Here is a 144,179-nt window from a genome sequence, read left to right as displayed (position 1 = left end):
CCATGATGTTCTGTTGTAAAGCAAACTTATTGGGGTACTTCCAATGTGAAAACACGTTTTGTCCCCAATGTTTCAGTACTTTTGAAAACAATTTCTCTGAATCCTTGGTATCTGTAGATCTGTTAACCTTTCTGTTCTTTGCAGCTGGTGTGTTTTGTGCTATTGTATCTCACCCTGCTGACTCTGTGGTGTCTGTGCTGAACAAGGAAAAAGGTAGCTCTGCTGTTCAGGTTTTGAAGAAGCTTGGACCTGTCGGTAAGCAATATTCTTCTTTCGAGATGTTGCATAAATATCCCAGTTCAAGATGTGGTGACTGTATGTTTTGTTTTGCAGGAGTGTGGAAAGGATTGTTTGCCCGTATCATTATGATCGGGACATTGACCGCTTTGCAGTGGTTTATCTATGACTCGGTTAAGGTTTACTTCAGGCTCCCTCGTCCACCACCACCTGAGATGCCAGAGTCACTGAAGAAGAAGCTTGGGTTAATTCAGTAAAAAAAATTGCACAGATGCACTTGGCTATTCCCGGATTAGACCAGATGTGTTGCATCCATGAGACATGTAAAAAGTTTTATTTAATATTCGAGTATCATGTCTAATGCCATGTTGTCGAAGGCTGGCATGGTGGGTACAGTATTTGTCGACTTACTTTCTGAATAAAGAACATGAATCTAAGTTTTAGATGTGTAAAATCACTTTTATCTAGATTAAAAGTTTCAGTGAAATACAAGGTTGTTTCTTTCATGAAATGTGCTATTCATGGTCAGGAATCTTGCCAAGGACAGGGGTCCTAAATATTTGGCTGTCAGTTCAAAATTCCTTAAAGCTGCTTGGATGTTACTGGTTTGTGACTTAAGTTTCAAAGTTTGTCAATTTAATTAGTAAATTTAAACATTTTGAAGTTGTTCTCTGAAAGCAGATGACATCGTTTAGTCCTTGAGCAACGAAAGATGCATGAACCTTTTGGTTTATTAAATTTAAAATTCTTAAATTTAGACATAAGACATAGGGGCAGAAATAGGCTGTTCAGCCCATCGAGTCTACTGCACCATTTCTGACGATCTATTGCCCCACTGTCTGGCCCTCTCCCAGAATGTTTGATGCTTGGCTAATCAAGAACTTATCATTCTTTGCCTTAAATACACCCAAATACTTGGCCTCTACAACCTCCAGTAGCAACAAATTCCACAGATTTACCACCCTCTGGCTGAAGAAATATCTCTGCATCACTGTTCTAAGTGGAATAAGGTTCTAAGTCACCCTTCAATCCTGAAGTTGTGCCCTCTTGCCCTAGACTCTCCCACATGGAAAACAACCTTTCAACATCTACTTATTCTTCTAAACTCCAATGAATACAGGCCAAGAACTGTCAGACACTTCTCATACCTGGAATCATCCTAGTGAACCTCCTCTGAACCTTCTCATCAGAACATCTTTTCTTAAATGAGGAGCCTAAAACTGCTCACAGCACTTTCAAGTGAGGTCTCACCAGTGCCTTTTCGAGCCTCAGCATCACATCCCTGCTCTTATATTCTATTCCTCTTGTAATGAACGTCAGTGTTACATTTGCTTTCTTTATAAAAAATATGCGTATATGTGAGTAGATACACACAAATATGTGTACCCGTATACGTACTGTGCCACACACACCCCCTCCCCTCGGATAAATGAGGATACCAGAAACAAATCAGAAATCCTCATTTATCTGAAATTTTTTTGGAGCTGAACTGATCATACAGGTTGGAAAATAAATTCACTCGACGTTAATTTAGCGTGACGAATGTCCTTGTTTCAGGTAACTCCCTCCCATCTCTCGACATTTCTTCCTTACCTTTAGTGACATTTCTCTCTGTGCCACTGTTGCACAGCTGAAAGCGGTTGAAAAAATCCCTTGTCCTAGTGTCCTGGTCCAAGAAAATAAATTTCAAGGGGAAACAGAAACTTGCTGCAAGTTTAGGTTGGTTTGACAGCTTTACACAAGGTAAGAATTAAATCTGCTAATGCTGATTTTAAAAATGCTGCCAAATTTCCTGAAAATTGTTAAAGAAGGCAATTACGATGATAGGCAAATATTTAATGTTGATGAAACAGGCCTATTTCAGAAAAGAATGACAACAGAACCTTTTCGCTAAAGATGAAGCATCTCAACTAAAACACAAAGCTTCGAAAGATCATCTTCCCCTTTTATTAGGAGGTAATGCAGAAGGGGACTTAAACCCTAAGGCTATGCTAATGTACCATACTCTGAATCCCTGTGCTTTAAAGAGGACTAGCAGTCAAACTCTACCAGTTATTTGGCATGCTAATTTTAAAAATCGATAACCAAAGAAATTTTTAAAACTGGTTCTTTTTGTATTTTTGCTCAACAGTTGAAAAATATTGCAAAAATAATAACTTTAGTTTTAAAGCGCACTTGTTAGGTAATTTGGCTGCAGGGGAGGTGCCAGAGGATTAGAAAATAGCAAATTGAGACTAGTGGAGCTCAGCAGGGTTTTTTTGGGACTTGTGGTCTTTTTTTATAAATGACCTGGATGAAGAGGTGGAAGGATGGGTCAGAAAATATGTGGATGGAGCTGAATGTTACAATTGACCCAGATTCTGTTTACCGAAAGACAACAGCTTGATCAAGAAGACTAACTCCTATTTGCTGGAGAAGGTCAGGGGTTTTCACGTGGCACTTCACAAGTGAGAGAGTCACATGGGCTTTCTGGCAGAAGGAGACAGGCACAGCTGAAACAAGCAGGAGAAGCTGGTTGGAACTGAAACAAACTCCAGAGTGGCAGATGGCTGGAAGTGCTATCTGATGTTTCTCTTGGAATGTCAAACAGAAAGGTACTCTGTGGTTATCATCTGATGGGGCAAGCTTCATCAGCAAGACATTGAGGTGAGTAATGGTGGTACCTCAGATGTGGAAATCCTGGAACAACAAATCTCTGCAAACCTTCAAAGAACCTTCCTGAGCGGTAAACATTTACCTTTCGAGCACCAAAGCCTGGTGAACTTTATACATGTTAAATTCTGTGCACAGTATAAGAATTGCCTGCAACCAGAGAACTTGGAAGAAGGAGAAGTGAGATTGAAATGTAAACCAAATAACTTTTATTAAATTTACACACACATCATACACGTGCGCTTAGAATTAGAAGGGGGTTAAGTTAATAGAGATGAGTTAGTTTGATTCTGTTTATGTTTAAAGATAATTAAAAACAATTTTTTAAGTAACTACTTGTCTTGGTGAATGCCTATTGCTGCTGGGTTTTGGGGTCCTTTGGGCTTGAAACATTTTATGGGGACTCGTCCAGTTGATTGAACACGAGTTTTGTTGGTTATTAGTCAATTGGTTTTTTTCTTACAAGCTAATTTAAAACTTGAGTGTGAAAAACAGCAGCAATAGATGTTGATAAATTTCTGTCACAACCTTCACTTGCAGAGCTCAAGAGCAAGAGAAAAGAAGAACTGATGGTTATTTCTAAGGCATTAAATCTGATGAGGAAAGTACAAATTCAGAGGATTATAATGAAATATATAGGTGAGGGTAAATTTGTTCAGAAAGGCTGAAGATTTTCCAGAAGATAGATCTGGTGAATTGGAATTGGAGAAATTGAGGATGGAAGAAGAAAAAAAAGGGTGTTGGAGGCTGAGAAACAGAGACTTGAGTCTGACCAAGCTGAAACGCAAAGAGAGGAGGCTGAGAAACAAGAAATATCAGGCAGACGAAGCTGTAAAGCAAATAGAAGAATCTGAAAGGCAAAGAGAAGAGGTTAAAAAACAATGAAAAGAGTCTGAGAAAGAGGAAATATCAGGCAGAAAAGGATATATGAGTTCGAGTTAACTTAAAGACAGTTTAAGTTAGGTTGAAAATTGAGAGGGAGGAAAGTAAGAGAGCAGAGGTGATTTGTGTGGATGTCGGAGGAGCAAATCCCATAAAACTGCCCATATAGAATAAACATTCAGAAGGGTAAAATCGTGGATCAGGAGGTGGAATATATGTTGAGAAATGACATTATTAGACCTTCGAACTCAGATTGGAGTTCTTGTATTCTGGTACTACAACCAGATGGAACTGTTAGGTTCTGTACAGATTACAGGAAGGTTAATTCAATAACTAAAACAAATGCTTATCCTATTCTGAGAATAGATGACTGTATTGATAAAATTGGAAAAGCTAAATTTCTTACTAAGTTGGATTTGTTGAAGGGTTACTGGTGTGTGGCTTTAAGTGAGAGAGGAAAGAATATTTCAGCTTTTGTTACTCCATCTGGTTTATGTGAGTATAATGTGCTACCTTTTGGCATGAAAATGCCCCTGCAACATTTCAAAGAATGATTAATTTGGTAATCCAAGGGTTAACACATAAAGATGCTTATATTGATGACTTGGTCACAAAACTTGATACATGGGAAGAACATTTGAAAGAATTGGACAAATTGTTTGCAAGATTATCCAAAGCAAACTTAACTTAATTTAGCAAAGAGTCAATTTGCAAATGCCATGGTAACATACTTGTGTTATGTAGTTGGCTATGGCAAAGTTGCACCTATTCAAGCCAAGGTGAATGCAGTTTCTGAGTTTCCTACTTCCAAGGGCAAGAAAGCAGTGAGAAGGTTTTTAGGAATGGCAGGATATGACAGGAAGTTTTGCAGAAATGTTGCTGGGGTTGCTCTTCCTTTAACCAACCTTTTGAAGAAAGGGGAGAAATTTGGATTAAAGAGTGTCAGACAGCTTTAGAAAATTTAAAGGAGATGCTATGCCATTATCCTGTGTTAAATCTGACTTTGGATAAACCTTTTTCTGTAGCAGTGGATGCTAGTGAGGGAGCAGCAGGTTCAGTTTTATTGCAAAAACAATGAAATTGACCATCCAGTTGCCTACTTTTCAAAAAATTGCAAAGATCATCAAAGGAAATATTCCACTATTGGAAAAGAACTGTTGTCTATCGTGTTTGCTCTGCAGAATTTCGATGTGTATCTCAGTACCTCTCAGGAACCAATAGTGATATTTATTGACCACAATCCTCTGGTGTTTTTGAATAAAATGAACAAGAACAGAAGATTGTTAAACTGGAGATTGATATTACAAGAATATGATCTGCAGATTATTCACAACAGAGGTTCAAATATATAGCAGATTGTCAAGATGTTAAAATTGATCATGTACAAACTGCTCTCAACATTGTTACTTTATTATAACGTATATATTGTGAAATGTATCTTTAGTGATTTTAAAGACATTTTAGTTATTGAATTTTAACAGAATTAAAATTGCTTTAAAGGAGGGGAGGTATAATAGAATATTTGTGATGTATTTGGGATACTGACCTGGTCTGGCTAGGAGCAATCCTTTAAGACCTGCCAGTAGGTGTGGCTACACTATCAGCCAATCACAGTCATCTTACACTACTATCTGTACATATACACATTGGTGATAGAATCTGTACCATCACATTCACCCCTTCTTTGAGAACTGATCCCAGGGTTGTTGGAGGTTTGGGGCTGTACTGGTCAGGGGGCCTGACCATCTGGCGTGACCACTGTGGTGCCGGGATTGGGGTCACTGGAGTCATGTCGCCAGCAGGCCTGTAAGGTGTGGCCACTGCTTCGCTCAATTCGCCAAAGGCGTTGTCGACAGTGTCGCCTGAGCTAGTGGTGTGGTGTTGGTCCCTCTGTTCAAGCACATGACCTGGGGGAAAAGGAATAGGGGGAAGTTGGGATAAAGGGACTGCTGCGCCTGATCTGGCTTGGGCTCGGTCCCTTACTGAGACTATGTCCTCTCGTCTGACCGGGTACTCAACGTAGACATAATGCGGTTCTCATGGAGCAGAGTCATTGGAGGAGTCACGTGATGGAATAGTGGCCGGTAGGGGATCTCCAGCCCTCTCCAGAAAAGTAAGAAAAAGCAAAGGCACAAACATAAAAACCAAAACAAAGTGAAAGTAAAAGTGTGGAGAAAATGGCAGTGAAGAAAGAAAAACCAAAAACAACGGGAAGAAAAGAAGAAGGAAAGACAATGCGCAAGACAAAAATAACACTGATGGGAGGTGGGACCAACTGAGGAGTTGATCTCCACAGCTGAAACAGACAACTACAACACAACAGCAAGAGGAAATAGAATGAGGTGGAGGATTAACACGTGGCTGAAGGGGTGGAGTAAGGGGCAGGGTTTTAAGTTTCTGGATAACTGGGACCTTTTTTGGGGGAGATGTGACCTGTACAGTAAGGACGGGTTACACTTAAATCCCAGGGGGACCAGAATCCTGGCAGAGGTATTTGCTAGGGCTACTCTTAAACTAGAATGGTTGGGGGGAGGGAACAAAATAGTACAGAGCAGTAAGGAGAAGGTTAGAATGCAAACAAAGAAAGTTTGTAGTAAGTATTTGAATATGGATGGGCAGGTGATAGAGAAGGGAAATGCTCTGGAAGAAGATGAAGGGCAATTGGCAGGAAAAGTAAATAATGTTGTTATTAAAGATGAGGGAAAACAGGGATTAAAAATTGGGAAATCTCTGAAATTCATATATTTTAATGCCAGGAGTATTGTAAAAAAGGTGGATGAGCTGAAGGTGTGGATTGATACTTGGAAGTATGATGTGGTAGCGATTAGTGAGACATGGTTGCAGGAGGGATGTGATTGGCAACTGAATATCCCTGGGTTTCGTTGTTTTAGGTATGATAGAGTCGGAGGGGCAAGAGGAGGTGGGGTTGCATTGTTTGTCAGGGAAAATATTACAGCGGTGCCTAGGAAGGATAGTTTAGAGGGCACATCCACGGAGGCTATTTGGGTGGAACTGAGGAGTAGGAAAGGAGAGTTACACTTGTAGGGGTGTATTATAGACCACCCGGAGGGGACCGAGACCTAGAGGAGCAAATCTGTAGGGAGATAGTAGATATTTGTGATAAGCACAGGGTTGTAATTATGGGAGATTTTAATTTTCCACATATAGATTGGGAAACACATTCTGTGAAAGGACTGGATGGGTTAGAGTTTGTGAAATGTGTGCAAGATAGTTTTTTACAACAATATGTAGAGGTGCCGACCAGAGAAGGAGCAGTGTTAGATCTACTGTTGGCAAATGGGATGGGTCAAGTGACGGAGGTTAGTGTTGGCGAGCACTTCGGGTCCAGTGATCATAATGCCATCAGCTTCAATGTCATTATGGAAAGAGAGAAATCAGGGCCAAGGATTGAGGTTTTTGATTGGGGAAAAGCTAGATTTGAGGAGATGCGAAAGGACTTGCAGGGTGTGCATTGGGACAATTTGTTTTATGGGCAGGATGTAGTAGAGAGATGGAAGTCTTTTAAAGATCAGATTTTGAGAGTGCAAAAGCTTTATGTTCCTGTTAGGTTAAAAGGAGGGGCAAAAGGTTTGAGAGAGCCGTGGTTTTCAAGGAATATTGGAAACTTGGTTCGAAGAAAAAGGGAGGCGTACATTAGATATAAGAAGCATGGAGTTAAGGAGATGTTTGAAAGATACATTGAATGTAAGAGGAATCTTAAGAGAGGAATTAGGAAAGCTAAAAGAAGGTACGAGAAAACTATGGCAAGCAGGGTGAAAACTAATCCAAAAGAGTTCTACAAATATGTTAATGGTAAGAGAACAGCTAGAGACAAAATTGGTCCCTTAGAAAATCAGAGCGGAAAACTGTATGTGGAGCCTAGAGAAATGGGGGCGATATTGAACAGTTTCTTTTCTTCGGTATTCACTAAGGAGAAGGATATTGGGAGATGTGAGATAAAAAAAAGCAAATTGGGTAAATATGGGGAATATAGAGATTACAAAAGGTGTAGTTTTAAGGCTTTTGAAGAATATAAAGGTGGATAAGTCTCCGGGACCAGACGGGATCTTCCCCAGGACATTGAGAGAAGTGAAGGAGGAAATAGCAGAGGCTCTGGTGGTAATTTTCCAAATGTCATTAGATATGGGGATAGTGCCGGAGGATTGGCGCATTGCACATGTGGTTCCGTTATTTAAAAAGGGTTCAAGGAGGAAGCCTGGCAACTATCGGCCTGTAAGTTTGACGTCTGTGGTAGGTAAATTAATGGAGAAAATTCTTAGAGATAGTACTTATAAACATCTGGATAGACAGGGTCTGATCAGGAGCACTCAACATGGATTTGTGGGAGGAAGGTCATGTTTGACCAATCTGATTGAATTTTTTGAAGAGGTGACTAGGAATGTGGATGAGGGTAGCACAGTGGATGTTGTCTATATGGACTTCTTCAGTAAGGCCTTCGATAAGGTACCACATGGAAGGTTAGTTAGGAAGGTGCAGTCTTTAGGTATAAATTTTAAGATAGTCAAATGGATTGAACATTGGCTGAAAGGGAGAGGCCAGAGAGTGGTAGTGGATAATTGTCTGTCAGGTTGGAGGCCGGTGACCAGTGGTGTGCCTCAAGGATCTGTATTGGGCCCATTATTGTTCGTTATATACATTAATGATCTAGATGATGGGGTGGTGAATTGGATTAGTAAATATGCAGACGATACTAAGATAGGTGGAATAGTGGATAATGAAGAAGGTTTTCAAGGATTGCAGAGGGATTTGGGCTGCTTAGAAAAGTGGGCTGAAAAATGGCAGATGGAATTTAATGCTGATAAGTGTGAGGTGCTTCATTTTGGTAAGAAGAATCAGAATAGGACATACGTGGTAAATGGGAGAGCATTGAGGAATACAGAAGAGCAGAAAGATTTAGGAGTGACGGTACATCGTTCCCTGAAGGTAGAAACTCACGTGAATAGGGTGGTGAAGAAGGCTTTTAGTATGCTGGCCTTTATCAATCATTGCATGGAATATAGGAGTTGGGAGGTGATGTTGAGATTGTATAAGACGTTGGTGCGGCCTAATTTGGAGTTCTGTGTACAGTTCTGGTCGCCTAATTATAGGAAGGATATAAACAGAGTGGAGAGAGTGCAGAGAAGGTTTACCAGAATGTTACCTGGGTTTAAGCATCTAGAGTATAGGGAGAGATTGGACAGATTAGGTCTTTATTCTTTGGAGCGTAGAAGGTTGAGAGGGGATTTGATAGAAGTATTTAAGATTATGAAAGGGATAGACAGAATGGATGTGGATAGACTATTTCCGTTAAGAGGAGGAAAGATTAAAACAAGAGGACATGAGTTAAGAATTAAGGGGCAGAGGTTTAGAGGTAACATGAGGGGGAACTTCTTTACTCAGAGAGTGGTAGCCGTGTGGAATGATCTTCCGGGAGAAATAGTGGCGGCGGAGTCAATTGTATTATTTAAGAAAAGGTTGGACAGGTATATGGATGAGAAGAAGATGGAGGTTTATGGGCATTGTGCAGGGAGGTGGGACAAGAAAGGGGTGTTTGGTTCGGTGCGGACTAGAAGGGCCTAATGGCCTGTTTCCGTGCTGTAATTGTTATGTTATGTTATGTTAAAATAACGAGAGCAAGAAAGAAGAGAGTAAAAATAAGAAATCAAAGAAACAACAGATGACCAACCCAGAGGAAGAAGACCAACATCAAGATACTTATAATAAAAATAAAACGACACAAAATACCCAACAAAATAAAACAAACAACCCAACAAGAAAACCAGAAGAGACAGAGGTAAAGGACACAGATCCTGGAGTGGACTCAGAAGAAGAGGAAGAACACAGAGAAATGGAAGATGAAGGGAAGGGCAAGTACATGGATATATATATATATTTTTAAAGAATATATGGAAACAGTAAAAGAATGGCAGACACAAGAATTCAGTGAAACAAAAAGAAGAATAAAAAGTACAGAAGAAAAAGTGAATACATTAGAGATGATCATGTCAGATATAGGAAAAAGAGTAGACAAGGTGGAAGAACGAGAAACAGCCATAGAAATGGAAGTAGATGACTTAAAAAAGAAATTAGAAGAATCTGATAAAAAAAGTTAAAAGGACACAAGAGCTGTTAGCTCAGAAGATAGATATAATGGAAAATTATAATAGAAGAAACAATATAAAGATAGTGGGCCTTAAGGAAGATGAAGAAGGCAAAAATATGAAAGAATTTATAAAAGAATGGATCCCCAGGGTCCTAGGAAGACCAGAATTACAGGAAGAACTGGAAATAGAAAGGGCACACAGAACATTAGCCCCTAAACCACAACCACAACAAAAACCAAGATCCATTCTAGTAAAATTCCTAAGATATACAACAAGAGAAAATATATTGGAGAAGGCAATGAAGAAAATAACAGAAGACAAAAAACCACTGGAATACAAGGGTCAAAAATTTTTTTTCTATCCAGATATAAGTTTTGAACTCCTGAAGAAGAGGAAGGAGTTTAATGCAGCAAAAATGACCCTATGGAAAAAAGGTTATAAATTTATGTTAAAATACCCAGCAGTACTTAAAATAGTTATTCCGGGGCAGCAAAACAGACTATTCTCGGATCCGGAAGAAGCACGAAAATTTGCAGAACAACGACAAAACAGACAGAGAGATGAAGAGATGTAACAAGAACAAAAATGACAACAAACTATATGTATGTGTGTATGTAGGTATATAAAAAATAGAGTATAGGTAAGAACTAAAAAGGGGAAGAAAGGAAATAAGGAGGGAATTAAGAGAGTGAACTTTGTTATATATGAAGATTAAAATCTTTTCTGGGGGGGCTGGGTGGGGAAGAATTACAGTCACTGCGAAATCAGTTGACGCTTGTGAGTGAATTCACAAATCCAAATGGAGAGGGGAGATGTGGGTGCCCAACAAGGGACAAAGGGCAACTCAGAAAGGGGAGGGACTATTGGGGTTAAATGAATTTTAGATATGAGAATAGTGGAAATATTTTATGTTTTAGAAATGTCTTATAATGTGTTCAAAAAAAGAAAGCAGAAATGGATAAGAAGGGAAGGTGGTGATGAGGAAACGGAAAGGAAAGATAAACAAAGTATGAAATGGCTATGTTGAACGATATGACTTTAAATATTAATGGAATACATAACCAAATCAAAAGGAAGAAACTCTTAAATTTACTGAAAAAAGAAAAAAATTGATATAGCATTCGTACAAGAAACACATCTAACTGAAGTGGAACATGTTAGGTCTGCTTTGTTCATGAATGAGTGAGACAAACACCAGGCTGAGTCGAAATCAGGGTTCTTTGTTCTTTATTACCGGATTGTAACACTTGCGACTAACCATGTTAGTCGGAGAATGCATTCTGCCGTTATCAGCAAAATGGTGATTTTTTATACCCTTGGATATGTGCTTAGAACATCATCATATCATTACTTGTCCAATGACTAAAACTGTTGCTATCCTTTCCCTGCTAGCTTCCTGCCTCTCAATCCATCAATGTCTCTCTTATCTTGTAAGTACAAGGATGCATTCACATCTTGTTACAGCCCTGCACATTCCCATCTCATGATGTTTTACCTAACAGGAGTACAAGGACACCTCCCCTTCTTGTTACAGCCCTGTACAGGGTAACTCCTTACACATTCCCATCTCATGATGTTTTACCTTACAAACACAAGAAATTAAAGAGAGATTGGATAGGACATGTAACAGCAGCATCATATAATTCAAAAGCCAGAGGAGTAGCTATATTAATCAATAAAAATGTACCAATCAAAATAGAAGAGGAAATCATAGATCATAGAGGGAGATATGTAATGATAAAATGTCAGATATATTCAGAATTTTGGAATTTACTCAATGTATACGCACCTAATGAAGAAAATCAAAAATTTATGCAAGATATCTTTTTGAAGATAGCAGACTCGCAAGGGAATATACTAATAGGAGGGGATTTTAACCTCAATCTGGACTCAAACATGGATAAAACTGGGGGGAAAAAACTAACAGAAAGAACAAAGTAACCAAATTTATAATTAAATCAATGTAAGAAATGCAACTTTTGGATATATGGAGGAAACAACACCCAAAGGAAAAGGAATATTCATATTATTCGGGCAGACATAAAACATACTCTAAGATAGACCTATTCCTGTTATCAGCCCACATTCAAGGGAGAGTTAGGAAAACAGAATATAAAGCTAGATTGTTATCGGATCACTCACCCCTGTTATTGGCAATAGAGCTGGAGGACATCCCACCAAGAATGTATAGATAGAGATTAAACTCCATGCTACTTAAAAGACAGGATTTTAGAGAATTCATTGAACGACAAATTAAAATGTACTTTGAAATAAATACGGAATCAGTGAAAGATAAGTTTATACTATGGGACGCAATGAAAGCGTTCATCAGAGGGCAAATAATAAGTTATGTAACTAAGATGAAGAAGGACTACAATCAGGAAACAGAACAGTTGGAAAGGGAAATAACAAATATAGAAAAAGAATTAGCAATAAAGGAAGATACAACTAAAAGAAGAGAATTGGCAGATAAAAATAAAATATGAAACACTACAAATATATAAGGTGGAGAAGAACATAATGAAGACAAAACAGAAATATGAGCTACGAGAAAAAACACACAAAATTCTAGCATTGCAGCTAAAGACAGAACAAACTGAAAGAATGGTATTGGCATTAAGGAAAAAGGACAAGCAAATTACATATAATCCAACGGAGATTAATGAAAACTTCAGGGAATTCTACGAGCAACTATATCAAACTGAAAACGAAGGGAAAGAAGACAAAATAGATGAATTTCTAACTAAAATTGAACTACCGAAATTACAAACAGAGGAGCAAAATAAATTAATAAAACCATTTGAAATAGAAGAATTACAGGAGATAATAAAAAAAACTACCGAACAATAAAACACCAGGAGGGGATGGATTCCCAATAAAATTCTATAAAACATTTAAAGACTATTTAATTCTTCCCCTTCTGGAAGTAATCAATCAGATTGATAAAACACAAAGCATGCCAGATTCATGCAAAACAGCAATAATTACAGTAATACCAAAGACAGGGAAAGATCCACTTGCACCAGCATCATATAGACCAATATCTTTACTTAACACAGATTATAAGATAATAGCTAAAGTATTAGCAAACAGATTAGCCGACTATGTACCAAAAATAGTAAATCTAGAACTGGATTTATTAAAAAAAGACAAACAACAGACAATATCTGTAAATTTATTAACCTTATTCATGCAGTAGAAGGAAATAAAACTCAAACAATAGTGATTGCTTTAGACGCAGAGAAGGCCTTTGACAGAGCAGAATGGAATTATTTATTCAAAGTACTACAAAAATTTAGCTTACCAGAGAAATATATTAATTGGATTAAAGCATTATATAAGGGGCCATTGGTGAAAGTGACAGTAAATGCATATATATCAAAACAATTTAACTTAAGCAGATCAACAAGGCAGGGATGTCCACTATCTCCCTCACTGTTCGCGTTAGCTATAGAACCACTAGCAGAACTGATAAGAACAGAAAATAAAATAAAAGGGATAAAAATAAAAGAGAAGGAATATAAAATCAGTCTATTTGCAGATGACGTTATAATATACTTAACAGAACCAGAAATATCAATAAAAGAATTACATAGGAAATTGAAGGAATATGGAGAAGTGTCAGGGTACAAGATCAACACAAATAAAAGTGAAGCAATGCCAATGAATAATGCGGATTTCTCAAAGTTTAAGAAAGAATCGCCATTTAGATGGCGAACGCAAGCAATGCGATACCTAGGTATACAACTAAATAAAAACCTCGGCCATCTATATAAACTCAATTACCATCCATTAATGAAAAAATTACAAGACGACTTAGAGCATTGGAAAGACTTACCACTAACACTAATAGGAAGGATAAACTGTATTAAAATGAACATTTTCCCAAGGATACAATACCTATTTCAGTCATTACCAATACGCCTAACAGAGAAATTCTTCAAGGAGTTAAAGAAAATAATAAGGAAATTTTTATGGAAAGGGGGGAAACCGAGGATAGCACTAGATAAATTAACAGAATGGTACAAGCAAGGAGGCTTACAACTACCAAACTTTAAAAATTATTATAGAGCCGCACAATTAAGATACCTATCAGATTTTTATCAAACAAGGGAAAAACCAGATTGTACTAGATTAGAACTAGATAAAATAGGGGAGAAGATACCTGAACATATACTATATAAATGGGATGAAAAATTGGTGCAACGTAGGAATTCACCGGTATTGCATCATCTGCTCAACATTTGGAAGAAGATTCACGTAGAAAGGAATAAAACAAATTACCAACTACCAAAACTAATATTGACGCAAAATCAACTAATCCCTTTCACAATAGATAATCTTTCCTTCAGAGAATGGGTGAAAAGAGGGATCAAAAGAAAATTGTTTTTCGGGAAATAAATTATTATCATTTGAAAAAATGAAGGATAAATATAGTACAACTCACAATACAATGTTTGCATACTACCAACTGAAAACCTACTTGAAGGACAAATTAGGAAACAGTCTGAGGTTACCAGAAGGAAGAAATTTTGAATATGTGATTACAGACACAATGATAATTAAAAAATTTGTAACAAACATCTACATCAAACTGCAAGAAAAGGAGAACGAGGAAACAAACGGTAAACCTAAACAAAAATGGGAAAAAGATCTAAACATAAAGATAAAGAATGAAACATGGGAGAAGCTATGCTCCGGAACTATGAGAAATACAATAAACACGAGGTTACATATGATACAATATAACTGGATACACAGGCTATACATCACACCTCAAAAGTTAAATAAATGGGACCCAACAGTATCAGACAGATGTTTTCGCTGTAAAAAGGAAACGGGAACAACAATTCATGCAATTTGGACATGTGAGAAAGTGGAAAAATTTTGGGAAGATCTAAACCAGATATTAAATAAAATCACAAAAAGCAATATACCAAAAAACCCAGAGATCTTCCTCCTAAGTAATATAAGAAATAAAGAATTTGGACTCGATCTGGATGGAGCACAAAAAAGATTTGTTATGATAGCCCTAGCTGTTGCAAAAAAATGTATTATGTCAACCTGGAAATTAGAAGACAACTTGAGAATACAACAATGGTATATAGAAATAAATAAATGTATTCCATTAGAAAAAATAACATATAATTTAAGAAAGAACATTACAATATTCGAACAAATATGGGAGCCATACATGAAACACAATAGAGAAATCCTACCGTGGACTTCCACCACCTAAAATGACAGAAGGAGAACATAACGAAAAGAACTGACTCAGTAAAATTTCTTGTTTATTTTTATTAAGTGACAACATTGTTTAACGGGTTTAATGTATCTTATAGATTGAACTTTAAATAAATGGGAAAGGGAGTGAGGGTGGGAGGGAAGGGAGGGGGAAAAAGGGGGAGAAAACAACACTATATATTTAAGAAGAAAAATGTCTGTATGTAACTTGGTCAATATGGTTTATAGAGTGAAAAATAATAAAAATAAATAAAAAAAATTAAAAAGAGCAGTCATTCGATTCTCCACCTGGCGATTTTGTCATTCTTGATCTTGCCTCACTGAGTATTGCTAAACATGAAGGAGACTGCGCGTTGGTCAGTCAGCAGTGTAAAGCGCCTGCCTGTGAGGTAGTTTCTCCAACGACGTACTGCTTCAACTATGGCCTCAGTCTCCTTCTCGACAGAGGAGTGTCGGCTCTCAGGACTCTGGAGGGTTCTGGAGAAGAAGGCTACCGACCGGCCGGCCTGGATCAAAGTGGCTGCCAGTGCAAAGTCGGACACATCGCTCTTGACTTGGAACAGAATGGACTCATTGATGGTGTGCAGCGTTGGAGCAGTGATGTCCGATTTGATGTTGTCGAAGGCCACTCTGGCTTCACTTGACAGGGGGAAGGAGGTGGTCTTGATGAGTGGCCATGCCTTGTCGGCATAGTGTGGAACCCATTGGGCATAGTAAGAGAAAAAGCCCAGGCAGCGTCTGAGTGCCTTCTGGGTGTGGGTGGGTGCGGCAAGTCCATGAGGGGATGTAAGCGGTCAGGATCCGGCATGACCACCCTGTTCTCCACCACACAACCCAGAATTGCGAGCCGAATGGTCCGGAAAACACACTTGTCAAAATTGTAGGTCAGGTTTAGCCGAATTGCAGTCTGAAAAAATTTCTCAAGGTTGGCATCATGATCCTTCGTGTCATGGCCACAGATGGTGACATTGTCCAGATACAGGAAAGTAGCAGTCAGCCTGTTCTGGTCCACCATCCAATCCATTTCCCGCTGGAAGACCGCGACACCATTTGTGACCTAAAAGGGTACCCTGGGGAATTGATACAGCCACCCATTCACTTTGAAGGCTGTGAAAAGTGTCTTCTCGGCAGATTGGGAGCTGATGATAAGATGAATGTAAGTCAATGGTGGGAAATATTGGGCGATCTGATTCACCACATCCGTGATCTGTGGATGATTGTCTGGCTGTAGTCAACCACCATCTGCAACTTCTCCCCATTTTTAACAACCACCACCTGGGCCCTCCATGGACTCGAGCTAGGTTCGAGAATGCCCTCGTCCAGCAGTCTGCGCACCTCACTTGCGATAAATTTCCTGTCTTCATAACTATATTGCCAGCTTTTGGTGGCCACAGGCTTACAGCCAGGGGTGAGGTTTGCGAAAAGCGCTGGCGGAGCAACTCGGAAGGTGGAGAGACTACAGGTGAGGCCGCGGGATGGGTGGTTCGGGCTGCCACTGGCAGGAGGCTTCCAGGGTGGAGTGGTTACAGACAGAGAGTGGAGCGTGAGGCCCCCCAAAGTGCAGGGAAACGGTTTGAAGCTGGCACTGAAAATCCAGTCCCAGCTGAGCAGGGGCGCACAATTGGAGAAGGACTAATAGTTTGAAGACTGTGAACATGATGCCCTGGACTTTCAGGGTCGCCACACAGTACCCCTTTACCCCAGTTGAGTGCGATCTGCTCGCCAATGAAATTCTCTGTGCATTGGGGAGAATAGCCAGTCCACAACGGTGGGCTAGGTCTGGGCGGATAAAACTGTCAGTTGACCCCGAGTCAAATAAGCAATTGGTATAGTGTCCATGCACTTTAATAAGTTCCATTGCTTTTATGAGGGGTTGGGGGAAATCCTGGTTGAGGGCTACTGATGCAGAGACTTGTAATGGGGAAAGTGGAGTCCTGCATGATGATGTCACGCAGACAGTTGGTCCTGAAGAGACAGCATCAAGGTGTTGCTACCTGAAGCCTGCTGGGAGTGTTGGCCAGCCAACGCTAAGTGTTGGGGGTCGCTGCTTGCCATCGGTGGTGGGGCGGTCGGTGGCAGCGGGTCCCTGGTCGGCAGCGTTGGGTCATTGGTCGGCAGCATCAGTGGGTACCGGGTCAGTAGCATCGGTTGCTGTTGTGGGTACCTGGTCAGCTGCCTTGGTGGCGCCGGGTCCGCAGTCGGCCAAATACATGGTAAAATTAGAGTCTCCAGAATGGAGGACCATCGCCTTCCCAAGATCGTGTTATATGGCGAGCTCTCCACTGGCCACCGTGATAGAGGTGCACCAAAGAAAAGGTACAAGGACTGCCTAAAGAAATCTCTTGGTGCCTGCCACATTGACCACCGCCAGTGGGCTGATATCGCCTCAAACCGTGCATCTTGGCGCCTCACAGTTTGGCGGGCAGCAACCTCCTTTGAAGAAGACCGCAGAGCCCACCTCACTGACAAAAGGCAAAGGAGGGAAAACCCAACACCCAACCTCAACCAACCAATTTTACCCTGCAATCGTGTCTGCCTGTCCCGCATCGGACTTGTCAGCCACAAACGAGCCTGCAGCTGACGTGGACATTTACCCCCTCCATAAATCTTCGTCCGCGAAGCCAAGCCAAAGAGAGAGACATACATACACACACTTTAAAACAGATCTTATTTGAAATACTGAATAATTCATATTCAGTGATTTTACAGAAACTATGGAGAATGCTGTGCACATTTCACTAGCAGCTGCTAATTGAAATGACATAATGAAACCAACAAGCAGGAGACACTCTGGCTGTTAAAAGCTCTTTGCAAGAGTTTTATCAGAGTGCACAGAAAGGTAACTCCTGGGTTTTTGTTTACCTAAAGACAACAGCTTGTCCAAGACCACTAAATCCTATTGTTTGCTGGAGAAGGTCAGGAGTTTTGCAAGTGAGAGAGTCACATGGGCTTTCTGTTAGTTGGAGGGGAGAGAGAGTGAGAAAGACAGACAGACACACCTGAAGCAAGCAGGAAAAGTTTGTTGGAACTGAAACAAACTCCAGAGCGGCGGATGGCTGAAAGTGCTATTTGTCTGATGTTTCTCTTTGAATAAGGGGAACAGAAAGGAACTCTGTGAAAGCCTGAAAGAAAGAGGTTATCATCTGGAGAACCCTGATGGGGCAAGTTCCATCAGCAAGTCATTGAGGTGACTAATGGTGGTACCTCAGTTGTGGAAAACCTGGAACAACAAATCTCTCTCTGCAAACCTACAAGAACCTTCCTGAGTGGTAAACATTTACCTTTCGAGCACCAAAGCCTGGTGAACTTTATAAATGTTAAATTCTGTGCCCAGTATAAGAACTTGGAAGAATGAGAAGTGAGATTGAACTGTGAACCAAATAACTTTTCTTACATTTACATACACATCACATACACATGTGCTTAGAATTAGAAGGAGGTTAAGTTGGGTTTAGTTAACTTAATAGAGATAAGTTAAAGTTTGATTCTGTTTTTATGTTTAAAGATAATTAACAATTTTTGTTTAAGTAACTGTTTGTCTTGGTGAATATCTATTGCTGCAGGTTTTGGGGACCTATGGGCTCATAACAGAATAGAATTATGGAATTTTTAGAAGGTTTATTTAAATTCAAAATTTCATTTGATCCTGTGGTATTTTTATTGGGTTATATTTAAAAAATTGAGTTTGGAATTAAAATTAGTGAAGTTTCAAATTGTGTTTTTAAGTTTAGCACTTGCTTTGTTGAGAAAATGTTTGGCAATTACTTGGGAAAATTACTGATTTAAAGATTCAATGGTGGCATTTGGAAATGAGGTCTTCTATCCAGTTGGAAAAGATGATGTGATAATGATCCCTTCTTTGTTAAGGTATGTAGCACATTTTTCTCCCTTTACTGGGGTTGAACCAAACATGGTCACATTGGTTGGTTGTTATATGAATTGAACTCTTTCTTTCTTTTTCTTTGGGGTAGTTAGTGGGAGGTGGAGATGGAGGGATATAGGGGAGAAAATATTATGTATATTTGTATTTTGATTTTGATTCTATGCTTTATTTTGAATAATAAATAAAATACTTACCTGGCAGGGGAGAGACTGTGATCAAAAAGGAGGTTCTTCCAGGACAAGGCTGTCCCATTGCACTTCGGGTGGTGCTGACGCATGCAATGTTCCAAATGCGGGATACTCGACTGCAAAATTTGTGGTAATGGGGGCCTGCGTTCACGCTCTAAGATTTTTTCATGGTGGACAACTGTCTGTCAGGTTGGAAGCCTGTGACAAGCGGGGTGCCTCAGGGATCGGTGCTGGGTCCCCTGTTGTTTATCATTTATATTACTGATTTAGAGGAGGGTGTAGTTAACTGGCTAAGCAAATATGCAGAAAATAGGGGGAGTGGATAGTGAGGAAGGTTTTCTTGGATTACAGAAGGATTTGGTTTGTTTGGGAGAGTGGGCTGAAAGATGGCAGATGGAATTTAATATAGACAAGTGTGAAGTGTTGCATTTTGGTAAAAATAACTAGAATAGGATATATGCAGTTAAGGGGAGGGCATTGAGATACACATAGGAACAGAGGGACCTTGGGGTTATGGCACAGAGCTCATTGAAGGTGGGTTCCCATGTAGACAGGGTGGTTAAGAAGAAATATGGTATGCTGGCCTTCATAAATCATAGTGTAGTGTATAGGAGCTGGGAAGTGATGCTGCTGTTTAAGGCATTGGTGAGGCCAGGTTTGGAGTATTGTGTTCAGTTCTGGTCTCCAAATTATAGAAAGAATATAGATAAGGTGGAGAGGGTGCAGAGAAGATTTACAAGGATATTGCCTAGCTTACAGCATTTGGATTACAGGGAGAGATTAAGGAGACTGGGACTTTATTCATTGGAATGTGGACAGTTGAGAGGGGATTTGATAAAGGTATTTAAAATTATGAATAGATAGACTAGACTCTTTCCCCTGATGGCAGGGGAGGTTGGAACATGAGGGCATGAATTAAGAGTAAGGGAGCAAAACTTTAGGAGAAATGTTAGAGGATGCTTCTTCACTCAGGGAGTGGTGGCAGAATGGAATGATCTTCTAGAGGAGATAGTTGCGTCAGGGTACTTTCTGTCATTTAAGAGGTTGGATGTGTACATGGATATGAGGGGATTGGAGGGATATGGGCAGAGAGTGGGAGGGGGGAACTAGTAGAGTTGTTCAAGTGAACCGGTGTGGACTCGAAGGGCTGACATGGTTTGTTTCTGTGCTGTAAACTGTTATATGGTTATATAGAAAATAAAAACATCACCAGATTCAAGGATAACTTCTTCCTTGCTGTTACCCAATGATTGAACTGATCTTTCATTAGTAAGAAGATATCCTACACCATTTTCTTCTGAACATTATCTCTGCAGCCCTACAACTCTTGTTTTTATCTTGCACAACCCACTGTACTTGTTCAACTACAGTTTGGTATTCAACTCCTTCGGAGAGCAGTAGCAATCATCTGCACACACTCTGTTCTCGCTGCTGCCATCAGAAAAGAGGTTCAGGAGCCACAAGACTTGCACCCCCAGGTTCAGGAACAGCTGCTCCCTCTCCACCCCCAGGTTCAGGAACAGCTGCTCCCTCTCCACCCCCAGGTTCAGGAACAGCTGCTCCCTCTCCACCCCCAGGTTCAGGAACAGCTGCTCCCTCTCCACCCCCAGGTTCAGGAACAGCTGCTCCCTCTCCACCCCCAGGTTCAGGAACAGCTGCTCCCTCTCCACCCCCAGGTTCAGGAACAGCTGCTCCCTCTCCACCCCCAGGTTCAGGAACAGCTGCTCCCTCTCCACCCCCAGGTTCAGGAACAGCTGCTCCCTCTCCACCCCCAGGTTCAGGAACAGCTGCTCCCTCTCCACCCCCAGGTTCAGGAACAGCTGCTCCCTCTCCACCCCCAGGTTCAGGAACAGCTGCTCCCTCTCCACCCCCAGGTTCAGGAACAGCTGCTCCCTCTCCACCCCCAGGTTCAGGAACAGCTGCTCCCTCTCCACCCCCAGGTTCAGGAACAGCTGCTCCCTCTCCACCCCCAGGTTCAGGAACAGCTGCTCCCTCTCCACCCCCAGGTTCAGGAACAGCTGCTCCCTCTCCACCCCCAGGTTCAGGAACAGCTACTCCCTCTCCACCACCAGGTTCAGGAACAGCTGCTCCCTCTCCACCACCAGACTCCTCCACAACCAACTCAATCAGGGATTCGTTTAAGGACTCTGACTTTGCACAGTATTTATCATTGAACATTTATTTTCCATATTGCACAGTCAGTTTGTTTACATTTCTCTCTTTAAATGCAGTTTTTGTGAATTACCGATAAGTAGAAATTCTGCCTGTCCCATAGTAAAAAGTATCTCAGGGTTGTCTTTGCTGTCATGTATATACTCTCACGATAAATCTGAGCTTTGTACTTTGAACATTAAGTTGACTTACCTGGCAAGCACACAAAATGTTCATTCTATTTGAATACATGGGACACAATTCAACTGAAACCCTCCATCCAGGGAACATCCTCCCCAGTACAATCACGTCCTTTGATAGAATGCACACGGTCCTCCAGACATGTAATAAGCATGACGTCACATACAACTTGGAGATTCTTTTTCTTGCAGACCAAGCAGAATTTTCACTTCTCAGGAGTGCAAATAACTGCACTCAAGATGCGTACAATATATAAAAGAAATGTAAACAGAAAATGTAAACAAACTGCAATACTGACAATAAATGCAATAATAAATAATGTGCAAAGTAAGAATGTAAAGGTTAAAACCTTGTTTTCTGATTCTTAGTTAATTTTGTGCCTGTCTTTTTAAGAGAACTATTGTTTGTAGTGTTACCTTAGTGACTGTGATGTAATATCCACCTATGCTAACTGCTTGCTTATTCTACAGGATGTGAAGGAAGCGTGAGCACAAGAAATTGTTCTTTGAATATTTGTCTCTTTAAATACTTCTGTATCTCTTTAAAGTTTGTGCATCTCTTTAAAACTTTATATTATTTATATCTTCATAGACAGTAATGCTTTGTTATTCATTATTTTGAAAGTTTTAATGCGAACCTATGTAAAATGTTTCTCTTTTATCAACAAATTAAAGCTACATAAAGTAACAGCCACAGAGTTTGATTTTTAGATTAAAGAGATCCAAATTTGGGATATTGCACCTCATGCTTTGGAAAATGATTCTTTGAAATTAGGATATATTAGAATAAGTGTTGTCTGTATTTTGATTCAAAGAATGAGTCCCTTGGCCCTTTTATACCAGCCTTAAAGAAAACTTACCTGAACATGATGAACACGGGATGTGGGGAATTTTCATCCCAGTAATTAACCTCCAAGGTAGGTAGTATCAGCGTTGATGATTTTCCCATCAGCTCCTGTGTAAAAGACTAACCCGCCTTTCTGCGACACCAGGAAAGGACCCGTCTCCTCTTGCACCAGAATGCTGGGTCCCTATGTAAAAGATCACGCTGACCCAGATTTTCTTAGTTCAATGTGAACGAACCGACCTGGCTTCTGTTGTCAGTGAGGAAACAGGATTGGTAGTCTCAAAGGCAAGGACTCTGAACACAGTTTTGGTAGGGAAAGATTTTATTTACAGAAGGCAAGTGTGGGAAATGGTAACTAATGCAACACATACACACACTCACACTCTCTCTCTCAACTGGTACATTCAATGATGAAGGAAAAGCCATATTGATGCCCCACCACCCCTTGACCCAGTGCAGGCATGGCTCTATTCTACAAAGGGCACTAATTAAACACTCCCAACCCTTTTAACACAAATTATAAGATAATAGCTAAACTATTAGCAAACAGATTGGCCGACTATGTACCAAAAATAGTAAATCTAGACCAAACTGGATTTATCAAAAAAAGACGCACAACGGACAATATTTGTAAATTTATTAACTTAATTCATGCAGTAGAAGGGAGTAAAGCGCCAACAGTAGCAGTTGCTTTAGACGCAGAGAAGGCCTTTGACAGAGTAGAATGGAATTATTTATTCAAAGTATTGCAAAAATTCAGTTTACCCCCTCCATAAATCTTCGCCCGCGAAGCCAAGCAAAAGAAAGATATTAATTGGATTAAAGCATTATAGAAAGGGCCATTGGCAAAAGTGACAGTAAATGGATATATATCAAAGCAATTTAACTTAAGCAGGTCAACATGGCAGGGATGCCCACTATCACCCTTATTGTTCACGTTAGCTATAGAACCACTAGCTAATTGATAAGAACAGAAAATAATATAAAAGGGATAAAAATAAAAGACAAGGAATATAAAATCAGTTTATTTGCGGATGATGTTATAGTATACTTAACAGAACCAGAACTATCAATAAAAGAATTATATAAGAAATTGAAGGAATATGGAGAAGTATCGGGTTACAAGATTAACGTAAATAAAAGTGAAGCAATGCCAATGAATAATGCGGATTTCTCAAAATTTAAGAAGGAATCACCATTCAGATGGCAAATGCAAGCAATAAGATACCTAGGTATACAAATAAATAAAAATCTCGGCCATCTATTTCTTTGGCTTGGCTTCGCGGACGAAGATTTATGGAGGGGGTAAATGTCCACGTCAGCTGCAGGCTCGTTTGTGGCTGACAAGTCCGATGCGGGACAGGCAGACACGCTTGCAGCAGTTGCAGGGGAAAATTGGTTGGTTGGGGTTGGGTGTTGGGTTTTTCCTCCTTTGCCATTTGTCAGTGAGGTGGGCTCTGCGGTCTTCTTCAAAGGAGGTTGCTGCCCACCGAACTGTGAGGCGCCAAGATGCACGGTTTGAGGCGATATCAGCCCACTGGCGGTGGTCAATGTGGCAGGCACCAAGAGATTTCTTTAGGCAGTCCTTATACCTTTTCTTTGGTGCACCTCTGTCACGGTGGCCAGTGGAGAGCTCGCCATATAACACGATCTTGGGAAGGCGATGGTCCTCCATTCTGGAGACGTGACCCACCCAGCGCAGCTGGATCTTCAGCAGCGTGGACTCGATGCTGTCGACCTCTGCCATCTCGAGTACTTCGACGTTAGGGATTAAAGCGTTCCAGTGAATGTTGAGGATGGAGCGGAGACAACGCTGGTGGAAGCGTTCTAGGAGCCGTAGGTGATGCCGGTAGAGGACCCATGATTTAGAGCCGAACAGGACTGTGGGTATGACAACGGCTCTGTATACGCTTATCTTTGTGAGGTTTTTCAGTTGGTTGTTTTTCCAGACTCTTTTGTGTCGTCTTCCAAAGGCGCTATTTGCCTTGGCGAGTCTGTTGTCTATCTATAAACTCAATTATTATCCACTAATGAAAAAATTACAGGACGATTTAGATCATTGGAACGATTTACCATTAACACTAATAGGAAGGATAAACTGTATTAAAATGAACATTTTCCCAAGGATATTATACCTATTTCAGGCATTGCCAATACACTTGACAGAGAAATTCTTCAAGGAGTTAAAGAAAATAATAAGGAAATTTTTATGGAAAGGGGGGAAACCGAGCATAGCACTAGATAAATTAACAGAATGGTATAAACAAGGAGGCTTACAACTGCCAAACTTTAAAAATTATTATAGAGCCGCACAATTAAGATACCTATCAGATTTTTACCAAACAAGGGAAAAGCCAGATTGGACTAGATTAGAGTTAGATAAAATAGGGGAAAAGATACCTGAACACATATTATATAAATGGGATGAAAAATTGGTACAATGTAGGAGTTCTCCAGTATTACATCATCTACTCAATATTTGGAAGAAGATTCATGTAGAAAGGAATAAAACAAATTACCAATTACCAAAACTAATATTGACGCAAAATCAGTTACTCCCTTTTACAATAGACAACCTTTCCTTTAGAGAATGGGAGAAAAAAGGGATCAAAAGAATAGAAGATTGTTTTTCAGGAAATAGATTATTATCCTTTGAACAAATGAAAGATAAATACAATATAACTCAAGATACAGTGCTGGCATATTATCAATTGAGATCCTACTTGAAGGGCAAATTAGGAAACAGTCTGAGGTTACCAGAGGGAAGTAACTTTGAATATGTGATTACAGATACAATGATAATCAAAAGATTTATAACAAATATGTATATTAAACTGCAAGAAAAGGAGAATGAGGAAACAAATGGTAAAACTAAACAAAAATGGGAACAAGATTTAAATATAAAGATAAAAAAGGAAACATGGGAGAAGTTATGTTCTGGAACGATGAGAAATACAATAAATACGAAGTTACGTATGATACAATATAACTGGATACACAGGCTATACATTACACCTCAAAAGTTAAATAAATGGGACCCAACAGTATCTGACAGATGTTTTCGATGTAAAAAAGAAATGGGAACAACAATTCATGCAATCTGGACATGTGAGAAAGTAGAAAAATTTTGGGAAGATCGAAACCAGATATTAAATAAAATTACAGAAAACAATATACTAAAAAGTCCAGAGATCTTCCTCCTAAGTAACATAAAAAACAAAGAATTTGGACTTGATTTGGATGGTGCACAAAAAGATTTGTTAAGATAGCTCTAGCCGTAGCAAAAAAATGTATTATGTCAACCTGGAAATTGGAAGATAATTTGAAAATACAACAATGGTATATAGAAATGAATAAATGTATTCCATTAGAAAAAATAACATATAGTTTAAGAAATAATATTGAAATATTTGAACAAATATGGGAGGCATACATGAAACACAATAAAGAAAACCTACCGGGGACATCTACCACCTAAAATAACGAAAGGAGAAGGAAATGAAAAGAATTGACTCAGTGGAATTTTTTGTTTATTTTTATTGAATGACAACATTGTTTAACTGGTTTAATGTATCTTAGATTTTGTACTTTAAATGGATGGTGGCGGGGAGGTAGGGAAGGTGGGATGGGAGGAGGTGGGGGGAGAAAATGGCACTGTATATATTTGAAAAGGAAAATGTATGTATCATGGTCAATGTGGTTTATGGTGTGAAAAATAAAAAATTAAAAAAAAAACCAATGGATTATGATGAGTATATACCATAAGCAGTTTCTGAGCTGTATAAATGTAAACATCAAAATGTCGACCCAACACAAGAGCTAACAACTCTTTCCCTATGGTGGAATAATTCCTCTGATGATGATGAAGTAGGATACAGGATGGATACAGGATGGTCAATATCATAATCATTCTTCTACTGTAACAGCATCGCACCACAGCTTCACCACTGGCATCAATGTCTAACAAAAATGGTTTATTTAAGTCAGGTGACTTAGGCACAGGTTTGGTGGCATAAAATGGCCTTCAATTTAGAAATGCTTCTTGGCAACATTTCGACCAGACAAATTTTTCTCCCTTCATAAACAGTTTTGTTCAAAGGAGTGTGATATCTGCAAAGTTTTTACAAAACTTGCAATAATAGCCAATCATTCCCAGGAAACTTTAAAGAGTTTTTCTTCTTAATTGGAACAGAGAACTCAGAGATAGTCAAAACCTTTGCCTCAACTGGTGCCAATTGCTTCTGTCCTATGACATAACCCTGATAAGTAACAGTCGCATAACCAAGCTCATTTTTATTGTTAACTGTGAGATTTGCTTTTGAAAGTCGATTAAACAATTCTTCTAACTCAAGGACGTGCTCTTCCCACGTGTCACTACTGATAACTAAATCATCAATGTAAACACCTGTTTTAATCATTAATTGAAATGTCCCCGGACATTCTTCACTCCAAAGGACATGACATTGTACTCACCCAGCCCAGAAGGTGTTACTAATGCAGAAACCCCTATCTGATAAAGGAACACACCAGTAACCTTTCAACAAGTCAATTTTAGTGAGATATTTTGCCTTCCCCACATCATCCACTCTGGGAATAGGATAGGCATCTGTCTTTGTCACAGTCTTTACCTTCCTATAGTCAGTGCAAAGCCCAACAGTTCCATCTGGCTTAGGCACTAAAACACAAGGTGAACTCCAATTTAAACAGATTTTCTAATGACACCATGCCGTCAATTTCCTGATCTACTGGTCTGCACTCATCCAATAGGTCTAGCATTATCTACATCCACATCATGGGGATTCAGGTGATGCTAGACCTATTAAGCAGCCCTCAGGGACATCCAACCATGGAATTTTCAAACCTTCCCTGAAGCATGTTTTACTTCTTTCATTATCCTTGTTGATAACCATCACCTCTGTCAAAAGTTTACTTTCACTGTGAGGCTCCTGCTTAAAATATGGCTTCATCATATTTACATTACAGATCCGAGTTTCTCATCTGCGAGTAGGTGTTTCAATAACATGTGACCTCATTAATTTTAGACATCTTCATATGGTCCTGAAAACCTAGCCCTAAGAGGATTTAAATGTGTAGGAAGCAGAAACAACACTGTCACCAGGTTTAACATTTGTCATCTTTGCATACCAAACCTTTTTTTGTTGAGTGGCCTTTAAATTCTCCTTTGCCATTTCACAAGCTTTATGCAATCAATCCTTAAATTTAAAGACATAATCCAACAAATTTAAATGCATGTCATTATTAACCCACTGTTACTTTAATAACATTAAAGGGCCTCTCACCTCATGTCCAAAAACCATCTCGAATGAACAGGCTCCCTCATTGCAAATAAAAGCAAATGAACCCCTTCATCCCAATCCTATTAATTCTCAAAACAATAAGTTCTCATCATGTTTTTCAGGGTCGAATGGAATCTCTCCAAGACCCCTTGACCCTCTGGATGAAATGCAGAAGATACAACCTGCTTAACTCTCAATTCGTAAACCACTTGTTGGAATAAGCCTGACAGAAAAGTACTCCCTTGATCTGACTGAATTTATCTAGGTCAGCCAACCAAGGTGAAAGACTTTAACAAATCCTTCACAATTGCCTTTGCTTTAATGTTTCTCAAAGGAATGGCCTCCAGAATCCATGTGGTTGCACACATAATTGTCCACAAATATTGATTCCCGGCTTTGGTTTTGGGCAATGGGCTTCTTTTTAGCCATTATGGAGTTCAACAATTCCCTTCAGAAGTGTCTTTTGCTTTACCACAATGGGATTCAACAAGTCTATTGATCTTTACCTTTAATTACCCTCTATTATTGGTTTTGTGACCAATTTAAAATCACAGTCACATTCTAAAAATGCTGAGGTTGGGGTGGGATGTGGGTGAGAAGGGCAGGTTGGGGTGGTATGTGGGTGAGAAGGGCAGGTTGGGGTGGGATGTGGGTGGGAAGGGCAGGTTGGGATGGGATGTGGGTGGGAAGGGCAGGTTGGGGTGGGATGTGGGTGGGAAGGGCAGGTTGGGGTGGGATGTGGGTGGGAAGGGCAGGTTGGGGTGGGATGTGGGTGGGAAGGGCAGGTTGGGGTGGGATGTGGGTGAGAAGGGCAGGTTGGGGTGGGATGTGGGTGGGAAGGGCAGGTTGGGGTGGGATGTGGGTGAGAAGGGCAGGTTGGGGTGGGATGTGGGTGGGAAGGGCAAGTTGGGGTGGGATGTGGGTGAGAAGGGCAGGTTGGGGTGGGATGTGGGTGGGAAGGGCAGGTTGGGGTGGGATGTGGGTGGGAAGGGCAGGTTGAGGTGGGATGTGGGTGGGAAGGGCAGGTTGGGGAGCACTGATTGTTAAAGCTGGGCGATGAAAGGCAGAGAGGAATAGGGAGGGGTTGCTGAGAGGACAAGTAACTCACCCCCTCAGTTGGAGGGGGGCTGGAACTCACTGCCTGTGCTCCGTGCAGCCCACGACAGAGCAGTGCTGGCATAGGGGTCAGCACGGGAAGGATGGGCCAAACGGCCAGTCACCCAATGACAGCGGCAACCTTCGGAGGCGCGGGCACGAGCACGCGCCGGTTCAGGGCCGAGCGCACGGGCACGAGCACGCGTAGGCTCAGGGCCGAGCGCACGGGTACGAGCACGCTCCGATCCGGGGCCGAGCGCGCGGGCACGAGCACGCGTCGGTTCAGGGCCGAGCGCACGGGGGAAGATGCCGCCCGTGGACAGGCTGCTGCTGGAGGATGCTCTGCTGGACAGTCCGCAGGTAGGGCCCGGCTCCGGGACTCAGTCCGGCTCCAGTCCCCGTCCGGTCCGGGACTCGGTCCGACTCCGGTCCCCGTCCGGTCCAGCCCCAGTTCCCGTCCGGTCCGGCTCAGTCCGGCCCCAGTTGCCGTCCGTTCCAGCCTCAGTCCAGCTCCGGTCCCCGTCCGATCCGGGCTCAGTCCGGCTCCAGTCTCCATCCAACCCGGCCTCAGTCCGGCTCCAGTCCCCATCCGGTCCGGCCTCAGTCCAGCTCCAGTCCCCATCCTTTCCGGGCTTAGTCCGGCTCCGGTCCCCGTCCGTTCCAGCCTTAGTCCGGCACCGGTCCCCATCCAACCCGGACTCAGTCCGGGTCCGGTCCTGCTCCAGTCCCCGTCCGGCCCGCGTCCGGTCCCCATCCATCCCGAGGCCACACTCATCACCCGGCCGAGACTATAAGCTCAGCTATTACCCCTCACCCACCAACACCCCTATCACATCACCCTTCCCCATCGCCTTTCCCCTCTACCCATTCCCATCACTCCCCCAACCCGCCCCACATCCCCGTCTCCTCCTCCCCGTCTCCCCACCCCCACCCCATCACCAATTCTTCCCCATCGCCTCGCCCTCACCCCTACCCTCAACCATCTTCCCCTCCCCCTCCACGTGTCCCTCTCCTCATCTCCCCTTCACTATCTCCCCTTTCCTTCACCATACAACCATAGTCCATTTGGCCTTTCTAGTCTGTGCCAAAACATCATACCGCTAGTCCCATCGACCTGCTCCCATTCCATAATCCTCCAGCCCTTTCTCATCCATGTATCTATCCAATTTATTCTTAAAACATGTTGTGAGCCTACATTTACCACTTCAGATGGCAACTCGTTCCACACTCCCACCACTCTCTGAGTGAAGAAGTTCCCCCAATGTTCCCCGTAAACCTTTCCCCTTTTACCCTAAAGGCATGTCCTCTCGTATTTATCTCTCCCAATCTAAGTGGAAAGAGACCACTTGAATTTACTCTGTCTTTCTTTTTCTTTGGCTTGGCTTCGCGGACGAAGATTTATGGAGGGGGTAAAAAGTCCACGTCAGCTGCAGGCTCGTTTGTGGCTGACAAGTCCGATGCGGGACAGGCAGACACGGTTGCAGCGGTTGCAGGGGAAAATTGGTTGGTTGGGTGTTGGGTTTTTCCTCCTTTGCCTTTTGTCAGTGAGGTGGGCTCTGCGGTCTTCTTCAAAGGAGGTTGCTGCCCGCCAAACTGTCAGGCGCCAAGATGCACGGTTTGAGGCGTTATCAGCCCACTGGCGGTGGTCAATGGGGCAGGCACCAAGAGATTTCTTTAGGCAGTCCTTGTACCTTTTCTTTGGTGCACCTCTGTCACGGTGGCCAGTGGAGAGCTCGCCATATAACACGATCTTGGGAAGGCGATGGTCCTCCATTCTGGAGACGTGACCCATCCAGCGCAGCTGGATCTTCAGCAGCGTGGACTCGATGCTGTCGACCTCTGCCATCTCGAGTACTTCGACGTTAGGGATGAAAGCGCTCCAATGGATGTTGAGGATGGAGCGGAGACAACGCTGGTGGAAGCGTTCTAGGAGCCGTAGGTGGTGCCGGTAGAGGACCCATGATTCGGAGCCGAACAGGAGTGTGGGTATGACAACGGCTCTGTATACGCTTATCTTTGTGAGGTTTTTCAGTTGGTTGTTTTTCCAGACTCTTTTGTGTAGTCTTCCAAAGGCGCTATTTGCCTTGGCGAGTCTGTTGTCTATCTCATTGTCGATCCTTGCATCTGATGAAATGGTGCCGCCGAGATAGGTAAACTGGTTGACCGTTTTGAGTTTTGTGTGCCCGATGGAGATGTGGGTGGGCTGGTAGTCATGGTGGGGAGCTGGCTGATGGAGGACCTCAGTTTTCTTCAGGCTGACTTCCAGGCCAAACATTTTGGCAGTTTCCGCAAAGCAGGACGTCAAGCGCTGAAGAGCTGGCTCTGAATGGGCAACTAAAGCGGCATCGTCTGCAAAGAGTAGTTCACGGACAAGTTTCTCTTGTTTCTTGGTGTGAGCTTGCAGGCGCCTCAGATTGAAGAGACTGCCATCCGTGCGGTACCGGATGTAAACAGCGTCTTCATTGTTGGGGTCTTTCATGGCTTGGTTCAGCATCATGTTGAAGATTGAAAAGAGGGTTGGTGCGAGAACACAGCCTTGCTTCACGCCATTGTTAATGGAGAAGGGTTCAGAGAGCTCATTGCTGTATCTGACCCGACCTTGTTGGTTTTCATGCAGTTGGATGTCTATACCCCTTGTAAACCTCTATCAAATCTCCCCTCATTCTTCTACCCTCTAAGGAATAAAGTCCTAACCTGTTCAATCTTTCCCTGTAACTCAACTCCTAAAGACCCGGCAAAATCCTAGTAAATCTTCTCTGCACTCTTTCAATCTTACTGATATCCTTCCTGTAATTTGGTGCCCTGAACTGCACACAATATTCCAAATTTGGCCTCACCAATGTCTTATGCAACCTCACCATAACATCCCAACTCCTGTACTCAATACTTTGATTTATGAAGGCCAATATGTCAAAAGCTCTCTTTACAACCCTGTCTACATGTGACGCCACCTTCTGTTCCTCTGTTCCCTCTGTTCCTCTGCGCTCCTCAGTGCCCTGCCATTTATTTTGTATGTCCTTTCATGATTTGTCCTTCCAAAATGCATCACCTCACATTTGTCTGTATTAAACTCCATTTGCCATTTTTTGGCCCATTCTCCCAGTTGGTCCTTGCTGTCCACAACACCTCCAATCTTCGTGTCGTCAGCAAACTTGCTGATCCATTTTACCGCATTATCATCCACATCATTGATACAGACAACAAACAACAATGATCCCAGCACCGATCCCTGAGGCACTGCACTAATCACAGGCCTCCTGTCTGAGAAGCATCATCCACCCCCACTCTCTGTCTTCTTCCATTCAGCCAATTTCCAATCCAGTTTACACCTAGTCCTTTGTCAAAGGCTTTACTAAGGTCCATGTAGACAACATCCGCAACCTTTCCTTCATCTTCTTTATCGGTAACCTCCTTAAAAAACTAAGATTCATTACACACAACCCTACCATGCACAAAGCCACGTTGACTATCCTTTAATCAAATCAACTCACCTTAATTTATCATTCATACCGTGGACCATATTTACATAAATATGTTAGAATAGAAGTTAAACACATTGAAATATGAAGACATAAACAGTAACAGTCCACGGTATCCTATCCACACATGTTCTGGGTGTTCAGGAGCTTGATGTCCTGGGGAAAAATCTGGACGCAAGGGCCCTCGTGCTGCAGTACCTCCTACCTCATGGCAGAAGGAAGAACAGTTTACTTGAAGGGTGTGTGGGCTCCTTCACAATGTTTATTGCCCTTGGCTGTCCAAATACTTGGATATCTGATCTCTCGGAACACTCTCCAATAATTTACCCACTGCTGACGTCAGGCTGTAAATTCTGGTTTATTTTTGAAGCCTTTTTTTAAACCGTCATTCCTCTCCCTCTCTGTTTGCCCCTAACTCCAGCATCACCTCTCCGTAGACCCATCTCTCCCTCACCCAGACCTCATTTTGAACCGCATGCCTCTCCCCTGAAAACATTCACATTCCCTCATCCCAACTCCTGGTACATCAGTCTCGACAGATCCCTCCGTTGCCCCACACTCACCCCCAACCCACACCCTCTCTGACACCTGGGCTCTCACAAACCAGCCCCCCTCACCCTCTCACTCCCTCCTCTCACACCCTTCCACCCCTCCCCCTCACACTCTCTCATCCCCTCTCCCTCACACCCTCTGAAACCCTCTTCCTCACACCCTCTGAACCCCTCTCCTTCACACCCTCTGAACCCCTCACCCTCTCACCCCCTCCCCACACCCTCTCACCTTCTCCCCACACCCTCTCACCTTCTCCCCACACCCTCTCACCCCATCCCCACACCCTCACCCCCTCCCCACACCCTCACCCCCTCCTCACACCCTCTCACCCCCTCCTCACACCCTCTCACCCCCTCCCCACACCCTCTCACCCCTCCTCTCCACCCTCTCATCCCCTCCAAATCGCACCTCACACACTCCCCTTCACACCCTCTCAACCCCTTCCCCTCACACCCTCTCAACCCCTTCCCCTCACACCCTCTCAACCCCTTCCCCTCACATCCTCTCACACCCTCTCCCTCACACCCCCTCCCCCTCACCTCTCAACCCCTTCCCCTCAAACCCTCTCCCCTAGCCCCTCCCCATCACACCCTTTCCCTCCCCCTCTCACCCCTTCTGCTCACACCCTCTCACCCCTTCTGCTCACACCCTCTCACCCCTCCCCCTCAAACTCTCTCAACCCCTCCCCCTCAAACTCTCTCAACCCCTCCCCCTCAAACTCTCTCAACCCCTCCCCCTCAAACTCTCTCAACCCCTCCCACACACACACCCTCTCACTCCTCCCCTCAAATCCTCTCACCCTCTCCCACACACACCCTCTCAACCTCCACACCCATTCACCCCCTCCCCCCAAACCATCTCACCCCTCTCCCTCACACCCTGTCACCCCCCTCACACCCTGTCACCCCCCTCACACCCTGTCACCCCCCTCACACCCTGTCACCCCCCTCACACCCTGTCACCCCCCTCACACCCTGTCACCCCCCTCACACCCTGTCACCCCCCTCACACCCTGTCACCCCCCTCACATCCTGTCACCCCCCCTCACACCCTCTCACCCCCCTCACACCCTGTCACCCCCTCCCCCTCACACCCTCACCTCCTCCCCTCACACCCCCTCTCCCTCATATCTTCTCACCCCCTCACACTCACCTAACCCCCATACCCTCTCACTCCCTCCCCCACACCTAGCCCACCTCCCCCTCACACCTCTGACCCCTCCCCCTCAAACCTCTGATCCCTCACGCTCCTGACCCTGTCCCTTTCACCCTGTGCATCTCTGGGATGTGGGGACAATTGGAGCATGCAGGAGAATTCCGCGTGGTCGCAGGGAGGGTCTGTAAATTCCACACATCTGAGGTAATTTCAGCAGCAGCTCACAGCAGAACACAGGCAGGAATCGGCCATTTGGGCCCATTACTTTTCCGTTTCTTTTAGTTCCCTGGACCCCAGAGTTCAAGTTGTCTCCCTTTGAGTTCTCTAGTTTGCTCAGCTCTGCTTTTTTAGTGCTGCCATTTGTTTCGGTGTCCTCACCTCCCATTGTATACTCCAGTGTGAAGACCAACACAAAATTGTTGTCAATAGCTCAGCCATATCCGCATTCACCAATATTAATTCTTCATCTCATCTTCCCTTCAGCTCTCCTTTATATAATCGTGAAAACTTTTACAATCTCGTTATAGTTTTGATTCCACCTTCCCTTTCTTAATTGATTGCTAATGGTTCTTTGTTGCTCTTTAGATTTTTTTCCCATTTTTCAGTTTCCCACTTTGGCAACTTTGTCCGCTCAAGCTTTCCGTTTGACGTCTTGCTTTATTTCCTGAGTTATTCAAGGCTGGTTGTCCCCACTCTCACTGCACTGTGAAAAATCCCCATGTTCCCCAACTATCAGACCACATCACCTGGGTTCCGATCCGCACCCACCCAATTCCTCCCTCATCCTGTTGTGGCCTCCCTCGTTTTGGGAAAAACACGCTGATTTTGGATCGAACTGATGCACCCTCTCTGAGTGGGAAGTTCCATCAGACTGCGGCTCACAGCTGAACCCACCTCTGCAAAGGGAACCTGCCCTCGGTAATGTCTAGGACAAAGACACTTTGTTCCTTTATTTGCTCCACAGTTTTAAATTTGTAATCAAACAATTCACCTGTAATTAATGTGCACATTCCAAATTTTATTCAAGGATATTTGTATCTCTTTTGTTTTGACCATGTAGAAATTACAGCCTTTTTTATACATAGTCCCCTCATTTTAGACCACCATAATGTTTTGGACATTTGGCTTCACAGGTGTTTGTGAGAACTCAGGAATGTTTAATTGCTTCATTGGTGCAGGTATAAGAGAGTGAGGCTTGTTTCTAAGCTTTTTATCACCTTTGGAGTCTGTAGTTGCCATTTTTCAACTCGAGGACCAGGATTTGTGCCAATGAAAGTCAAAGAAGTCGTTATGAGGCTGAAAACCAAGAATAAAAAACAGTGAGAGACGTCGCACAAACCTTAGGATGACCAAAATCAACAGTTTGGAACATCATTAAGAAGAAAGAGTGGAGGAGTCATGTGATGGAGTAGTGGCTGGTAGGAGATTACCAGCCCGCTCCAGAAAAGAAGGAAAAAAGTGAAGAAAAAGCAAAGCCCCAGACACACAAATCACAACAAATTTAAAAAAAAGGTGTGGAGAAAATGGCACCTAAGAAAGAAAAGCCAAAAACAACAGGAAGAAAAGAAGAAAGAAAGACACCGGAAGAGAAAGGTGAAGGCCTTATCTGCACGAAAAAGCAGGGACCCTCCGTGCAAAGAGGAGCCTGCTCCCTGAGGCTAGTGGAGACCCCGCAGGGTCGCAACCCACCAACCGCGGGACTGCAAAAATGGGTCACTGAGCCAATCAGAGGTGCACAACTGTGCACGACAAAGACAACACCGACGGGAGGGGGGACCAGCTGTGGAGTGAAACTCCACAGCACGAATAGCTGAGATATGCACGACAGCAGGGCTCCCAGCTGGAAGATAAAGAAAGCAACGGGAACGGGAGGGGGGGAAGAAAAGAAACGGAAGCAGGAGACACAACAGATAACCAACCCAGATGAAGAGGGCCAACATCAAGACACCATGAAAAAAAAAACCCAACAAACTGAGACAAGCAGCTCAACAAGAAAGTCAGAAGAGACACAGATACAAGGAAGAGAAATAGAAGACACAAACCCAAGAGCAGACACGGAAGAAGAAGAAGGAGAAAGAGAACACCAAGCTCTGCACAGAGGAATAGGAGGTAAAATGAATAGATAAAAAAAAATTTTAAGAACAAATGAAAGCATTAAAAGAATGGTTGACACTAGAATTTAGTGAAATGAAAAGTACAGAAGAAAAAGTGAGTAGAATAGAGCTGGTCATAATAGATATCAGGAAAGGATTAGAAAATGTGAAAGAACATGTAATGGCGGTGGAAATTGAAGTGAATTACTTAAAAAGAAAGTTGGAAGAAAGTGACAAAAAAGTTAAAGAAACACAGGAGTTGTTAGCTCAGAAGATGGATATAATGGAAAACTATAGTAGGTGAAACAATATAAAGATAGTGGGCCTAAAGGAAGATGAAGAAGGCAAAGATCTGAAAGGTCCTGGGAATGCCAGAAATGCAGGAAGGAATGGAAATAGAAAGGGCACACAGAACATGAGCCCTGAAACCATACTCATAACAAAAACCAAGATCCGTTTTAGTAGAATTTCTGAGATACATGACAAGAGAAAATATATTGAAGAAGGCAATGAATAAAATTAGAGAAGACAAAAAAACCACTGGAGTACAAAGGTCAAAAAATTTTTTTCTACCCAGACATAAGTTTTGAGCTCCTAAAGAAGAGGAAGGAGTTTAACATGGCAAAATCGACCCTATGGTAAAAAGGCTATAAATTTATGTTAAGATATCCAGCGGTGCTTAAAATAGTTATCCCAGGGCAGCAAAACAGACTGTTCTCGGATCTGGAGAAAGCACGAGAATTTGCAGAATGCCTGCAGGACAGAAAGAGAGATGAAGAGATGTAACAAGAACAAAGAGCGACGAATTAAAATGTACTTTGAAATAAATACGGAATCAGTGAAAGACAAATTTATATTATGTGATGCAATGAAAGCCTTCATCAGAGGGCAGATATTTGCCAAGAAGTATTTATTGAACCTACAGAATTCTGGAAAAAGACCTTGTGGTCTGATGAGACCAAGATTAACCTGTATCAGAGTGATGGCAAGAGCAAAGTGTAGAGACGTAAAGGAAGTGCCCAAAATGTAAAGCGTACCCCCTCATCTATGAAACATGGTGGTGGGGGTGTTATGGCGTGGGCATGTAGGGTTGCCACAGGTACTGGGGCACTTACCTTCATTGATGATGTAACTGCTGATGGCCGTAGCAAAATTAATTCTGGGGTGAACATAAACATTATATCTGCTCAAGTTCAAGCAAATGCCTCCAAACTCATTGGACGGTGCTTCATCGTTCAGAAAAACAATAATCCCAAATACACTGCTAAAGCAATAAGGAGTTTTTCAAAGTTTAAAAACTGGAAAATTCTTGAATGGCCTAGTCAGTCACCCAATCTAAATCCAATTGAGCAAACCTTCCACCTGCTGAAGAGAAAACGCAAGGTTCAAGCCCTGGAAACAAGCAGCAGCTTGCAGATGGCTGCGGTGGAGGCCTGGCTGAGAATCACCAGAGAAGATTCTCAGCACCTGGTGGTGTCCGTGAATCACAGACTTCAAACAGTCATTGGATGCAAGGAAGATTCAACAAAATACTAAACACGATGACTCTGATGTCCCAAATATTATGGTGCCCTGAAATGAGGGGACATGTATTTGTCCCAAACATTATGGAGGGCCCTGTAGGTGGGCCAGGATATTAAAACAAAACAGATTGGCCCCACAATGTAGAATGCTTTGTCCAAGTTGCTTCTGAAATCTGGTGTTTTGCTGAAAATATAAGCTCTATCTTTTGTGCTTTGGTGGAAGATAACATGCTTTTGACTCTTTGTTGTAGACGCGCTCTCTGCTGAGTGTGTTTGAGGAAGATACCAGCACATTAACCGACTACACAAACCAGCTGCTTCAGGCCATGCAGAGGGTCTATGGTGCTCAGGTCAGTGATATGCTAAGTCCGTCAACTAGTGATAACTAGTCTTGCTGGCTTACATTATAACCAAATACAAAATTAATTCTCAGCACAAATGTTCTCTGATCTGCTTGAACATTCTGGCTGTAATTTTTGTTTCAGATTTCCACTGTAGCTCCTGGTTCCATCATATTGTAGGTTGTCTGTCCTGCTTCCTGCCTCGGTTCCAGACTGCCTGTTTGCACCTCACCAGCGCAGTTGACAACCTGTCCCCACTCTCTGACTGCCGACACCTCTTTTTGTTGTCCCTGTGCATTGCTTGATCCCCACCCTGTCACACACATTCCATGTATGCTCTCCACCTCTCCCCAGCCATTCCAACGTGAAATGTACCGATTGCTAGCTGGCCAGTGATCTGAAACATTTCTCTGCCCTGACCTTCCCCGCCTCTCATTTGTTGTTTGTATTTCTTGTTGAAACATATTGGTTTATAATTAAGGTGTATGATAAACTAAAGATTCCTATCTCACACCTTGGATTGTTCATGACTCATACTTTACCTTTTAATACGAATAACTCATAAGATTTCTGTCCAAAAATAGGTTTACATGTGACTTTAACCACTCCCTTTACCTGCTAAACCAGCCTGGGTTCAGAGAATAAAACAATTGCCACTAACCAAGGAAGCTCCTTGGCCTGACTTAATGGCACCTGCAATTCTTCCTGGTCTAGTATGTGTTGGAATTAGGTGTGCACCTCTAAAGGATTAACTTGCAAGGCTATGGAATGAAAGGGAATCTTTAGAAACTTCCCCCTTGCCACATTAATGTTGGGACTGAATGAAAGGATGTTCCACTGATGGAGATTTAGGGTGGGCATTGAACTCAGAGGGATGGATAGAGTCAGGCACAAGGTAAAGAAGAAATGCTGCCAATGTTGGGTTCTAGTGCTGGAGAATTCAGCAGGTCAAGCAGCGTCCAAAGGCAGTTGGCATTTTGTGTCTGAGCCCTTCGTCTGGCCTGAATGAAAGGTGGGAGGGAGGAGGAAGAGATAGGGAGAGGAGCACAGGCTAACAGGTGGGCAGGTAGATGTCGAGAGGTCAGAGGGTTGCTCTCCGGGAGAAGGAAGGAAAGGGAGCGGTGAGCCAGAGGAAAGAAGACACAGGGATGGGGGTTTACTATTAATGCCATCTGGTTGGAGAGTGTCCAGATGGAATATCAGGTGTTGTTCCTCTGATTTGCGGATGGCCTCAACTTGGCAGTGCATGAGAAAGCTACATCAGTGTGGCAGTGATGTGTGGAATTGAAATGGTTGGCCACTGGGAGGTCCTCACTGCTTCAGTGGACAGAGTGAAGGTGCTCAACAAAACCATCTCCCAGGCTGCGTCGAGTCTCTCGAAACGAACTCTGCCTACAGGTAGCATGTGGGGAGGTCATGGAGACTCCAGTCAGGGGATCCCTGTGAGGATAGCAGTTCCCTGAAGCCAGGTGCCAATGTCTGCTCTGCCTTCCTGTGTGGAATGAAGTAGAAGTCTCTCCGAGAACACGAAGCCTGGGAGAGCTCGAGCAGTGAGACTGACAACAATGGCCAGGAATGATCTTGAGATCAGGATGTTGGCTCTGACCAACCTCTACAGGAAAAGCAGATCCAGTAAACGTGGAAGGACATGTCAGAGGTCACAGTGGGAGCAAATATTATAGTTTGAGAGTTATCTCTTTAAATAGCAGCTCAGAAAGGTTCAGATTCTCAGGATTCAGGATAGGTAGTATGTGGAGTAGACATTGGCTGTACGGGAGATGCCAGAGAGGGTTAGTTGAGAGTCACTGGAGACTGGAGGCCTGTGACTAGTGGGGTGCCTCAGGGATCGGTTGCAGCAGGATCTGGACCAGCTGGAAAAATATGCTGCAAAATGGCGGATGGAATATAATGGGGACAATTATGACGTGTTGCATTTTGGAAGGTAGAACATGCATGATAAACGCTGGGGCACTGTAGAATGAGGTAGAACAGAGGGATCTGGGAACAGAGATACTTAATTCTGTGAAGGTGGCGCCACAGGTAAATAGGGTGTAAAGAGAACTTATGGCACATTGGACTTCATAAATCAAAGAACTAAGTCGAGGAGTTTGGTTGTTATATTAAAATGAGGCCAAATAGATTTGGTCACCTAACAACAGGAAAGATATCAATAAAATTGTAACAGTGCAGAGAAGATGTAGGAACAGAAATAGGCTACTCAGCCCATCGAATCTGCCCCACCATTCAATCATGAGCTGATCCCTCTCCCCACTCAGCTCACTGCCCAACCATTTTCCCATTACCTATGATTCCCTGGCTAATCAAGAACATATCAATCTTTGATTTAAATGTTCTGGCCTCCACAACTGCTTGTGGCAACAAATTCCACAGATTTACCTCTGGCTGAAGAAATTCCTCTGCATCTCTGTTCTAAGTGGGTGCCTATCAATCCTGAAGTTGTGTCCTCTTGTCCTAGACTCTCCCACCATGGGAAATAACCTTTCCAAATCTGTCCATTCCTTTAAATTTCAAAATATTTCAGTGAGATTCCCCTTCATTCACCTGTTCCAATGAATGCAGGCCAAGAGCTGTCAAATGCTCCCTTATATTCATTCCCCAAAACATCCTTGTAAATCACTTTTGAATTTTCTCCAACGTCAGCACATCTTTTCTTAAATGAGCTGAACACTATTCACAACACTGCAAGTGAGGTCTCACCAATGCCTTATAAAGCCTCAACATCACACCCCTGCTCTTATATTCTATTCCTCTTGAAATGAACACCAGCATTACATTTGCCTTCTTCACCAGACTATCCTGCATGAAGACTCCCAGGTCCCCTTGCATCTGGGTATTTTCAATTTTCTCTCTGTTTATTTTCTCCACCAAAGTGCATGACCATACACTTTCTGACATCATGTTTCATTTTCCACTTCTCTGCCCATTCTCATCTATCCAAGTTCTTCTGCATCCTCAGTGTTTCCTCTACACGACCTGCTCCTCCACCTCCTTTCATATCATCTGCAAACTTGGCCACAACGCCATGCATTCCATAATCCAGATCAATCATATACACCATAAAACGAAGTGGCCCCAAACCGCGACTCCTGTGGAACCCTGACCCCTGTAGAACTCCACCAGCAACTGGCAGTCAATCAGAACATGATCCCTGTATCCCAACTCTCTGCTTCCTGCCCATCAGCCAATGTTCTCCCCACACTAGTATGTTTCCTGTTGTACCACGGGCTCTTATCTTGTTAAGTAGCCTCATGTGCGGCACCTTGTCAAAGGTCTTCTGAAAATCCAAACACATAACATCCACTGAATCTTCCTTATCCAACCTGTTTGTCATTTCCTCAAAGGTTTGTCAGGTGAGATTTTCCATTCAGGAAACCATGCTGGTGTGGGCATATCCTGTCATGTGCCATCTATTTGTTTCCCATTATTATTTCTCCAGCATCATTTTCTTGTGGTCCTACATCTACTCTCTCCTCTCTTTTACTCTTTACATACCTGAAGAAGCTTTTAGTTTTTTCTTTGTATTATTTGCGAGCCTACTTTCAGACTTTATCTTTTCCCTCTGTATGAGTTTTTTAGTTACCTCCTGTAAGTTTTTGAAAACTTCCCAATCCTCTATCTTCCCACTAATTATGGCTTCCTTGTACTTTTGCTTTCTCATTGGCTTTGACTTCCCTCGTCAGCCACAGTTGCGACATTTTTCCATTTGAATATTTCCTCTTTTTGGCCTGTATTTCTCCTTCACCTTCCCCATTTCTTGAAGAAACTCCATCCATTGTTGCTCTGCCGTCTTCCCTACTAATGTCCCCTTCCAATCTACTGTGGCCAGTTCCTCTCTCATGTCACTGTAATTCCCTTTACTTCACTGAAATACTGACACATCTGATGTTGGTTTCTCCTTGTTAGATCTCAAATTGAACTCAGTCATATTGTGATCACTACCCCTAATGGTTCCTTTCTAATCATCTTGAGTGTATGACACACGTATTCCAGTACAGCCGACCCCCTCAAGGGCTCATTCTCAAGTTGCTCTAAAAAAGCCATCTTGTGTCCTTTCTACAAAACCTCTCCTTCGAGATCCAGTCCCAACCTGGTTTTCCCAATCTAGATGCATGTTAAGATTCCCCATGACTACATAACATTGCCCTTTTCTATTTGTTGTTGAAAATTGTCCACATCCCAGTTATTCCTTGGAGGTCCGTAGACAATAGCCAAGTGTCTTTTTACCCTTGTCATTTCTTCACTCAACCCACAATGATTCCATATCTTCTCATCCTATGTCTCCTCTTTTGATTTATGAACAGAGCCACCCCACACCCACCTCTCCTTTTGATACAGTATGTATCCTGGGACATTCTAAGTGGGTGCTCACATTGATGTCCATCCTTTAGCCGTGACACCATGATGATCACTATATCATACCTGCCAATTTGTAACTGTAGATAATCTATTTCTTATGCTGCATGTGTTTTAGCCCTTTATTTCTTACATTAGACTCTGTCCCTGTTACAGTGCAACCCATCTCCATGGCTGCAACTTTCCCCCATCTGCCTGTCCTTCCACACAAACTCCCTACCAAATGTCCCTACTTGTGCACCAACCACCTCTTCCCACCTCCCTGTGAATCCAGTTTAAACCTTATTTCCCCCCCCCCCCCCCACACACCCCAACTTCATTGGCAAACCTCCCTGCCAGGATATTGGTTATAAAACAAGAATGCTGGAGGAACTCAGTGGTCTCGCAGCATCTATAGGAGACACGTCAGCAAGTCCTCCGCAATAGCACAGATCTCCCAGTGGCCACCCATTTCAATTCCCATGCTGACATGTCTGTCCATGGTCCCATGCACTGCCAGAGTGAGACCACCTGCAAACTGGAGGGACAACACCTCATCTTCCATCTGGGCACCCTCCAACTGGATGACATTTACATGAACTTCTCTGGTTTCTGTTGGAACCCCTCCCACCCCATCTCTTCCCGCGTCTCCTTTCCTCTCGTTCTGTGTCTCTCTCTCTTCCCTTCTCCGTCTATCTCCTTTCACAGAGCCAAAATAATTTCTCACCTGCCCTCTTATCATAAACAATCCACACCTTTTGTCTGTAGGTCCATACTCCTCTCCCTCCCATTCTTCCCCCTTGCGTTCCCCAGCCTTTAATTCAGACACCTGGCTTTTTTCAGGGCTCAGGCCTAAGACGTCAGACGTACGTTTTTACCTCCTATGGACGCTGCGAGACCAGCTGAGTTCCTCCAGCATTTCTTTGTTTTGATGACGTTCACAGCGTCTCCAGACTTTCATGTTTCACAGGAGATTGGTTCCCCTCCAGTTCAGGTGCAACCCATTGCACTAGTACAGATCACCCTTTCCCCAGTAAAAGTTCCAATGACCTCGAAGCCCTCCCCCTCCACCATCTCCTCAGACACACCTTTGTCAGCACCATCTTCCTGCTCTAACCTTCCCTGGCTCCTGGCACTGGGAGTAATCCAGAGTTGACCATCTTGGAGCTCCTGCTCTTCAGCCTCTTTCCCAACTCCCTAAACTTGCTTTGTAAGACCTCGACCCCACTCCTGTCTGTCACTGATACCAAAATATACCATGACCTCTGGCTTCTCACCCTGAGCACGGACCTGGAGTCCCTATTGCCGCTGCAGAATTTCCTATCGGTGCCTGATGTCACCCTTAAAGGGAACATTAGGGGAAACTTCTTCACGCTGTTACCCCGCAGACCAGTAGATGTTAGTAAATAAAGCACTATATTTACTAGCAACTACTAATAATAGAACACATTAATTAAACCCAACTATGTGCAAATGTATGTGTGTGGGTGTGCATATGTATATATATATATGCATGTGTGTGTATAGGTGTGGATGTCTGTGTGTGTATGTGGGTGGATGTATTTGGGTGTGTGTATGTATTTGGGTGTGTGTATGTATGTGGATGTCTGTGAGTGGGTGTGTGAGTGTGTGTGTATGTGGGTGGATGTGTGTCTGTGAGTGTATGCGTATGTGGGTGTCTGGAGGTGTGTGTGTATGTGGGCATTTGTGAGTGTGTGTGTCTGTGGGTGTCTGTGTGGGTGTGGGTGGTTATGTGTGTATGTGTGTGGGGGTGTCTGTGTATGTGTGTGTGTGGGTGAGTGTGTGTGTTTGTATGTGGGTGTCTGTGTGTGGGTGTATGTGGTTGGATGTGTATGTGGGTGGATTTTGTGTGTGTGTGTGTGTGTGGGAGTCTGAGTATGTGTGTACGTGGGTGTGTATGTGTGTGTGTGTGTGAGTGTCTGTGTGTGTATGTGTGTGGGTGTGCATATGTATATATATATATGCATGTGTGTGTATAGGTGTGGATGTCTGTGTGTGTATGTGGGTGGATGTATTTGGGTGTGTGTATGTATTTGGGTGTGTGTATGTATTTGGGTGTGTGTATGTATTTGGGTGTGTGTATGTATGTGGATGTCTGTGAGTGGGTGTGTGAGTGTGTGTGTCTGTGTGGGTGTGGGTGGTTATGTGTGTATGTGTGTGGGGGTGTCTGTGTATGTGTGTGTGTGGGTGAGTGTGTGTGTTTGTATGTGGGTGTCTGTGTGTGGGTGTATGTGGTTGGATGTGTATGTGGGTGGATTTTGTGTGTGTGTGTGTGTGTGTGTGTGTGGGAGTCTGAGTATGTGTGTACGTGGGTGTGTGTGTGTGTGAGTGTCTGTGTGTGTGTGTGTGTGGGTGTGAGAGAAAGAGGATATCCCAACCATTACAGTTTAGGCCCAATCTGGAAAGTCATTCTAAAGTTCAGTTGGTGAAATCGATTGTTGAAGGGCAGACTTTTAAACTGATGCACAAATGTAACCACGAAGGAGATGGGGAAGAGTCTGAAAGACCAGATTGCCGAAAACTCACAAATCCTTGTCAAGTTCCTTCCAGAGAAATATAATTTCATATGAATGGTTGTCACAACTCCCCTTTTCCTTGTGTAGGGGAAACAAAACACATGACTTCCATAATGCTTCCAAAACCCAGGCACGGGTCAATCAAAATGACCTTTCCTTTGGTCACAGTTGCTCAATAATTCCCCTGACAGGGAGGATCAGCTGAAATGACCAAGATCACAGAGATTCAGTCCTACTCCGTGTTCAATGGTCAATAATGTTGTTCCTTCAGGGTTCCACATGCATGACTCTCTCACCACCTTTGTCCATGGAAAAAGCACCCAATGTTCTTTTTCCTCTCCAAAGTATTGAATTTGGGTACAGCCCGTACTAGCTGTTGCCACCCAGTCTCTCCACAACTGTGAATGGCTGCATATTCACACTAAATGAAACAGGAGCTGCCAGATGAAATGGTGAATTGATTTTGACACTGAAGAAAAAATTGGACAGGTATATGGAGGTCAATAGAACTTGGCAGAATAATAGTATGGCATGGACTAGGTGGGCCGAAGGGCCTGTTTCTGTCATCACAATTTCCAGCCTTTTCCTCATATCCCTTGATACCCTGACTAATTAGATACCTGTTGATCTCCTCCTTAAACTCGCCCCCAATGATCAGGCCTCCATAGCTGAATATGGCAACAAATTCAACAAATCCACAACCCTTTGGCGAAAGAAATTTCTCCTCATCTCTGTTTTAAATGGGTACCTAAGTCTGAGCCCTCTTGTCCTGGATCATTATTACCATTGTCATCATTCCAGATATTCCCGTCCCATTCATCAATTACATCAGGATCGTCGCCATTCCTTATCATGGCACGGATACAATGTGGATCGGGTTCTACCTCTTGCTTTTCCTTATCTGCACAGAGCTGCTGCCGGAGTTTAATATTACGGCAGATCGTTTGGACATGCGTATCCTCCCATTTTTTGGCTCGGTCCTGACTGGTGCGAACAATCTCGCTCATCATGGAACAGCGTTGTCGCATGGCTTCTTTCTCCTCCTCTAGTTGCTCTCTTTTTAACAGGAAATTTACTTTCTGGAAGGAGAGTGGCAACCCGCTCTCCCAGAGGCGCACTTGATGGATCTAACCTCTCATCCCAACTAATGGGTGGTCCCAACAAAGACAGGGTATTGGCCAACATGCCAAACCCATCGTCTTTGGAAGTCCATCCTGGAATCAAGAACTGCTCAGGGCTCACCTCTTTCTTTCGGCGAAACATCTTGAAACCAATCCTGCCGACAACGCTAATTGTCATGGGTAAACTTGTACCTCTCACTTTGTTCGTTTTAGATTGGTCACAGTGTTTGAGCTACCAAAAGAAAACAGACACACACACTGAGAGCACTTCAGTTTCTACAAATCTTTATTACTAAATCTAAAGCTGAATTCAAACTACAATATGCAAGCCCTTCCCAATTATACTTATCAACGCCTGGACTGGTCAACTGCCGAAGCGAGGCAAGTTGTCTGGGCGCTGGTAGCAGCTTCTCCACCTCCCCCGATTGGGATATTGGTTGGAGTCTAGAAGTTCTTCTTGCTGAGAGATGTTGCCACCTCTTGGAGGGTCTCAAACTTCAGCAGTGGGACCATGTCTTATATTACCCAAAAATTGTTTACTCATAGCTTATCTCTTTGAATAAATGATTTAATTATCTTCAAGGTATCCTGACAGTCTGCGACCAACAAAAGACAACTGCATCCCTGGGGCCCATGATGGAATTTAGATTATGTCTTCTGATGCAACTGCATCCCTTCTTGCAAAAGCTGGTCTAAATCCTCCATTACACCTGACTAATTAGATACCTGATGATGTCCATATAACCATATAACCACTTACAGCACAGAACAGGCCAGTTCGGCCCAACTAGTTCATGCCGTAACAAATCCCCACCCTCCTAGTCCCACTGACCAGCACCCGGTCCATACCCCTCCAGTCCTCTCCTATCCATGAAACTATCTAGTCTTTTCTTAAATGTAACCAATGATTCCGCCTCGACCACGTCTGTCGGAAGCTCATTCCACATCCCTACCACCCTTTGCGTAAAGAAATTTCCCCTCATGTTCCCCTTATAATTTTCCCCCTTCAATCTTAAACCATGCCCTCTAGTTTGAATTTCCCCCACTCTTAATTGAAAAAGCCTATCCACATTTACTCTGTCTGTCCCTTTTAAAATCTTAAACACCTCTATCAAGTCCCCCCTCAATCTTCTACGCTCCAGAGAAAAAAAGCCCTAGTCTGCACAACCTTTCCCTGTAACTCAAACCTTGAAATCCTGTCAACATTCCCGTGAACCTTCTCTGCACTCTCTCTATTTTGTTTATATCTTTCCTATAATTTGGTGACCAAAACTGTACACAGTACTCCAAATTTGGTCTCACCAATGCCTTGTACAATTTCATCATAACCTCCCTACTCTTGAATTCAATACTCCGATTTATGAAGGCTAACATTCCAAAGGCCTTCTTCACCACACCATCTACCTGAGTATCAGCCTTGAGGGCTGATTTACCACAACTCCTAAATCCCTTTGTTGCTCTGCACATCTCAATAACCTACCATTTAATGCATATGACCTATTTAAATTTGCCTTTCCAAAATGTAGCACCTCACACTTATCTGTATTAAATTGCATCAGCCATTTCTCAGCCCACACCTCCAGCCTTCCTAAATCACCTTTTAATCTACGGTAATCTTCCTCACTGTCCACAACACCACCAATCTTTGTATCATCCGCAAACTTGCTTATCCATTTCTCCACCCCTACTTCCAGATCGTTAATATATATAACAAACAATAGTGGACCCAGGACCGATCCCTGAGGAACTCCACTAGTCACCGGCCTCCAATTGGACAAACAATTTTTTTTTTTTTTTAAATTTTTTTATTTTTCACACCATAAATCACATTAGCCATGATATACACTATTTCTTTTTCACACATATACAGTGACTTTTTCCCCCCCCCCCCTCCTCCCAAGCCACCCCCCCACCCTCCCCTCTCATCCATTTTAGGTATACAATCTAGGTTGCATTAAGCCAGTCAGACAATGTTGTCATTCAACAAAATTACACCAGAAATTCTACTGAGTCCATTCTTTTCTTTCCTTCTCCTTCCATCAACTTAGGTAATGTTTGTCCCCGGTAGGTTTTCGCTATTGTATTTAATGTAAGGCTCCTATACTTGTTCGAATATTTCAATATTATTTCTTAACCTATATGTTATTTTTTCTAATGGAATACATTTATTCATTTAAATTTAGTAGTTTCTTCCTTTTTAATTTGGTTATGTATTCCATTAATATTTAAAGACATATAGTTCAGCGTAGCCCTTTTATATTTTGTTTATCTTCTCTTTCCGTTTTTCCATCATTACCTTTCCTCCTTTTCCATTTCTGTTTTCTTATTTTCAACTCTTTATAAGACAACATTTCTACAACATCCAACATTTTCCTTATTCTCCTATTTCTATCTTATTTATCCCCAATCTCCCCTTCACCTCCTGAGTTGTCCTTTATCCCTTGTCGGACAACCACATCTCCCCTCTCCATTTGGATTTGCGAATCCACTCGCAAGCGTCAACTGATTTTGCAGTGACCGCTATTTCCCCCCACCCCGCCTCCCCCAGAAAAGATTTCACTTTTCATATGTCACAAAGGTCACTCTTTTAATTCCCTCCTTATTCTCTCTATTCCATTACCTTCCCTTATTAATTCTTGTCTATACTATCTATATTTTCCTCTAAGTACAGATACATTCATGTATGCTCATTGTCTCTATTCACTCTTATACCTCTTTACCCGCATACATATCAATCGTGATCATTTTTACTCTCATTACCCGTCTTCATCCCTCAGTCTATTTTTGTCTTTACCCACATCCATATCAATCGTGATCATTTTAACTCTCATTACCCGTCTTCCTCCCTCAGTCTATTTTTGTAATTGTTCTGCAAATTTTCGTGCTTCTTCTGGATCCGAGAATAGTCTGTTTTGTTGTCCTGGAATAAATATTTTCAATACCGCTGGATGCTTTAGTATAAATTTATACCCTTTCTTCCATAAAATCGCCTTTGCTGTATTGAACTCTTCTCTTCTTTAGGAGTTCAAAACTTATATCTGGATAAATGAAGATTTTTTGCCCTTTATACTCCAGTGGTTTTTTGCCCTCTCTTACTTTTTCCATTGTCTTCTCCAGTACCTTTTCTCTTGTAGTATATCTTAGGAATTTTACTACAATAGATCTTGGTTTTTGTTGTGGTTGTGGTTTAGAGGCCAATACTCTATGTGCCCTTTCTATTTCCATTTCTTGCTGTAGTTCTGGACATCCTAGGGTCTTAGGGATCCACTCTTTTATAAGCTCCCTCATATTCTTGCTTTCTTCATCTTCCTTAAGGCCCACTATCTTTATGTTATTTCTTCTGTTATGGTTTTCCATTGTATCTATTTTTTGAGCTAGTAGTTCTTGTGTCTCTTTAGTTTTTTTATTAGATTTCTCCAATTTCTTTTTTAAGTCTTCTACCTCCATTTCTGCTGCTACTGCCCGCTCTTCCATCTTGTCCATTTTCTTTCCCATTTCTGTTAAGGTCATCTCCATTTTATTTATTTTCTCTTCTGTGTTGTTTATTCTTTTTCTTAAATCCTTAAATTCCTGTGTTTGCCATTCTTTAAATGACTCCATGTATCCTTTAATAAGAGCAAGTATATCCTTTACCTTGCCTTTCTTTTCTTCTTCTATTTCACTGTACTCTTCCTCTTCCTCTTCTTCTTCCTCTGGGTTGACCATCTGTTGTTTCTTTGGTGCCCTTTCCTCCTCTTCTTTCTTGTTTCTATTGTCTTCTGTGGTCTCTTCTTGCTGCAGGTGTTCTGCAGCTGTCGTTGCCGGCTGTGGAGGTCGACTCCCCAGCTGGTCCCCCCTCCCGTCGGTGTGTTTTTTTTCATTCGCATCGCGCATGCGCGGTTGCGCACTTTTACTCGGCTCTGCGAGCCATTTTTGTAGTCCATTATTTACCGACCTGAGGGAGCGGGTTTCTCTCTCCGCAGCGGGCCTCTTTGGACAGGTAAGGCCTTCACCTTTTTCCTCCTTTGTCTTCTCTTCCTCTCTTCTTACCGTTGTTTTCGATTTTTCTTTTTTTGTCGCCATCTTCTTTCCACCTTTATACTCACTTTTCTGTAACTTTTATTTCTGTGCCTTTGTGTTTTCCTTTGTTTTTCCCGACTTTTCTGGAGAGGGCTGGAGTTCACCGTCCGGCCACTACTCCATCACGTGACTCCCTCGACAAACAATTTTCTACCACTACTCTCTGACACCCTCCCATCTAACCATTGCTGAATCCATTTCACTACCTCCTTATTTATACCTAATGCCTCCACCTTTTTTCCTAACCTCCTGTGGGGAACTTTGTCAAAAGCTTTACTAAAGTCTAAATAGACAACATCCACAGCTTTCCCTTCATCAACCTTTTTTGTAACCCCCTCGAAAAACTCAATCAGGTTTGTCAAGCATGATCTACCCCTGACAAAACCATGCTGATTACTCCCTATCAATCCCTGTACCTTCAAATATTTGTAAATACCATCCCTCAGAACACTTTCCATCAACTTACGTCAAACTCACGGGCCTATAATTCCCAGGTTTACATTTGGACCCTTTCTTAAACAGCGGAACCACATGCGCCACCCTCCAATCCTTTGGCACTACCCCCATGACCAGTGACATCCTAAATATCTCCTTTAAACTCCCCCAATGATCGGGCCTCCACAGGTGGATGTGGCAACAAATTCCACAAATCCACAACCCTTTGAATTTCTCCTCATCTCTGTTTTAAATGGGTACCTAAGTCTGTGCCCTCTTGTCCTGAATTCACCCACCAAGGGAAACATCTTATTCACATTGACACTGTCCAATCCTTTCAGCATTGAAAATGTTTCTATGAGATCCCCTCTCATTCTTCTCTACTCCAATGAATGAAGTCCAAGAACTGATAAACACTAATGTGTTAGCCCCTGCATTGCAGGAATCATCCTGGTAAATCTTCTCTGTTCTCTCTCCAACATCATCACATCCCCTCTAAGGTAAAAAACCGAAAACTGCAGAATAAGGTCTCACCAGTGGCCCATAGAGCCTCATCAACACCTCTTTATTCTTATACATTATTCCCCTTGAAACGAATGCCAACGTAGCATTTGCATTCTTTACTGCCAATCCAACCTGGTGGTTAATCTTTAGGTTTTCCTGCAGGACCCTTTGGATTTCCGAATTTTGAATTTTCTCCCCATCCCAATAATAACCTGCCTGTTTATTTCCTCTACCAAGACATACATTGGATCTCATCTACTGTTTCCTTACCCACTCTGCCAAGCTCCCTGCAACTTTTTTGTTTCTTCAACACTCTTACTCAACCGCCTATCTGCAAACTTCACCACAAAACCATTCACTCCATAATCTAAATCATCAATATACATTGTAAATATACATGGCCCCAACACCAAACTCTGTGGAACTATGGCTTCAGGAGAAACAGTGAGTTAAATACAAGGAAATAAGCCTATTGTTCTACACTAGAAAACAGACACACACACTGAGAGCACTTCGTGGGTGGATGGTGTGTCAGTGGTTGAATGGCACTGAAACTACCATAAATGAAATAAATAAATGGAATGAATGCGATGATGCATTTCAGGTCAGGGAAGGCATCTTCAAATCTGAAAATGCACCAAAAGTCACGAGTTAGTCATTAAAATGACACAATTAAAAAATACATAAAAGTCAAAAAGGAAAACATTTAGTCACAATGAAATTTTAAAAAACTAATCCCAAAAAAGACAGCAGTGAGAGGGAGGGGAATGTCACACAGAGAGAGGGGAATGTCACACAGAGAGAGGGGAATGTCACACAGAGAGAGGGGAATGTCACACAGAGAGAGGGGAATGTCACACAGAGAGAGGGGAATGTCACACAGAGAGAGGGGAATGTCACACAGAGAGAGGGAGGGGAATGTCACACAGAGAGAGGGAGGGGAATGTCACACAGAGAGAGGGAGGGGAATGTCACACAGAGAGGGAGGGGAATGTCACACAGAGAGAGGGGAATGTCACACAGGGAGTGGAATGTCACACAGAGAGGGGAATGTCACACAGGGAGGGGAATGTCACACAGAGGGAGGGGAATGTCACACAGAGGGAGGGGAATGTCACACAGAGAGAGGGGAATGTCACACAGAGAGAGGGGAATGTCACACAGAGAGAGGGCAATGTCACACAGGGAGGGGAATGTCACACAGAGAGAGGGGAATGTCACACAGAGAGGGAGCGGAATGTCACACAGAGAGGGGGGAATGTCACACAGGGAGGGGAATGTAACACAGAGAGGGGGAATGTCACAGAGAGAGGGGAATGTCATACAGAGAGGGGGGAATGTCACAGAGAGAGGGGAATGTCATACAGAGAGGGGTATGTCACACAGAGAGAGGGGAGTGTCACACAGAGGGGGGGGGAATGTCACACAGAGAGGGGAATGTCACACAGAGAGGGGGAATCTCACAGAGAGAGGGCAATGTCACACAGAGAGAGGGCAATGTCACACAGGGAGGGGAATGTCACACAGGGAGGGGAATGTCACACAGAGAGAGGGCAATGTCACACAGAGGGAGGGGAATGTCGCACAGGGAGAGGGGAATGTCACACAGGGAGAGGGGAATGTCACACAGAGAGAGGGAGGGGAATGTCACACAGAGAGAGGGGAATGTCACTCAGAGAGAGGGGAATGTCACACAAAGAGTGGGAGGGGAATGTCATACAGAGGGAGGGGAATGAAACAGAGAGGGTGAACCTCACACAGAGAGAGGGGGAATGTCACACAGAGAGGGAGGGTAATGTCACACAGAGTGGTGAGGGGAATGTCACACAGAGAGAGGGAGGGGAATGTCACACAGAGGGAGGGGAATGTCACACAGAGAGGGGAAAATGTCACAGAGAGAAAGAGGAATGTCACACAGAGAGGGAATGTCACACAGAGAGGGGAATGTCACTCAGAGAGAGGGAGGGGAATGTCACACAAAGAGAGTGAGCCTCACACAGAGAGCGGGGAATGTTACACAGAGAGAGGGGAGTGTCACACAGAGAGGGGGGAATGTCACAGAGGGAGGGGAATGTCACACAGAGAGAGGGCAATGTCACACAGAGAGAGGGCAATGTCACACAGGGAGGGGAATGTCACACAGAGAGATGGGAATGTCACACAGAGAGAGGGCAATGTCACACAGAGAGAGGGCAATGTCACACGGAGGGTTATGTCACACAGAGAGAGGGAGGGGAACGTCACACAGAGGGAGGGGAATGTCACACAGAGAGAGGGGAATGTCACACAGAGAGTGGGAGGGGAATGAAACAGAGAGGGTGAACCTCACACAGAGAGAGGGGGAATGTCACACAGAGAGGGAGGGTAATGTCACACAGAGTGTGTGAGGGGAATGTCACACAGAGAGGGGAATGTCATACAGAGAGGGGTAAGTCACACAGAGAGGGGGGAGTGTCACACAGAGAGGGGGAATGTCACAGAGGGAGGGGAATGTCACACAGAGAGGGGAATGTCACACAGAGAGGGGGAATGTTACACAGAGGTAGGGGAATGTCACACAGAGAGGGGAATGTCACACAGAGAGGGGAATGTCACACAGAGAGGGGAATGTCACACAGAGTGAAGGGAATGAAACAGAGAGAGGGTGAACCTCACACAGAGAGAGGGGGAATGTCACACAGAGAGAGGGGGAATGTCACACAGAGAGGGGAGAATGTCACAGAGAGAAAGAGGAATGTCACACGGAGAGAGGGAATGTCACACGGAGAGAGGGAATGTCACACGGAGAGAGGGAATGTCACACAGAGGGAGGGGAATGTCACTCAGAGGGAGGGGAATGTCACTCAGAGAGAGAAAATGTTAGAGAGAGAGGGAGGGGAATGTCACACAAAGAGAGTGAGCCTCACACAGAGAGGGGGGAATGTCACACAGAGAGGGGGAAATGTCACACAGAGAGAGGGGAATGTCACACAGAGGGGAATGTCACAGAAAGAGGATGGACCTTACACAGAGAGCGTGGGGGCTCTCACACTTAGATGAGTTCTCACACAGAGGGGGTGGGCTGTCACACAGATAGGGAGGGTTCTCACACAGAGTGGGTGGGCTGTCACACAGGGGGGGGGCTGTTACACAGAGGGGGGCCTCTCACAGAGGGGTTCTCACACAGAGGTGGTGGGCTGTCACTCAGAGAGGGTGGGCTGTCACGCAGAGAAGGAGGGTCTTACAGAGGGGGGCTCTCATGCAGAGAGGGGGGCTCTCACGCAGAGAGTGGGGCTCTCATGCAGAGAGGGGGGCTCTCACACAGAGAGGGTTGGCTGTCACGCAGAGGGGGGCTCTCACACAGGGTTGGCTGTCACGCAGAGAGCGGGCTCTCACGCAGAGAGGGTGGGCTGTCACGCAGAGAGGGGGGCTCTCACGCGGGGGGCTGTCTCACAGAGAGGGTGGGCTGTCACGCAGAGAAGCGGGGTCTCGCAGAGAAGCGGGGGCTCTCACACAGAGAGTGGGGCTCATGGAGAGAGGGGGGAATGTCACAGAAAGGATGAGTCACACATAGAGAGAGGGAGTCCAACGCAGCGAGGCAGATGATTGCAGAGAAACGAGGAGCCAGATGGTGTCATATGCACAAACAGAAAAAGTCCCATACAGAAACAGAAAGTGAGAGAGAGCGAGAGGATTACCACACACTGATAAGGTTACAGAAAGAGGTGGTGTTGCAGAGAGATGTAGATTCTCACAGACACAGGTCTCTCCCAGAAGAGATGGGTCTCAAGCAGAGAAAAAGTCTCTCACAGACAGCGGAATAATGTCACTGTGAAGGGGGTAGGGGGGAGACACCGAGGGGGGCAGCCGTGCACCAGGCTGGATAAATTTGGATCCAGGTGCTGGGCTGTAGTTTGCCCACCCCTATTCTAGATTAATATTTTAAAATATTTTTCATGTTTGGGACAGAAGTGAAGGCAAATAAAAGAGCAGCCTGGAAGAGGCCCAGGTTAAGGCCACTTCAGTGAAACAACACTCTTTTGGAGTTGTGTGAACGATTTGGAGCCCATCATGTTTGAGAGAGAGCACCTGGTATGGTACAGGGAGGGAGTCAGTGCAACACTATTACAGGATCGAATCAGGCACTGTCCACACAGATTTTGTACATTCTCCCTGTGTCTGCGTGGGCTTACTCCAACCCACCCCATCCCCCAAAATCTATGAGGTTTCTTGGTTGATTGGTGTGTTTGGGAGGGAAGGGCCTACCATGTTGCATCTCTTAAAAAAGCATTTTACTCCTCAACAAATAGCACCTGAAGGGAACTGTATTGTGCCTGTGTGTGAACGGAGAAGACCATATGTTAGTGCAGTGCCATTCATTATCGCACTGTTGGGACAACACCAAAGGAATGGCACTACTGTTACTGGCTGTTGTGTTTGTATTGGGCACCTGTAAAATTGACTAACTGCATGCCTGAGGACACTGACTCCTGTTCTGCTAGAGTTCTTGCCATTCCTGCCTTCAGGTGAATATTTTCACACATTTTACCCCTCATGTGGATCCTGATATGCTGAATTTTATTTTTTTGCAGAATGAAATGAGTATTGCAACACAACAACTGTCCAAAAAGCTGTTTGCATATGAGAAGCAGGTGAGAGCATGACTTGAGTTTAATACTAACCTCCCCCGCCCCCCCCCCCCCACCTTTTATTGTCCAGACTAGATCAAGTCACTTCTGTAAGCCATGGTTCACTCTGGTAAACTAGAGTCAGAAAATAGCCTCCAATACCCAGGAATTCTCCTTGATTGTGCATTGCTCATCAGGGAGAGTGTCAGCCAACTGCACCCAGCCAACACGTAATAGAGGGCACGCCCTCTACGGCAATACGAGCAAAGGTCAAGAAATAAGTAATCTCTGTGTGGGTTCCATCATGGTTCTCCTGGTGCCTCTGGGAGTTAGGGGAGCAGATCTGTGGGCGGATTATCGAAAGAGGCAAAAGCAACACGGTGGTTGCCTGAGGTGGCTTTAACTTCCCTAATAGTGATTCATGCCAGAGGTTGAAATGGGACAGAATTTTCTAGGTGCATCCAGAAGGGATATATAGGTAATCCAACCTGGACCTTCTTAAACCAAACCTTTCCTCAAAATGACCAGTAGTATTATTTTGAATCCAGCCATCCGTAAGGAGTCTGTGTTCATGTATGGGACTCCTCGCATTCTCCACAAACATACAGAGTTTGTAGGTTGATTGGTGTGTTTTGAGATCCTTGACCACTTTGTTTTAAATGGCCAGCCCCTGGAATCCCTGGAAACAGTCTATCCTGTTAGGTCTCTGTTCCATTTTGCATCTTTCAGTAAGATCTCCCCTAAATTCCAAAGAAAATGGATCCAGGAAATACACGAATGTGCTGGGAAAAATACAACAGGTCATGCAGCATCCATAGGACATTAAGGCGAACCAAAGTTTCGGGCCTGGATATCAGCATCTGCAGATTCTCTGGCAAAATGAGCTAAGCCAGTTTGCAGGTAGATCAGGACATAGCTGGGGATGGGGTGGGGAGGGGGTGGGGGAGAGGAGAGGGTGCTACAAGCCTGTTTTAAGACCACGGACCAGAGCTGTTTCAGGGAGGTGGCTAACTACAGCCCTTCTCAGAGCTAGTGATGCTGCCTTCAGACAAGAGTCAAGATGACGCTAAGATCAGCCAGGGCTGAACTTAGAAGCAATGAAATCCTTTGTACATCGAGTTGGCATGACGATCGAGGAACTGGACCAGCTTGCCATTATTCATGTGACTGGGACAAAAGGCAAGGGTTCCACATGTGCATTTTGTGAAAAGATATTGCGTAATTATGGACTAAAGACTGGCCATGCAATCCAGAAGGCAAAGCATTGGGTATGAACAGAAGAGCTATTGACAGCTTTGTAACACGGACACTTGTGGTAAGGGATCAAAACGATAACAGACCAGAACACAAATGTGCGAGTCAAAGACAACTATGCTTCCCTTCTGGACAGACCGAGCATGTACGAGTTGAATGAGAAGAACCAACTGATACCGAAAAAAGCTCTGTGTCCTCCTGATGAATTGTGTAGATGCAGCCAGGGTGAGGAGAACTCGACTCAAGTTGAACCCACAAAAGATGGCAGGACCAGACAACTGCTACTGCCAAGAACTAATTGATAATTTGGAAATCAGCCATAATCAGTTTCTATGTGTTTTTTTACCTATAACTTGTGGATCTCTGCAATTAATATAATACACAATCCTGTTTTAGTGATTAGAAATGCTCTGTGATGGTAGACAAAGAATATATGTAGAGTCGATCCCAATGGAATAAACTATTGCTGCAGATTTTGTTTACGTTTTCAAGAAAATCAGATAGAAAAATGAGAGTGTGTTTAGGAAGAAATTGAGGTGCTTTATAATGTACATTTTGCACACCACCTTATAAACTTCTATGTATAGATGCTCGTGTCTTGACACATTTGCAAATGTTACGTTTGCAAACAAAAAAAAATCACTGGCCAGCATTTATGATTTCATGTGTCACAGATTATCAATTAATAAGGAATATTTTTGTTTACCTTTTATCCTCCATTCAAAATGAATGCTTGGTGATTAAAAATTAATCACAGAAATACTTGTATTTACATGGCACCTTTTAGAATTTTAGGACATGCCAAAGCTCGTGCAGATCAACTGACGGACATCTTCAACAGCAGTCCATCATCCCCTGGGTTTGAAGACAGCCACCACCAACCAAAGAGGGTGACAATAAGATGGCCTGAATGACTACATCCTGTGATACTGACCTCCACCAATATGAAATCCTTCGAATGTCTGGTGATGGAACGCATCAAAACTCATCTCCCTGACACACACGACCCATTTCAATTCGCCTACAGACATAATTGTTCCACTGATGGTGCTTCGCTCCATCCTGACCCACCTGGAGAACGACGAGTGTTCATTGACTTAAACTCAGCATTTAATACAATCATTCCCCAGAGGCTGGTGGAGAAGCTGTTCCTGCTGGGACTCAATACTCCTTTCTGTAACTGGATCCTGGACTTACAAACGGAAAGACCACAGTCTGTCCAGGTCAGCAGTAGAACGTCGAGCTCCATCACGCTGACCACTGGTGCACCTCAGGGCTGTGTGCTCAGCCAGTTCCTGTTCACGCTACTGATCCGTGACTCCATCTCCAGATCCAGCTCCAACAGAGTCCTCAAGTTTGCAGTCATTTGTCTCAGCAACAACGATGAGTTGCACAACAGAGAAAAGTTGGAAAATCTCGTGAAATGGTGCGAGAAGAACAACCTGAGTCTCAACGCGGACAAGATGAAGGATTTCCAAGAACCAGGATGACCATCCTCCAATAGTAGCTCAGTGATGGAGAGAGTATAGTGGACCACATTCCTCGGAGTCCACTTAAGAAGTCACACATCTCCTCTCATGTCAGGAAGGCGTATCAGCACCTCCTTAGTAGAGTGAGGCAGGCTAGATAGGCAAATGGGCAGCATCCTACAGAAGCTCTAGCGAGAGTGTAATTGCCGGCTGCATCAAAGTGTGATATGTTTGCTATAGTGCATTGGGTTGGAGGTCAATCCATAGGACCATAAGAGCGGCAGAGTGGATTCCTGGGGTTTCCCTCCTCCATCAATACCATCCACTGAGATCATTGTTTGAAGAGGATGCACAAAATTGTTGAGGACCCCTATTACCCTGCCCACAGCACCTTCCCATCAGGAAAGAGAAACAGAAGTATCAGAGCCAGAACCACTGGGCTGAGAAACGGCTTTTCCCATGGGCAGTGAGAATGCTGAACAACAGAATTAATTATTTATATAAACCCTCCGAGAATCTACGATGTATTAAACCATGGAATGCTACAACACAGAAAACAGGCCATTCCACCCTTCTGGTCTGTGCAAAACATCACTCCTCGAGCCCCACCAACCTCCACCCAGTCCATAACAACCCCCAGACCTCTCCCATCCATGTATCTATCCAATTTATTCTTAAAACATATGAGTGACCCCCGCATTTACCACGTCAGATGGCAGCTCATTCCACACTCCCACCACTCTCTGAGTGAAGGTTTCGGCTAATGTTCCCTCAAAACCTTTCACATTTCACCCTAAAGCAATGCCTTCTCTCCTAATCTGTGGAAGGAGCCAACTCACATCCACTCTGACTATACCCCTCATAATCCTGTAAACCTCTATCAAATCTCTCCTCATTCTTCTACACTCTAAGGACTAGAGTCCTAACCTGTTTCATCTTTCCCTGTAACTCAACTCCTGAAGATCCGGCAACATCCTAGTAAATCTCTTCACTCTTTCAATCTTATTGATATCCTTCCTGTAGTTTGATGACCAGAACTGCATTGGCCTCACCAATGCCTTATACAACTTCACCATAACATCCCAACTCCTATACTCATTACTTTGATTTATGAAGGACAAGAGGCTAAAAGCTCTCTTTACATCCCTGTCTACTGGTGATGCCACTTTCAGGGAATTATGCATCTCTTTTCCCAGATCCCTTGTTCCTCCACACTCCTCAGTGCCCTACCATTTACTGTGTATGTCCTAACTTGGTTTGTCTTTACAAAATACAACACCTCACACTTGTTTACATTAAATTCCATCTGCCATTTTCTGGCCCATTTTTCCAGTTGGTCCAGATCCCTCTTCAGTCTTTGAAAGCCTTCCTCAATGTCAACAAAACCTCCAATCTTTTGGTTATCTGCAAACTTGCTGATCTAATTCACCACATTATCATCCAGATCATTGATATATACAACAAACAACAATGGTCCCAGTACCGATCCCCGAGGCACCCCAGTAGTGACAGGCCTCCAGTCTGAGAAACATCATCTACTATCACTCTCTATCTTCTCCCATTCAGCCAATTTCTAATCCAGTTTACAACCTCTCCATGGATACCTTCTGAACTAACCTTCCATGTAGGACCTTGTCAAAGGCTTTACTAAAGTTCACGTAGACAGCATCCACGATCTTTCCTTCATCTACTTTCCTCCTCGAGAAACTCTACAAAATTTGTTAAACACAACCTACCATGCACAAAGCCTCGCTGACTGTCCCTTATCAGCCCATGGCTGTTCAAATACTTGCATATCTGATCTCTTAGAACATCCTCCAATAATTTACCCCCTGCTGACATCAGGCTCACCAGCCAGTAATTTCATGGTTTAATTCTGGAGCCTTTTTTAAACAACGGAACAACATGATCTACCCTCCAATCCTCTGGCACCTTACCCGTGGCTAAGGACATTTTAAAAATTCATACACTAACTACTCTCTCTCAAGGTTAGAGGGGTATATCTACCTTTATTCACTGTAAGGCAGCAAACACCTCCTCCTCCTTAATCTCCATATGTTCCATGACACTACTGTTTGGTTCCTTCCTTCCTTATCCACTCTACCAGTTAACTGAGTAAATACTGTTTAAGATCTCCCCCGTTACTTGAGGCTCCACACATGGTGACCACTCTGATCCTCTCAAGGACCAATTTTGTCCATTATTATCCTTTTATTGATAACATATTTGTAGAAACCCTTGGGTTTACCTTCACATTATCTGCCAAAGCAACCCCAAGTCTCTTTTTGCCTTCCCAATTTCCTTCTTGAGTATTTTCTTGGATTTTCTGGACTCTTCAAGTACCTTATTAGCTCCTTGTCACCTATACTTGCTATACACCTTCTTAACCAGATCGCCAATATTCCTTATGCCTGTTAATTTTGCCTTTAATCCTGACAAGAACATGCACACTCAGCACTCTCACTTTGAAGTCCTTCCACTTACTGAACACATCCTTGCCAGGAAACAACTTATCCCATTCCACTCTTCCTAGATCCTTTCTCATTTTCTCAAAATGGACCATTCTCCAATTTAGAATCTCTACTCAAGGACCAGACCTATCCTTCTCTATAATTAACTTCAAGCTAATGACATTATGGTCACTGGACCCAAAATGTTTGCCTACACATACACCTGAACTGTCTGGTTCCCTTTTCTCTTGTTGGTCCCTTGATATATTGATTTATAAAACTTCCCTGAATGCATTTCTCAAACCTCAAGCCATCTAGCTCTTTTCCAGTAAGGGAGTCCCAGTCAATATGTGGAAAGTTAAAATCTCCTACCATCACAACTATATGTTGCTTACATTAGTCTGGTATCTCTCTGCAATTGTCTCTATTGGGCAGTCTGTAATACAACAGTGTGGTCACACCTTTCCTGTTCCTCTGCTCCACCCATATGGCCTCTGTAGACGAGCCCTCTGGGCTGTCCTGTCTAAGCACAGTGGTGATATTTTCCCTGACGATCAATACCACTCCTCCCTGTTTCATTCCTCCCCCTCTATCACATCTGAAACAACAGAACCCCAGAACATTACGATGCCAGACCTGCCCCTCCTACAACCATCCCACAAATAATAATATCATAATCCCATGTGCCAATCCACGCCCTAAGATCATTTGCCTTTCCGACAATACTCCTTGTATTGAAATAAATACACCTGAGAATGTTTCTATCACGTCCAAACCTCTGATTTCTGTCTAAACATGGAGTCCTCCCATGACCTTTATCCTCGTCCACCTCACTATCTGCTCTAACACTGGTTCCCTTCCTCCACCAATCTAATTTAAACCCCTTGGAGCAGCACTAGCAAACGTACCCACAGGGATGATCGATCCCTCGAGTTCAGGTGCAAATCGTCCTATTGGAACAGGTCCCCCCTTCCCAGGAACAGAACCCAATTGTCCAGAAGCCTGATGCCCTCCCTCCTGCATCATCTCTCATTAGCCATGTATTGAGCAGCATTAACTTCCTATTTAGAGCCTCACTAGCACGTGGCACAAGTAGCAGTCTTGAAATCACAACCCTGGAGGTCCTGTCCTTCAACTTCGCACCTGACTCCCGAAATTCTCTTTGCAGGACCCACGTCATTGCTCCCTACATGGACCATGTCTGCTCACTCCTCCTGAGAAACCGAGAACTCGATCCAAGATATTTGTTTATTTTTCCATATATATAAATGTATTGTACATGTATCATTTGTCTGTGTGTGTTATGACTGGTTGTGTGCGTGTACGTTTTCACACCGAGGACCAGAGAACACTGTTTCCTCAGTTGTACTTGTACAATTGAATGATAATGGACTTCAACTTAAGAAATTGATCCAACTTTAATCATTCATGTTAATGATCTCCTTATCCCAGGAATGATCCTAGTGATTCATTTTTGGACTGACTTTGGTGCTACTGGACTGTGCACAGTATATAGAACACTACAGCACAGTATAGGGTCTTCGGTACTCCACAATCTCCCCAACCTCCAGGCACATGTTGCCTCCTTTATCCTTTAGTGGCCTCACCTTCATTCTCATCATCCTTCAGTTCTTCACATATACATAGAATGCCTTGGGGGTTCTCCTTAATCCCACGCCAAGGCCTTCTCATGCCCCATCGAGCTCTCCTTAGTCCTTCCTGGCTACCATAAACTTCCTGTCTCCTGCTTCCTAAATATAATGTATGTTTCCTTCTTCCTCTTTTTTTACTGAATATTTTTGATTTTCCAAGACTTGCAAAAATCCAGAACAACAAAACTGTCTTCTCAACAATGATATATTACATTCAGAGACTCTATTTCGTGCCCACCCCTCTCCTTTCCCTCCTATACCTTAATACCACAAGGAAAAGATTATGTAATTTAACTAAACATAAAGAACCAAAAATCTATGGAGTCAACAACCCTTAAAGGAATCCAATATGAACCCAGAGAAACATAAAGTCAAATGAAAAAGATACAAAACAAGAGCCCGTCATCTGGACCACAACCCCTTCAGGCAGGACAGACCAGAGGGCTCGTCTACTGAGGCTATATGGGTAGAGCTGATAAACAGGAAAGGTATCACCACACTCATGGAGTTGTATTATAGACCATCCAATAGTCAACAAGAATTGGAGGAGCAAATCTGAAGAGAGACAGAAGACGGCTGCAGGAATCACAAGGTTGTGGTAGTAGGAGATTTTAACGTTCGATATATTGACTGGGATTCTTATGCTGTAAAAGGGCTGGAAGGCTTGAAGTTTGTCCAATGCATTCAGGAAAGTTTTCTATATCAATATAAAGTGGTACCAACTAGAAAGAATGCAATACTGGATCTCCGATTAGGGAATGAGACAGGACAGGTGACAGAAGTACCGTATATACTCGTGCAATTTTTCGGGTCCAATTTGGGGGCAGGGGGTTAACTTTTACCCAGGTACTACTGTGGTAAGTATCTGAATAGTTCAAGGCATCGGAAGCTCAGATGGCCGGATCTGTGTGGTAAGTCTGCATTTTGGCTGTTGGGAGCTTGGTGGCCGGATGGCCCAGGCGAAAGTTCACAGACAGGGTGTCAGGAGCTCGGACAGGCGGGCATTCAGGGCGCTGGGAGCTTGGATAGACAGATGGACAAGGTGAGGGTTTGTGGTCGAAACATTGGGAGCTCGGATGGATGGGGAGCTGGGTCGAGGATCTGTGGTCAGGACATTAGGAGCTCGGATAGGCGGGCATTTGCGGCACTGGGAGCTTGGATAGATGGGCGGACAAGATGCAGGTTTGTGATTGAAACATTGGGAGCTTGGATGGATGGCCGGCCGGGTCGAGTATCTGTGGTCGGGACATTGGGAGCTCGGATGGGTGGGCAGCCGGACCAAAAATAGGGGGGGGGTCAACTTTTACATGGTATTTATGGAAGATACGTAACATTTGAGCCAAAAAGAGGGGTGGGGGTCGACTTTTATACAAGATTGTCTATTACACAAGTGTATACAGTATGTGTAGGGGAACATTTTGGGTCCAGAGATCGTAATGTTATTAGTTTTGAGATAGGTCTGATTCCTGGGTTGAGATTCTAAAGTGGAAAAAGTCCAGTTTTGAGGAAGTGAGAGAGGATCACAGAATCATGGATTGAGACATTTATGGGCAAGGATTTGTTCAATAAATAGAGGGTGAAATGTTGAGAGTACAGAATTTGTGTTCCTGTCAGGATTAAAAGCTAAGTTAACAGGTTTGGGGAACCTTGGTTTTTGAGGGATATTGGGGATCTCGTTAAGAAAGTCTACAGCAGGTATCGGCAACATGGAGTAAATGAGGTACTTGAGGAGTATGCAAGAAAAAGTAAAGAATGTAATCAAGAAGCTAAAAGAAGACAGGAAGATGCTTTGACAAACAACGTGAAGGAAAATCCTCAGGGTTTTTCCAGATATATTAAGAGCAAAAGGATATAACATAGAACAACACAGCACAGTACAGTACAGGCCCTTTGTCCCTCAAGGTTGTGCTGACCCATATATTCATTCCTAAAAAGAAAGTACTAGTACTAAACCCTCCCTACCCCATATCCCTCTGCCTTTCCTCCATCCATTTGTCCATCCGTCTTAAATCCCCCCAATGCTTTAGCCTCAGATAGTAAGGGCCAAAATTTGAAGATCAGAGTGGTCGTCTATGTATGGAGCCAAGAGATGTGGGAAATCGTAAATGGTTTTTTTGCATCAATATTTACTCAGGAAACAGGCACCTAGTCGTGGAAGTAAGGAAAACAAGCAGTGAGATCATGGAACCTACACAGATTAAAGAGGAGGAAGTGCTTTCTGTCTTAAAGCAAATAAGGATAGATAATTCCCCAGGGCCTGACAAGATATTCCCTTGGACCTTGAGGGAGGCTTATGTAGAAATTGCTAGGGCCCTGGCAGAGGATTGAAGGGTAGCTCAGTATGTTAGGAAATTATAGGCCAGTGAGCCTGATGTCAGTTTTAGTAGGAATGTGATCTAAGAGATTGGATATCTGGGGACCGATTAGGGCTTTGTGTGTGGTAGGTCATGTTTAACCTATCTTATAGAATTTTTCGAGTTTACCAGGAAACTTGATGAAGGAAAGGCTGTGGATGTTGTCAACATAGTCTTTAGTAAGGCCTTTGTCAAGGCACCATATGGCAGGTTTGCATGCATGAGTTTTTCAAGCTTTGTTGAGACCAAGGTAAACTGCCTCAGGATCTTCGTGATGCCACCATCATCACCCTGTACAAAAACAAAGGCGAGAAATCAGACTGCTCAAACTACAGGGGAATCACGTTGCTCTCCATTGCAGGCAAAATCTTCGCTAGGATTCTACTAAATAGAATAATACCTAGTGTCGCCGAGAATATTCTCCCAGAATCACAGTGTGGCTTTCGCGCAAACAGAGGAACTACTGACATGGTCTTTGCCCTCAGACAGCTCCAAGAAAAATGCAGAGAACAAAACAAAGGACTCTACATCACCTTTGTTGACCTCACCAAAGCCTTCGACACCGTGAGCAGGAAAGGGCTTTGGCAAATACTAGAGCGCATCGGATGTCCCCCAAAGTTCCTCAACATGATTATCCAACTGCACGAAAACCAACAAGGTCGGGTCAGATACAGCAATGAGCTCTCTGAACCCTTCTCCATTAACAATGGCGTGAAGCAAGGCTGTGTTCTGGCACCAACCCTCTTTTCAATCTTCTTCAGCATGATGCTGAACCGACCCATGAAAGACCCCAACAATGAAGACGCTGTTTACATCCGGTACCGCACGGATGGCAGTCTCTTCAATCTGAGGCGCCTGCAAGCTCACACCAAGACACAAGAGAAACTTGTCTGTGAACTACTCTTTGCAGACGATGCCGCTTTAGTTGCCCATTCAGAGCCAGCTCTTCAGCGCTTGACGTCCTGCTTTGCGGAAACTGCCAAAATGTTTGGCCTGGAAGTCAGCCTGAAGAAAACTGAGGGCCTCCATCAGCCAGCTCCCCACCATGATTACCAGCCCCCCCACATCTCCATCGGGCACACAAAACTGAAAACGGTCAACCAGTTTACCTATCTCGGCTGCACCATTTCATCAGATGCAAGGATCGACAATGAGATAGACAACAGACTCGCCAAGGCAAATAGCGCCTTTGGAAGACTACACAAAAGAGTCTGGAAAAACAACCAACTGAAAAACCTCACAAAGATAGGCGTATACAGAGCCGTTGTCATACCCACACTCCTGTTCGGCTCCGAATCATGGGTCCTCTACCGGCACCACCTACGGCTCCTAGAACGCTTCCACCAGCGTTGTCTCCGCTCCATCCTCAACATCCATTGGAGCGCTTACATCCCTAACGTCGAAGTACTCGAGATGGCAGAGGTTGACAGCATCGAGTCCACGCTGCTGAAGATCCAGCTGTGCTGGATGGGTCACGTCTCCAGAATGGAGGACCATCGCCTTCCCAAGATCGTGTTATATGGCGAGCTCTCCACTGGCCACCGTGACAGAGGTGCACCAAAGAAAAGGTACAAGGACTGCCTAAAGAAATCTCTTGGTGCCTGCCACATTGACCACCGCCAGTGGGCTGATATCGCCTCAAACCGTGCATCTTGGCGCCTCACAGTTTGGCGGGCAGCAACCTCCTTTGAAGAAGACCGCAGAGCCTACCTCACTGACAAAAGGCAAAGGAGGAAAAACCCAACACCCAACCCCAACCAACCAATTTTCCCCTGCAACCGCTGCAATCGTGTCTGCCTGTCCCGCATCGGACTTGTCAGCCACAAACGAGCCTGCAGCTGATGTGGACTTTTTACCCCCTCCATAAATCTTCGTCCGTGAAGCCAAGCCAAAGAAATATGGCAGGTTTAGTCAGGAAAGTTCAGATGTTCAATATTCAGGGCGAGGTAGTGAACTGGATTCGACATTGGCTGTATGGAAGAAAGTGGGGGTGGATGATGCTTCTCAGATTGGAGGCCTGTGACTAGTAGTGTTCCCCAGGGATCAGTGCTGGGACCATTGTTTATCATCTATATCAATGATCTGGATAATAATGTGGTGAATTAGATTGACAGATTTGCAGATGACCCAATGATTGGAGGTGTTGTGGATGGTGAAGAAGGTTTTCAAAGTTGGCGGAGGGATCGGGACCAGCTGGAAAAATGGGTTGAAAAATGGCAGATAGAATTTAATGTAGACAAGAGTGAGGTGTTGCATTTTGAAAGGATAAACCAAGAAAGGACGTACATGGTGAATGGTTGGACACTGAGGGGTGTGGTAGAACAGATGGACCTGGGAATACAGCTACATAATTTCCTGAAAGTGGCATCACAGGTGGATATTGGGTTGCAAATAGAGCTTTTAGCACATTGGCCTTCATAAATCAAAGTATTGGTGTTGGGATGTTATGGCAAAGTTGTATAAAATATTAGTGAGGTGAAATTTGGAGTATTGTGTGCAGTTTTGGTTACCTAACTACAGGAAAGATATCAATAAGATTGAAAGAGTGCAGGAAAGATTTGCTAGAAATGTTGCCCGGACTTCAGAAACGGAGTTACAGGGAGAGATTAAACAGGATAAGACTTGAAAAGGTAAAGGTTCCATTCCTGTCATGTAATACTACATATAGAATGTAACACATGAAATTCTTTAACTTTTGTCTATCTAGTCAGCTTGTTTACATTTGTTATCTGTTTACAGGTCTTTAATTTGTTGACATGTTTACGCTGTTGTACAGTTTATTTTTTGCTCTACCAATTAGTGGTAATTCTGCCATGCCCACAGGAAAAAGAACCTCAGGATTGTAGGTTCTCCAACAATAAATCTAAAATCTAATCTCCTTACTTTACTCCTACGACTATGTGGCTTGGTACAAACATAAGACCATCAATAAATTTGCAGTCAATATCACAGTAGTGGGTTGTATAAAGGAAAGAGATGAGAGCATACAGGAGAGAGATTGAAAACTTGGTTGAACGGTGCACCAACAACAACCTCACACTCAATGTTACCAAAATTAAGTAGCTGATTATTGACTTCAGGAAAGGAAAGCCAGAAGTATATAATCCAGTGATCATTGGGGGATCAAAGGTGGAGAAGGTGAGCAAATTTAAGTTCTTGGGAGTCACTATATTGGAGGATCTTTCCTGGACCCAACACACCAATGGCATCGTGAAGAAAGGACATCAGCACCTCTACTTCCTCAGGAGTTTACGGAGGTTTGGTATAACCCCAGAATCCCTGGCAATTTTCTACGGAGGTGTGGTGGAAAGTGTGCTGACCAGCTGCATCACGGTCTGATATGGAGACATCACTACCCCAGAGTGTAAAGGCCTTCAAAAGGTTGTGGACACAGCCCAGGACATCACAGGCAAAACCATCTACAGGGAACACTGCTGTCAGGGCAGCAACAATCATCAAAGATTTTCACAGTCCAGCACATGCTCTGCTCTCGCTGCTGCCATCAGGAAAGAGGTGTAGGTGTCACAAGACTCGCACCACCAGGTTCAGGAACAGCTGCTCCCCCTCCACCACCAGACTCCTCAACCACAAACTCAATCGGGGACTCATTTACAGACTCGTCCACTTTATTGATTTTCTTTTGTTCTCTCCGTATTGCACAGTCAGCTTGTTTACGTTGTTTGTTATCTGTTTACAGGTCTTTAATTTGTTCACATGTTTACGCTGTGTACAGGTTATTTTTTGCCCTTCCAATTAGTGGTAGTTCTGCCACGCCCACAGGAAAAAGAATCTCAGGGTTGTAGGTTCTCCAACAATAAATCTAAAATCTAACCTCCTCCAATATGACTTTTTAACTACTTGCTATTTCTGTCTGCTGACATCTTGTAATACAGGCATAAGAATACTGTGATCCCTTTGTACCACTCATTCCCAATATCTCTCCATTAATATAATAGTTTGGCTTTCGATTTCATTTTCTGATATGCATGACCATGGACATACAATTTGGCAAGTGAATGGGGTGGGAAAGTGGAAATGGGTGGCCACTGGGAGATCCCCACTAGTGTGGCACAGACCAAAGTGCTTAGTGAAGCCATCTACCAGTCTGTGTCCAGTCTCTCCGATATCAAGGAGATCACAATGGGAGCACCGGACACATTTCAACCTTTTTAAGTGGAACGCCATTACACTGGTCACTTATTTCCAGCATACGGTGAAATAGGAGTCATTGCCACAGTATGTTCAGCCTCTTGGCTTGCTCTATTCCCACTAAGCTTGTGGTCAGTAGCTGCTCCAGTATGTTGATTGGCAAAAGCTGATGGTGAATGTGTTATTCCCCTGGAGGAGTGGGATCCTGGCCTTCATAAAAGGTGATATTGAAGACAAACGCAGGATCATGACCCTGTATGCTGAGGAACTTCCCAGAAATGGTTGAGGGATTTTGCCAGAATGATTCTCGGTTGAGGGACTTTGGCAGAATTATTCCAGAAAAGTCCCTCAACCAGGAATCATTCCGGCAAAGTCCCCCAACCCAGAATCATTCAGGCAAAGTCCCCCAACCGAGAATCATTCTGGCAAAGTCCCTCAACCAGGAATACTTGTCCTGCATATGTATTGTTTGTCTGTGTATGTGTTATGTCTGGTTGTGTGTCTGCATGTTTTGCACCAAGGACCGGAGAACACTGTTTCGTTGCACAATTAGATGACAATGAACTTGACTTGAATATAAACAACAAGGTTGCTTTAACTAGAACTAGACTAAGGAGAGGAAATTTAGCTGATATTCACAGTCCTGGAACTGGGTGGATGAAGATTGTTCAGTGAAGGAGCCTGTTGTGAAGTGTTTTCCACCAAACGTGGAACCAGTGGACGAGAGGCAAAGAGCCCTGGAAGTGTGTGCCTCGGCTAAGATGTGTTCTTCTGAAGGAGGCTCACAAATAGTAACTGGGGTATTGGAAAGCCACAGCACCCTTGGCTGTAGATGTCAAATGTTGATGGTCCTTAGCAAAGGAGCTCAGGAAAACAGGAATTGTATCAACCCCATTGTGCATGTTTCAACCTGAGATGTTTGTCACTTCCTAGAACTTCGCCTTGAGTAAAGGAGATGATGAAGTGATTTCCACCCTGCACCGCTTTGCCAGAGTTATCGAAGAGGTAATCCATTTAAAAATTGTGTGTGTTTCAAATGTTCTTGTGGCCTTGTGGTCCCAGTGCTGGTCTGGTAACCCTATCCTTCCAATTAACCTGCACCATGTCAATTGCCTTAGTACAAGACAAACAAATTAAAGTCGATCTTTGATAATTTTAACTTGCACAATTACAAGTAATTTTGATAAATAGTTTCAGACATCTGATCAAAATTCAAAAAAACTTGCAGGATACTCTTCTAGGTACAAAAATATCCCAGACGAGGTGCAACATTTGGGAAAAAGTAGTCTGAGGTTGATAAAGTTGTATAAGCATAGAATGAGGCCTTTTGGCCCACCATTCTGTGTTGACCAGTGGTACCCATTTATGCTAATCCCTTTTACCAGCAGTGGGCTGAGGGTTATGGGGCCTTGACGATTCAGGTGCTGGCAACTGAGATGAGAATATATGCCAAGGGGTTTCAGCTTCCCAGGAGAAAAATGAGAAAACATCATAGACTAGTGGAAGTTTGGAGCTGGCCACTGCACAGAAAGGGAAGCACTGAGTTAATGATCATGTTTACATTGGTACAGCCTTATCCTTAGAGTTAAACAAAAAACCTGGGTTTGAGTGCAATACACAAATGTCCATTTTTCCTGTTTAACTCCATTGCCTGCTCCACTGTGAGGTCTCTTTGAGAGATGCCCACTCCCCTGCTGCTCAAGCTCTGCCACCAGTTGACTCACTTCCATAGCCATGTGTTCTTCCTGGCCAGCACCTTGGGATTTGCATGTGAGCTTCCCATTCATGGAGGGTGAGGACATTACTAGTGCTTGCTTCTGCTATACAGTTTTTAAGGACACGGGTCAGAAGGGTGAGGAGGTCCTGCAAGGAGAGGTCAGGGACTTGGGCGCTAGGTTGGAGAACAAGACCTCCAGGGTTGTGATCTCAGGATTACTACCCAGGCCACGTGCCAGTGAGGTTAGAAATAGGAGGATAATGCAGATTAATACGCAACCAAAGACATGGTGCAGGAGGGAGGGCTTCAGGTGTCTGGATCACTGGACTCTCTTCCAGGGAATATGGGACCTCTTCCGATGGGACTTTACATCTGAACTGGAGGGGGACTAATATCCTTGCAGGAAGGTTTCTAGTGCTGCTCCAGTGGGTTTAAACTAGATTTGCAGGGGTAGGGGAACCAGAGTGCCAGAGCAGATAGAGGAGAGGAGGAAGGAAAAGATGACGTGAAAATTACATGCACCGTTAGAAGTTGACGGGTTGAATGTGGTAGAAATGTTCTCAGGTGCATCTATTTCAATGCAAGGAGTATTTTTCAAAAGGCAGATGAGCTTAGAGCATAGATTGGCACGTGGAATTATGACATTGTGGCCATAAATAAAACTTGGTTGGAGGAGGGCCAGGACTGGCAGCTCAATGTTCCAGGCTTCCGTTGATTAAAATATGATTGAACGGGGGAGGGGTGAAAGGGGGAGGAGAAGCATTGGTTGTCAGGGAAAATATCACAGCCTTGCTCAGGCAGGACAGACCAGAGATCTCGTCTACTGAGGCTCTATGGGTGGAGCTGAGGAACATGAAAGGTCTGACCACACTCATGGGGTTGTATTATAGACCGCTCAATATTTAACTAGACTTGGAGGAGCATATCTGTAGAGTGATACCAGACAGCTGCAGAGAACACAAGGTTGTGATAGGATGGGATTTTAATTTTCCACATATTGACTGGGACTCCCTTACTGTGAAAGGGCTAGATGGCTTGGAGTTTGTCAAATGTGTTCAAGAAAGTTTTCTAAATCAATATATAGATGTACCAACTGGAGAGAATACAATACTGTATCTCTTACTAGGGAATGAGACAGGACAGAAGTATGTGAAGGGAACATTTTGGATCCAGTGATCATAATGCCATTAATTTCAAGTTAATGATGGAGAAGGATAGGTCTGGGCCTCGGGTTGAGATTCTAAATTGGAGAAAGGCTAATTTTGAGGAAATGAAAATGGATCTAGAAAGTGTGGATTGGGATAAGTTGTTTTCAGGCAGGAATGTACACCTTCACCTTCAAAGGTGAAATACTGAGAGTACAGAGTTTGTTCCTGTCAGGGTTAAAGGCAAGGTTCGAAGGCACAGGGAACCCTAATTTTTTTTATTTTTCACACTGTGAACCATATCAACCAAAATACATACAAACATTTCCCTCTTAAATATACACAGTGGCATTTTCTCCCCTTTTTTCCTCCCCACCTTCCCACTCCCCTCCAAAACCAATAAACATTCAACATGTACAATACAATAAAACCATAAACAATGTCATCACACAATGAAAAATAAACAAGAAAAATGTGTCATCTACTTTTACACACTGGATCAAGTCATTTTGTCTTCTTATCATTTTAGGGGGTGGAGGTCCGCGGTAGGCCCTCTCTGTTATGTTTCATGTATGGCTCCCAAATTTGTTCAAATAATGTGACTTTATTTTTTAAATTATATGTTATTTTTTCCAATGGAATACATTTATTCATTTCTATGTACCATTGCTGTATTCTCATTCCATTTTCCAAGTTGACATTATACATTTTTTTGCTACAGCTAAGGCTATCATAATAAATCTTTTTTGCGCTTCATCCAGTTTGAGGCCTAATTCTTTACTTCTTATGTTACTTAGAAGAAAGATCTCTAGATTTTTTGGTATGTTGCTTTTTGTGATTTTATTTAGCATCTGATTTAGATCTTCCCAAAACTTTTTCACTTTCTCACATTCCCAAATTGCATGTAATGTTGTTCCCATTTCCTTCTTACAGCGAAAACATCTACTGTTGGATCCCATTTTTTTTAACTTTTGAGGAGAGATATATAACCTGTGTAACCAATTATACTGTATCATGTGTAACCTGGTGTTTATTATATTCCTCATAGTTCCAGAACATAACTTTTCCCATGTTTCATTTTTTATCTTTATATTTAAATCTTTTTCCCATTTTTGTTTGGGTTTATAGCTTTTTTCATAATTTTCCTTCTCTTGCAGCTTGATGTAGATGTTATAAATCTTTTAATTATCATTGTGTCTGTAATCACATATTCAAAGCTGCTTCCTTCTGGTAACCTCAGTATATTTCCCAATTTATCCTTTAAGTAGGTTTTCAGTTGATGGTATCCAATCATTTGTTCAAATGATAATAAATTATTTCCCAAAAAACAATTTTCTATTCTTTTAATTCCTTTTCTCTCCCATTCTCTAAAGGAAAGGTTATCTATTGTAAAAGGGATTTGCTGATTTGGCGTCAATAATAATTTTGGTATTTGGTCATTTGTTTTTTTTTCCTTTCTAAGTGATTCTTCCATATATTGAGTAAATGATGCAATACTGGTGAGCTTTTATATCGTACCAGTTTTTCATCCCACTTATAAAGTATATGTTCTGTTACCTTCTCCCCTATTTTATCTAGCTCTATCTTAGTCCAATTTGGTTTTTCCCTTGTCTAATAGAAATCTGATAAATACCTTGGTAAATGCAAACCACCTTGGTTGTACCTCTCTGTTAATTTATCTAACGCTATCCTCGGTTTCTCCCCTTTCTATAAAAATGTCCTTATTATTCTCTTTAGTTCATTAAAGAATTTATCTGTTAAGGGAATTGGTAATGATTGAAATAAGTATTGTATCCTTGGGAAGACATTCATTTTAATGCAATTTACCCTCCCTATCAACGTTAGCAGTAATTCTTTCCAATGTTCTAAGTCTTCCTGCAATTTTTTTATTAGTGGCTGATAATTTAATTTGTACAAGTGACTTAAATTATTATCTAACCTAGTACCTAGGTATTGGATTGCTTGTGTTTGCCATTTAAATGGTGATTCTTTTTTTAAATTCTGTATAATCCGCATTACTCATTGCCATTACTTCACGTTTATTTGCATTGATCTTGTACCCTGATATTTCTCCATATATCTTCAATTTTTTATGTAGTTCTTTTATTGATATTTCTGGTTCCGTTAAGTATACTATGATGTCATCTGCAAATAAACTGATTTTATACTCCTCCTTTATTTTTATCCCTTTTTAAATTTTATTTTCTGTTCTTATCAGTTCTTCCAATGGTTCTATTGCTAAAGCGAACAGTGAGGGAGATAATGGACATAAAAGTTAAATTGGTTTGATACATATCCATTTACTGTTACCTTCGCAATGGTCCATTATATAACGCTTTAATCCAATTAATATTTCTCTGGTACATTGAACCTCTGTAATACTTTGAATAAATAATTCCATTCTACCCTGTCAAAGATTTTTTTCTGCGTCTAAAGCAATAGCCACTGTTGGCTTCTTATTTCCTTGAACCGCATGAATTAGATTAATAAATTTACAGACATTATCCGCTGTTCGTCTTTTCTTAATAAATCCAGTTTGATCTTGTTTTACTATTTTTGATACACAGTCGGCCAATCTGTTTGCTAATAATTTTGCTATTTTATAATCTGAATTAAGTAGAGATATTGGTCTATATGATGCTGGTGTTAGTGGATCCTTCCCCGTCTTTGGTATTACTGTAATTATTGCTGTTTCTTCTATCTGGTTCATTACTTCCAGGAGAGGAGGAATTAATAACTCTTTAAATGTTTTATAGAATTCTATTGGGAATCCATCCTCTCCAGACGTTTTATTGTTCGGCAGCTTTTTTAATATATCCTGTACTTCCTCTATTTCAAATGGTTTCATCAATTTGTTTTTTTCCTCTTCTTGCAATTTCGGCAGTTCAATTTTAGCTAAATCTCTTCTATTTTAACATCTTTCCCCTCGTTCTCAGTTTGGTATAATTGTTCATAAAATTCCTTAAAGTTCTCATTAATCTCCATTGGATTATATGTAATTTGTTTGTCCTTTTACCTTGATGCCAATAGTTCTTTTAGCTTGTTCTGTTTTAAGTTGTCAGGCTAATATTTTGTGTGTTTTTTCTCCTACTTCATAATACTTTTGATTTATTTTCATTATACATTTTACCTTATAAGTTTGTAATGTTTCGTATTTTTTTTTGTCCATCAATTCTCTTCTTTTTATTATATCATCCCTTGTTACTAGTTCCTTTTCTGTACTTACTATCTCCCTTTCCAACTGTTCTATTTCCCGATTGTAGTCCTTAGTTACATAACTTCTTATCTGCCCTCTAATGAAGGCTTTCATTGCACCCATAATATAAATTTGTCTTTCACCTATTCCGTATTTATTTCAAAGTACATTTTAATTTGGAGTTCAATAAACTCTCTAAATTCCTGCCTTTTAAGTAGCATGGAGTTTAACCTCCATCTATATGTTCTTGGTGGGATGTCCTCCAGTTCTATTGCTGATAACAGGGGTGAATGATCAGATAGCAATCTAGCTTTATGTTCAGTTTTCCTAACTCTCCCTTGAATATGGGCCGACAACAAAATATATCAATCCTTGAGTATATTTTATGCCTACTTGAATAATATGAGAATCCTTCTCCCTTGGCTGCTGCCTCCTCCATATATCCATAAGTTTCATTTCCTGCATTGATTTAACCATACATTTGGCCACTTTATTCTTTTTGCTAGTCTTTTGTCCAGTTTCATCCCACATTGGATCCAGATTAAGGTTAAACGTTATCAATAACGTATCTACAATCTTCAAAAAAATATCTTATAAACTTTTGATCCTCTTCATTAGGTGTATCTTCTTCTTTGGCTTGGCTTCGCGGACGAAGATTTATGGAAGGGGTAAAAATGTCCACGTCAGCTGCAGGCTCGTTTGTGGCTGACAAGTCCGATGCGGGACAGGTAGACACAGTTGCAGCGGTTGCAGGGGAAAATTGGTTGGTTGGGGTTGGGTGTTGGGTTTTTCCTCCTTTGTCTTTTGTCAGTGAGGTGGGCTCTGCGGTCTTCTTCAAAGGAGGTTGCTGCCCGCTGAACTGTGAGGCGCCAAGATGCACGGTTTGAGGCGATATCAGCCCACTGGCGGTGGTCAATGTGGGTATATATTGATCAAATTCCAGAATTCTGAATATATCTGACACTTTATCATTACATACCTCCCTGCTGGATCTATTATTTCCTCCTCTATTTTGGTTGGTACATTTTTATTAATTAATATAAAATTAAAGCACCTCTAGCTTTTGAATTATATGATGCTGCCGCTACGTGCCCTACCCAGTCTCTCTTTAATTTATTATGTTCCACTTCCGTTAGATGTGTTTCCTGCACGAATGCTATGTCTATTTTTTCTTTTTTCAGTAAATTTAATAGCCTCTTCTGTTTAATTTGGTTATGTATTCCATTAATATTTATAGTCATATAATTCAACATGGCCATCTCATACCCTGTTTACTCCTCATTTCCGCTTCCTCACCACCACCATCCCCCTTTTCCCCATTTTCATCTTTCAGTTTTCCCTTTTTAAACTCAATGTATGACAGCACATTTAAAACATAAAATACTTCAACAACTCCCACATCCAATATTCCCTTAGCCTCAAATGTTCCCCCCCCCCCCCCCCCCCCGAGTTGCCCCTTATCCCTTGCTGGGCAACCACAACTCCCCTCTCATTTTGGATTGCGAACCCACTTGCAAGCGTCAACTGATTTCGCAGTGACGATTATTCTCTCCCACCCAACCCCCCCCAGAAAATACTTTTTTTTAGCACATATAACAAAGCTCACCCTCTTTTTTTCCCCCCTTACTTCCTTTCTTCCCTTCTCTTTCCCTTCTTTAGTTCTTACATATACATTATTTTTACATCTTTATATGTATTTTATCGCCATTCTTCATACTTGTTACATCTCTTCATCTCTCTTTCTGTCTTGCAGGTGTTCTGCAAATTTTCGTGCTTCCTCTTGATCCGAGAACAGTCTGTTTTGCTCCCCAGGGATAAATATTTTAAGCACAGCTGGATGTCTTAACATAAATTTATAACCTTTTTTCCATAGGATCGATTTTGCTGTATTAAACTCCTTCCTCTTCTTTAAGAGTTCAAAACTCATGTTTGGGTAAAAAAATATTTTTTGACACTTGTATTCCAATGGTTTATTGTCTTCTCTAATTTTATTCCTTGCCTGCTCCAGTATATTTTCTCTTGTCTTATATTTCAAAAATTTTACTAAAACGGATCCTGGTTTTTGATGTGTCTGTGGTTTCGGAGCTAGTGTTCTGTGTGCCCTTTCAATTTCCATTCCTTCCTGTATTTCTGTCATTCCCAGGACCTTTGGGATCCATTCTTTTATAAATTCCTTAATATCTGTGCCCTCTTCATATTCCTTTTGGCCCACTATTTTTATGTTGTTTTGCCTACTATAATTTTCCAACATATCAATTTTCTGAGCTAACAACTCTTGTGTCTCTTTAACTTTTTTGTCACTTTCTTCCAATTTTCTTCTTAAGTCATTCACTTCCATTTCTACAGCCGTTTCTCGTTCTTCCACATTTTCTAATCTTTTCCCTATTTCTGTCATGACCAGCTCTATTCTATTCACTTTTTCTTCTGTACTTTTCATTTCACTAAATTCTAATGTCAACCATTCTTTTAATGCTCTCATTTGTTCTTGAAAAAAAAATCTTTATCTGTTTTACTTTCTATTTCTCTGTGCAGAGCTTGGTCTTCTTCTTCCTCTTATTCTGTGTCTGCACCTGTGTTTGTGTCTTCTTCTTCTCTTCCTTATATCTGTGTCTCTTCTGAGTTTCCTGATGAGTTGCTTGTCTCACTTTGCTGGGCTTCTTCTTGCTTGGCTTCTTGCTGTTGGTCCTCTTCTTCTGGGCTACTCATCTGTTGGGCCTCCTGCTGCTGTTCTTCTTTCCTTTCACTCCCTTTCCTGTCGCTTTCCTCTTCTTCCAGCTGAGAGCCCTGGTGTCGGGCATCCCTCAGCTGGTCGCGTTGTGTTTGCCCACTCCTCAGCTGGGCCCCCCTCTCGTCAGTGTTCTCCTTCTCCTTTTGTTTGGCTCAAAGAGCCATTTTTGCAGTCCAGCGGTCGGGGTGTCGCAACACTGCGGGGTAGCATCTGGTGATGGATCACATCAAATCCCACCTCCAAGAGATGCTGGACCCACTTCAATTCTCCTATAGCTGGAACTGTTCTACAGATGATGCTATAGCCCTGTCTGTTCATTCTGTCCTGGCCCTGCTGGAGAACGACGCCTCATACGCCAGGTTGTTGTTTATTCACTTCAGCTCAATGTTCAATACGATCATTCCCCAGAGGCTGGTGGAGAAGCTGTCCGCGCTGGGACGCAACACCCTTCTCTGTAACTGGATCCTGGACTTTTGAACGGAAAGATCTCAACCTGTTCTGGTTGGCAGCAGAATGTCGAGCACCATCATGTTGAGCACTGGCACACCTCAGGGCTGTGCTTTCAGCCCGCTCCTGTTTGGGCTACTGCGTGGCCAGATCCAGCTGCAACAGAGTCATGAGGTTTGCAGATGACACAACAGTCGTTGGGCTCATCAGCACCAATGATGAGTCGCACTGCGGAGAAGAGGTGGAAAATCTCGTGACGTGGTGCGAGAGTAACAACCTGAGTCTCAATGTGGAGAGGATGAAGGAGATGATCGTGGACATCAGCAGGACCTGGGATGACCACCTTCCCCTACACATCAGTAGCTTGCTTGGTGGTGGAGAGAGTAGAGACCAAGTTCCTTGGAATCCACTTAAGTGACCTATTGTGGACACACATCTCATCACCTGCCAGGAAGGCACAACAGTGACTGAACTTCCTTTTTTTATTTTCTTATTTAATATAACAATAATTCAAAACTATACGCTTTACATTCATAAATTCATATATATATATATATATAGTGACATTTTCCATTTCCTTCCCCCAAAATTAACCCCAAATAAAAAAAAAGGTGTCATCTGGTTTTTATCCAATTTTTATTGACTCGATGAATAATATTCTATATAGTGTTATATTTGGTAACATACATTATATTATCCCTTCAAGAGTTGGAGGATTGAGTCTGATGATCACCAATGAACTTTATATATGGTTCCCAGATTTTTAAAAATTGTCCACAATTACCTATTACCTAGGTAATTTTATCTCGTGGAATACAGCGATCTATTCCGATAGACCAGCGCTGGATTTTCAAAGATGTTTCCATTTTCCAAGTGGTTGCAAGGCATTTTTTGGCTGCTGCTAACGCAATCATAATAAATTATTTTTGAGATGTACCCAACTTTAACTGTCAGTCTTTATCATTTTTATTACTTAACGACTGACCTTCCTGAGATAACTGAAGCAGGCAAGGCTACCGGCCACCATCCTGTCAGCTTTCTAATGGAGCTTTATCGAGCGTGTCCTGACCGGCTTCATCACAGTGTGGGGTGTGATTGCTGCAAAGCATCAGATCAGAGGACCATAAAAGAGGCAATGAAGATCACTGGAGTCTCCCCCCCACCCCTCCGCCTCCAATCGACGTGATTTATTGGGATTGTTGTCTAAAGGGGGTTTGAAAAATCGTCAAGGCCCCCTACACCTTGCACACAGGAAAGAGATACTAGAGGAATATCAGAGCTAGCACCACTAGGCTGACAACCAGGTTCTCTCCACAGGCAGTGAGACTGCTAAATAACTGCTGGACTGCCTATACAAATTCTCTGAGGCTCGACTATTTATTAACAGTATTATTTATTTATTTTAATGTTTGTGGGGTGGCACGGCACAGCACCAGCAATTCGGCACTGTCTGTATGAAGAGTTTGTACATTTTCCTCATGTCTGTGCCAAGGGAGCTCGTTTCAGTGTTTTAGGATTCAGGGATGAAATTGAAGGACACACATTTGGGGTCAGAAATCAAAGGGAGTCTGAGGTGTTTCCTCATGTAAAGAGTGGGGATTACCTGGGACACTGTCGGAGAGAGCAGTGGAAGTTTTAAGAAGTGTTTAGAAAAAGCAGTTGAAATGCCCAGGCAGGGAAAGCTACAGTTGTGGAAGATGGATTAATGCCGGCAGGTACCCACCAGTCAGCAGGAATATGATGGACTGAATGGCCTGGCCCATGCTGCGTGTCTTCACTCAGCTGGTTGTGATCATTTGGGCCAAGATCCAGTATCGGTGTTGTAGGTTTTATGTTATTTATGTAATTTGAGTGGTAAGTTCAATATAAAATGGCAACGGGTGCAACTAATAAAATCATAATTTTCTTTGCAGTTAAATTCTCTCCATTCAGAGCTGGCGAAGCAACTCGCTGACACCATGATATTCCCAATGATAAAGTTCAGGGAGAGAGACCTTACGGGTAACGTGCAACTCGAACTATTTCTTACACTGTTGGATATTCCTGAGATATATCTAATTTTAACACCTTGTGTTAGTTGCCGTGACATCATTTGATATAGGGGTATATTTACCATTGAAGATATGGTAAGGACCTTTATTGTGGCAAAGCACCATCATCAATATTTTCACAAGAGACTCTTGCAACAACAAACCTCATAGACAAGGTTAGAAAATAAAATTTTCAATGAAACACTTTAACTTCCTTCTCACGGAAGACTGGGACGGGGTTAGATGCTGCAGTTCCATTGTGCCATTTCTCTTCCTTACAATGCCACCTAAAATGATCACAATACCACCTGTTCTTGGGTCACATGGAAGCTTTTGTTATTTCTGATCAATGAGATGGTCTTGTTTCACCCAGAACCTACAAATGTGTTCCCTTCAATGTCAGTGAACACAGACTTCTGGAGAAGCCTGATTTTGTACACACATGTACACTCACCCTTTGTCCTGACCAGCAATACGAGCTCGTATTCTTGCCATCTGCTGCTGTTTAACATCTGAAACAACTACAGTTCACTTTTTTCCTCAATTTCCTAATTGATTTTGTGTCACCTTGTAGAAGACATTTTAAAGTGGATTTACCATTACTCTCAATCTGTGTAAATGCAATCACTGGATAATCCAAAATTTACTTTCTGCATCCTACGTGAGTTACTTTGTAGGATCAGAATTTATTGTCATGGACATGTGTCACGAAATTTGTTGCTTTGCAGCACCATTCCAGGTGCAAATATTGCGATAAATTACACTTCTAAAAATAAATAAATCAGTGCAAAAGAAGAGGAAGTGTCTGTGGCTCACTGTCCATTCAGAACAGGGGAAGAAGCTGTGCTACAGGGAGTTGGCCAAGTTCACAACCCTCTGTAGTCCTGTCCTGTCCTCTTCATACCAGATAGTGATGCAACCAGTCTGAATGGTCTCCACGGTACACTGTAGAAATTTGCAAGAGTCTTTGGTGACAGCAAATCTCAAAGACTTCACAATAATAACTGGAAAGGGACATGCTACTGAACTGAATTCAATTGGATGTTTGCACACTTTAACCGCATTAACCACATTCCACTTTCTGTTTCCAGGCACAATTTCTTTAAATTAAGAGTTTCAGAAACAGGAGGCTCAAGGTAAGTTTTTTTTAACAGAGGGATGGGTGCCTGGAATGCATTGCCAAGCAAGGGTGGTGGTGGAGGCTGGGGCAATGGGATATTTAAAAGATTCTAAGATAAGCACATGGCTGTAGGAAAATTGGAGAGTCTGGGTTGTGAGGGATTTTTGTGGAATAGGTCAGAACAGGTCAGCACAACATTGTGGGCTGAAGTGCCTGCGCTGTATGCTCCATGTTCTCAATACGCATTGATTTGTTATGGCAATTTGAAATGGTGTGTGAAACTAAATTTGAATATACCATAGAGAGTTTGACATTCTAAATTGAATCGTTCACTACAGTGGAGACAAAGCAATGCATTCAAATCATAACAGATCTGCTGAACCTGACGTCACATTGTGCAATGCTCTGTCTATCCTGGGTAATACACAAGGGACTAATCATCCAAGTATAGCTGCTGGTGAGCTGCCTTTGGGATTGCATTGACATGGAGGCTCCAGGATAGATCGTCAGAGATGTTGACACTTGGGAATTTGAAGTTTTTAACCTCTTCTGCTGCTGACCCCTCGATGAGGACTGGTTTTTTGTGTTCTCTTGATTTCCCTCTCCTGAAGTTCACAATCAGTGGTTTAGTTTAGCTAACATTGAGTGCAAGATTGTTGTTGTGGCACCACTCAACCAGCTGATCTTCCTCCCTCCTGTACACTTCCCATTTGCCGTCTGTGATTCTGCCAACAATTAATGGTCCTAGATTGTCCACTACCATTTAACGTCAAAATGTTGATTATGCGTTGTTTTCGTTATTCCATAGTATGATCAGTTCCTTGTGTATTACCCAGGATAGACAGAGCATTGCACAATGTGACGTCAGGTACAGCAGATCTGTTATGGTTTGAATGCATTGCTTTGTCTCCACTGTAGTGAAAGATTCAATTTAGAATGTCAAACTCTCTATGGTATATTCAAATTTAATTTCACACACCATTTCAAATTGCCATAACAAATCAATGCGTATTGAGAACATGGAGCATACAGCGCAGGCACTTCAGCCCACAGTGTTGTGCTGACCTGTTCTGACCTATTCCACAAAAATCCCTCACAACCCAGACTCTCCAATTTTCCTACAGCCATGTTCTTATCTTAGAATCTTTTAAATATCCCATTGCCCCAGCCTCCACCACCACCCTTGCTTGGCAGTGCATTCCAGGCACCCACCCCTCTGTAAAAAAAACTTACCTTGAGCCTCCTGTTTCTGAAACTCTTAATTTAAAGAAATTGTGCCTGGAAATAGAAAGTGGAATGTGGTTAATGCGGTTAAAGTGTGCAAACATCCAACTGAATTCAGTTCAGTAGCATGTCCCTTTCCAATTGTTATTGTGGTGCCACAGCTCACATCGCCTGTCAGTTTATTATTCCTGCTGATTGTGCACTTTGAACTAGAGATTGCAGCTGCTCCGGAGCCTGTTAACTCCAGGGATCCTTTAAGCTCACCCTTGTGCTATCTGATCTGCAGGTAAAGTGTTAGACCTGCATTATTGAGTGGTCTCATCCATTCCTGTAGGTCTGTGCCCTCAGTACAGGATCCTATCTGGATTAATCATCATTTGTGCATTCGGTCACTTCTCTGAAACCATATGCCTTTGATAAACCAAACTATAAATGACTCATTGGTATCTTTTAAATGATTAAACCAAAGGCTTACTTGATCAGTGTTCATGCGTCTATGTAACTCGAGTCTTTGAGGAGGAGTTATAATCGTGAAATCTGAGCTGACAAACTGGACAGAGCCACGTAGCTTACAGTATGAATAACTAGATTAATGATGGCCTTCTAATGTAAACTCGGCTCCTTTATATTGTGGAATTTGTTTGTAATTAGTGCTGATTGATGTGTGGTTAATGTTGCATTGCAGGGAGAAATGAAGGATCGCCCATGTCATCTTATTTATGGAAAATAAATACCTGAAATAGTTATCTTTAAAGGGGGTTAAATGATTATTTGAGCTTCCTTGTTAGATCACATATACCCTCTCACTTTATTTGTACCTCATGTTATTACTTTCAATTATTTTTTTAAAGAAAATTATACAAGGAAGCATTTTAGAAATGGCATTAAATCAAGCAGAAACTGATCTGGTTAATGCATGTGGGCCCGACCATAATTAACAGGGATCATTATTTTATTTGGATTCTCTGTTTCTGATGTGTGTATTTTGTGTCCTTACACTGAGCTTTACTGTTTTTATCGTTGCAGAAGTAAGCACTTTAAAAGATTTATTTCTACTTGCTAGTAATGGTATGTATATTTTCATTTCCACTTTTAATTGCTTACAATTTTTTGGGGAATGGTTACTTGATCTCATGCGTATGTGCAGGCCTGATGGTCTCGTTGCTGCACCCAGAGCTCTCCTGTTGTTCCTGGAGGAGGTGACTTTCATTCTGCCGGTTTTAGGTGTCACCTTGTTATTGCTATTTGAACAACACACGACATGTTTCCCCATGAGTTCGGGACTATTTATCAGTATATCCTACGATGCTGTCCCTGCAACATCCTTCCAGTAATCTAGTATAGAATCTTTTCGTGGATCTGCAGATTCCTGTGTACAGGTTTTTTATTTGTTCACGTTTAAATCCTGCAAATGCTGTATTTTTTAAAATCATTTTTAAATGTTAACAATACAGCAGGTTGAAGCTGTTTCTGGCCATTGAAACCACCTAACCATCCCTAATTAACCTGCCAATCCTGTACATTTTGAAGGGTGAGAGGAAGCTGGAACCCCTAGGAAAACCCACACAGGACACGGGGAGAATGTACAAACCCCTTACAGCCAGCACCATGTTCGAATCCGAGTCGCTGGTCCTGTAAGAACGTGGTGCCAGCAGCAGCACTAACCACCGTAACCTTTTAAAGTGGCAGTTTATGCACCAGCTTTATCTTAAGGCAACACAGAATGAGGCCATGTTGATCGCCAGCAGAGCAATCCCTCTTTCTCTTTGGCTGTCGTCCTGGGGTTCAACCTATTTTGCCATTAATCCACATCAAAGAGTAACTTGCATCAGCCAATGTAGATCCCAACAAAGTCATTTGCGGTCAGAGTTGGAGGTGCTACGAGTACTTGGCGAGTAATGAGTGATGGGAGAACAGTTTAAAAAGGGCACGGAGGGCAAGGGCTTAAGCTGAGTTTGGATTTGTGTTAAATGTTGATTAATTGGGTAATTGGGTTCATTGGCAGGGACCAATAAAAGGAGGGGTTGGTGAAGGAGTGGCCCAGTATGTGAGTGGCCTAGTGAAGCTTGAGGCTTTGGCTCAAGAGGCTAGCTTACTAGCAGAGCGGTAGTTAAATCAAGTTTACATAATGGAGTCAGCTAGGCAGTGGTTTGCTCTTGTTGTGGGATGTGGGAAATCGGGAACAATGCAGTTGTCCCAGATGACTACACCTGCAGAAGATGCATTCAGTGACAGCCCCTTACAACACGAGTTAGGTAACTGGAGCAGGATGAACTGCGGTTCTTGAGAGAGGCAGACAGAGGCAATTGTAGACAGGAGTTTTTCAGGGAGACAGTCCCCCCCTAAATTCTGGAGGCCGGTAGCTGGGTGACTGTTGGGAGAGGGAAGGGGAAGAGTCAGATAGTGCAGAGTACCCCTGAGGCTCTTCCCACCAATAATAGTGTTGTAACAGTGCCCAACATGTTTGGGCTGCACGTGGAGATGAGGAAACTAACCCCCACTTAGAGTTTACTCAGAGAATTAACGACAGGCACAGACTTTCACCAAACCACACCCGAACACTCTTTACTTCCCTTTCTTACAAAAATGGAGTGAACATTTATAGAAATTTACACAAGCTTGACTTTAAGGCACAAGACAGTCTCGTGAGCCATTCAGTTGATTGATGGCTCCAGTGGTGACACCTACTCCAGGCGATGATGGGTCGCTCTGATTAGGGTGTTCTAGCACCTCCCCCTTTTGTGTTGTTTTACTCCTACGAGTGGAGACTTGGGCCCACGTGGAAAGGCTTTACTTTTTTCCGAACTCTTTGTGAAATTCATACAGGTTCCTGTGGTGCAGCGGGTGAAATCTCGTTTCCTTGTGATGGTTGTGCTTGGTTGGTCACTGGTTTCTGCAGATCAAAAATCTCCAACAGAGCATCCAAGCTGAGTTTCTCAGGTGTTTCGGTTGGTGGGAACTGGTTGACAACTCTAATCCGCCTGTCCGGTCCAATCTGCACATGATGGAGAGAATCTCCCTGACCTTCCTCAGGATTCTCCCCAGCTGCCACTCATCTGACGTAACCCTGTCGTCTCGCACCAGCACGTTGTCCATCCCAAAACGTTCTTTGTTTTGATCCAGGCTGGTGGTTGAACTGTCTTTCCATATCCAAATCTCTGCATCCAGGTCCTGACTTTTGTGGGAAAATAATATCAAATGGTGCTCTAATTTTTCCTACTGAAGATGTTTTCAGTGGGAGAAGTGCCACCAGGACTTTGTGGGTTTGGAGTGATCCTGTAATTTAACAAGTATGTCTGCAGGATCTCCTCTGTTGGACCCTCCCCCTTGGCTTTGTGTAGAGCCCATGTGAACGTATCCACAAACCGTTCTGCCTGACCATTGGACTGTGGATGGTATGGTGTCAAGTGAATACGAGTGATGACATATTGTTTGCAGAATAAATTGAAGTCAGCTGCAGTGAATTGTGTCCCTTGTCTGAAACTAATGTTGCAGAGAACCAAAACGATTGAACATGGACTTGAGTTCCATAATTGTAGCCGATGCAGTTGGTCGGGCTATTTTGATGATCTCTGGCCATTTGGAGTATGTGTCCACTACTATTAGATAGTAGTTCCCACTAATTGGTCCTGCATGATCTATATAAAGACGATTCTATGGCCCACTTGGTTGTGGTCAGGAATGTAAATCTGTCTTGACAGGGAATTTCGCAGCCGAGGCACCATCAGATACATGGCCTTGTTAGTTGTTCAATCTGGTCATCCATCAGAGGCCAATAAACATAGCTTTGTGCAAGTGCTTTCCCTTGATTTGTTCCAGGATGACCCCTGTGAAACTATTTTAGGTTTGCTGATTGCAGAGTTTGTGGTATCACAACCCTTTCTGCAAACAAAAGACAGCCATTAGAGATTGTTAATGATTCTGGTCCTTTAAAAAATGGTTGAATTTCTGTTCTTGGACAAGTTTTTGGCCACCCTGTACGATGGTAATGCATTATCTCTTGAAGAATGTCATATTTGCTCGTTGCTTGTCTGACTCTTTCTGCAGTAACTGGCAGTGAGTTAATAACATCTTTGAATACCTGGTTGATCTCTGCCTCTACAGAGAATTCCACGACAAGAATATCTTCCGGCTCTGTTACCTGTTCACTAATGAGTTGTGTTGATGCATCAGCTTGTCCGATACTAGAAGTCGACTTAATTTTTAAGTCATACCCAAGTCATGCCCAGTCGGTTTGGCATCTAAATTGGAATTCCTTTCTTTGAACCAAATGCTGCTAATAGCAGTTTGTGATCTGTCAGAAGAGTGAATTCCTGCCCATAGTGCATTTTATGGAATTTCTTCACCACAAAGAACAATCACTGGAGTCTTCTTTTCAATTTGTCCATAGTTAGGCGCTCCTGCTGTTAGAGAACATGCTGCATGTGCTCGGGCCTTGTGATTCCCATCTGGGAATATGTGAGAAATGACTGCTGTTATGATCCCAGAGGACCCATAAACCAGCAGTAATAGATATTCACCAAGACAAAAGGTTACTTAAACAAAAGTTGCTTTTAATTATCTTTAAACATGAAAACAGAATCACACTTTAACTTATCACTATTGACTTACTTAATCTAACTTAACTCCCTTCTAATTCTAAGCGCACGTGTGTGTGTAATGTGTGTGTAAGTTTAGGAAAGTCCTTTGATTCACAGTCCAATCTCACTTCTCACTCCTCCAAGTTCACTAATTGCAAGCAATTCTTATACTGTGCACAGAATTTAACATTTATAAAATTTCACCAGGCTTTGGTGCTTGAAAGGTAAATGGTTACCACTCAGGAAGGTTCTTGTCAGTTTTCAGAGAGAGATTTGTTGTTCCAGGACATCCACAACTGATTCCTTTTTAATCAGCCACTTCATTGTCTTGCTGGCGAAACTTGCCCCTTCAGGGTTCTCCAGATGATAACCTCTTCCTTTCAGGTCACCGAGTTCCTTTTTGTTTCACTTATTCCAAGTGAAACATTAGACAGCCAGTCCTCTCCTCTTGCATGAACCACAAGGGCTTTGACCAGGCCGTCTTCCAAACGGGCTTGCCAGCTTGTCCTGTTCCAGTCCCAGCTACTTCTGCTGGTTGTAACACTGTCAAGTAATCTCTGTATCTCTCTCTCTCATACACACACACACACTGAGAGAAAGCCTATTTGACTCTCTGCTTGCAAAACCACGACCCTCTTACAACAGCAAACTCTCCTCCAGAAAGCAGTGGCTCCATCATGCTCTTTCATCTTGCCATTAGTGAAGTCTCCTGAGCACACTTCAAAGCTCTTGCAAATGCTGTGGAGCCGACATGTCTAGCATGGGGCAGAGCTCCAGTACTTCAAATAAGATCTGTTTTAAAGTGTTTGTATGTGACCTACTCTAACAAACCTTTCCCAATTTATCTCCCCAAAACATATCTATATACTCTGTCACACTGCACCCACCCCAGACTGTGATGCATCTGAAGCTACGACTATCTCCCAGTTTGGATCGTAGTGCGTCAAAAGAAGGTTCAAATTTAGCCTTGTCTTAATGTGATTAAACAACTCTTGACATTTTGAAGTCCAACTCCATTTGCTCCCCTTAGTTGAGTGGATCACGGAGTTTATGCAACTCTGGCAGAAATGAACTGTAATAACTAATAAGCCCCAAGGATGAATGTAGCATGGTCACATCTGTGGGTGCAGGCATGTGCCTGATAGCATCTGTGTTTTGTGGATCTGGCCACCATCCATGTTCGTCAATGATGAAACCCAGATATTTCACTGACTTCATGACAAATGTGCATTTTTCTGGATGCACTGGAAAACCATTGTCTTTGATGTGGGACAAAACGCAATCTTGAGTGTGTGCTCCAATGACCAGGATATCATCTAGGTGCCCTGCAACTCCCGGAACATCGTTCAGCATTGTGACTAGGATCTGTTGAAAGATAGCTGGAGCAGTCTTCACTCCATATCTGAACAGTCCTCGATGCGTGTTGATGCAGTGGCATCAACCACTACCTGTAGATACGCCTCTGCTAAGTCGATCTTCGCAAAGCATTTGCCACCATTCAGCTTAGCGAAGAGTTCATCAGGCAATGCGAGTGGGTCTTGATGGGTGTCCAATGCAGCATTCAGACCAGTTGAGAAATCAGCCCTCTGTTTCTTCCCCACCATGATAGGTGCAGCCCATGATGAGTTGACCTGTTCAATTCCTCCTTCATGCTGCAGCCATTCCAATTCTTACGCATCGTCTGAGGCCTTCGGAAAATACCGTTGCATGGCATTGCTTTAACTGTACCAGCAACTCTTGTGGGGTATTTGCCGCTGTTGGGGTATGTGCCACACCAAGTTTTAAGTGGACAGTCCAGTAGGTTCAAACTTTTGATCCAGTTGAGGCCCATGAGATCGAATTTAGGACATTTCACCAGATAACATGGTCCATTTCCTTCTGTGCCGTTTAAGCTGATGGAACAGTTAACTCTGTCTAGAAAGTCCAGGAACCCCAGAAGTTTTTTCATTGGAGTCACCTCTGATTAACCAATCAGTTTCCACATTTTCTTTGATATTAAGGTAATGTCAGACCCTGTCTCAATTTGAAGCCTCACTGGGATGTTGTTAACATGCACATTCACATACTTCCTGCATTTGGTGTTTGCCACCTTGAAAGTCCCTTTGATTGGTTTCACTTTTGTTTTCCATCTGCCAGATCTACTGCTTTATGCCCCCGATGCTTGCATTGACTGCAGTGCTGCCGATTGTAAGGACAATTATGGGCGTAGGGCATAACTGCAGTTCCAACAAGCGCTGGGTGGTTTGGCTGGGTGGGTCACACTTTTATTTGGTCTAGCGGGGTCTGCTGACTTGACACTCTGGACACCGCTTCAAGATGGGTGCGCCGTTTCCACCATTTTGGTGTCATGTATTTAGTGGTTCATTTTTGAAGGGTAACGTCAGACCCTTCAGACTCAATCTTCACCAGCAGCTGCATTCTGAGGTCTGCATCTTAGTGCGACTGCATTCCCGCCACATAGACCAGACACTTGAACTGGTCTTCAGTCCAGGGTAGGGAGTTTAAAATACTCGCACTGTTGATTCACCATACTCCTGTACACCACAAAATCTTCGGTATCTCTCTTAGGCATTTTTAAACAATGATGCCAAATGTTGAACAGTGATGTTAGTCCACCAAATATTTATACCATTACATTGTGTTTCCCTGAAGCTGAGCTCCCGAGGAAGCTTGGCAGAATAAAGCTTGTGCAGTACTTGTGTTCTTGATTTGAGTGCCTAACTTCCTCAACAATAGCCTAATCTTCCACGCCTCACTGAACTTGGAAACGCCGACTGAAAACAAGGCTTCAGACTTCTAGGACCAAGTTTCCAAAGTGCATGACTTGGAGTTAAACTCAGTGATGGAGTTCATTACTGCATCTGCAGAATTTGTGTAACTGAAGGGCTCACCTTCCTCAATGATTGAAGCTCCAATGGACAGTTCTGTTGCCAGCTGGTCCATTAGCTTCGCTTGTATCCGTTTAACGCTCTCCTGACGTGGTTTGAGGACAGCCTTGAGCTGTTCCATTGTTACTGGCATTTTTCTTCAGCCTCGTCACCAAAATATGTTGTAACGGTGCCCAAGATAATTGGGCTGCACACAGAGCTGAGGAATCTAACTCCCACTTTGAGTTTACCAAGAGAAATAACAACAGATACATTTTCACCAAACCACACCCGAACTCTCTTCCCTTTCTTACAAAAATGGAGTGACCTATTTATAGCAATTTACACAAGCTTGACTTTAAGGTACAAGACAGTCTCGTGAGCCATTCAGTTGATTGATGGCTCCAGTGGTAACACCCACTCCTGGCGACGGTGGGTCGCTCTGATTAGAGCGTCCTAGCAAATAGGTTTATAGTTTTAGATACTGCTGGTGGGGATGACCTACCAAGGACAAGTCGAGGTGGTCACGTCTCCAGCACAGAGGCTGTGCCCACCCTCGCCCCCCCAGCTCAGATGGGAAGGGTGGAGAAGAGGATAGCTATAGTAATTGGGGGCTCGTTGGTTAGACAAGTGAATAGGGGTTCTCCAAATGAGATCAAGGCTCCCAGATGGTATGTTGCCTGCCAGGGTCAGGGACGCCTCTGATCGAGTTCATAGCATTCTGGAGGGGGAGGGGGAGGGGAGGGGGAGGGAGAGCAGCCAGATGTTGTGGTCCACATGGGGAGCAATGACATGGATAGGAGTAGGGATGAATCTTGAAGAGTGAATATAGGGAGTTAGGAAAGTTAAAATATCGAGGGTGGTGATTTCAGGATTGCTGCCTGTGCCACATTCCAGAGAGAGTAGGAACAGGAAGTTGTGGGAGCTGAATGAGTGGCTGGTACAAGGGGCAGGGGTTCACATTTTTGGATTATTAGGGCTTCTTCTGGGGAAGGTCTGATCTGTACAAAAAGGACTGGCTGCACCTGAACTGGATGGGGACCAGTATCCTGGTGCTTAGGTTTGCTAGAGCTGTTGGGCAGGGTTTAAACTAGTTTGGCAGGGCGGTAGGAATCAGAATGTGAAGGCAGAGATTATGGGAGAAGGGAACCAGGATGTTAGGGTCGAGAAAGAGGAAAATAGAAAAAGGTCAAAAATAATGTGCATCAAAGATGATAATATGGAGGTGAAAAGACGGGATAATTTGCTGCAAAATCGATAACAGATACTGGTCTCAGGGTAAATGCATGGAGCGTTAGTAATAAAGTAGATGGTCTTGTGTAAAGCTACAGATTAAAAGAAACGTGGCCATTGTGGCTATCACTGAGACATGGTTTAATGATGGATGTGAATGGGAGCTGAATGTCCAAGGGTACACAGTGTAGAGGAAAGATAGGCAGGTAGGTTGAGGAGGTGGCATGGCCCTGATGGGAAGCAATTATATTAAATCACTAGAAAGAAGAGACATAGGGCCAGAAGTGGTTGAATCCTTATGAGTTGAGTTAAGAAATGGCATGGGTAAAAGGATTGGGTGATGTGTAATGAACTGGATATTTGTGAATTAAAAGATAATGGAGACCTTAGGAAGTAGTGATTATAATATGATTGAGTTTTGTTTCACATTTGAAAAGGAAAAGCTGGTATCAGGTGTGTTAACATTTCATGGAACAAAGGAAATTACAGTGGGATGAGAAAGGAACTGGCCCAAGTTGACTGGAAAAGTCAGCTCAATGGAGGGATGGCAGAGCAGAATTGGAGAATATTTCTACAAGAAAAAAAGTGCAGGATAGATATATTCCAAGAAGAAAAAATTACGAATGGAAAAATGGCACAAATGTGGCCAACAAGAGAGGTTATGGCTAAAATCAAAGCAAAATGGAGGGCAGACAAGGAAGCAAAAATGAGTGGAAAAACAGGACTGGGAAACTTTTAAAAACTTACAGTAAGAGATAAGTTCATTCAGAAAAGATGAATGATGAAAGGAAGTTGACAAATAACATACAAAAGGATACTAAGTTTTTTAATATATGAAGAGTAGAAGAGAGACACAGGTAGATAGAGGACCAATTGAAAATGATGCTGGAGAAATTATAATGAGTAACAAAGAGATGACAGTGGAACTAAATGAGTATTTTGTGTCAGTCTTCACTGAGGAAGACAATAGACAATACCTGATAGTCAGAGGACACAGGGAATAGAATTAAGTACAGTCAAGATTACTAGAGAGATAGTGCTTAGTAAACTGAATGGACTAAAGATAGTTAAGTCTCCCGGGCCAGATGAGGTGCACTCACGGGTTCTGAAGGAGGTGGCTTTGGAGATTGTAGAGGAATTGGAAAGGATTTTCCAGAAATTAATAGACCCTTGGATGGTTGTGGAGGATTGGAAGGTTGCAAATGTAGTTCCACTGTTTAAGAAAGGAGGGAGGCAAAAATAATTATGCGTCTATTAGTCCAACGTTGGTAGTTGGAAAGTTATTGGAGTCGATCCTCAAGGACGAGGTTATGAAATATCTCGAGGTGCATGGCCTGATAGGTCCAAATCAACGTGAATTCATGCTGGGAAGATCCTGCCAAATCAACCTATTGAATTTTTTGAGGTAATCTCAAATAGGATGGACAAGGGAGAGGCTGTGGATGTTGTACATTTGGATTTTCAAAAGGCTTTCGATAAGATATTGCATAAGAGGCTCCTCAATAAGATGAGAGCCCATCGAATTACAGGACAGATATTAGATTGGGTGGAACATTGGCTGATAGACAGGAAGCAAAGGGTGGGAATAAAGGGATCTTGTTCTGGTTGATTGCCGGTTACTAGTGATGTTCTGCAGGGGTATCAAACTCAAATTCACAGAGGGCCAAAATTAAAAACTTGGACTAAGTCGTGGGCCAAACTAAATATTTATTGAAAATTTTCAACAACATCTGCATGTTTTCTCTTCTTCAACATATGTAATGTTAAACTTTTTCTTATTAAAATAAATGTTTAATAATAGTTTTGGTTAAACTCTTTCCAGAAGAAGCATTAACAAATGAGAAATAAAATATTCAATAAATAATATTTCTCTATAGCCTTTAAGCTCCTTTTAAATGTATTTTTTTTCACAAGCCAACAAGTCAAAATAACAACTTGCTTCAATGACAAACAGGTTTGTCTTTTAAAATGAGGAACATATAGTCTGTCTCCCACCTGTCTTGAAAGTTCCTGTTTTCTGTCTTTGGTTTGGTCATTTTTCGTAAGGAGTTTATTACATGTGAGTTAGGTGACAGGTCGCAGGTGCAAATGAAAGTAAAGAGAGGAGGTGGGGGCGATTAGCGGGCTGATGGGCCGGCGCCAACACATTTTCAAAGCATTCTGGGATTTGTAGTATTAGCTGTGCATGCGCTATACTGGCACGGCGGCCAGCGGGCCAGCTCTAATACATATTTGATATGATTTTGCGGGCCAAATATAATTATATCACGGGCCAAATTTCGCCCGCGGGCCTGAGTTTGACATGTGTGATTTAGATTATGGTTTGAATGATTTTGTGGCCAAGTTGCAGATGAAACCACAATAGGTGGTGGAGTAGGAAGTGCTGAAGAAACGGAAAGGTTGCAGGGAGACGTGGACAGTTTAACAGAAGGGGCAAAGAAACAGAAGATGAGATACAATGTTGAGAAATGTACGGTTGTACATTTTGGAAGAGGAAATAAAAAAGCAGATTATTATTGGGATGGGGAGAAAATTCAAAATTCGGAGTGCAAAGGGACCTGGGGGTCCTCATTCAGGAAAACCTAAAGGTTAACCACCAGGTTGGATCGGCATTAAAGAAAGCAAATGCTATGTTGACATTTGTTTCAAGAGGAGTCGTGTATAAGAGTAAAGAGGTGTTGATGAAGCTCAGTGGGGCACTGATGAGACCTCATTTGGAGTAATTGTGTGCAGTTTTGAGCCCCCTATCCTTGAAAGGATGTGATAGTGTTGGAGAAAGTACAGAGAAGATTTACCAGGATGATTCCTGGAATGCAAGGGCTAACATATGAAGTGTAGCGGCAGCTACTCTGCTCCTGCAATAACACACACAAGACGGGTTGAGTTCAATGAGCAGACTAGTTTATTGCAGGCTGCTAGGCTGCACTTATACTCCCAGCCCGGACCTGGCTGAGAAACGCGCTGGAGGGCGCTGACATCACCTGGGCGTCACATGGTCCCCCAGCGCAGGTTTCTGAGCCCCTTGGTGGAAGGAAAGGAAACACCCGACGGTGCCATTTTGGATGGCTTACAAGTGGGGCCGGTTCGCCTGCCTTGTGGTGAGCCACCACAGAGGAGTATTTATCGGCTCTTGGACTGTATTCATTGGAGTAGAGAAGAATGAGAGGGGATCTTATAGAAACATTTTGAATGCTGAAAGGGTTGGATAGAGTGGATGTAAATGGATTGTTTACTTTGGTGGGTGGATCCACGACAAGAGGGCACAGAATTAAAAAGTACCAATTTACAACAGAGACGAGGAAAAATTTCTTTCGCCAGAGAGTCGTGGATTTGTGGAATTTGTTGCCACATCCAGCTGTGGAGGCCCGATCATTGGGGAGATTGGTAGGTATCTAATTAGTCAGGGTATGGAGAAATAGCTGGAAATTGGAACTAGAAGTGAGAACAGTGGACTTGCAGAGCAGACTTGATGGGCTTGTGAAAATTTTGGGAAGTGGGAAGAAACTGGAGACAAGTTCACAGGGAGAAAGTTTGAACAAGGCTGGGATTGTATTTGTGTCTGTGGAGCTGTAAGACTTCAGCAATAACTGGTGTGAAGCAGGAAAGTCTGTGGATGCTGTGGTTACAGGGCAACACATGCTGGAGAAACTCAGCAAATCACACAGCATTTATTAGGAAGTAAAGGGTAACCAATGTTTCGGGCCTGAGCCCTTTGTAAAAGTATGAGCAAAAGACAGGCAGGCGTCTGGATGAAAAGATGGGGAGAGAGGTGGAGGAGTGGAGAGAAGGGGCAGCAGGGGGCGGGGAGGGGCGTGTACAGGCTAACAGGCCAATGGTAGATGGAAGAGAAAAAAAACTGCAAAGTGTTATCAACCACATCCCAAAGGCGTATGGAGTTGGAAGGTTAATTGTGTGGCGCAGGTTTCATGGGTCGGAAGATCTTCTAGTTCAAGGTTCCTTGTCACGTAATAATACAAAAAAGGTTAAATACATGTATTACTTCAACCTCCGCTTGCATAAGGCAAACAATAAATCATCATGATCATCACCCGGCACCCCTGACAGTAAGAGAGAGACACCGACTGTTGGGGGATTCACCTCCAGGTGCCAACCTGAGCTCCAGGTCCAAACCTCTGATGCGCTCAGGACCATTTGAGAGCCCTTCTACTGGGCGGTATCGTTAAAAAAAAATTCAATGACCTCATTTATTTATCTGGCATTTCATGATTATGAATTCTGATTATGGTGTTGTAGAACACAAACAGGCTCTTAGGCCCATCGTATCAATGCCAACCATTGCACCTGCCTATGCCAATCCAATTTGTCTGCATTGGGGCAGCCTTCTGTACCTTGGCAATTCACGGGTTCCATCCAAAGCCTCTTTAATGCTGTGAGAGTCTCTGCTTCCAGCATCTCAGGCAGTATTTGAAATTTCAGCAATAACTGGTGTGAAGCAGGAAAGTCTGTGGATGCTGTGGTTACAGGGCAACACATGCTGGAGAAACTCAGCAAATCACACAGCATTTATTAGGAAGTAAAGGGTAACCAATGTTTCGGGCCTGAGCCCTTTGTAAAAGTATGAGCAAAAGACAGGCAGGCGTCTGGATGAAAAGATGGGGAGAGAGGTGGAGGAGTGGAGAGAAGGGGCAGCAGGGGGCGGGGAGGGGCGTGTACAGGCTAACAGGCCAATGGTAGATGGCCCCGTTTGGAGGATTATTTCAGTTTTGGTCAACGTGCCATCTAGGCTTCACATTTCTTTGCTGTCGCTATTGCTATGCTCAACATTTTTTCTTGATATTTATCCAATTTCATATCCGCTTCATATATATATTCCCAAGTAAAAATATTCTTGGATCTTTTTGTATCTTTATCTTCATAATTTATCTCAAATCTTCGAGAATTTTTCCACTTTTACACAGGACCAGACCGAATGTTTCCTTATTACATCGGAAACATTTATCCGAATAATTATTTAAATCTTTCGCCCATCGTAATTTTTATTTATATAAATCCTTTTTTTTCTCAATTTCTTGCAATTTTATATGCATATAAATTTCTTAATAAAAATATGTTCAAATTGACTTTGTTCCAGAAGTCTCAAATTTGCTCCCAATTTCTTTTTTAAAGATGATTTTAATTGATAGTATGCAAAAATTGTATAATTTTGTATGTTACATTTATCTTTCAATTGTTCAAAAGCCAAAAAAATCCTAAACCCACCCTCCTTCCTGAACCCCATTTTGGTGTCAGATCTGGTGGTGGATTCTGCAAACACCAATGATAACCTCCTGTGCCAAACGGGGACATGATCTGTTTGTTCACCAAGACGGCAGATGTTGATACCAAATTAGAGCAGAGAGATTTTAAAAAGGTGCAGATATCACTTGGGTCTTTACAAATTGGGAATGTTACAGGTGAGGCTGGATCGGCTGGGACTTTTCTCTGGGGAGTGCAGGAGGCTCAGTGGACATCTCCTAGAGGTTTACTAAATCATGAGGGGCTCAGATAAGGAAAATAATCATAGTCTTTTTCCCAGAGCAGGAGAGTTTACAACTATGGATTCAAGGTGAGTGGGGAGAGATTTAAGGGGGAACTGATGGGAATGTTCTTCACACACAGATGGTGAGTGTGTGGAATGAGCTGCCAGAGGAGGATGTAGATGCCGGGACAACTTAGTGGTGACATTTCGGTAGAGTAGTCACATCCACTGGTCCTGCAGCCGATGGTGGGGTTAGGGAGGCTCCAGAGGCTGATGGTTGTTGGAAAGTAACCATCTTGAACCTGGCCTTCAGGCTGCGGAAGGTGGCCATGGAAAGAGGTTGTAACCAGGGTAATGGGGGTCCTTTATGATGTTGGCTGCCTTCTTGAGGCAGCATTTTTGATAGGGGGGGGTCAGTGCCCATAATGGTCTTGGCTAGGTTTGCCACTATCTGCAACCTTCTACGTTCCTGGAACGTAGAAGTTTGGAACCCGAGTTTCCAAACCAGGCTATGATGCAACCAGTCAGTATCCCTTCCAAAGGGCACATGGAGAATTCCGATAGAGAATTTAACAATGTGCCAAATCCCCTCAGAATTGTTCAGAAGTAGAGGTGCCTTCTTTATGGTTGTCTCGAAGTGCTGGCTGCAGGAGAACTTTGTGGGCTCCCAGGAACTTAAAGATAATTTGCCCTGGATCCCATGGGTTCTAACCTTGAGAATAGCTGCCCATGTGAGACAGGGTCATTGGCCTTCCTGAAGTGCTCGAAGACAGCATCAAGGTCAATTTGGTGCATCATGTGCAGAGTGCTAGAGATGGTTGTACTTGAATCCTGTATCGTCTTACAGCAAATGCAAGAGCTCAGTCTCCGGCAACTTACACAGTTTGTGCAGTTGTTTTTAATTTAGCCTTAAAAATCATTTTAGGGGATGCAGGAATGTACCTAACCTGAGAACACCAGGGGAGTTCACCAGTAAAAGTCCTAATTCCATGTCTATGTTGGCAAGTCTGACGTTGTTTGGCAAGCAGTCCACCAGCAGTGAGGGCCTGAGAGGAACCGGGTCGCATTGTTGACTGAAACCTGTGTCGGGTCCAGAGCTGCCTTGTGTTCCCAGTTGTGAGCTGATGATTAATCTAGTGACGTTGGAGAACTCTGTTGGTACTTTGTATGATTTTGTTTGAAGTAATCCATATCTAAAAGATAGGGTTGGTGTCTTCATTTTTTACAGAACATGATGCGGCAATGGGAAAATACAGCAAGCTGCCCAAGAGAAGAGAGAATGAAAAGGTGAGAGGTGCTTGGGTTGGAATTGTGCTATTATTAATCTTTCATTATGGAGTATATCTTTTGTGGGTTTGGACACAGGGTCACACACACAATCACACTCAAGAGAGGCATTTTGGAAATCGAAAGATCTGCTTAGTCATTATTCTGCTGGAAACTTGTTTGCTTAAAAAGACTGGGTGACTGCTAATTCAAAGCTGTAAACAGTCATAAAAGTCTCATGACTGTTCTCCATTGAGAACTCAAAGCAATAGGTGTTTCCTCAGAAGCAGCTGTGTACATGCACTGCCATTCCACTGGCTGTGCCCAGCAGACAGAACAGTCATATCCACTTTTGGAATTTAAACTTCAAAGACTGCAATGATATCATGTCGCATGATTAAAGACATTTTGAAAGAAGATATTACTGAAAACAGACATTTTGAGGGAAGAAGACACCTTACTATCCTGTAGGTAAAAACACAAAATGCTGGAGAAGTTCAGCAGCAGGTCTAACGGTGCCCTTTATGTAGCAAAGGTAAAGACACATAATGACATTTTGGGCTTGAGCTACATTAAGGACAAATCCAAACAAACAATATAGGACATTTCCTTCTGCACAATATAACTCACAGACTCCAGCATTTTCCCCTCTCCCTTCCCTTATTCCCTCCCATCCATTCTCCCATAACTTATACAGATACACAATTACATAAGACAAACAACATGCTACCAGAGATTAACTTCAGGATTGAAGCTGGTGCTTGGCCATCCTGTAAGTAAGACAGGATTGAAATATAGTATCCAGAAAAGTACTGTTACGTGTAACTCCTGGTCAAGGAGAACACAGAATAAGTGGGTTTCAAAAGAGAATGACCACTTCTGATTGTCTCTTTGAGAGAGAGAAGGCAGTCCTGCTGTTCCTATTTCTACATGGGCACTGTGTAACCCTTGACTGGGTTTGTGAAGTCATCTTGGGAAACAGATTCTGAAACCTCCATTCAAAGGAGGGGAGATTTATGGAAAATCATTCTTATGAAGAAACATTGCTCTAAAAACAACTCATCAAGAAATTTGTGAGTTTTAAAAAGGTCTGGTGGTGTTTCAAAACAAAAAACTGACTGAACTTTAAAATCATCTCGTACGCATAGTGGGATTAAGTTTAGAGTTAAGAAGTGTTATGTTATTAATAATTAATGACAAAATGTATTGTTTTTAAAAATACTGTTGTCTTGGTGAATTTCCATTGTTGAGGATAAAGTATGTAACAGTGCTCCCCAGGCTGTCTCCAACCCCACCTTGTATGACATCCTCCACCAGACCTTTCTCCCCTTCTGTCTGGCACCTGCCAGTCAACTGCCTCCACCTCACCAGCTGTTTATCATCCATCCCTCCCTGGTTCACCAATCCTCTATTGCCCCATCCAGCCCTATCCTCATTAAACTGGCTCTCTCCTCTGCATTCTCAGACTCATGGAGGGTTCTGACTCGAAATGTCACCCCTTTTTCTCCTATGGATGCTGCTCGAACTGCTGAGCTCCTCTGCAGCTGCCGTCTCTGTGTGTCTCCTGCTCCTCACGGAGAGGAGTCACAATTAGAGGGTTTCCTGCACATCTCAGCAGAACTGAGATGAGGTCACTTCAAAGAGACCCTGTGAAGAAGAGAATTCCAAAGATATGTGAGACAGTGAGAGGAAATCTCTCATCTTTGCCTCTAGTCCCACAAGAGGAAATATCTTCTTTGAGAATCTTGAGAATCCACAACTTCAGCAAGGTTTGTCATCTGCAAACTTTGTAATTTACCCACCCACTGCATTTTCATCCAAATCATCAAACGTTCTGCAATGTCCAGTCAGCGACCCCCCTCCACTACACCCCTCTTGCTTTCTACAGCCAAGCCAATTCCATCGCCAAGTTCCAATTTACCTGAATGTTCTGCATAAAGGACATTTACTGGTTTGTTAATCAATATCCACTGCCTACCCTTTGTCACCCCCTCAAAATGCCTATCAGGTTTAAAACATATGCTCTGCCCCACACAAAGACTGTTCCCAATAACCACACAGCAAGGAACAGACATTAATAAGATCAAAAATAGAAAGAGTGAGAGAAGATTTACTAAGATGTTGCCAAGACTTCAGAATCTGAGTTACAGGGAAAGGTTAGGACTATTCTCTGGAGCATCAGAAAATGAGAGTTTTGATAGGGGTATTTAAAATTATGAAGGGTAAAGACAGAATTCATGCACGCAGGCTTTTTCACTTGAGATTTGGTGAGACAAAAGTGAACTGTTTAAAAGGACCATTCAGGGGAACCTCCACGCTGAGAGTGGTGAGAGTGTGGAACGAGCTGCCACCTGAGGTGGATGAGGCTCAATCTCAACATTTAAATACACATGGATAGGAGGGCTATTATGTTCTATGGAACAGCCCAACCTGCCCATGCTGACTAAGTTGGGATTCTGGGCTGGTTGCCTGCATTTTGCCCATCTCCTTCGAAACGCGATGATCCACCCACCACCCTCTTTGTGAAAATGTTACTTCTCAGGTTCCTGTTAAATCTCCCCACCCACTCACTTTAGAACTACGTCCTCTGGATACTGATTCCGCCCACTCTGGAGAAAAGACTCTCTGCATTCACTTGATCTATTCCTCGTGATTCTGTCCACCTCTCTGAGATTTCCACCCCCACCCCCCACCATCCTCCTGCACCTCAAGGAATAAAGCCCCAGCCTGCGCAACCTCTCCCTGTAGCTGAGGGCCCCGGGTCCAGGCAACATCCTTGCAAACCTCCTCTGCTCCCCATCCAGCTGGTCAGCATCTTTCGTTTAGCACAGTAGCCAAAATGGAGCACAATTCTCCAAATGGGGCCTCACCAACATCTAGTGCAACCTCAGCATGACTCCCAACTTCTGTACTCAGTGTCTCACAGAACACGAGATGCCCACAGTGACAAGCAGAGCTAAAAATCTACCCCAACAACTGCCTAGACTTCCCCTGTTTCATAACCCTTCATTTTCTCAGTTCCATATATCTATCTGATGGTCACTTAAGAGATCCAATTGTACCTTACTTACCTCTTGCAGTCCCACTCTATTTACTCCCAAGAATCTTAACATTATGCCCCTGGTATTGGCTGTTTCAGACATGGGGAAAAGCCTCTGGCCATCCACACGATCAATAACTCTCATCCTCTTGTGCACCTCAATCAGGTCACCCTGATCTTCCATCACTCCAAGGAGACAAAGCCAAGTTCACTCAACCTTGTGACGGAAGATCCCGTCCAGGCACCCTCTCTATCACATCCACATCCTTCCATCCAACTTCGCACCCATCCTTCCATCCAACTTCGCACCCATCCTTCCATCCAACTTCGCACCCATCCTTCCATCCAACTTCGCACCCATCCTTCCATCCAACTTCGCACCCATCCTTCCATCCAACTTCGCACCCATCCTTCCATCCAACTTCGCACCCATCCTTCCATCCAACTTCGCACCCATCCTTCCATCCAACTTCGCACCCATCCTTCCATCCAACTTCGCACCCATCCTTCCATCCAACTTCGCACCCATCCTTCCATCCAACTTCGCACCCATCCTTCCATCCAACTTCGCACCCATCCTTCCATCCAACTTCGCACCCATCCTTCCTGCCGTGACATGACTAGAACTGGACACACTATTCGAAGTGAGGTCTAACTAAGGTCTTGTATAGCTGACACAATTCTTAATAGCACTTGAACTCTACCCACAGTTAATGAAGGTCAACACACCATACACCATCCAAACAACACTATCAACCTGAGCAGCAGCTTAAATATCCGATGAATACAGTTCCCCCATACCACTCATTTCTTCCATACTGCCCAAATTTGGCCAAAAATGAACCACTTCACACATTTCTGGGTTAAACTCAGGCCAGCTCTGCATCCTATCAATGTGTCTCTGGCAACCTCCCAGACTATCCACATCACCAACCCCTACCACACTGACACGCCTGTCCGTGGCGTCGTGCACTGCCTCCCCTCTCCTCTCCCCTCCCCTCCCCTCAGCTTCTTTCCTCTCTACCCTTCATCCTGTTTCCACCTCCCACCCGCTAGCCACTGCTCCTCCCCTCCCCCTCTGTGTCCAACTCCTAAATGTTAACCGGTGCTCCTCCCCTCCCCCTCTGTGTCCATCTCCTACCTGTTAACCGGTGCTCCTCCCCTCCCCCTCTGTGTCCACCTCCTACCTGTTAGCCGGGGCTCCTCCACTCCCCCCTGTGCCCACCTCCTACCTGGTAGCTGGTGCTCCTCCCCTCCCCCTTCTGAGTCCACTCCAACCTGTTAGCTGGTGCTCCTCCCCCCGTCTGTGTCCACCTCCTACCCGTTAGCCAGTGCTCCTCCGCTCCCTCTCTGTGTCAACCTCCTACCTGTTAGCCGGTGCTCCTCCCCTCCCCACTCTGTCCACCTCCCACCTGTTAGCCAGTGCTCCTCCCCTCCCCCTTCTGAGTCCCCTCCTACCTGTTAGCTGGTGCTCCTTCCCTCTCCCTGTGTCCACCTCCTACCTGTTAGCCATGGCTCCTCCACTCCCCCCCCGTCTGTCCACCTCCTACCCATTAGGCGATGCTCCTCCCCCCCTCTGTTTCCACCTCCTACCCATTAGCCGGTGCACCTCCCTCCCCTCTGTGTCCACCTCCTACCCGTTAGCCGGTGCTCTTCCCTCCCCATATGTGTCCACCTCCTACCTGTTAGCCAGTGCTCCTCCCCTCCCGTTTCCACCTCCTACCTGTTAGCCGTGGCTCCACCGCTCCACCCCTCTGTCCACCTCCTATCCATTAGGCGATGCTCCTCCCCCCTCTGTGTCCACGACCTACCCATTAGCCAGTGCTCCTCCCCTCCCCTCTAAGTCCACCTCCAACCTGTTAGCTGGTGCTCCTTCCCTCCCCCCTGTATCCACCTCCTACCTGTTAGCCGTGGCTCCTCCACTCCCCCCCGTCTGTCCACCTCCTACCCATTAGGCGATGCTCCTCCCCCCTCTGTGTCCACCTCCTACCCATTAGCCGGAGCACCTCCCTCCCCTCTGTGTCCACCTCCTACCCATTAGCCGGTGCTCTTCCCTCCCCATTGTGTCCACCTCCTACCTGTTTGCCAATGCTCCTACCCTCCCCATATGTGTCCACCTCCTACCTGTTAGCCAGTGCTCCACCCCTCCCCACTGTGTTCACCTCCTACCTGTTAGCCACTGCTCCTTCCCTCCACCATGTCCACTCCTACCTGTTAGCCAGTGCTTTTCCCCTCCCCCGTGTCCACCTCTTACCTGTTAGCCGAATCTCCTCCTCTCCCCCTGTGTCCTCCTCCTACCTGTTAGCCACTCCACCTCCCCTCCCACTGTGTCCACCTCCTACCTGTTAGCCAGTTCTCCTCCCCTCCCGCTATGTGTCCACCTCCTATCTGTTAGCCAGTGCTCCTCCCCTCACCTTCTGTGCACCTCCTACCTGTTAGCCGTGGCTTCTCCGCTCCAGCCCTCTGTCCACCTCCTACCCATTAGGCGATGCTCCTCCCCCCCTGTTTCCACTATCTACCCATTAGCCAGTGCTCCTCCCTTCCCCTCTACGTCCACCTCCAACCTGTTACAATAGACAATAGGAGCTGGAGTAGGCCCTTCGGCCCGTCGAGCCAGCACCGCCATTTTACAGATCATGGCTGATCACTACCATCAGTACCCTTTCCAGCCTTATCCCCATAACCCTCAACTCCTTTGCCTCCTCCCCCCCCGTATCCACCTCCTACCTGTTAGCCACTGCTCCTCCCCTCCCCGTGTCCATCTCTTACCTGTTAGCCAGTGTTCCACCCCTCCCCTCTGTGTCCACCTCCTACCTGTTAGCCAGTGCTCCTCCGCTCCCCGTGTCTACTTCGTGTTAGCCAGTGTTCCTCCCCCTCTGTCCACCTCCTACCTGTTAGCCAGTGCTCCTCCCCTCCCCCTCCGTCCACCTCCTACCCATTAGGCGATGCTCCACCCCCCCTCTGTGTCCACTTCCTACCCATTAGCCAGTGCTCCTCCCCTCTATGTCCACCTCCTACCTGTTAGCCACTGCTACTCCCTCCCCCATGTCCATCTTTTACCTGTTAGCCAGTGCTCCTCCCCTCCACTCTGTGTCCACCTCCTACCTTTTAGCCAGTTCTCCTCTCCTCCACCTATGTGTCCATCTCCTACCAGTTAACCAGTGCTCCTCCACCCCCTCTGTGTCTACTTCCTGTTAGCCAGTGTTCCTCCCCCTCTGTCCACCTGCTACCTGTTAGCCAGTGCTCTTCCCCTCCCCTCCCCCTCTGTGTCCACCTCCGAACTGTTAGCCGGTGCTCCTCCCGTCCCCTGTTTGCACCTCCGAACTGTTAGCCGGTGCTCATCCCCTCTCCCTCTGTGTCCACCTCCTACCTGTTAGGCGATAGTCCTCCCCCTCTCTGTGTCCACTTCCTACCCATTAGCCAGTGCTCCTCCCCTCCCATCTATGTCCACCTCCTACCTGTTAGTTGGTGCTCCTCTGCTCCCTCTCTGTGTCCACCTCCTACCTGTTAGCCGGTGCTCCTCCCCTCCCCACTCTGTCCACCTGCTACCTTTTAGCCAGTGCACCTCCCCTCCCCTCCCCCCTGTGTTCACCTCATACCTGTTAGCCAGTGCTCCTCCCCTCCCCCTTTGTGTCCACTTCCTGTTAGCCAGTGCTCCTCCCCTCCCGCTCTGTGTCCATTTCCTACCTGTTAGCCAGTGCTCCTCCCTCCTCCTCTGTGTCCACCTCCTAACTGTTAGCCGGTGCTCCTCCCCTCCCCTGTTTGCACCTCCTACCTGTTAGCCGGTGCTCATCCCCTCCCCCTCTGTCCACCTCCTACATGTTAGTCACTGCTCCTCCCCTCCCCCTCTGTGTCTATTTCCTGTTAGCCAGTGCTCCTCCCCCTCTGTGGCTGGCTACCTGTTAGCCAGTGCTCCTCCCCTCCCCCTCTGTGTCCACCTCCTACCTGTTAGCCACTGCTCCTCCCCTCCCACTGTGTCCACCTCCTACCCGTTAGCCAGTTCTCCTACCCTCCCCCTCTGTGTCCACCTGCTATCTGTTACACTCCCCCTCTGTTCACCTCCTACTTGTTAGCTGGTGCTCCTCCCCTTCCCCCTGTGTCCACCTCTTTCCTGTTTGCTCATGCTCCTCCCCTCCCTCTGTGTGCCCACCTCATATCTGTTAGCCGGTGCTCCTCCTCTCCCCCTCTGTGACCTCCTCCTACCTGTTAGCCAGTGTTCCTCCCCTCCCCCTCTGTCCACCTCCTACCAGTTAGCCATTGCTCCTCCCCTCCCACTGTGTCCACCTCCTACCTGTTAGCCAGTGCTCCTCCCCTCCCCCTTTGTGTCCACTTCCTGTTAGCCAGTGCTCCTCCCCTCCCGCTCTGTGTCCATTTCCTACCTGTTAGCCAGTGCTCCTCCCTCCTCCCCCCTCCCCCCATATCCACCTCCTAACTGTAAGCCAGTGCTCTCCCCCTCTGTGTCCACCTGCTATCTGTTAGCCGGTGCTCCTCCCCACCCCCTCTGTCCACCTCTTACCTATTAGCCGGTGCTCCTCCCCTCCCGCTATGTGTCCTCCTCCTACTTGTTAGCTGGTGCTCCTCCCCTCCTCCCTGTATCCACCTCTTTCCTGATGCTCCTCCCCTCCCTCTCTGTGTGTCCACCTCATATCTGTTAGCCGGTGCTCCTCCTCTCCCCCTCTGTGTCCTCCTCCTACCTGTTAGCCAGTGGTCCTCCCCTCGGCCCTCCCTCCATTCAGACATCTCCCTGATTTTCCGAACTCCTGATCAAGGCTCAGGCCTGATGCCGCCTACCTTTTGCTTCCTCTGGCCGCTGGGTGACCTGCAGAGTTTCTCTTTCACGTCTGTGTTCTGCATTCAACCCCTGCATCTGCAAACTCTCTTGGTTACATCCAGCCTCTTAGTGTTTGCTCTTGGCAACAGTTGGTTCAGTAAGGTGGCCTGTTAGATATAAACAAGTTAAATTAAAAAGAACAGCTGAATAAATATTATTAATTAGTTTCAATTAATCCATTTTCTTTTCCCGTTTTGCTTTCTTGCCTTTAGTATAAAGGTAGTTTCGATTGTGCTTGCCCTAGTGAAAGAGCAGAAGTGGGGAGAGTGGCAGTACCCTTCACCACAAGGTCAGCCTTGCAGGGTCATTACATCTTTACGTGGAGAATTGGGTTCAGATCTGGTCACCCCATTTCAGGAAGGATGTGGAAGCTGTGGAGAGGGTGCAGAGGAGATTTACCAGGCTGCTGCCTGAATTGGGGAATGTCTTTGGAGGCAAGGTTGGCAGGGCTGGGACTATTCTCTTTGGAGTATAGAAGGATGGGAGAGGAGGTCTGCAAGATTATGAGAGATGTAAAGAGGGTGGACGCTCAGTGCCTGTTTCCCCGGGATAAGAGTAGCAAACACCAGAGGACATTTGTACAAAGTGAGGGGAGGAAAGTTTAGAGGAAATGTTTGGAATATATTAGTTTACACAGAGAGTGGTGGATGACTGGAATGTATTGCTGGGGAGAGGGGGTGGAGACTGGTACAATAGGGATAATTAGAAGACTCTGAGACAGGCACATGAATGAAAGAAAAATAAAGGGTTTTGGGTGTGGGGTAGGGAAGGTTTAGTTTGTTGAGTAGGTTCCCATTGGTTGACACAACAACATGTGCTGTAATGTTGTATATGCATGTTGGATATGTGCCCTTGGAAGTGAATGGGTGGTGCAGTAACCCCTTCTGTCTTGCAGCTGAAGGCAGAGGTGGTCGCGGAGGTAGCTACAGCAAGGAGAAAGCAGCATCATTCCTCCATGCAGTATTATTGTGCCTTAAACGCTCTGCAGCACAGGAAACGGGCGGCAATGCTGGATCCGTTACTGGGTTTCACGCAGGGTCAGGTGAGTGAATCACTGAATACGTGGCGTCCCTGCTGAGTCTCTGGAAGGGGGTGGATGGAACCAGATAGCTGGTATTGGCAGCAGTTTCCATGTTCTCACACAGGATCCAGATCAGCATGTTGAACTATCAACTTCTAAATTTGCTATCTCACATCTTCTCAAATGTTGGGCCTCATTCTAAGGCCCATGTGCTGAACCCTCAGAGATTATTACCCAAACTGTGAGAAAACACATTGTTGATGCTGACGATACATTTGTAATAACTGTCTCTGGGGGAGGGGTGGGGGTGTGTGGGAAAAACTCTGATTTTCAGTGACATGCACACTCCTGTGTTTAGGAAGATTTTAAATGTTACTTATTTTCTTGAAAGCTGCTGGCTGCCACACCGATGTATTGGAAGCCGTCTGGTAGTTGTAACTGTACTTCATGAGATGCAGATATTAAAATACGTATCAGAGGAATGGCACATTAAATCGTTGCAAATCTTTAACCAATCCAAGTGACTCAAGAAAACATGACAAATTGAAATGTAACCGTTTTGGTAAAAAAGATTCCTATTTGTGAAAGATCAACCAATTAGCTGTGTGAATGAGCTTGAACAAACTGTCATCTGCTGTTGTAATTCCCTTCCCCATTCCCATGCAGACGGGGCTGTCTGCAGACATCCATCACCAGGCTGAGGTGAACTTAAAGAAACACACATGCATCACCAATGCCTGAAGAGGGCGCACAAAATCAGTGAACCAGTGCGGACTTGAAAGGCCAACATGGCCTGTTTCCACTCCGTAAATGGTTATATGGTTATATCGTTCCTGACCTTTCTTAAACCCAACGCCTAACTCTGTGTAACCCCCATTCCCATCTGGTCCCACCGTTTCCATCTCTACCTTTTCTTGTTCTCACTTTTCTCTCTATTCACCCCTCCCCCCACCACCCTCATGGTAAATCTTTTCCTTCAACGTGCCTCCACATCAAGGTTACTAACAGCACAAGCAGACAAAGCCATGTTTTTCTAGACCACAATGCATACACATACCCAGCACCTAGTAATCACATATATACATTTTAAAAAATTTACATCAATAAACAGATCCCTCTCCTCCCTCCTCTCTCCCCCCTCTGTGTGGGATTGGAACCTTCAGGCAGTGTGCTAACTACTCAGCCTTTCCTCAGCTCTTCCCACTTCTTTTTCTTTCCCCCTTGAATCGCCCCTTCTTACTTCAGCCTTGATGAAGGGATTTGACCTGAAATGTTGTCGGCCGTTTACCCACTGACCCCTGTGATCACTGCCTGCTCCATTGAAGTGGTCTAGATTGTGGATTATGATTCTAAAACAGCCATTATTGCCCCTTCATCGTGGGGATGCAGCATTGAAAGATATTCCTTTGACGTGTGTCCTCAGCGGTGACAATGAAGTCCAGCCAAATGCTCAACTGAGAGAAAGTGACACTATTTCGTGCGATTCAGCTTCATTCAATACAAACCAGCTCGTGTATCCCTTCTCTCCACTCTCCCTCATTGTGAACGTCACCTTTGGCCCCATCCTGGAGCCTGCTTGAAGCCACAGAGATGCCTATCTGGGATTATCCCTGACATTCACTGTTACTCTACCTGACTCCACCCTTCCCTGCTGAACCTCACTGCCCTGACATGATAGTGGTACACTGTTACTGAGAGGGGCCCTGCACTGCCTGCCCATTCCCTTTCGTGTCATCAGCCAGCTGCCCAAAGCCTGCACCTTAGATGTGACCACATCACTATAGCCATTATCTGCATTCCCCTTAGTTCCCAGTTGTTCATCCATCTCCAGTCCAATTCCTTGACACGATTAGAAAGGAACTGGTGTAGTCACCAGGACACCAGAAGTCTCTCAGCTATCCCACGGCCAACAGGAGGGGGATATCTCTGCAATGACTAACCCACTCTCCCACAGCCTCTTGTTCTTAATCTCTCTCCCCCTCACCAATTCATTCCTCTCCCTCTCCACCTCTCACTCCCTCTCTCTTCCTTTCTCCATTTTGCTCTTTCCCTCTCCCACTCGCTCCTTCCCCCTCCCTCTTCCCTCTCACTCTCCTCCTCTAACTCTCACTCTCTCCATCTCCCCTTTCCCCTCTCCCTTCTCTCCTCTCTCTCTTCCATCTCACTCCCACTCTCCCCTCTCCCTCTTTCCATCTCACTTCCACACACTTTCACTATCACCTTCTCCCTCTCATACTTGCACTCCCATTCACCCTCTGATTCAGTTACTTGCCCATCTCTCATTCTCTCGCTCCCTCACACTCACTCTCTCCAGCAGATGTGGCGTTCTTGCCACTGGTTTGGAATTTAATCTGGAGGCAGGTTTAGTAGGTGGTTTGACCCAGGCTGTGAGAAGAGGGAGTAAAGCCCCACATCAGAGGGAGGTGTGTGTTGCTGGTTGTGTGATTGGATTAGAAGGTGGCTGTTTGGCTGCAGCAGAGATGATGAGGGCCTTAATGAATGTAGGCCCTGGCTCTGCCATATCCTGGTTGGAGCTCACTCCTGTCTCTTGTCTGTTTTAGATCAACTTTTTCAAGATGGGAGTGGAGATGTTCTCGAAGAAACTGAACGATCTTCTGTCTTCTGCTGCAAACGTGGTTCAAAGGTGATCCACATTCTCTCTGTTCACTGCATGTGTAGTGATGGGTAGATTTTATATCCCAAGGCTTTATCTTTAGGAGATTTCCCCCTTCCATTTTTCCATTTAATATGCTGAGTTCACATGTACCTTGACCACTGTTATCTCATACCTGTAACTCGATATTAATTCTTTATTATTAATACCATAGGTATTTTGCATATGTTAAAACCATAAAAAAGTTGCAGCCGCGAGCCCTGCAATTGGCAAAGTAATCCTGCAGGGTAAGAGCCCTTCTTTTAGGCTTTTGTTTTCTCTGTCACTGCTCTCTGGAGAACACTCCTGTTTTCTCCAGCCTCTAATTGACTGAAGTGTGTCACCCTTGATGCTGCAACAGAGTATTTAGAGGTGTTTTAGGAAGGATTATTAGAGTAGGTTGCATACAAACATTTTAAAACACAGAATATTTGCAGGACTTTTGCAGAGTGCTTTTTGCAAAAAGAGCATCAAAGTTGCAGCATACAGCTTGCCTGGGAGAGCATGTGATTTTTGCAGGCAGACAGAACAGTTTTGCTCTCAGAGAGGGAGGGTGTGAAACAGAGAGAAAGGAGACAGAAATCAGTTCCAGAAGGACAAAGCTGGCAAACCTTTGGAAGACTGCCTGGTCAAAGGAGAAGACTGGATATCTGAAAGGTGATCAGAAAGAAGAAGGATCATCTGGAGAACCCTGAAGGGGGCAAGGTTTGTCAGCAAGACTGATTAAACAGAAATCAGGTGCTGATGTCTTGGAACAAAAGGAATCTCTCTCTGAAAAGCAGCAAGAACCCTCCTGAGTGGTAATCATTTGCCTGTTAAGCACCAAAGACTGGTGAACTTTGTCAATGTTAACTTCTGTGCATAGTACAAGAATTGCCTGCAACCATTGAGATTGGATTGTGAACCAAAGAACTTTTCTAATCGTAAATATACATTACACACACCTGTGCTTAGTGTTAGAGGGGGGATTAAGTAGGTTAGGTAGGTTAAGTAAGTAGGTTAAGTAATAAGTTAAAGTTAAATTCTGTTTTGTTCAAATATAATTAAAAACTGTAGCGGCTACTACAACACACCACTGAACTCGATGGGGGTTTCAATTGAACTATTTATTTGAATTTTGCGCTCACCCCTTTAAGGCCAACGGGAGTTCTGCCCCACGCAGCGGTGATATAATCACGTTGCCCGGGGCGCGAGCTGTGGCCTAAGCCACAAGGCAAGAGCAAGCCCCGACGGTGCCATCTTCTGCAGCTGCCCCATGAGCGCGGCGGTACAAGCAGGGCCGGTTCGCTCACAGAGATGTGTGCTACCACACAACTCCCCTCTCCCCACCCCCCACCAGAACTGGCTTACATATCCCGCCACTTTGGCGGCCGACCCCTCTGTTTAGATTGGGCCGTCTGCAAGGGTTGGTCTAATAAGTCCACATGTGCCAGTTTTAGTCAGTCGACCATGAATAGTTCTTCCCTGTCCCCAATGTTCAGAGTGAAAGTGTTTCCTGATTGGTGGAGGACCTTGTAAGGGCCCTTGTACGTGCATTGCAGGGGGGCCGAGTGCGGGACACGCCAGACGAACACGAACTCCGCTGAGGCCAGCTCTTTGGGGATGTTCGCTGGGTGTTTGCCGTGATGGGGGTGCCAACAAGGCGAGTCTGTTGCGGAGGTCTGCAAGCAGGGTTGAGGTCTCCCCTCCGGATTCTGCAACCACTCCAAAAAACTCCCCTGGTAGCGACAGCGGTGCACTGTAAACGGGTTCCACAGATGAAGCCTGGAGGTCCTCTTTCAGAGCTGTTCAAATGCCAAGCAGAACCCACGGCAGTTCATCTATCCAGTTGAGTCCTTTTAGCTGCGCCATGAGAGCCGCCTTGAGGTGCCGATGGAAGTGCTCTACGAGTCCATTCGCTTAGGGATGATAGGGCATGGTGTGATGGAGCTTGATCCCCAAGTAGTTTGCCAGATGCGCCCAGAGGGCGGAGGTGAACTAGGTGCCCCTGACGCTGGTTATGTAGGGTGGAACGCTGAACCGGCCGACCTAGTTAGCGAGCAGGGCTCTGGCACAGGGCTTGGCGCGTGTCCCTGTGGGGGATGGGTTCCTGCCACCTCATCGTCCAGTCAACCACGGTCAGGAGGTAGCGGGCATCCCTAGATACTGGTAGGGAGCCACTATGTCGATGTGGATATGGTCAAACCTCCTGGCTGGTAGGTCGAAGTGCTGTATCATGGCACTGAACTTTGGAGGCTTGGCAATGTGTGCAGTTCCTCGCCATCTGGGCCACATGTTTCTTCAATCCATGCCAGACGAAACATTCCGCCACCATGTGCACCGATGTCTTGACTGAAGGGTGAGCCAGGTCGTAAATTGTCCGGAACACCTCATGCCTTCACTGTGGGAGGTTGCGGTGAGCTGGTCGAGACATTGCACAGGACCATGTCATGGCTGCTTGGCAGCTTCAGGTTCGAAAGGCCTGCGTCTCTTCATCCTCCTTCTGGGCCTGAGCTAATTGGGTATAGTTCAGGCCGGGGGACAAGTTTTGGATGATAGGTCTGGAAAGCGCATCAGCAATATTTGCCCTTACCCGCCTGGTGTCGGAGTCGGATGTCGGTGGTGAACTCTGAGATGTAGGAAAGGTGTTGCTGCTGGTGCGCTGACCAGAGATCCTTCGCCATGGCGAGGGCTTGAGCGAGCGGCTTATGGTCCATGAAGGTGGTGAATGATCTGCCCTCCAGGAAGTAGAGGAAGTGCCTGATCGAGAGGTACAAGGTCAGGAACTCCTTGTCGAACACACTGTACTTCAGCTTGGGTGGTCAGAGGTGCTGGCTGAAGAACACCGGGGGGGGGCACCACTGCCCGTTGACCTCTTGCTCCAGGATGCCGCCGATGGCCATGGAGGACGCGTCCACCGAGAGTCCTGCGTGGCCATCGGGCCATAGGTGAGCCAGTAGGGTGGTGCTCGCAAGGGCAGCCTTGGTCTGTCAAAGACTTTCAGCCTCTTCCGACCACTTGAGTGTCTTTTGTTTAGTGGAGATCAGGACAAACAGTGGGCGCATTATGCGTGTGGCCCCTGGGATGAAGCGGTGGTAGAAGTTAACCATCTCGGTGAACTCCTGCAGGCCTTTGAGGGTGTCTGGCCTGGGGAACTGTTGTATGGCCTTGACCTTGTCTTGCGACGGTGCTGCCCCATCCGCAGTAATAGTAGGGCCCAGGAACTGTAGCTACTGTTTCCCGAACTGACATTTGGCCATGTTGATGGTGAGGCCGAATTCAGCCAGGCGGGCGAACAGTGTGCAGTGGTGGGGTGTCATGTTATCATGTGATTGTGACTGGCAATGAGGATGTCTTCGAGATAGATGAACTTGAAGTCCGAGTCTCTGCCCACTGCGTCCGTGAGCCACTGGGAGGTTTGGGCTGCATTCTTCAGGCCAAAGGGCATCTGCAGGAATTCAAAAAGGCCGAACGGGGTGATGACGGCAGCTTTGCCAATGTCATCCAGGTGAACGGGGATCTGGTGGTAGCCCCTCACCACGTCGACCATGGAGAAAACTTTGGCGCCGTGTAAGTTGGTCGTGAAGTCCTGAATGTGGGGGATGTGGTATAGGTCAGGCGTGGTTGCATCGTTGAGGTGACAGTAGTCCCCACAGAGGCGCCAACCCCCGAAGTCCTTGGGGACCATGTGCAGGGGGGAGGCCCAGGATCTGTCTGACCTGCGGATGATGCCAAGCTTCTGGAGGCAGGGGAACTCCTCTTTCACTAATTGCAGCTTCTCTGGTGACAGTCATCTGGCTTTGGCATGGAGTGGAGGGCCCTGTGTGGCGATGTGGTGGCGGACGCCATGCTGAGGTATGATGGCAGTGAACTGTGGTCGTAAGATGGCAGAGCACTCATCTAGGATGTGGGAGTACTCGTTCCTGGGCGTGCAGACTGTTGTTATCCCTGGGCTGTGCGTGCTGGACGGCTCGAGTCGGAAGGTCTGGAAGGTATGGGTGGCAACGAGCCTCTTGCCCTTCAAGTCGACCAGCAGGCTGTGTGCTCTGAGGAAGTAGGCTCTCAACAGCGCAGTTCTCACAGTGACTAGTAGGAACTTCCAGCGGTATTTATCCTGCCCGAGGTGTAATTGAACAGTCTGTGTGCCGAAGGTCTTTATGTCGGTGCCGCTCGCTGCCCGCAGGGTTGGGTCTCGTGCTGGATTCAAGGGCAACTCTGCTCCGGTGTCCACCAGGAAACGCCGTCTGTTGGTCTTGACTACCACGTGTGTGAGGCTGTTTGTGTGGCCAGCTGTCGCAGCCATCAGTGGCGGCTGGCCCAGTCATTTCCCTGGTATGAGTAGGATTGGTGGCATTTGTGAGCTTGGGCTCCTCAACGTTGGTGATAGAAGCACCAAGTTGACTGTCTGGGGGCAGGGTGTGGTCGACTGGGTGCAGGGCGGGTGACCTGGTTCATGGTGGCCTCGTTCTCTCGCTTCGTCCGCCACAGCACGTCAGTGCGGGCTGCGACCTTTCTAGGGTCTGAGAAGTCCTCGTCCACTAGCAGGAGCTGGATGTCTTCTGGTATTTGTTCAAGGAAGGCTTGCTCAAACATCAGGCAGGGTTTGTGACCTTCTGCCAGTGTGAGCATCTCATCCATTAAGGCAGACAGGGCACTGTCCCCCAGGCCATTGAGGTGCATTAGCCTGGCCGCGTGCTGCTGACGGGAGAGACCAAAGATGCCGAGGAGGAAGGCTTTGAGGGCGACATACTTGCCCGTTTCCTCATCGAGGACACTCAGCACATGGTAAAACATGGTGGAGTCTGAGGTGATCTGCCTCAGATGAAACTGCGCCTCTGCCTGCCCAAACCAAAGTGGGGTGGGGTTTGAATCCAGATAACTTCTGGGCTCTGCGGGGTCACCAATGTAGCAGCTGCTACAACACCGAAAACACCACTGAACTCGGTGGGGTTTCCAGTAGAACTGCTTATTTGAATTTCACGCGTGCCCCTTTAAGGCCAACGGGAGTTCCACTCCGTGCGACGGTGATGTCATCACGTGGCCCGGTATGCGAGCTGTGGCCTAAGCCATGAGGCAAGAGCAAGCCCCGACGGTGCCATCTTCTGCAGCTGCCTCGCCAGCACGGCAGTACAAATTGGACCAGTTCGCTCACAGAGATGTGCGCCACCACAAAACGACTTTTGTTTTGTAACCCTGTGTTGTGGTGCATATTTATTGCTGCTGGTTTTGGGGGTGCTCAGGACTCTGTAACAATGTGTTGACAGATCTCTCTCTGCACCGGAAGGGCATGATGCATTACTCCACTTGGAGCCCAGCAGTGAGGGAAACATTAACCGCTTCCTTGACACAATCCAGCAGGGAAAGGGGAAAGGCTGCTGTCACATTAAATAGGTTTGTTTTATGCATAGGATCCAAGGACAGTTAGATGAGGAGGCTGAAGCCATGCGACTGACCCAGCAGGAGTTGTTGCTGGCGAGTGACAGCACTTACCTGCCTGACAACAACACTGGAGCCTCCAAAAAGGCAAACAGGAGCCTCCTTCAGAAAGCTGGCTATCTGAATATTCGAAGGTGAGGCCCTTACACTTTATTCTCTTGCATTGATCATTTTGTGGGGATGATTGTGGTGGGGTTAGCTTTTCTGAGCTCACAGTTCTTTTTTAACTTTAATGGCATAGCACAATAAAGGGCCCTTCCAGCCCATGCAATCTGTGCTACCTAATTACGTTCAGTTACCAACCCCAGATGTTTTGGAGGGTGGGAGGAAACCAGAGGACCTGGAGAAAACCAGCACTGGTCACGTGAGAATGAAACTCCTTACGACAGCAGCCGATTGTCTGCGGGTTTAGTCAGTGCCAATGAAGGGTCTAGGAAGAGTGTCCATGGATTTTTGATGCAGAATTAATTCATTCCAGGAAATACAAAGACAATGTGAAAGGTCTTGTCTCTGAAGGACAGACCTTGCCCAAATGAGGCTGCAGTTTTATGGAGATGCTGGAATCTGGAGCAGAACACCATTGGCTGGAGTTGAACATGGGCCAGAGGGGATTGGTGACCCAGGGGGAGGTGAAGGATAACAGACAGATGGGGAAGCGGAGGAAGGCGTTGGCAGGTGCCAGACACAGTGAGAGAGAGCTGCTGGGCTTGGAAAGGGCGATCAGTTCAGAATGAAGCTACCGGGACAGGTTCCGACAATGATGGAGACTGAGAGAGGAGAGGAGGGGGACAGATTAGACTTGAAGGAACAGAGATTGTGGGTGGGCTAGTGAAAATGGCTCAGGAGGGAAGGAGTTGAGAATGGGTGGGTATTGGCGGGGTTGGGGGAAAGGGGATGGGGTGGGAGGGGAAAAGACGCTGGTTGTTCAGTCTTTGGTTCTGATCTCCAGTAGATATTTCCAGGTTCCGTGTTGCTGCGGTGTCGAGGCCTGGAGTTGATGCCATGTACATCCCAGTCAACAAACAGGGTCCACCTTCTCTCCTCTCACACTTCCCCAACACCGCCCCACCCCCTCGCCTCGCACCCCATCCTCGTCACCCTTCTCCATCCCCCACCCCTCACCCTGTCCCCCCATACCTTCCCATCCCTCAAACATCCCACTCACCCCTCCCCATCCCCTCACCCTGACACACGACCTCATCACTGTCCCCCCCACCCCTCCTCATCCCTTCACCCCACCCTGTCCCCCTCACCCATCCCCAATCCCACAACCCCTCACCTTGTCCCCCTCACCCCTCCCTGGGGACGTGGTGGGGACTGGCTGGGGATGTAGGGGATGGGGTGGGGTCAGTGATGGAGACGGCGGTGGGGAAGGTGTCAGGGACCTGACGCGGTTGTTGGAGGGGAAGGGGTGTGGTTGGTGGTGGGAATGGGGTTGGATTGGTGGTGGGGTTGCTGTGGGGTTAACCTATTGGTAAAGCTTGGCATGGTATCGGGAACATGTTACATGGACCCTACTTGCTCAGGTGGTCAAACAAACCCCCCCCCCCTCCTATTGTGGTGGGAGGCGATGGGTCAGAATTGAGGTGGTTCCCGAGCTCTTTGTGCTTTGTGTGTGTGTTTTGGGTGTGATTTGGTGAGGCTGATTCTGCCTGTTCCTCTCATCAGTAAAACTGGTCTGGTGTCCACATCCTGGGACAGACTGTACTTCTTCACCCAAGGAGGAAATCTGATGAGCCAACCTCGAGGGGCAGTCGCTGGGGGCCTCATCCTGGACCTGGACAACTGCTCTGTCATGGCGGTCGACTGCGAAGACAGGCGCTACTGTTTCCAGATCACTCCACCCGCAGGAAAAATGTACGTCTCCCCACCATCCCCTTCAGTAATTGAACGGAGGACTCACTCGTTCCCATGTTCATTCGACAGATTGAGTGTTCTTTAATAAGAATTCCCAACTCTCGTTATTGAGTTTATGGCATGCTGTTTCCTCGCACGACCGAGTTGTGATGTTTGGCTACAAACTGAAAGGTTCACCCTTGTTTCAGATGCGAAAATCCAGGGAATTTTCATGACAAAATGTGGCTGGGTTTTCCAGGACTGCATTAACCCACCCCTCACTAAATTACTCCGGGACCACACGAGCCACCCTCACTAAATTACTCCCGGACGGCACTAACCTCCCCTCACTAAATTACTCCCGGACTGCACTAACCTCTCCTCACTAAATTACTCCCGGACTGCACTAACCTCTCCTCACTAAATTACTCCCGGACTACACTAACCCACCACTCACTAAATTATTCCCGGACTGCACGAAACTCCCCTCACTAAATTACTCTGGGACATCACTAACCTCCCCTCACTAAATTACTCCGGGACCGCACTAACCTCCCCTCATTAAATTACTCCGGGTCCGCACTAACCTCCCCTCACTAAATTACTCCGAGTCCGCACTAACCTCCCCTCACTAAATTACTCCGTCCGCACTAACCACCCCTCATTAAATTACACCGGGTCCGCACTAACCTCCCCTCATTAAATTACTCCGGGTCCGCCCTAACCTCCCCTCATTAAACTACTCCGGGTCTGCACTAACCTCCCCTCATTAAATTACTCTGGGTCCGCACTAACCTCCCCTCTCTAAATTACTCCGGGTCCGCACTAACCTCCCCTCATCATATTACTCCGGGTCCGCACTAACCTCTCCTCACTAAATTACTCCGGGTCCGCACTAACCTCCCCTCACTAAATTACTCCGGGACCAACACAGGTCCTACTTTTCTGTTAAATCACCACATTTCTTTCTCTTTCCCAGCGTCTGCTATGAGAGTGTTTTGTTTTGAAAAGTCCCTGTGTGGCTGCAGCAAAGAAGAATTTTGGTTCATCAAATCATTTATGTGTTTGACAATATGCTTCATTAACTTAAAGCAAACCTCACCTTCCTGGGGCAACCAGGCAAATGATATTTTATAACTAGAAAAAGCAGGTTAATAGGGTCTGAAATCTGCTGATAATTGGACTGCGCTTGAGTATTTATGGTTATGTTTTAGGAACATTATTCTACAAGCAGAAGGCAAGCAGGAATATGAAGAGGTACCATATTAAATTATATTAATTCATGTTACTTTTGGCTAATTTCTTGATTATCACATTACCTAATTCTGCTGTTTTATTCATTTCTTTCATAGTGGATTTGCACAATCAATAATATATCCAGACAAATCTATCTCACTGACAATCCAGAGGTAACTCGTTTTGTTGGCTTCATGCTGCTGTATTTTGGTTTATAATATCACTGGGTTAACAAGCAAATACCTTTACATGTTAGGCCATTGCAATTCGGCTGAACCAGACCGCAGTGCAAGCAGTCACACCCATGTCCACATTCCAGAAGAAGCACGAAATTTTTCGTCCAAAGCGGTAAGAGGGTTAATTCACTTACAACGATTAGTGCACAGCATCTTTCAAAGGACAACACGAGCTTGATTGCGCAGACTATTGTCGGGAGTTTACTGAAAGTGGAACAAAGCCAGGACTATGGACCTGTGGATGTCTTGGGTTGTACCAGCTTCAGAAGATTGAACTCACCAGTGCATCAGACTGAGCTCACTGTGGGTAGGGTTCACGGCAGAGGCCGGTCTTGCTGGGATTCCCCACCAGCAATGTCTAGATTTGCCCATTGTTTCTTATTCCCCACCAAACTCTTCTCCTTCCACTGTCACACTACCTCATCAGGAAAGATCCACCTGGATAGCAGTTGTCCCCTCAGGCAGACATGGCATGGGTTCAGGAAAGGCAGGCTGTGTCCAACTACTTTAGAGGGGTCCTTGGATGAATGCAGGGAAGAGAGGGGCACAGGTGGATTGGTGTACTTGGATTTCCAGAAGGAATTCAGTAAGGTCGTGTACTATCCATGAGATAAGTATGCCTGGAGTTGGGGTGATGGATTAGCATGGATAGCAGGTTGGTTAACCAATAGAAGGCAGAGAGTTGGGATATCGAGGGGTTTCTCTGGTCAACCAGTGGTGAGCATCGTGCTGCAGGGATCAGTGCTGGGCCCACGGCAGTTCACGATGTACATTAGTGTTTGGAAGAGGGGACACAGGGTCATGTATCTCAGTTTACTGATGACACAAAACTTGTTCAGAGGAGTGAAGAGACTGCAGAGAGATTTAGATAGGTTAAGTGAGCAGGCAAAAGGGGCCAACAGATGGAGTACAACGTGAGGCCATCCACTTAGGAAGGAAAATAGTCAATCTGATTCTTACTTAAATGGTGAAAGATTGGAGCGAGCTGTTGTGCAGAGGGACTTGGGTGAACTTATTCATGAATTGCAAACAGTTGGTCATCAGGAAGTCAATTGGGATGTTGTCCTTCTTTCTTGAAGCATTGGATTTAGAGCAGGGAAGTTCCGCTGTAACTGGGTGTAATTCCAGTATCTTTCCATGAGGGAGCACTGTGGAGATTCACCTGGTTAATTCCAGAGATGAGGGGGTCAGCTGATGAGGAGAGATTGAGTCACAGTACTCACTGGAGTTTAGAAGGGGAGGGGGGGATCATTCAGAGATGTTTAAAATGATTAAAGACTGTTTCAACTGCGAGGTGAGACTGCTACCCATCTTGCAAGGCATCACATCCTGTTCTCTTACCCACTCCCTGCTCATTGACATTGTCTCTGACGTGTTTAACCAAATTCTCCCCAGTTTACCTCTAGATTCGGCCCTGCAAGGAAGACACCTATTGCACCCCAGCCTCAGATTTAATCCCTTTACATGCTATCATTTCATCTCTTCCCTCAGTCTTTCAACTTCTCCTTCCACCTTTTGAACATTCCTTGGAAACCTTGTTGACCAGGAAACTGGTGGAGGCTCCTCTATGTGTGATATGACCCTTTGTCCAGAGGGCGCGTCAGGATATCTTGACTGCTGTACGGATGGGAGCGCATGCCACTGGTATATTGTCTTCATGGAGGGTTAATTCTAGAATCGTGTGCTCATGGGGACATGGTTTGGAAAGCTGAAATTAGAGAATGTTAGGCCTTCTCCCCACTCATTGGGGACAGAGTGAAATGGTACATTCTCCATCTACTGTAGGGTTAGCAGAGTATCCACTTGGAGGTGGAGACAGTGGGGCACTGGTATGGCCGTGTTAGACCTTCCAAACAAGCTTGTTTTGTCTGTTAGTTCTTATCGTGTATTCGGAGAGAAGGTGGCGGATCTTTAGGGGATTGGGTGATTGGGATGGAATTGTCACTAGTGGGGTGGCATGTAGCAGTTAGAGCACCAAGGACCCGCATTTGAATCTGCCACAGTGTGTTTTCCCATGTTCGAAAAATGTACAGGCTGCTCGGTTGTAATTGGGGGGCACAGGTTTCATGGGCCAGAGTTGGCTTCTACCAAGTTGTACATGAATTTAGATTTAGTGGGGGAGGAGTGGTGGTGGCAGCAGTGAGTACCATTGATACATGCCTGCTGCTCATGGACAGGGGGCTGCAGCCCCTCCGGCTATTGGGATCATTACATTGACAGCTGCTTACTGCTGCCTCCGACCATCTTCACTTAATGTGTTGGAGGCTTTTGGCTCTAGGGCAAGAATGATCTCTGGATTGTAATGCAACAACATGTGTTCTTTTGTGCTGGCTGTTCAATGGGCATCATAGAGATGGGAGTGAAGATGCAGAGGCTGCAAGGAGCAAGAACATTTTGACTGACATCCAGGAACCAGCAGATCCACTCATCATTCCTGGAACTCCAATTCGGTTTGATCTGTGTCTAGCGGATGAAGAGGGCGAAGAGGATCAGTCTGACAGCAGGTACGTGTCAGCAGGAAGAAAACCATTAGAGGCAGCTTCTTACTCTACAGAATTATGAGGGGTCCAGAAGCAGATTTTTCCCACAGGTTGGGCGAGACAAAATCTACAGGACATGGGTTAAAGGTGAAAGTTTAAAGGGAACACAAGGGGGGAACTTCTTAACACAGAATCAGAATCAGGATTTATTGTCTTGAAATTCAGTGATCATAGTGCAAACATTCATATTATAACCATCTTATACATAACTGTCAAAAATAAAATAATAACAATAGGGGACGAAAAGTGAGGCACTGTCTGCGGTTCATTGATTATTCAGGAATCTGATGGCAGCAGGGTAGAAGCCATCTTTGTGTCACTGAGTGCTCGTCTTCAAGCTCCTGTACCTTTACCCTGATGGTAACAGATTGAAGAGGGCATGGCCATAGTGGTGGTGGTCTTTGAGGATAGAGGCTGCTTTTTTAAGACACCGCCTCATGTAGATGTCCTCGATGGAGTGAAGTCTGGTGCCTGTGATGTCGCAGGCCTAGTTAACAACCCTCTGGAGTTTATTCTTGTTCTGAGAGTTGGTTCCTCCATCCCAGGCAGTAATCGAGCCTGCCAGAAGGCATGGTACATCTGTCGAAGTTTACGAGAGTCTTCGTTGACATACTGAATCGCCTCAGACATCTCACAAAGTATATCTGCTGACGAGCCTTCTTTGTGATTGCATCAACATCCAGGACAGATCCTCGGAGATGTTGACACCCAGGAATTTGAAGTTTTAGACTCTCTCCACTACTGAGCCCACGATGAGGACTGGGTCATGTTCCCCTGACTTCCCCCTGACGTTCACAATCATCTCCTTGGTTTTGCTAATATTGTTATCATTGTACCATTCAACGAGCTGATCTGTCTCCCTCCTGTACGCTTCTTCATTGCTGTTTGTGATTCTGTCGACAACCGTGGTGTCATTGGCAAACTTATAAATAGTATTGGAATTGTGTCTGGCCACACAGCCATGGGTGTATAATGAGTCGAGCAGTGGGCTAAGCACACATCCTTGGGGTGGGCCTGCGATGATAACCAGTGAGAAGGAGACATTGTCTCCAATTCGTACTGACTGTGATCTTCTAATGAGAAAGTCAAGGATCCAATTGCAGGGTGGATGCAGAGGCCTAGAGTTTGTAGCTTCTTGACCAGCACTGAGGGAATAATGGTGTTGAAGGCTGAGCTGTAGTTGATGAAGAACAGTCGTATGGATGAGTTGCTGTTTTCGAGGTGATCCAGAGCTGAGTGGAGAGCCAGCGATATTGCATCTGCTGTGGAACGATTGTGATGATAGGTGAATTGGATCTGGTCCAGATCTTTTCTTATGTACATCTTAATTCTGGCCTTAACCAGGCTCTCAAAGCATTTCATCACAGAAGAAACTAATGGTAGTGGTGGGGGTGTGGAACGAGCTGCCAGCTGAAATGGTGAATGTGGCTCAGTCTTCAAGTTCAAGTTTGTTATTATCATCTGACTGTATATATAAAACCTGACAAAATATAACTTCTTTGGACTATAGTATGAACGCACGCACAGACACGCGCACACACACACACCCAGGGACACACACAGACACACGCTGTTCATCAATTTTGATGTTTAAGAGAAATTTGGGAAGGTATGTGAATGGGAGGGGTAAGGATGGTAGAACAATAGGTCATCGCAGACTAGATGGGCTGAATGGCCCTTTGTGCCGTAGTGCTCTGTGGAAATGTGTCAGTGTGATTTGATTGGTTAACATCTTTCAGATGTACAGATCCATTTGGAGAATCAGACCCGGACAAAGAAGGTGGTTTCGAGGGTAAGAAACCTTTTAGATGAATGGGTTATTCAGTTTGTAACTGGAATTAATTAAACTTAAGATGAAAGCAGAACATTGATAATTAGGGGTGTGTGGGTAGGTGTGTGTGTGCGTGTGTATGGGTTGGTGTGAGTGTGTGTGTATATGTGAATGTGTGTAGGAGTGTGTGTGTGAGTGAGTGTGTTTAGAGTTTGTGTGAATGTGAGTGTCTGAGGGTGTGTGTAGGTGTGTGAGTGTGTAGTAGGCACCAACCAACCAATCTGGTTGAAGTGTGAAAAGTCATGGGCCCATTTATGTCGTCCAAGCTCATCCCATTCCACTCCCTTGGAACAGAACAGAAAGACCCCAGATGCAGGAATCTCAAACAAGCAGAGAATTAATGGACAATCCCTGCATCTATGGGAAGCCACTATCAAAATGAGATAAAAGGGGTGATGGCTTGTAGATAAAGTGGGGGGGGGGGGAAGAGCTGTGATGAGGAACAGGATAGGTGGGATTGGTAGAAAGAGGGAGGGACCATTGGGAGAGGAGGGGAGGAAAGGGGAGAGAGAGAGAGGAAAAAATGGCAGGAGTAGGAGTGGGACGCCTGGTTACTAAAATTGCAAAACTCCAGGTTTAAGGCTGTGCGGATGTAATTGGTCCTGATGAAGGTTTTTGGTTCAAAATGTCGACCATCCGTTTTCTCCCACTGAATTCCTTCAGCAGATGGTTTCCTACTCCAGATTCACCATTGACAAGCTCAATATTACAGAACATGTAATATTAGATGAAATCACTGTCTGCCTGCCAAAGGCAGACAAAGCGTTGCCGTTAGTGTCACCCGCTGCCCCCTCACAGTTCAACACAGTCACTGAGTGTCTGTGAATTTGCCTCTAGTGCACCTGCAGCCTCTGTGTCAGTAACCCGTGCTCCCCGGTCAAACTTTCGACAGGATTAGGAAGCCCTCGGCGCCCTTCTGCCTTCAGCACCCTCTCGAATCCTGGCTCTGATACCTGGTTTCCATGAGCCATCCTCCAGCAGCACGCAGCCCGCGTGGGACCCCCTACCACATTGCATGCAGTCTGTGTGGATTCCCAGCCGCTGAGCCCCCCACTCATCTGGCGCCGTGATCTCTATCCCATTTCTGGTGCCCTGCGCTGGCCGCTGCTCCCTGGAGTCCGCAACCCCTCTTGGCCGCTCATATACTCAAGTACATTGTAGAAATATACCAAAATTCTTACTTGCTGCAGCCAAGCAGGGACATAAAGTGCACCAAGTACCACATAAGGATTTGAAAAAATCTTCACAGAGCAAGAAAGAAAAGTGATGTTTCAGTAAAATGAAAATTTAAATGTAGACACACAGCACGGTGATAGGCCCTTTTGGCCCATATGTCTGCACCACCCAATTAACGTTTCGAACAGTGGGAGGGAACCGGAGCCCCCAGAAGAAACCAACACTGACACGGGGAGAACGTGCACACTCCTTACAGACAGCACAGGATGCAAACTCCGGTCCTGTTCACTGGCGCTGAAACAGCGTTGTACCAACCGTGCCATCCCTACACTATCCATGCCGCCCTCATTTATCCCATTTAGACATACATTGCGGTTACAGGCCCCTCCAGCCCACATGCCTGTACTGCCCAATCACACGCAAATAACCTACAACCCCCGTACATTTCGAACGGTGGGAGGAAACCAGAGAATCCAGAGAAAACCCACTCAGGTCACGGGAAGAATATACAAACCCCCTACAGACAGTGCCAGATGTGAACCTGAATCGATGGTGGTGTAACAGCAATGTGCTAAACAGTACATTATCGGTGGAGAGGGGAGTGGGGACGGGGGCTGGGTGGTGTGGGGCGTGGGAACGGGGTCTGGGTGGTGAGGGGAGTGGGTCTGGGTAGTGATGGGAGTGCGGACGGAGTCTGGGTGGTGAGGGATCTGGGTAATGAGGGGAGTGCGGATGGAGTCTGGGTGGTGAGGGGACTGGGACTGGACAACTTGGGGAGTGTGAAGACTGGGGTCTGGACAATGCTCCACGCCCTTCCTGTCAGGAGAAGATTGATGGGTCCAGGTTTCTTTTTCACTGTTATCTGACTCCTGATTGAAATCCAAAATGTAATGTGCTGCTGCCTTTTCTCCTCCCAACTGATCTCTCTGTAACCTCCGTCTTCCATGTACTATGTATGAGATATCTACTGCTCTGCTCGCAAATCAACTTCTATTACTGAATTTTGGTACATGTGACAATGAACTTGAAATCTAAAAGAAATGTAAAACATGCAAAAAATACGATCCCAAGAGCAAAATGTGCTGAGAGCTGTCCAGAACGAGACCTTGGATTGGCGTAGCAGAACTGAGACGTCCAGCCACTGGCTCGGCCGAGGGCTTCCATTGGCTGCACATTGTAGTCGAGCAATTCTGGCTGATTACATGGGTCAGAAAGCTTCAGTGCAGTGGGGATTGTAGAGGGGTCAGTGAGATTCTATTGCAATCCACTTCTTTGGTTGGAGGTCCACACTCCTGCCTGAGCAGTGACGTGGATCCATTCTAATTTTCCTATCGTAGCAACAGGTCTGCGGCAGATGCCACCTTATTGGCTCTACATAAAGCCCTGGAACATCTGGACAGCAAAGATGCAAATATCAGGATGCTCTTTATTGACAACAGTTCAGAATTTAACACCATCATCCCCTCAAAACTGATCAGCAAACTCTTGGTCCTGGGAGTTAACACCCCATTAGATCATGGATTTCCTCACCTCCAGACCATAATCAATGAAGATTGGTAAGAATTTCTCCTCAACAATCTCTATCAGTACTGGAGCACCACAGGGCTGAGTTCTTAGCCCCTGCTCTACTCACTTAACATGTATAACTGTGCAGCTCGATACGACAATAACACCATCTGCAAATCCATGGTAGTGGGTTGTATAAAGGAAGGGGATGAGCTAGCATACAGGATGGAGATAGAAAACATGGCTGAATGATACAACAACAACCTTGCACTCAATGTCACCAAAACTTAGGAGCTGATTGTTGACTTCAGAAAGGAAAGCCTGAGGTTTACAATCTGGTGATCATTGGGGGATCAGAGGTGGAGAGGGTGAGCAAATTTTAAGTTCTTGGGAGTCACTATCTCAGAGGATCTTTCCTGGACCCAACACATTAATGGCATCATGAAGAAAGCATGTCAGCACCTCTACTTCCTCAGGAGTTTGTGGAGGTGACTGGTTGCATCATGGTCTGGTCTGGGGACACCAATACCTCTGAGGGTAAAGCCTTGCAAAAGGTAGTGGACACAGCCCAGCACATCACAGGCAAAACCCTCCCCAACATCGAGAACATCGACAGGGAAAGCTGCCTTCGGAGGGCAGCAGCAATCATCAAGGATCCACACCCCAACACTGCAATCAGGAAAGGTACAGGATCCAGGTTCAGGAACAGCTGCTCCCCCTCCACCATCAGACTCCTCAACAACAAACTCAATCAAGGACTCTGGCTTTGCACATTTTTGATATTTTTCTCTCTGTTTTGCAGTTCGTTATTTGTTTACATCTGTACGTTACATACAGTTCTTTTGCACCACCACTAAGTGGTAATTCTGCCTCACCCAAATTATGCGATGTCGTGTATGTATTCTGATCATAAATCTGGATTAAATTGTGAAGCTTGAAAGTAAATAATATAAATAATATTTGCAGAAGTGTGACATGGTTGGTGTAGTGGTCAGTGCAATGATTTTACAGCGGCTGCAATTGGGACCGGACGGGGACTTCGAATCCCGTGCTGGCTGTAAGAAGTTTGTACATTCTCCCCGTGTCTGTGTGGGTTTTCTCCAGGGGTTCCAGTTTCCTCCCACCGTTCAAAGCGTACCGGGGGGTAAGTTCATGGGTGTAAATTGGGCAGCATGGACTCGTGGATCAAAATGGCCTGTTATAGTGCTGTATGTCTAAATATATCAGACCTTGATAGCAGCATTCATAAAATTATGGAGGAATAGAGGGACCTTAGGGCACACTTTCATAGATCTCTCAAGGTTGCTGTGCAGATCGATAGGGTGGTTAAGAAGGTTTATGGTTTTATGGTGTGCCCGTCTTCAGTATTCAGTGGATTGAGGTTACGAGCCTTGAGGTCATGTTGCAGCTCTATAAAACTGTGGTGAGACCACGCATGGAATATTGTGTTCAGTTCTAGCTACCTCATTACAGGAAGGATGTGGGAGCTTCAGAGAAGGGCAGAGGATATTTCCCAGGATGTTGCCTAGGTTGAAGAACTTGTCTTATGAAGCAAGGTGGGGCTTTCTCTTTGGAGTGATGAAGGATGGAAGTGACTTAATGGAGTAGATAAAATAATGAGGGGCACACAGATAGATCCAAATTTACGATATTCTGACTTATAATACGATCAGGATCTGAGTTCTGATGTTTCCCCGCACTTGTGATACATGGCACAGTGACGCGACTCTCACAGTGATGGTGATTATGTTCAGCATACGCTGTTTTGAATATTGTAGAAGTTTTCAGTGTCCTCTCCCTGACCGCCTGAGCATCCAAGCTCCCAACCACAGGTCCTCTGTCCAACCATGGTAACGAGCTCGGAGGCATAGTGGCCTGGACGTCGGGAACTCAGATGCGCGGGTGGCCTGAGAGAGGACGCTGAAAATCTTTATTCAAAACAGCGTATGTTTCTACACTTTCATCGCGATGGGGTCTTTTTGTGCAGCTCTTGTTATTTCCACTGTTTATTTTGTCTGATTTTGAATGGTTTTTTTGTGACTTGTTCCGGGAATGCATGATCAGACTGTCGGTATGTTTATTTTGGATCTGTACAGATAGACCCTGACTTGCAATATTTCTGACTTATGATGGAAGTCCTGAAACCGAACCCTATCGGGGTCTACCTGTAGATATGGCAGCCAATCAGTTCCTTTGTCCTGGGGTGACTAGAGAGTGTGTTGGGTACCTGGAATTCATTGCTGGGAGTGATGGTGGAGGCTGGTACAACAGGGACATTTCAAAGGTTCTTAGATAGGCACGTGGATGAGGGAGGGAAGGATTAAATAATTGTAGAGTAGATGGTCAGCACGATCTTGTAGGCTGAAAGGCTTGTTCTAAGCTACATTTTATATAATTTCAACTTTTTTCACAGATCCACTTCTACACCAAGTATTTACCGTGAGATTTTTGGGCTCCATCAAAACAGGAACAGACCAGGACAATGAAGTCATCTATGAAGCGATGAGGCAGGTCTTGGCCGCAAGAGCCATCCATAACGTCTTCCGGATGTCTGAGTTTCAAATGGTGGTCAGCTCCAGGATGCTGAGGCAAGTCTGGCTGTCGGCTTCACACCCATCACTTCTACTTGTCCAGGAAGTAGCCGGCTGATGTGTCATCATTTTGTGCAAAGCATAATACGAAGGGGGGAGGTCCATGGGCTGTCAGGTCGCCGAATGATCCCCAATTCCTCCATTCTTTGAACTCCTCCTTTGCTGTGCAGAGCTCGTCTGGGGGGAGTCTGCGGGCTCTGGCATGGAGTGGTGGACCCCAGGTCGGTAAATGATACTGTTTGGGCGTGGTTGCCATGAACTATAGGCTAGCACTGATGGGTAGTCTGCCAGGATCTTGGAGAACTCATCCCCGAGAGTGTGACCAAGTTCAAGTGTGGGGCAAGGAGCTTGGCTTAACCTAGAGAGAACGTCTGGAACGTTTTGGCGTGAACCAGTCGTTTTCCCTGTAGGTCCACCAGCAGTCTGTTGTCTCGCAGGAAGTCTGGTGGCCAGTGTGAAATCCCACGTGAGACAGCTGGTACCAAATTGCAGCTGGACTGTGAGGGTGCCGCAGATGTTTATTATGCTGCTATTTGCAGCCCTCGGGGTAGGTTGTTCTTTCCCATTGCTCGTGTCATGCCCCGTCGGGGAAATGACACTGATTTCTGCTCCGGTGTCAACCAAGAGGCGGCATCCGAACTGTCTGTCCCAGACATAGAGGAAGTGGCCCTGGCATTTCCCAGAAATATGCAGGGTGGGCGACAATGGCGGGCTTCTGTGCCCCATCTCTGGTGGTAGAAACACCACTGCTCGAGAGTGTACTGCTGTTGGAGGCGGACGAGGTTGCGGCTGGTTGTGTTTCCTGATAACTTGTGCAATGAGCAACGTGGTTTCTTTCGTGGCTCTCCACAGCATGTCTGCTTGAGCTGCCATCTTAAAAAGGGGTCACTAAAGTGTGCGTCAGCTAGCAGTAGGTAAATGTCTTCTGGTAGATGTTCCAGGAATGCCTGATGTTGGGAGAGTGGCCTTTGGCTAGGACCAGCATTTAATTCGTTAATGCTGGTGGGCGTCTGCCCCCTAGGTCATCCAGGTGGAGCAAGCGGGCACCCCCTTCACTGCATGAGAGCTGTTCTTATGAGGTTTTCTTTGAACGCTGTGTACTTGCCCTCTTCTGGAGGCATCTGTATAAAATCCGCAACCTGGTTCACCACTTCCTCATCGAGGGAGCTGACTACATCGTAGTAGTGTGTGGAATCAGAGGTTACTTGCCAGTTGTTGAACTCTGTTTCTGCCTCGTCGAACCATACGCATGGTTATGACATCCAGAGAGTCAGCAGCTTCAGTGAGACTGCATGCAATGATGAAGCGTTGGTCTTCTTTGGTCTGAATATTGTTCGGACCTTAGGGGTCACCATTTGTTGCGATGCTCAGTTGGACCTGTAATCCAAACTGGTTTAATCAGCATTCATTCGACCAGCTTGTATGCTCTCGCCGGAAGTGACGTCACCCGCTCATACAAAACAATTTTGGAGTGTGCACGGGTTTTGCTCCGCGATAACATGGAGCGGGAAAGCCTGGCGCCTTTATGAGAGCGAAACTCCTTAGCCATCTGCAGCCGCTGTTCTCGCCGTTTTGGCCACGTACTTAGTGGGCCACCACAAATATATAATTCCAAATAACCCTTTCTGAGAAGGATTCAATTGTAAAATATTATCAACTAAATCTGGTGGATGTACAAATGGAAAATCCAGAAATATGGTATTTTAGAAGTTTCTAATCTATACATAGCAAAAAAAAAGAGAATTTAGTAAATAATATTTACTTGGCAGTTGTTCAAAAGACATTAAACAGCCTTCCTTAATTTTCCAAATAGAAAAAGATTGATCAATTATTGATGGTTGAAAAAAGTCATTATGAGAGAGAGCACCAGATAAGTCAGTTTTTTAAATTAAATAAATTTCACTTTTTAAACTTTAATGTAAACATCTTTTGAGTCAAAATCGCACATCATTTAAGCAAGAGGACGGTGATCCACATCTCTGGTCTTCACCCTCCCACAGCTCAGCTGGGCAGAGTCTCAGGTCGAAGAGCTTCCACTCATGAGCTGTCACTCGGTAACGCCCAGAAGGACCTTGCTAGGGCTCTTCTTGGGTAGGTGTCGGCTTCTTCAGGAACATGGCTGTGTCGTTAGCCTTGTTTGCTTGTTCTTTTCTTCATAAATGTCTTTATCTGCTGCAAACACTGCAGGAGCATCCCTCCCTATCAGTGAAAAGTGTTCAGTGTTTGGTTCATCTCTTCACCACTCTTCAGCAAGCTGTTAAGGTCTCCATAAAATGTGAACAGTGAACCCCTTCTGCACATGTTCTTCTCCTTCTGCACTTTACTTTCCCATTCAGTTCTTCATTCTTGTCCACTCTTCATTTGTTAGTTCTTCAGGAACCACCTCTAGTAGTTCCTCAATGTCCTCATCTATGTCTTGGTTGTTGTTTGCCATGTTGACAACACACCGAGTATTCCTCTCAATCACATCATCTTTATTAGATAAAGTCAGACACATTCCACATCACAATTTTTCCCATATGTCGTTAATACACAGTCTGGTCACATCATCATAGGCCCGAGAAAGATAATTTAAATGGGGGAAATGTTGCATTCACTAGTTCCAGAACCGCATCAGTGTCAGCTGCACCGAGTCCCCACTGACCCAGATCCACACCAGCAGCTGCACAGAGTCCCCACAGTTCAAGGTCTTCACCAGCAGCTGCACCGAGTCCCCACAGTCCAAGGTCTACACCAGTAGCTGCACCAAGTCCCCACTGACCCAGGTCCAACCAACAGCTGCACCGAGTCCCCACTGACCCAGGTCCACACCAGGAGCTGCACTGAATCCCCACTGACCCAGGTTCACATCAGGAGCTGCACTGAATCCCCACTGACCCAGTTCCACACCAGCAGCTGCACCGAGTCCTCACTGGTCCAGGTCTACTCCAGGAGCTGCACCGAGTCCTCACTGGTCCAGGTCTACACCAGGAGCTGGACCATCCCCACTGTCCCAGGTCCACACCAGCAGCTTCAGCATCACCTCCATTTTTTAAAGAAATGTTTCTTCACATGGCCATAATGTTTGGGACCCTGAATGGTGCTGAGTGAGGAGGTGGGATGAATGAATGAGTGTGTAATGGAGGGAGTGGTCATTGATGAAAGCGGAGAAGATGAATTTGGTGTTTACATTGTCAGTGGCGGGTTTTGCGGATTCTGTGTTGGATGTGTGGTGACCTTGTGACCTCTGGGGATGGATGGGCCAGGGCGGAACATGGAGGAGTTGTGAGTAAGGTTCCTGTTGCTGATACTGTAGGGGATGGAATGTTGTTTGAAGGGGAAGGACGTTTCAGAGTTCAGATTATTGTCAGAGAACATAAATGATCCCTTTTCCTGTGGGTGCGGCAGAATTGGGAACATAGGAACATAGGAAGTAGGAACAGGAGTAGGCCAAAAATGGCCCATCGAGCCTGCTCCGCCATTCAATACGATCATGGCTGATCTAATTTATAACCTAACTCCATCTACCTGCCTTCTCCCCATATCCCCTAATTCCTCTATCATGTAAAAATTTATCTAACTGAATTTTAAATATGTTTAATGAAGCAGCCTCAACCACTTTCCTGGATAGAGAATTGCAAACATTCACTACTCTTTGGGAAAAACTATTTTTCCTCATCTCTGTCCTAAATCTACTCCCCCGAATCTTCAGACTGTGTCCTCTCGTTTTAGTTTCCCCGGCCAGCTCAAAAAACCTTCCTACATCTATCCTATCCATACCCTTCATAATCCTATATGTTTCTATAAGATCTCCTCTCATTCTTCTGAACTCGAGCGAATACAATCCTAGATGATTTAATCTTTCATCATAAGTCAACCCCTTCATCCCAGGGATCAACCTAATAAACCTCCTCTGGACTGTCTCAAAGCCAGTATATCCTTCCTCAAATATGGAGACCAGAACTGGACACAGTACTCCAGGTGCTATCTCACCAGTACCTTATACCGTTGCAACATTACCTCCCTACTCCTGAATTCAATTCCTCTAGCGATGAAGGCCAACATTCCATTTGCCATCTTAATAACCTGCTGCACCTGCAAATAACATAGAAACATAGAAGATAGGAGCAGGAGTAGGTCATTCGACCCTTCGAGCCTGCTCCGCCATTCAATGAGATCATGGCTGATCTTACAGTTCAGTACCCCGTCCCCGCCTTCTCTCCGTAACCCCTAATTCCCTTATACTGAAGAAATAGATCTAATTCCCTCTTGAACCTGCCTCTACTGCTCTCTGTGGCAATGAATTCCACAGATTCACCACCCTCTGGGTAAAGAAATTCCTCCTCATCTCGGTTCTAAATGGTTTTCTTATTATCTTCGAACCATGGCCCCAGGTTCTGGACTCCCCCACCATTGGAAATATCCCTTCCGCATTCATTCTGTCCAGTCCTGCCAGAATTTTATATGTCTCTATGAGATTCCCCTCTCAATCTTCTAAACTCCAGTGAGTACAATCCCTAATTGCGCAATCTTTCCTCATAAGTCATTCCTGCCATTCCAGGTATCAGCCTGGTGAATCGCCTCTGCACTCCCTCCATTGCAAGAACATCCTTCCTTAGATAAGGTGACCAAAACTGCACACAATACTCCAGGTGGGGTCTCACCAAGGCTCTGTACAGCTGCAGAAAGGTATCCTTGTTCCTATACTCAAACCCTCTTTATATGAAGGCCAACATACCATTTACCTTTTTAACCGCCTGCTGTACCTGCATGCTCGCCTTCAGAGACTGGTGCACAAGAACCCCTAGGTCTCTCTGCACTTCCCCATCTCCCAATCTATTGCCATTCAAATAGTAATCTGCCCTCCGGTTTGTATTACCAAAGTGGATATCCTCACATTGATCCACATTGTAGTGCATTTGCCATGTACCTGCCCAGTCCCCCAATTTATCCAAATCACACTGGAGCTTCCTGACCCCCTCTTCAGTGCACACAACCCCTCCCAGCTTAATGTCGTCTGCAAATTTGGAGATATTACATCCAATCCCCTCATCTAGATCATTAATGTAAATTGTGAACAGCTGGGGTCCCAGTACAGATCCCTGTGGCACCCCACTGGTTACCGCCTGCCACTCAGAAAACAAGCCGTTTATCCCAACTCTCTGTCTTCTATCTGCCAGCCAGTTCTCAATCCACATCAATACCTTCCCCCCAAACCCATGAGCCCTGATTTTGTAAGCCAGTTGTTTATATGGGACCTTATCGAAGGCCTTTTGGAAATCCAGGTAAACCACATCCACTGGCTCTCCCCCATCTATTTTACCTGTCACCATCTCAAAGAATTCCAATAGATTTGTCAAGCACGATTTACCTTTTGTAAATCCATGTTGACTCTGTCCGATCCCTTCTCTGCTAGTCATATGCTCCGCTATTACATCCTTAATAATGGATTCCATCATTTTGCCCACTGCTGATGTAAGGCTCACCAGCCTATAATTCCCCGCTTTTTCTCTACCCCTCTTTTTAAACAGTGGGGTAACATTAAATACCCTCCAATCCATGTGTACTGATGCTGAGTCTATTGAGTTCTGGAAAATAGTTCTTAAAGCATCTGCTATCTGAATGTCCACTTTTAAAAATTTTTAAAAAATTTTTCACACTATAAACCATACTGACCAAAATACATACATTTTTCTTTTGTCATTTTCTCCCCTTTCCCCCCTCCCTTCCCTCCCTCCCTCACTCCCCATTCCCATTTATTCAAAGTTCAATCTATAAGATACATTAAACCCATTAAACAATGTCATCACTTAATAAAATAAACAAGAAATTTTTATCTTTTACTTTTACATACTGAGTCAGTTCATTTCGTTGTCTTCTCCTTCTGTCATTTTAGGTGGTGGAGGTCCGTGGTAGGATTTCTCTATTGTATTTCATGTATGGTTCCCATATTTGTTTGAATATTGTGATGTTATTTCTTAAATTATATGTTATTTTTTCTAATGGAATACATTTATTTATTTCTATATACCATTGTTGTATTCGCAAGTTGTCTTCTAATTTCCAGGTTGACATATACATTTTTTTGCTACAGCTAGGGCTATCATAACAAATCTTTTTTGTGCTCCATCCAAATTGAGTCCAAATTCTTTATTTCTTATATTACTTAGAAGGAAGATCTCTGGGTTTTTTGGTATATTGCTTTTTGAGATTTTATTTAATATCTGGTTTAGATCTTCCCAAATTTTTTCACTTTCTCACATGCCCAAATTGCATGTATTGTTGTTCCCCTTTCCTTTTTACAGCAAAAACATCTGTCTGATACTGTTGGGTCCCACTTTTGGGGTGTGATGTATAGCCTGTGTAACTAATTATATTGTATCATGCGTAACCTCATGTTTATTGTATTTCTCATAGCTTTTCCCATGTTTCATTCTTTATCTTTATGTTTAGATCTTGTTCCCACTTTTGTTTAGGTTTACAGTTTGTTTCCTCGTTCTCCTTTTCTTGCAGTTTGATGTACATGTTTGTTATAATTTTTTTAATTATCATTGTGTCTGTAATCACATATTCAAAATTGCTTCTTTCTGGTAACCTCAGACTGTTTCCCAATTTGTCCTTCATTTGTTCAAAAGATAATAATTTAATTCCCGAAAAATAATTTTCTATTCTTTTGATACCTTTTCTCTCCCATTCTCTGAAGGAAAGGTTATTTATTGTGAAAGGGATTAGTTGATTTTGTGTCAATATTAATTTTGGTAGTTGATAATTTATTTTATTCCTTTCTATGTGAATCTTCTTCCAAATGTTGAGCAGATGGTGCAATACTGGTGAATTCCTACGTTGCACCAATTTTTCATCCCACTTATATAGTTTATGTTCATGTACCTTCTCCCCTATTTTATCTAGCTCTAATCTGGTCCAATCTGGTTTTTCCCTTGTTTGATAAAAATCTGATGAGTATCTTAATTGTGCTGCTCTATAATAATTCTTAAAGTTTGGTAGTTGTAAGCCTCCTTGTTTGTACCATTCTGTTAATTTATCTAGTGCTATCCTCGGTTTCCCCCCTTTCCATAAGAATTTCCTTATTATTTTCTTTAGCTCCTTGAAGAATTTCTCTGTTAGGTGAATTGGTAATTATTGAAATAGGTATTGTATCCTTGGGAAGATGTTCATTTTAATACAGTTTATCCTTCCTATCAGTGTTAGTGGTAAGTCTTTCCAGTGCTCTAAGTCGTCTTGTAATTTTTTAATTAAAGGCTGATAATTTAGTTTATATAGATGGCCGAGATTATTATTTAGTTGTATACCTAGGTATCGAATTGCTTGTGTTTGCCATCTAAATGGTGATTCTTTCTTAAACTTTGTGAAATCCGCATTATTCATTGGCATTGCTTCACTTTTATTTGCGTTGATTTTGTATCCTGATATTTCTCCATATTCCCTCAATTTCTTATGTAATTCTTTTATTGATATTTCTGGTTCTGTTAAGTATATTATGATGTCATCTGCAAATAGACTGATTTTATATTCTTTCTCTTTTATTTTTATCCCTCTTATTTTATTTTCTGTTCTTATCAGTTCTGCTAGTGGTTCTATAACTAACGCGAACAGTGAGGGAGATAGTGGACATCCCTGCCTTGTTGATCTGCTTAATTTAAATTGGTTTGATATATATCCATTTACTGTCACTTTCGCCAATGGTCCCTTATATAATGCTTTAATTCAATTAATATATTTCTCTGGTAGGTTGAATTTTTGTAGTACTTTAAATAAATAATTCCATTCTACTCTGTCAAAGGCTTTCTCTGCGTCTAAAGCAACCGCTATTCTTGGAGTTTTGTTTCCTTGTACTGCATGGATTAAGTTAATGAATTTACAGATATTGACCGTTGTTCGTCTTTTTTTAATAAATCCAGTTTGGTCTAGTTTTACTATTTTTGGTACACAGTCGACCAATCTGTTTGCTAATAGTTTAGCTATTATCTTATAATCTGTGTAATGTAGAGATAATGGTCTATACGATGCTGGTGTTAGTGGATCTTTCCCCGTCTTTGGTATTACTGTAATTATTGCTGTTTTGCATGAATCTGGTATATTTTGTGTTTTTTCAATCTGGTTCATTACTTCCAGGAGAGGAGGAATTAATAAGTCTTTAAATGTTTTATAGAATTCTATTGGGAGTCCAACCTCTCCTGGTGTTTTATTGTTCGGTAATTTTTTAATATCTCCTGTATTTCTTCTATTTCAAATGGTTTTATTAATTTATTTTTGCTCCTCTGTTTGCAATTTCGGTAGTTCAATTTTAGTTAGAAATTCATCTATTTTGTCTTCTTTCTCTTCGTTTTCAGTTTGATATAGTTGTTCGTAGAATTCCCTGAAGTTTTCGTTGATCTCCGTTGGGTTATATGTAATTTGTTTGTCCTTTTTCCTTGATGCCAATACTGTTCTTTTAGTTTGTTCTGTCTTAAGCTGCCATGCTAGTATTTTGTGTGTTTTTTTCTCCTAGCTCATAATACTTCTGTTTTGTCTTCATTATGTTCTTCTCCACCTTGTATGTTTGTAGTGTTTCATATTTTATTTTCTTGTCTGTCAATTCTCTTCTTTTAGTTATATCTTCCTTTATTGCTAATTCTTTTTCTGTATTTGTTATTTCCCTTTCCAACTGTTCTATTTCCCGATTGTAGTCCTTCTTCATCTTAGTTACATAACTTATTATTGCCCTCTGATGAAGGCTTTCATTGCGTCCCATTGTATAAATTTATTTTTCACTGATTCCGTATTTATTTCAAAGTACATTTTAATTTTTCGCTCAATTAATTCTCTAAAATCCTGTCTTTTAAGTAGCATGGAGTTTAATCTCCATCTATACATTCTTGGTGGGATGTCCTCCAGCTCTATTGCCAATAACAGGGGTGAGTGATCCGATAACAATCTAGCTTTATATTCCGTTTTCTTAACTCTTCCTTGAATGTGGGCTGATAACAGGAATAGGTCTATCCTTGAGTATGTTTTATGTCTACCCGAATAATATGAATATTTCTTTTCCTTTGGGTGTTGTTTCCTCCATATATCCAAAAGTTGCATTTCTTGCATCGATTTAATCATAAATTTGGTTACTTTGTTCTTTCTGTTAGTCTTTTTTCCAGTTTTATCCATCTTTGAGGTTAAAATCCCCTCCTATTAGTATATTCCCTTGCGTGTCTGCAATCTTCAAAAACATATCTTGCATAAATTTTTGATCTTCTTCATTAGGTGCGTATACATTGAGTAAATTCCAAAATTCTGAATATATCTGACATTTTATCATTACATACCTCCCTGCTGGATCTATTATTTCCTCTTCTATTTTGATTGGTACATTTTTATTGATTAATATAGCTACTCCTCTGGCTTTTGAATTATATGATGCTGCTGTTACATGTCCTATCCAATCTCTCTTTAATTTCTTGTGTTCCACTTCAGTTAAATGTGTTTCTTGCACGAATGCTATATCAATTTTTTCTTTCTTCAGTAAATTTAACAGCTTCTTCCTTTTGATTTGGTTATGTATTCCATTAATATTTAAAGTCATATAGTTCAACATGGCCATTTCATACTTTGTTTATCTTTCCGTTTCCTTATCACCACCTTCCCTTCTTATCCATTTCTGCTTTCTTTTTTTGAACGCATTGTAAGACAACATTTCTAAAACATAAAATATTTCCACTATTGAATGTCCACTTCTTTAAATACCCTAGGATGTAGATTATTAGGCCCTTGGGATTTATCGGCCTTCAATCCCTTCAATTGCCCCAAGATCATGTCCTTAGAGATACTGATTTCTTTCAGTTCCTCCCTTGCATTAGTCTCTATGTTTCCCAACATCCTTGGGAGGTTATTTGTATCCTCTCTTGTGAAAACAGAACTAAAGTAAGAATTTAATTGGTCTGCCATTTCCTTATTCCCCATTATATATTCCCCTGATTCTGACTGCAAGGGACCAACTCTGGATTTCACCAATCTTTTCCTCTTGACATATCTATAAAAGCTTTTGCAGCTGGTTTTTATATTTGCTGCAAGCTTACTTTCGTAATTTATTTTTGCCCTCTTGATTAATCCCTTTGTCTTCCTTTGCTGCATCTTGAACTGTTCCCAGTCTTCGGATTTGGTACTTTTTTTGGCCAATTGATATGCTCTCTCTTTGGACCTAATGCTGTCTCTAATTTCCCTTGTTATCTACCGTTGAGTCACCTTTTTTGGTTTATTTTTATGCCAAACGATTTCTGCAATTCTTCCATTAGATCTGTGAATGCTTTCCATTGTCTATCCACTGTCAACCCCCCTCTTAAATACCACCCAATCAATCTTACTCAACTCCCGTCTCATACCATCATAATTCCCTTTATTTAAATTCAGGACCTTAGTCTCAGTTTTAATTTCTTCACTCTCCATGTCGAGTGAGAATTCGATCATATTGTGATCGCTCCTACCCAAAGTGCCTCGTACAACAATATTGTTGATTAGCCCCTTTTCATTGCATAATACCCAGTCTAAAATGGCCTGCTCCCGAGTTGGTTCCTCGACATTGGTCTAGATAACCGCCCCGTAAATATTCAAGGAATTCCTCCTCCTCAGTATTTTTACTAATTTGGCTAGTCCAATCTATATGTAAATTAAAGTCTCCCATGATGACAGCTGTTCCCTTATTGCATGCTTCTCTAATTTCTCTTTTAATGCCTTCCCTCACCTCTACACTACTATTTGGAGGCCTATATACAAGTTAATATCCTTCCTGTCAATCGTGTCGGTCCCTTCTCTCACCATCAATGCTACCCCACCCCCTTTTCTTTCTTGCCGATCCCTCCTAAATATCGTATACCCCGGGATGTTAAGTTCCCAGGCTTGCCCACCTTGCAGCCATGTTTCTGTAATCCCAATCAAATCGTATTTGTTTGTCTCAATTTCCACAGCCAATTCATCTACCTTGTTCCAAATGCTTCTTGCATTAAGATACAAAGCGTTCAGATTTGCTTTTTTCACTCTCCTTGCTCTTTCTGATTTTTTACTTTCGGTTACTGCTGCACCTGGGGAAAATGTTGGCTGATTGTGCACGTATGAATAAACCAACTGACATTTCTTTATTTGTTTACATCCTGGATGATTTCGTATAGAAGACCTCATCCTGGGAGCAGGTGGGATGGAGAGGGAGGGATTGAAAGAAAGGAATGGAATCCTTACAGGGGACAGGGTGGGAAAAGGTGAACGGGGGAGTTGGGAGAAGATGTCTGTTGAGAGTTTGTTTTTCTCCTGAGATGGAGACAGGGAGATTGAGGAAAGGGAGAGTGTTGCTAGAGACAGACGAAGTGAATGTGAGGTCGGGGTGCAAGTTGGCAGCCAAGTGGCTGAAGTTTGTGAGCTCATCATGAGTACATGAGGCAGCACCAGAGTCGTTGTCGCTGTTGCAAAGGAAGAGTTGAGGGGTTTGCCTGTGGGCTTGTAGCAGGGATTGCTCCATGAGGCCAACAAAAAGGCAGGTATCGCCAGGGCCCATTTGGGTTCCCATGGCTGCCCCTTAACCTGGAGAAAGTGGGATGAGTTAAGGGAGAAATTATTGAGGGTGAGGTCAAGTTCTGCCACCCGAAGGGGATGGAAGAAACAAAGGGGTTTGAGGCCTTCAGTATGGGTTATAGAGAATGAGGGTTCATGGTGAAGATAAGGCAGAGGAGTTCAGGAACTGGAAATTGTTGAAGCAATGGTGGTCGTGTGAGGTATCCCAGATGTAGGTGGACAGGAACTGGACGAGGGTGGGGAGACAAAACAGAGTCAAGGTAGGATGAGACCAGTTTGGTGGGGCAGGAGCACACGGATGTGATGGGTCTGCTGGGACCATTGGGTTTGTGGATCTTGGGAAGGAGGAGGAACTAGGCGGTGAGGGGGTCAGGAAACAATCAGGTTGGGGCATTGGAATGGAGATGTGTGGAAGTGATGACGTCAGTTTGTGAGACGGTGGCTTTATGCCGTCTGGTGGAGTCCTGTTCAAGAAGAGGTGTCTAAGAGCTGTCATCCGTCTTTCACGAGGCAGAAGCCAGTGTGTCGGACCACACAGGGCCACCCTTGTCCGCTGGTTTGTTCATGTGGTGAGTGTTGGTGCACAGAGAGTGGAGGGCAGAGTGTCCTGAGGGGGTGAGATGACTTTGGCAAGGCCGAGGAAAGTTGACTTACTGTTGACTAAATACTATAATTGTCCTTTGTGGATAACGCATGCTGGATTTGAAAGTTTTTTTACTAGATTTTTATTATATTTTTCTCAAATTTTATGAAAGATGTAGAAAAGAAAGCCATTTGAAATGTACTGTTTTGTGGAGAATGAACAAAATTCATTGAATATTTGAATTGCAAATATGAGAAAAAATGAATGCCAAACACAATTTTCTGTCCGTTGATAAATCATTATATTTATTACAGGTTTATTGATTCACAAACTCAGAACACAAAAAGAAGTGTAAGTAACAATATCCTGTTGTTTTCCTTCCAATTATTGCAGTTCGAATGTTTTCACTGAGTTCAGAATAGATTTTACAAAGCTATTGGACAGTTTTCAAATTGCTGATTTTTGAAAGCCTTTTTCAGTGCGAGCTCTAACAGTGACTGGGGTTGGATGGTACCAGGCGCTGAGGGTGGGGTGTGCTCTACGTGACAAGGCTGCGAGGGGTGCCCTGCAATAGTCTGGTTCATCTTTGCCTCTGTTCTGCAGTTTCTCCTCAGTGAGGTATCTCTGTCTGCCACCCATCAGGACAACAAGAGGTTAATTGGTTTTGTGGTGCGAGTTCCTGACTCTTACCCTCAGAGCGACACTGCATTGAACTGCTGCATCTTTGAAACCAATAATGATGGAAATGAGGTAACTTGACTTCTGAGACTGAGACCCCTTGTTCCCCAGTGAGAACAGGACTAACCGTCACCCCCCAGGAACAGCCTGTCACTTATTTTCACCACTGCGTCACTCCCTCCCGATCTCCAGGACCTCCAATTCCCTTTCTGTTCAAAGTCCCTCATCTTCAGATTCAGTGTCTGAGCACCATTTTCCCCATGGGAAATTTTCCAGCCCCACGTGTTGGGGTCTATCCCGCTACTGGCTCTCCAGTGGAAGGAACAATTCCTATTGAATCAGTCAGATCACCTTGTGCTTCTAACCCTGGACTAATCTTCTTAGACATCTCCTCACACCCCAGGAACTTAAGCTGCACTGTTCTCCGGGTGGGATCTGATCACCACATGGTGGGGTTTCAGTGCAATCTCGTAGCAATGCACTCCAGATCTCATATAGTCTCATGTCTTGTATCAGCACATCCTGGAACTGTTTAGTCACAGACAGGTGTATAGGCTCCTCGCTTCAGGTGATGAACGGGGATCTGTGTATGTCTCTGCATGGCAGTTGCCTCCGTCTGCCCTCAGTCGCAGAGCCAGTGAGAGCAAATCGGCAAAAGGAGACAGAGGTCGGATCCTCACTGTGGGCTTGTCAGGGCACCCGTCCCTGATGTAGATTCAAAGATGCCGCTTATCCACCAGCTAACGGTTAAAGCCCTTACCAGTAGGCTGGCTGCCCTACCCGTGAGCTGGCCACCCTACTAGTGGGCTGGCTGCCCCACCAGTGGGCTGGCCACCCTACCAGTGTGGTGGCTGATCCACCACCTCAACTGTTAAAGCCCCTACCAGTGGGCTGGCCGCCCTACCAGTGGGCTGGCCGCCCTACCAGTGGGCTGGCCGCCCTACCAGTGGGCTGGCCGCCCTACCAGTGGGCTGGCCGCCCTACCAGTGGGCTGGCCGCCCTACCAGTGGGCTGGCCGCCCTACCAGTGGGCTGGCCGCCCTACCAGTGGGCTGGCCGCCCTACCAGTGGGCTGGCCGCCCTACCAGTGGGCTGGCCGCCCTACCAGTGGGCTGGCCGCCCTACCAGTGGGCTGGCCGCCCTACCAGTGGGCTGGCCGCCCTACCAGTGGGCTGGCCGCCCTACCAGTGGGCTGGCCGCCCTACCAGTGGGCTGGCCGCCCTACCAGTGGGCTGGTTGCCCCACCAGTGGGCTGGCACTGGCTGTTCTGCCTGACGTATTCTCTTTGTCTGACAGATCTGCTCCGTAATAGATTTCGGAAGGAAAATTACTGAGGCTGCCAAGGTGAGTGTTCAACTGGCTTTAATAAATGCTGCAGGCTGTAATGCAAGAGAATCTTAAACTCGGATTTGGGTGCTGGCAGCTTGTGACACTCAATGTCTTCTACCCATTTGGTGTTAGTTCTTGCTCGTGCATATATGGATAATTTGAAATAGGGATCTGTTTTTACCTTCAAAGGAATTGTTTCAGAGGTGAGATAAATGAATGGCCAGATATCTTCAGTGAGCCTTGCTGTTTGTGTGTGTGCTGGCCTTTCCTGGAAGATTGGATGGTCAGGAAATATCCGGGATTGGGATGGTCAGGAAATGGATCTGAATTGGGGCAGGCCGATTTCAACGTTGAAACTGCGAGAATACATTGCAAAGGTCATGGCTGATCTGAACTCCCAAGAGTTTTTGTAAAGGGTTAGCAGGGCTGTGGAGATAATCTGTGTGGAGCCAGAGAAGAGAAGTGGGCTCTCTCTGTATTGAGATGGGGTTGGACTTTGCCATTGGAGAATTCCAGGAGGGACAGACAGGCCGATACATTCAGCAGGATTCATGGACCATACGTAGGCATTATTGTATTTAGATTGGCATTGTGGTCAACACTGACACGTAGGCCTAAGGGTCTGTTCCTGTGCTGGACCATTCTGTGGTACTGTGGGTGGCTGGCATATTTCCAAGCCTTTGGCCTCAGGTGACTGGGGAGCATGTTGAAGGGGATCATGGGGACAAGGCTGGTAATTGCAGGCCAGTGAATCTATTAAAGCAAAATATCAAAGGACAGAATTGATCTGCACTGGAAAGGCAGGGGCTCATCATGGAGAATATCCAAACGATTTGATCAGGGGAGATGCTGCCTGCCTCAGTTCTTCCCTTTCCTACCCTTCATGCTCTGCTCCAATCGTCGGGGTGGAGTGAGCTTTCCTCTCACTTCTCAAACTAAAGCAAAATCTTGCAGCTCTGGGAGTGTGGAGTGAACCAAAATGCTAGAGTTACAGGGAAATGTGAGTTAATGTTTTCAGTGGATGAACTGGGAAAGGCGAGAGGGTCGGATGTGGATGGAGGAAAACCAGCAGCGAGAAATGCCTCTGTTTCTCCCACCAAGACAGGACAGTTGTTACCTACCTATGGAGGGCAAAGTGCATTCAGTTTTTTTAACATATAGCAACAATTCTGTCTTTTAGGACCCTGAAGCTTTGGCTGAGTTAATGAAATCAACAAAACTCAACACAGACGGGCAATTCTTTCTTCTCCATCAGACGGATAAAGATGAAAACGACACTTGTTTGGAATCAGAAGCCTGATGTGCCCCCTCCCCAATTAAAACCTGCAATCTTTACTTCTCTGATCTGACTTTTTCTGAACTCTACACGGGTGAAGCTGTGGGGAAACTGAATCAGTGTTTATTCATGTACTTGTAATTTGGGGTAAATTAGGGCTAAGCTACAGTCCAGCCATTCTCAACAGGGGCTCACAGCACATTTAAATTCAAACCTGGTTTTCTTTTCACCTCACGTAACATAAGTAGTTTTATGTATCAGTAGGAGAGAAGTACAGAAGAAACTAAAACTTGACTGGTTCACAGGGAAGGGGGCCAGAAACGGAAAGTAGGGTTGAGAATGGCTGATCTACACAATCCAACTTACAATTAAAAAAGGCTCAGGAACTCGTTAATATGCTTCACCGGGCAGACAGCTTTAGCTAGTAAAGGTTTGATTTTCATGACATCTCTTAACACCATCCAATGGACTGTCAAGACCATGTTTCACCAAATATGTAATAAACTTTCTTATTGCTACAATTATTTCACCAAATTTGTCAACTTGTGAGTGTGCACTAGAATTCAGACCTGCAGCATCGTGTTCAGTCAGCAGTTCCATGCATGAGTGCCTTTTGCTGGATTTTAGCCATTGATCAGTTTCTCACACATGCAGAGTAATGTTCAAACCGCACACAGCTCGATAATCATTTATTTATGTGTGTGCTGAGCGCTTAGAGAGACATCGTCATATCGGGTGGTGGGGGAGTTGGCTAGAAACTTGTTCTGGGAAACTGAACACTCTCCCTCTCTAATGTAAAACACAAAAGTGCAGACACCATGGTTTTTAAAAAAAAATTATATAAAGAATCATTAAAAAAACATACAATCCAATAAGAATAATTTTGTATAAGTATACAAAAAAACCCCCACCCCATCAGCCAGCTCTCTTAAGGAGAGCCAAATATAAATGAAAATAAAAACTGAAAGTATTTA

The 144,179-nt window shown here is 44.4% G+C and overlaps 2 protein-coding genes and 1 non-coding gene across 5 annotated transcripts in view; all 3 read left to right on the top strand.

Moving 5' to 3' along the window:
• Positions 1-674, top strand: part of LOC138748880 (solute carrier family 25 member 3-like) — an 11,150-nt gene extending 10,476 nt beyond the window's left edge. For both annotated transcript variants that reach the window (XM_069909748.1, XM_069909749.1), the window contains exons 6-7: positions 145-255; positions 334-674. In XM_069909748.1, the coding sequence (XP_069765849.1) occupies positions 145-255; positions 334-494 (272 nt within the window). In that variant the 3' untranslated portion in view covers positions 495-674. The remainder of the gene's footprint in view (positions 1-144; positions 256-333) is intronic.
• An 18,514-nt stretch (positions 675-19,188) lies between these two features.
• Positions 19,189-19,348, top strand: LOC138749072 (U1 spliceosomal RNA). The gene has a single exon (XR_011348393.1). It is a non-coding gene; the product is annotated as a U1 spliceosomal RNA (small nuclear RNA).
• Positions 19,349-29,029: 9,681 nt separating this feature from the next.
• On the top strand, positions 29,030-143,264 carry appl2 (adaptor protein, phosphotyrosine interaction, PH domain and leucine zipper containing 2). Of its 2 annotated transcripts, XM_069909350.1 has the most exons (21): positions 29,030-29,140; positions 37,834-37,932; positions 55,504-55,563; positions 69,801-69,872; positions 80,014-80,101; positions 83,501-83,542; positions 97,862-97,920; positions 106,666-106,812; positions 109,353-109,435; positions 114,832-114,993; positions 116,528-116,716; positions 117,910-117,952; positions 118,048-118,104; positions 118,188-118,279; positions 120,519-120,671; positions 122,447-122,499; positions 127,634-127,808; positions 140,238-140,274; positions 140,527-140,673; positions 141,897-141,944; positions 143,110-143,264. In XM_069909350.1, the coding sequence occupies exons 1-21, from the start codon at positions 29,087-29,089 to the stop codon at positions 143,227-143,229; spliced, it is 1,980 nt and encodes a 659-aa protein (XP_069765451.1). In that variant the 5' UTR covers positions 29,030-29,086; the 3' UTR covers positions 143,230-143,264. The 2 variants fall into 2 exon arrangements, with proteins under 2 accessions (XP_069765451.1, XP_069765452.1); XM_069909351.1 differs by lacking the exons at positions 29,030-29,140; positions 37,834-37,932; positions 55,504-55,563; ... (2 more) ...; positions 83,501-83,542; positions 97,862-97,920 and adding an exon at positions 99,252-99,668.
• The last annotated feature ends 915 nt before the right edge of the window (positions 143,265-144,179 follow it).

This window comes from Narcine bancroftii, chromosome 13 (assembly GCF_036971445.1).
Source record: "Narcine bancroftii isolate sNarBan1 chromosome 13, sNarBan1.hap1, whole genome shotgun sequence".
Taxonomy (NCBI): Eukaryota; Metazoa; Chordata; class Chondrichthyes; order Torpediniformes; family Narcinidae; genus Narcine; species Narcine bancroftii.
The sequence above is the reverse complement of the archived record's forward strand: the minus strand, read 5'-3'. Positions and strand labels throughout refer to the sequence as shown.

Bases quoted from the DNA above. Each gene is read 5' to 3' on its own strand.
- appl2 (XM_069909350.1), top strand. From the start codon at position 29,087: ATGCCGCCCGTGGACAGGCTGCTGCTGGAGGATGCTCTGCTGGACAGT. The intron at 83,543-97,861 runs GTATGTATATTT...CATTTTTTACAG, and splicing joins ATTTCTACTTGCTAGTAATG to AACATGATGCGGCAATGGGA. The intron at 141,945-143,109 runs GTGAGTGTTCAA...TCTGTCTTTTAG, and splicing joins AAATTACTGAGGCTGCCAAG to GACCCTGAAGCTTTGGCTGA.